This window comes from Salvia miltiorrhiza, chromosome 7 (genome assembly GCF_028751815.1).
Source record: "Salvia miltiorrhiza cultivar Shanhuang (shh) chromosome 7, IMPLAD_Smil_shh, whole genome shotgun sequence".
Taxonomy (NCBI): Eukaryota; Viridiplantae; Streptophyta; class Magnoliopsida; order Lamiales; family Lamiaceae; genus Salvia; species Salvia miltiorrhiza.
This window is the reverse complement of record NC_080393.1, coordinates 14714690-14837153: the sequence shown is the minus strand read 5'-3', so window position 1 is coordinate 14837153 and position 122464 is coordinate 14714690. Positions and strand designations below refer to the sequence as shown.

General features: G+C 36.8%; 22 protein-coding genes and 1 non-coding gene across 30 annotated transcripts; 10 read left to right on the top strand and 13 right to left on the bottom strand.

The window, feature by feature from the left end:
• Positions 1-4028: 4028 nt before the first annotated feature.
• LOC130995434 (eukaryotic translation initiation factor 3 subunit A-like) lies at positions 4029-11124 on the top strand. Of its 2 annotated transcripts, none has more exons than XM_057920711.1 (14): positions 4029-4190; positions 4665-4750; positions 5256-5737; positions 6067-6282; positions 6391-6759; positions 6845-6874; positions 7054-7281; positions 7371-7532; positions 8155-8376; positions 8472-8678; positions 8794-9000; positions 9172-9252; positions 9996-10197; positions 10453-11124. In XM_057920711.1, the coding sequence occupies exons 2-14, from the start codon at positions 4705-4707 to the stop codon at positions 10881-10883; spliced, it is 2883 nt and encodes a 960-aa protein (XP_057776694.1). In that variant the 5' UTR covers positions 4029-4190; positions 4665-4704; the 3' UTR covers positions 10884-11124. The 2 variants fall into 2 exon arrangements, with proteins under 2 accessions (XP_057776694.1, XP_057776693.1); XM_057920710.1 differs by having other exon boundaries at positions 4035-4190; positions 4679-4750.
• Positions 11125-11497: 373 nt separating this feature from the next.
• LOC130995436 (gluconokinase) lies at positions 11498-13043 on the bottom strand. Of its 3 annotated transcripts, none has more exons than XM_057920713.1 (5): positions 12829-13043; positions 12402-12443; positions 12286-12328; positions 12131-12210; positions 11498-11988 (listed from the first exon to the last, which is right to left on the bottom strand). In XM_057920713.1, exons 2-5 carry the CDS (start codon positions 12415-12417, stop codon positions 11585-11587), a joined length of 543 nt encoding a protein of 180 aa, XP_057776696.1. In that variant the 5' UTR covers positions 12418-12443; positions 12829-13043; the 3' UTR covers positions 11498-11584. The 3 variants fall into 3 exon arrangements, with proteins under 3 accessions (XP_057776696.1, XP_057776697.1, XP_057776698.1); XM_057920714.1 differs by having other exon boundaries at positions 12794-12845; XM_057920715.1 differs by having other exon boundaries at positions 12551-12830.
• A 104-nt stretch (positions 13044-13147) lies between these two features.
• LOC130995435 (uncharacterized) lies at positions 13148-15234 on the bottom strand. Its single transcript, XM_057920712.1, has 5 exons — positions 14739-15234; positions 14129-14237; positions 13948-14039; positions 13600-13858; positions 13148-13515 (listed from the first exon to the last, which is right to left on the bottom strand). The coding sequence occupies exons 1-5, from the start codon at positions 15083-15085 to the stop codon at positions 13285-13287; spliced, it is 1038 nt and encodes a 345-aa protein (XP_057776695.1). The 5' UTR covers positions 15086-15234; the 3' UTR covers positions 13148-13284.
• A 2417-nt stretch (positions 15235-17651) lies between these two features.
• Positions 17652-20653, bottom strand: LOC130995433 (hydroxyacylglutathione hydrolase cytoplasmic). Its single transcript, XM_057920709.1, has 7 exons — positions 20437-20653; positions 20250-20372; positions 19810-19971; positions 19576-19654; positions 19282-19395; positions 18014-18190; positions 17652-17881 (listed from the first exon to the last, which is right to left on the bottom strand). The coding sequence occupies exons 1-7, from the start codon at positions 20481-20483 to the stop codon at positions 17807-17809; spliced, it is 777 nt and encodes a 258-aa protein (XP_057776692.1). The 5' UTR covers positions 20484-20653; the 3' UTR covers positions 17652-17806.
• Positions 20654-21436: 783 nt separating this feature from the next.
• LOC130995432 (uncharacterized aarF domain-containing protein kinase At5g05200, chloroplastic) lies at positions 21437-27387 on the bottom strand. The gene is made up of 11 exons (XM_057920707.1): positions 27125-27387; positions 26944-27052; positions 26356-26498; positions 25946-26059; positions 25351-25539; positions 25079-25234; positions 24236-24501; positions 24056-24153; positions 22461-22639; positions 21894-22010; positions 21437-21811 (listed from the first exon to the last, which is right to left on the bottom strand). Exons 1-11 carry the CDS (start codon positions 27188-27190, stop codon positions 21647-21649), a joined length of 1602 nt encoding a protein of 533 aa, XP_057776690.1. The 5' UTR covers positions 27191-27387; the 3' UTR covers positions 21437-21646.
• A 604-nt stretch (positions 27388-27991) lies between these two features.
• Positions 27992-33356, bottom strand: LOC130995431 (protein transport protein SEC23 A). Its single transcript, XM_057920706.1, has 5 exons — positions 32464-33356; positions 30340-32160; positions 28489-28605; positions 28335-28406; positions 27992-28249 (listed from the first exon to the last, which is right to left on the bottom strand). Exons 1-5 carry the CDS (start codon positions 32908-32910, stop codon positions 28112-28114), a joined length of 2595 nt encoding a protein of 864 aa, XP_057776689.1. The 5' UTR covers positions 32911-33356; the 3' UTR covers positions 27992-28111.
• LOC130993870 (BAG family molecular chaperone regulator 8, chloroplastic-like) lies at positions 32987-36143 on the top strand. The gene is made up of 3 exons (XM_057918906.1): positions 32987-33030; positions 35509-35659; positions 35760-36143. The coding sequence occupies exons 1-3, from the start codon at positions 32987-32989 to the stop codon at positions 36141-36143; spliced, it is 579 nt and encodes a 192-aa protein (XP_057774889.1).
• Positions 36144-40569: 4426 nt separating this feature from the next.
• LOC130995430 (ABC transporter B family member 11-like) lies at positions 40570-46721 on the bottom strand. Its single transcript, XM_057920705.1, has 7 exons — positions 46263-46721; positions 46104-46158; positions 44123-44520; positions 43810-44048; positions 43180-43705; positions 41446-43104; positions 40570-41361 (listed from the first exon to the last, which is right to left on the bottom strand). Exons 1-7 carry the CDS (start codon positions 46500-46502, stop codon positions 40711-40713), a joined length of 3768 nt encoding a protein of 1255 aa, XP_057776688.1. The 5' UTR covers positions 46503-46721; the 3' UTR covers positions 40570-40710.
• Positions 46722-50001: 3280 nt separating this feature from the next.
• On the bottom strand, positions 50002-54599 carry LOC130995428 (ABC transporter B family member 11-like). Its single transcript, XM_057920704.1, has 7 exons — positions 54174-54599; positions 54030-54084; positions 53533-53930; positions 53220-53458; positions 52590-53115; positions 50862-52514; positions 50002-50794 (listed from the first exon to the last, which is right to left on the bottom strand). Exons 1-7 carry the CDS (start codon positions 54411-54413, stop codon positions 50144-50146), a joined length of 3762 nt encoding a protein of 1253 aa, XP_057776687.1. The 5' UTR covers positions 54414-54599; the 3' UTR covers positions 50002-50143.
• An 8780-nt stretch (positions 54600-63379) lies between these two features.
• Positions 63380-65340, top strand: LOC130995426 (uncharacterized). 2 transcript variants are annotated; one of them, XM_057920702.1, is made up of 3 exons: positions 63388-63762; positions 63850-64430; positions 64588-65340. In XM_057920702.1, the coding sequence occupies exons 1-3, from the start codon at positions 63534-63536 to the stop codon at positions 65227-65229; spliced, it is 1452 nt and encodes a 483-aa protein (XP_057776685.1). In that variant the 5' UTR covers positions 63388-63533; the 3' UTR covers positions 65230-65340. The 2 variants fall into 2 exon arrangements, with proteins under 2 accessions (XP_057776684.1, XP_057776685.1); XM_057920701.1 differs by having other exon boundaries at positions 63380-63762; positions 63850-65340.
• On the bottom strand, positions 65280-68701 carry LOC130995427 (peptide chain release factor 1, mitochondrial). The gene is made up of 10 exons (XM_057920703.1): positions 68339-68701; positions 68146-68244; positions 67894-68077; positions 67736-67784; positions 67569-67647; positions 67401-67475; positions 67236-67313; positions 66920-67078; positions 65973-66068; positions 65280-65873 (listed from the first exon to the last, which is right to left on the bottom strand). The coding sequence occupies exons 1-10, from the start codon at positions 68612-68614 to the stop codon at positions 65682-65684; spliced, it is 1287 nt and encodes a 428-aa protein (XP_057776686.1). The 5' UTR covers positions 68615-68701; the 3' UTR covers positions 65280-65681.
• A 5907-nt stretch (positions 68702-74608) lies between these two features.
• Positions 74609-74681, bottom strand: TRNAF-GAA (transfer RNA phenylalanine (anticodon GAA)). Its single transcript has one exon. It is a non-coding gene; the product is annotated as a tRNA-Phe (tRNA).
• Positions 74682-75816: 1135 nt separating this feature from the next.
• Positions 75817-77154, top strand: LOC130995425 (uncharacterized). Of its 2 annotated transcripts, none has more exons than XM_057920699.1 (5): positions 75817-76210; positions 76289-76407; positions 76480-76668; positions 76751-76802; positions 76884-77154. In XM_057920699.1, the coding sequence occupies exons 1-5, from the start codon at positions 75983-75985 to the stop codon at positions 76986-76988; spliced, it is 693 nt and encodes a 230-aa protein (XP_057776682.1). In that variant the 5' UTR covers positions 75817-75982; the 3' UTR covers positions 76989-77154. The 2 variants fall into 2 exon arrangements, with proteins under 2 accessions (XP_057776682.1, XP_057776683.1); XM_057920700.1 differs by having other exon boundaries at positions 75881-76210; positions 76321-76407.
• A 3942-nt stretch (positions 77155-81096) lies between these two features.
• On the top strand, positions 81097-84437 carry LOC130995424 (argininosuccinate synthase, chloroplastic). Of its 2 annotated transcripts, none has more exons than XM_057920697.1 (8): positions 81097-81253; positions 81505-81626; positions 82248-82296; positions 82467-82649; positions 82892-82966; positions 83051-83236; positions 83577-83665; positions 83755-84437. In XM_057920697.1, the coding sequence occupies exons 2-8, from the start codon at positions 81520-81522 to the stop codon at positions 84305-84307; spliced, it is 1242 nt and encodes a 413-aa protein (XP_057776680.1). In that variant the 5' UTR covers positions 81097-81253; positions 81505-81519; the 3' UTR covers positions 84308-84437. The 2 variants fall into 2 exon arrangements, with proteins under 2 accessions (XP_057776680.1, XP_057776681.1); XM_057920698.1 differs by having other exon boundaries at positions 81101-81253; positions 81516-81626.
• Positions 84438-84542: 105 nt separating this feature from the next.
• Positions 84543-85142, bottom strand: LOC130993869 (uncharacterized). The gene has a single exon (XM_057918905.1). It carries the CDS (start codon positions 85140-85142, stop codon positions 84543-84545), a length of 600 nt encoding a protein of 199 aa, XP_057774888.1.
• A 1035-nt stretch (positions 85143-86177) lies between these two features.
• On the bottom strand, positions 86178-99413 carry LOC130995423 (uncharacterized). 2 transcript variants are annotated; one of them, XM_057920695.1, is made up of 27 exons: positions 99147-99413; positions 98982-99047; positions 98743-98829; positions 97842-97898; positions 97663-97727; positions 97396-97565; positions 96958-97019; positions 96729-96812; positions 96288-96447; positions 95513-95628; positions 94711-94839; positions 94225-94296; positions 93972-94067; positions 93498-93575; positions 93182-93310; positions 92740-92913; positions 92096-92299; positions 91901-92014; positions 91490-91722; positions 90671-90716; positions 90340-90588; positions 89298-89528; positions 88783-88874; positions 87748-87976; positions 86843-87193; positions 86587-86660; positions 86178-86501 (listed from the first exon to the last, which is right to left on the bottom strand). In XM_057920695.1, the coding sequence occupies exons 1-27, from the start codon at positions 99246-99248 to the stop codon at positions 86408-86410; spliced, it is 3564 nt and encodes a 1187-aa protein (XP_057776678.1). In that variant the 5' UTR covers positions 99249-99413; the 3' UTR covers positions 86178-86407. The 2 variants fall into 2 exon arrangements, with proteins under 2 accessions (XP_057776678.1, XP_057776677.1); XM_057920694.1 differs by having other exon boundaries at positions 97818-97898; positions 99147-99395.
• Positions 99414-102051: 2638 nt separating this feature from the next.
• Positions 102052-105030, top strand: LOC130995422 (receptor-like protein kinase ANXUR2). The gene has a single exon (XM_057920693.1). The coding sequence runs from the start codon at positions 102206-102208 to the stop codon at positions 104882-104884; it is 2679 nt and encodes an 892-aa protein (XP_057776676.1). The 5' UTR covers positions 102052-102205; the 3' UTR covers positions 104885-105030.
• Positions 105031-105416: 386 nt separating this feature from the next.
• On the top strand, positions 105417-109250 carry LOC130995420 (ATP-dependent Clp protease proteolytic subunit 5, chloroplastic). Its single transcript, XM_057920692.1, has 9 exons — positions 105417-105917; positions 105994-106098; positions 106322-106439; positions 106527-106619; positions 106987-107032; positions 107113-107185; positions 107678-107712; positions 107814-107902; positions 108864-109250. Exons 1-9 carry the CDS (start codon positions 105781-105783, stop codon positions 109062-109064), a joined length of 897 nt encoding a protein of 298 aa, XP_057776675.1. The 5' UTR covers positions 105417-105780; the 3' UTR covers positions 109065-109250.
• Positions 109251-110347: 1097 nt separating this feature from the next.
• LOC130993868 (uncharacterized) lies at positions 110348-111202 on the top strand. The gene has a single exon (XM_057918904.1). The coding sequence runs from the start codon at positions 110348-110350 to the stop codon at positions 111200-111202; it is 855 nt and encodes a 284-aa protein (XP_057774887.1).
• Positions 111203-113135: 1933 nt separating this feature from the next.
• LOC130995419 (DELLA protein GAIP-like) lies at positions 113136-115568 on the top strand. Its single transcript, XM_057920691.1, has one exon. It carries the CDS (start codon positions 113880-113882, stop codon positions 115416-115418), a length of 1539 nt encoding a protein of 512 aa, XP_057776674.1. The 5' UTR covers positions 113136-113879; the 3' UTR covers positions 115419-115568.
• Positions 115569-116319: 751 nt separating this feature from the next.
• Positions 116320-117147, bottom strand: LOC130993867 (uncharacterized). Its single transcript, XM_057918903.1, has 2 exons — positions 116971-117147; positions 116320-116888 (listed from the first exon to the last, which is right to left on the bottom strand). The coding sequence occupies exons 1-2, from the start codon at positions 117017-117019 to the stop codon at positions 116320-116322; spliced, it is 618 nt and encodes a 205-aa protein (XP_057774886.1). The 5' UTR covers positions 117020-117147.
• A 1392-nt stretch (positions 117148-118539) lies between these two features.
• LOC130995418 (calvin cycle protein CP12-1, chloroplastic-like) lies at positions 118540-119037 on the top strand. Its single transcript, XM_057920690.1, has one exon. The coding sequence runs from the start codon at positions 118540-118542 to the stop codon at positions 118921-118923; it is 384 nt and encodes a 127-aa protein (XP_057776673.1). The 3' UTR covers positions 118924-119037.
• Positions 119038-119448: 411 nt separating this feature from the next.
• LOC130995417 (bZIP transcription factor 53) lies at positions 119449-120047 on the bottom strand. Its single transcript, XM_057920689.1, has one exon. The coding sequence runs from the start codon at positions 120045-120047 to the stop codon at positions 119631-119633; it is 417 nt and encodes a 138-aa protein (XP_057776672.1). The 3' UTR covers positions 119449-119630.
• Between the last annotated feature and the right edge of the window lie 2417 nt (positions 120048-122464).

Sequence of the window (122464 nt, the reverse complement as noted above, 5' to 3'; positions counted from 1 at the left end):
AGTATTGGAAATTCTCAAATTATTTGTTAACTAATCCGAGTAGCTGTCGAACTTTTGATTTATTTTAATTAAATAATATGGATATCATTATTTTTTATGAGCTATAGTAAAAATCAAAAGGAATTGGATATTAAATAGTGAAGATTACAATTTTATATTTGAAAAATGATCGCTATTAGAATTTTAACTTAATAATCACAATTTTACATCCATACAGATATTATAATTAAATTATTAATATAGATATATGATTTCTGCAAAGTTTAATCGCTTTAACAAATTTTAAATAATTGATTTCATATTCAAATTTCATCAACGTCACCTGTATAGGATTTCTCATTCGAACTCGAATTTAATCTCATCATGATACTACTAAAATATGAATATTTGTTTATTCTTTGTGTATACTTTAAATCTAATAAACTGTGTGAACGTATACTTGTGAAGTTAATATATATTTATAAATTTCTGATTGTAGATGTATTCACCTACTAACAAGCGACAAAGAATTGCCAATTTCAACAATATTGAAATAACCACAGGTACATGTTTATTCGTAATTTAAATTAATGCTTCTATCATTGATAAGCAAGTGACACAAAGTTCATGTGTTTTACAATCAGTTAGACCAAGCATTGGAGCTTGTGATCTGAATATGGCCATGTTTCATGCAAACAATTGTAAGCATCTATTCACACTATTAACCCTTAAGTACACCGTATTTTTTGGTTTATATTTATGAAAGTTGCAACAATAACTGCTTGGATTTTAAATTATGCTTTTACAATATCAAAACTTATGTCACAGTTGCAAGAATAACTGCTTGGATTTCTCGACAAAGGAGACGTACTATTATGGCGAATAGAGCTTACAGAGATGTAATTTGGAAATGCCCATATATAGGTAAAGTTGATAATATATATCGAATATTATTATTTAAACCATATATAATATCTTCAATGTAATTCTTATTAATTATTAATTTTTTATTCAGACTACAATTACTTGTCCTATACTGCGAGACAGAGAAGGCGTATAATCATGTCTAGAAAGAGAAATACACCCTTACGAAATGCCATCGTTTTGAAAGTTAACACGGGTATATATTAATATATTATTCAATAGATCTTTTATAAGCTTCATATATATAAATCACAACTTTTTTGTTCTAAAATTTTATAAATCTTAATGTAATTTCAAATCTATGCTTGTAGTCATTAACAAGAGGAATGCGTATACAGCCCGAGCTAAGAGACAATTGTTACGGAAAAAAAAATCACTCTCAACAAAAAACAGGTACACTTTCATCACTTTTGTATTTATCATATATAGTTTGACAAATTGTTCTAATTTTAACTATATCACTATTCATAATAATGTTTAGATTTTAAGAATTATAGAAATTAATGTGAATATTAATATGATTCATATTTCAACATAATATTTTGATATTGGTGATCCCATCAATAAGTGCGGGTATTGCGATGCACAAATGTGGATTGAACAAAATGTAGAACGTTCCAAGTCTTCCAACCCAATATTCTCACTATGTTGCAAGAAGGGTAAAGTCGTTCTTCCACCATTGCAAAAACCGCCACAGCTGTTGAGCGACCTTCTGGAAAATAGGCACGAAAAGAGCAAGAAATTTATCGAGGATATTCGTGCTTATAATATGATGTTCTCATTCACCTCGATGGGTGAAAATTGGATTATTCCATAAATCAAGGTGTCAGACCTTATACGTTTCGTTTGAGAGGTCAGAATCTGCATCGCATTGGGAGTTTGTTACCAGTTGAAGGATCCACTCCAAAATTCTCACAACTCTACATTTTCGAACCAGATGAAGAAATACAACATCGAAAAAATGTTGTGAGGTTAGTCTAATGCAAAACTTAATCGTTATAATATATGATTTTTTTTCACATTTTAAGATATAAATACAATATATGTTAATTAGCAATCTTCAAAATTATTAACAAATAAATTAGTATATTTGAAAATGAATTAGAAGAATAAGTGTCATAGTTCATCTTACCTTTCTTTGTAGCAGGGCAGCTGAGAAATTGAGATAAATGGAAGAACTAAAAAGATTGAAGTAAAAAAAAAACTAGAAATTGAAAAGCATGGATAGATTACCATGACAAGTTATTCTAATTATTGATGATTACTATAATAACTTAATCTCCATATTTCTCATTACTAAATTGGTCAATGTACTAAAGTTTGTAGATTCTAATTATTTTTTAAAATTATTGTATGATTTTGCAGCAAAGGAAAATCGAATGACTTCGATGATTCTATTGTGAATGACCTGAAACAAATGATCGACTACAACAGTCCATATGCAAAGATTTATAGAATGGCTGCTGATCATATTTCACGAGATAACATAGTGGATGTGAAGCTTCGTCTCATAGGAAAAAGATCAAGAGATGGAAGGACATACAATATGCCAACTACAACAGAGGTGGCTGCTCTTATTGTTGGAGATTTTGAGTGTATGCCTGATAAGAGAGACGTAATTGTTGAGAAGAGAAGCGGTGAACTCCAGCGCATCAATGAATTTCATCCTTCATATATACCTTAGTTCAGATAACATTTGCAAAGCGGATGGACAAGTGGATGTTGATGATGAAGTGTTTTCTGTTGAATATCTCAACACAATCAAGTGTTCAGGATTGGCAAACCACGAAATAAAATTGAAGAAGGGATGCATCATCATGCTTCTTAGAAATATCGATCCGTCCAATGAGTTGTGGAATGGAACGAGGATGATAGTTACAAAAGTAGGAGAACGTGTGATTGAAGCAAAACTGATTTCAGGAAATAACGTGGGTAAGAAATTCCCAATTGCTAGAATGGTCATGAGTCTGTCGGATTTCACTAAATTTCCGATCCGGTTTCAAAGGCGACAATTCCCCATAAATGTTTGTTTTGCTATGACTATAAACAAAAGTCAAGGACAATCTCTTTTAAACGTAGGACTTTACCTACCAAAACCCGTATTCAGTCATGGCCAATTGTATGTTGCAATCTCACGAATCACTAGCAAAAAAGGTCTCAAAGTTTTGATATGTGATGACAATGGTCTGACAAGCAACACAACAACTAACGTGGTATACAATGAAATTTGATAGATTGAAAGGTAAGAACGATATAACTTTGATCATCTTATTCATATCTTTATAGACCAGTAGCATTTATTAAACATTTATAATGCTATTTACTTAACATTGCTATTCTAGATGGATGAGAATGAGTGTTGGATTTCTATGTATGAAAATTGATTATGTATATCGTATCTTTTACATGCAGAGGCTATATGCGGATCAACAATTCTGGATTTAGAAACTTCATCTTCAAGCTAAAGCTTATGAAGGTTATTGTAGATTCAGGTTTAAAGTGAGGAATTGAAAATTACTGTTGTATTGCTTGCTTTTGAAGATGTGGTCAATTGCATGTTTAGTGAGTTGTTGTGTTGAGTACCGTTAACTTTACTTTTCGTAACTAAATTATGGCCTAATGTTCTACGATTTAATTTCCTTATATGTCGTACATAACACTAATAATTGTTTAAATATTAATTCTACAATAGAACAAAGATATAAAAAAATATGTCACACTAAAACTTCTACAAATAATATAAAATTAAAATAAGGAGTAATTTATATATCACCAGTATAATTAACATTAAAATTTATTATAAATCATTCTATAAAATAATGACCCGTCGAGTTTCGACGGGTTATGCACTAGTTTTAAATATAAAAATAGTACCCTTATTTAACCCACATAAATCACAATGACACAATCCACTTAATTATAATTATTAATATTATCTTTTATTATTAATTTTATCATTTTTAAATCTATCACTCAAACAAATTAATTAATCTAGAAAAACCTTATTCTATTCACAACATTCAATCTTTTTTTTTTTTTTAATTCATGCTACTATGAAAGTTTTTTTTTTGGTTTATAGACGATGGTAATAAAATAAGATAATATAAGTAATTTAATCCTAATGCAATTCAAAAAATAAAATAAAAATAAAATAATTAAACCCTAACGCAGGCGTATCAGATCCAATACTCTTTAGACTTACAGACGCCGCCGCCGCCGATTCATCATTCGATCTCAAAGCCGCTGTTGCGGTCCGCCAACGACAGAGTCACTTCCACATTCAGCGTGTAAGTGCGAATCGTTTTATACTGAGACATAATTTTGAAGAATTTGATTTATCCCGTTCCAATTGTTCACAAACTTGCTGTTTGCCTTTTCTTCTATTTGCCAATATATCTGCTTTCTCCTCGCTTCGGAGGCTAGGCTGAGAAGCGAATCAGCAGACGGAACATAATTCATACATCACGAAAGCTGATTTTATATTTCCTGTAATCGTTTTTTTTTTTTTTCGACTTTTGAAGCGAACTCGTGTAAGAATTTGTATTTTTTTTTTCCTACATTTTTTTTAGTTTTAATAATTGGTATACATATATTTTTTTCACAAGCCTCTGTCAATCAAGTAACTCTATTTTTCTAATTAAAGGGAGAATTTGCAGCAATCAATCTTTTCATTTTTGTTTTATTGGGATTGTCTTTTGTGGTGACCGTGTTCTTCTGTCTAACATCAGTGCCGTTACTATATGGTTCGTTTGTTGATTCAGTTCCAGTTTTACAGAATACAGAGTTGGATTGTCTTCCAATATGGCTACATTTGCCAGACCTGAGAATGCCTTAAAGCGAGCTGAAGGTAAGTTATAAATGAGCTGTCAATCGTTATCCTTCAAATCAGTGTATATCTTGTTCTTTTTACAATTCTTTGTCATTCTACCCAATTCTAGACACATTAACCTCTTTTGATTTCTTAATTGATGTGTTGAAAATAACCATGAGCATTGGTATACATTAGTTTTTACCTGACAAAATATGTATAATTCATGTTTAGCAAGCCCATGACATGGAGTATGAGCATGGTATTTACTCATTTTACATCAAATAAGTGAACACCGGTCTGTTTTACTGTATGTGCATTGTGCGGGTGTGAAGGGCTGGAGGAATAGCTTGCTGGGTGCTTGTGCAAACAGGAAAACATTATAGTCTAGCCTCAAAAGCTTCTAAACTTTACTTGCTATACTTATCTAATATGCCTTAAAAGTCCAACAATCAGAGAAGAAACTAAAGGGATAAAAATCTTTTCTATAGTGCTTGAGGCTCTTTTTGTCAGCTGTCATTGACATGTAAACATGTTGATGCAGAGTTGATCAATGTTGGTCAAAAGCAAGAAGCACTTGAGGCTCTTCATAGTTTTATTACCTCGAGGAGGTATAGAGCCTGGACAAGAACACACGAAAAAATAATGTTCAAGTATGTGGAGCTGTGTGTTGACATGAGGAGGGGAAGACATGCCAAGGATGGCCTTATCCAATACCGTGGTATCTGCCAACAGGTCAACATAACTTCATTGGAGGAAGTGATAAAGCATTTCATGCAGTTGGCCACCGAGAAAGCTGAGCTTGCACGTAACCAAGCACAGGCCTTGGAAGAGGCTCTGGACGTAGATGACTTAGAAGCAGATAAAAGGCCTGAAGATCTGCTTCTGAGCTATGTTAGCGGGGAAAAGGGAAAGGATAGATCAGATCGGGAGCTTGTCACCCCCTGGTTTAAGTTCTTGTGGGAGACTTATAGAAGTGTTCTTGAAATATTACGCAACAACTCAAGATTGGAAGCCCTGTATGCTGTAAGTTTCTTCCTTCTATATATATTCATTTCACGCTTCAAATATTCTATTTGTTCAAGGATTTCTCCAATACCACCCTTTCAATGGGACATGAATCAAGCAAAACTAGCTTAAATGATAGAAATATCTCAAAGTTTCAATTCATCTAAGTAAACAAGGGATTAGCCTTACTTATTCATGTTTTTTATGGCATGCATTGAAAACTTCTTGTTCTTATATGATGAACCATATGATGTTCTTATTTGTCAATATTTTTCCTCTTTTGTTTTTTTCTTTGACAATTTGTGTTAGCTTGATACTCATTAAGCTTCTAAGTTTTGAATATTCAGATGACTGCACATCGTGCCTTCCAATTTTGCAAACAATACAAACGGACTACTGAGTTTCGGAGATTATGTGAAATAATCAGGAATCACCTCGCAAACCTTAACAAATACAGGGATCAGAGAGATAGGCCCGATCTTACTGTTGCTGAGAGTTTGCAGTTGTATCTTGACACCAGATTTGAGCAACTGAAAGTTGCTACAGAGCTCGAGCTTTGGCAGGTTTGTAAGTTATCTATTTATATGCCCATAACTGCATCTAGGTATTGCTAATAACTTGTGCAAGCCTCAAAATTTTCTCTAAGTTCATTCGTTACTTATGATTTGCAGGAGGCCTTTCGTTCTATTGAGGATATATTTGGATTGATGTGCATGGTTAAAAAAACACCTAAATCTTCGTTGATGGTTGTATACTATTCTAAGCTTTCAGAAATTTTCTGGATGTCATCCAACCATCTTTATCATGCTTATGCATGGCTTAAGCTTTTCTCACTTCAGAAAGGCTTTAACAAGAACCTGAATCACAAGGACCTGCAGATGATAGCTTCATCTGCTGTCCTAGCTGCACTCTCAGTAACCCCTTATGATCGCTCATATGGAGCGTCTCATTTGGAGCTTGGAAATGAGAAAGAACGAAATTTCAGAGTGGCAAACCTTATTGCATTTGATGTTGAGTCAAAACCAGAGAACAGAGAAGTGGTAATAATTGTCTTGGCTGTATCTTTTGCTTTGTGATATTATTTTAATTTGCTGATCATGTAACTATTCTGTTTATTCTTTTCAGCTTTCCAGGTCCTCACTACTCTTGGATTTGGTAAGCTACAATCATAGAATATTTCAAATAATTGCTTAGGCCGCCTACAGTTTTGAGGTTTAGATCCTAGAATGTGACTTAATGGGTAAAAATAATTGAGTGCCCAGATTTTGATTTTGCACCTAGTTTATTTTCTTGGTATGTCAGTCATTCTTAAGTTTCTTGGACATTTTGTTTAGGTGGCCAAAGGTGTTATGAACTGTGTAACTCAGGAAGTGAAGGATCTTTACCATATTTTGGAACATGAATTTCTCCCTTTACACCTCGCATTGCAAGTACAGCCCTTGCTAACAAAAATTTCAAAGCTTGGAGGTAAACTTGCTTCTGCTTCCTCTGTTCCAGAAGTACATCTGTCTCAGTATGTTCCTTCTCTGGAGAAGCTTGCTGCTCTTAGGTTGCTTCAGCGGGTATGTAGTACCATGACATGCTTTTCTTGTCTAACCTTTATGGTATCTTACATCAGGTTTGTTCTTTTTTGTATGTTATATATATCCAGGTCTCGCAAGTGTATCAAACTATGACCATTGATAACCTATCAAAGATAATTCCTTTCTTTGATTTCCCAATGGTGGAGAAGATCTCTGTTGATGCAGTCAAAAATAATTTCCTATCAATGAAAGTGAATTATAGGAAGGGTGCGATTTTCTTTGGTAATAAGGTAACCATCTAAGTTTTTATCTTTCTGAATTTGCCAACTGAGCTTGGCTGATCGAGGGTTCATTTTTAACTTGATGCTACAGTACACCTTTTGTGTTTGTGAAACTGAATGCTCGTTCTCGGTTTTTAAAATCCCTTTACATCTTGGAATGACCAATATCCTTCTGCACTATCCTGTCAGTCAGGGAAAAGCTGCTGCTCCACTAGGGACCAAACAGTTGCAAGATATTTAAACTCTCTTTTTTGCTAACTTCCTTCTAGAACTCTTTGTCTACTACAAATGGAACAATCAGTTTGGGAGACCGAGTCTTTTACTGCATAGGAGGCAAACCCATGTGGATTCATGCAATATTATGAGGATTTTAAAGGCTTATCCTGTGCCCTAGATATGTCATATATATATATAGATGTATATATATATATATATATATATATCCATTCCATACTAAATTAGATAATGCATGTCTCTCTGGGGCTGGGTTGGCATTTGAAGTTTTTTAACTTCATCTTCTATTTTGAATTTTCTCCTCAATGTTTCTATTCACTGTGTTTTTCCTTCATAGATTCCTTTGAATGCTGCATCTTCAACTCCAATAACTTATATATGAATGTTTTCTCTTCAGAGCCTTGAATCAGAAGGCTTGCAAGATCACCTTTCCACTCTTGCTGAATCCCTTAGCAAGTCACGGGTCATGATCTACCCTCCTGGGAAGGGAACCCCAAAATTGGGGGAAACTCTTTCAGATTTAGTAGAAGTAGTTGAAAAAGAGCACAAACGTTTGCTTGCACGCAAGTCAATAATTGAAAAGCGCAAAGAAGAGCAAGAGCGTCAGCTGTTAGAGATGGTATTCCATTTTTTGCTTTGATAGTGTGATGGCTTCTTGTGAGTGAGTGGGTTGTTTAATTTCTAATTCTGTATCACTCGCTTTTGTATTCTAAGGAACGAGAGGAGGAGGCAAAGAGGCTTAAATTACAGAAAATAACTGAAGAGGCAGAGCAGAAAAGGCTTGCCATAGAATTTGAGCAAATGAAGAATCAAAGAATTCGCCGGGAAATAGAGGAACGTGAGCTTGAGGAAGCCCAAGCATTGCTTCAGGAAGCTGAAAAGCGAAGTAAGAAGAAAGGAAAGAAACCGGTCTTAGAGGGGGTGAGCGAACCAATTCATTGTGATAGATTTCTTTGCTTTTTTTTTTTTTAAGAACGATTTCTTTGCTTTTTTACTAACCCTATTTTCCAAATTAACAATTTTTATATGGATTCAGGAAAAATTAACCAAGCAGACTTTGATGGAGCTAGCTGTTAGTGAGCAGCTCAGGGAGAAGCAAGAGATGGAGAAAAGGCTACAGAAGTTTGGAAAAACAATGGATTATTTAGAGAGAGCAAAAAGGGAAGAGGCTGCCCCGCTTATTGAAGCTACATTTCAGAAACGCTTAGAAGATGAGAAAGTTCACCATGAGCTTGAGCAGCAGGTTTGAATCTCTCATTTTCTTGGCTGGAGACATCATTTACTAGTAATTATTTTTGCAGGAGATTTCCTGCACTCGGATAATAATGATTTTTTTGCTCTTTACGATTGAATATTTACATAAAAATTAACTGCACTTATTCTCGCCCCCCCCCCCCCCCCAATCTTGATACAGCGAGAGGTTGACTTAAGTAGGCAACGCCATGCTGGAGACCTGGAGGAGAAAAGAAGGCTTGGCAGGATATTGGAGAACAAGGTTCTTTACTTCTATGTTACTTGATAATTTAACCTTTTTCAACAATGATATTGATCTTTAACTTGCTAACTCATTTAGGTAGTTCTGGTTGCTTGAATGACAATGTTATATTAGTTGGATCTAGATGAAGGCTTCACTGATGTTGTTTATTGATTTGCCAATCTTAAGCATGATTAAAGATTTACAATGTGGGCTTTTGTTCTTGAATTCTTTTTGTTCAGATCTGAAACAGTTGGCATTCTGTTCTAAATGATTGTATCAGAACTCAGAAGATTTTAAGAACTCCACCTCTCTACATGTGTACCAAATGCTTAGATTGGCTTCGTCTTGATCTTGTAATGTTGAAAATGTTGTGCATATAACTTGGACTGATTTGTGAGTTTTTATGGTAGTTTCCCATGTCTGGCAATACATGTTGATTGCTGTTTCAGATCCAGTTGTGTCGTGTCTGGGATTACCATGAGTTTGTGAAGACTCTTTAGGACGTGCTGATTATCCTAAACTGTTAGCATTTAATATGGTTAACTGTTGATTTAACATTTATTTGGATCAACTATGCCATAGAAGGTTGAATATGAAATAAGCAACTGAATGAAGCTGTTATAAAAAGTGTTGAGTTTTTTAATATAATTATATTCAGCTAATTGTTTGTAGTATTCTGTAGTAAGTGATTGCCCATTTTGGAAGATCTCGTGTCATTTCTATGCTGTATTTAATCGGCATATTCTTGTGGTCTTGCGCAGAATATTTTCCAAGAACGAGTGCTAAATTGTAGGAAAGCTGAACGTGACAGAGTTAGGCAGGAAAGAGAAGAGACGATCAGCAACATTATCCAGTCGCGTAAAGAGGAAAGGGAAACTAAGAGGAAAATCATATATTTCCTGAGAACTGAAGAGGAAAGGCAGAGAAGAATGCGTGAAGAGGAGGAGGCTCGGAAGCTTGAAGGTACTTTCGTATTCAAATCTGAAACTAAGCATTTTGTTTCTCTGAGGGTAAACAGATATGCCTATTTGGACACCAGTAAGGGTAGTAGTACTGATTTTCCTGGAACCGTGTTCCTGTAGCTCTAGTTTTTAGGTCTCTAACCATTCTCCCAGGCTGAACTCATGAGATTTTTCTTGTCACACTTGCTGTTACTTTTGGTGTGCTTGAAATTAGGCTCCTTCACTTAGTTGAGTTGGTTTTAATTGGATATTGCAGAGATGGAGAGGCGAAAGAAAGAGGAAGCTGAACGAAAGGCTAAGTTGGATGAAATTGCTGAGAAGCAGAGGCAAAGAGAGAGAGAGCTGGAAGAAAAAGAAAGGCAGCGGAGGGAAGAGATCTTGGGGAGATCGGCTGCTGCTGTGCTACCCAAGACTGATCTTTCTGCTACACGCCCTGTGGAGGCACCACCAACTGCTGTTTCAGCTGCAGCTGCAGCTACGCCTGCACCTGCGAAGTTTGTCCCGAGGTTCAGAAGAGTGGCTGCTGAGGGTGGTGGCCAGGCCCCGCCTCCAGCCACTGACAAATGGTCCAGTGGTAGCAGGATGGAACCTCCAGCTGGTGACAGGTGGCGCGATGATCGCAGGCCTGCTGCTGCTGCTGGTGCGAGGACTTGGCTATCCTCTAGGGAGCAGGAAAGAAAGCGTTGATGTGTTGCTCGTCTTGAGATTTCGATGCTCATTTTGGAACCATGAATTTTCAGGATGTGAAATTTTGAGGCTCTTTGGAAGACTTGACTAGGTTTTTGGCTGTGAGATAAAGAATTGAATCATTATTTATTGGGATAAGGTGCAAAGACACCTTTGTCATTCGCAAATATACCGTTGAAGTACACTTTCATGCAAAACCACTCCAAACCCTCAAATAAAAGGTGCAATTACATCCCTTCAATTTTGTGGGATAACTTGCAAAAAAAAAGATTAGGAGGTGCTTGGTATATGATAAAATGGAGGGATTGGAATAGTCATTTGAAATTATCGTTACATTACTATTTTCATTTATTTGCTGGTATTAATTTTGTAGGAATCATTGTTTCATTTGAGTTATAAATAGCTAATCGATTATCAATCATGATATTGGTTATACTTTTTCTATTTTCATTGATTGCACTCGTCAAAATCTTCAACACGATTGAAATTTGAGTCTCTTCCTCTTCCATTTTCTCTTTCTTCTGAAATTGCGTGCAACACACCGTTGCTATTTTAGTGCCCCTCTAGACGACTATTTGTTGTCTTTGAGCATGCTAAGTGCATAAAAACAATGGTGCCTCGAGAAGGTTGGGCAATTTATAAAAGATAGTAATGAGAGGAGAGAAATGTATATAGTTGAAGTTGAAGAAAATAGCAGATACTTATGATTGATGAAGAAGCAAAGCTTGTATGGCTTTCAAAGTTTGGTGAGGATGGAGTGAAGCGTCAACTTTGAGTATTCCTTCTGACTCATCTATGTGTAGCAAATCCAGTTGCGATGTCAAGAGCGTGGGCGGCATGAAATGTGCTTCTCTCTTCTCCAATCGAGCAGCAAGAACCTCTGCATCCACACTCAATAATACAAACCTCACACCACATGAAGCTGCTCCACCTACATACTCTGCATCTGCACATCGAAGAATTTCTCTGTAGTGCTTCTTCAGAGCTGAACATCCAAGAATGGCAGTTTCCCCATTTTCCAAGCTTACTCTTAAGGCATCGCGTAGAGTTTCAAGCCATGGGATGCGATCTTCGTCTGAAAGAGGGATCCCGCCCTTCATCTTGTCTGTCACGAATTATTAATAGGGTTATGCAACACATTGAAAGGATATCCTAGTTTTGCTTGATTCATATCACATTGAAAGGATAAAAATATCTAATCATGCATAGTAAATGCCATCTAAATATATAACAAAGTATGTATGTACCTTTGTTCGACTGTGGGTGGTAGTCATCAGCATCAAGAAAACGGGCATTCATCACTTGTGCCAGCATCGCCCCAATAGTTCTGCAACAAAAATTTACATAATTAATTAAGATGAAGTGAAGTAAAAAGAAGAGGAGATGCAAGTGCAAGACTCACGATTTTCCAGCACCACTCACTCCCATAACCACTATAGCTTTGCCTGTCCAATATTGGTAGCATCATATATTAAAAACAGATGAGTAATCAACTCCACTCATTTCAATTACGTTTACCTTTATCGGATGCCATCTGATGTCAAGGAATTGGATTCTAGACTGCAAGTCAAGGAAATTGAGATATCACAATCAGAATGATGCACATTGATCCCACTAGCTATGAGCAATTAAAATAGTTCAATTTCAAAAAAAACTGGATTGAATGCCTGCAAACACCATCACTATTTGCATGAAGAAACTCAGCAGTTTGGTTTGGGAAATTTGAACCTATCCTCATAATGTTCAGCTCAATGTAGCACTAGTATTATCATTTCAGATTGTGATGAGAGAAGTCACTATTCATTGCACATAAAAGTGAAAACACAAACAAACAAGATTAATAACTAATATCTGAGGCATATATAATTTCCACAAAACAAAGTTATAATCGCATTGGAAAACGAAATTACGAAGAAGATGAGGGCATAAATCCTTGTTGACGAACCTGAGGTATTAAAATCCGATGGAATTGGATATAAAACATCCAATTACTCCTCAATTTGAGAAAGAAAGAAAGGTGGTCTGTTTTGCGTTGCGTAATAAATTTGCCAACTATGTTGTATTGAATGATGAAATGGTCAAGTAGGTGAATGACGACTAGTCTCCATCCAACTCAGCTTCTACGCAGCAAAATTAAAAATATCTATTATAATTGGATTATATATATAGAATTTGTCAAAATTATCGATTATTTAGCTACTTTGTAAACCGGCCATCTAATTATATTGTTCTTGGCTGTATAATTTGGTCACATCACATAACAATTAACAAACTCTCTCAACATGGCATTAGCCCAAATGTAATCTGTCTCTTCAAACACCACCAAATGCTACCAAACTCCAAACTTATTGATATATCATTTCCATGAGATTCAAAAGTAGAAGAAGGAAATAGTTATGTTTTACAACTTGGGGCTGGCCTCATCAAACACAATCAAAACCTTTCCAATTGCTTCTCTATTCTTGAGGGCAGCGAAAGCAAGATTTGCGTGACGGAGGCCGAAAGTATGGGATATTTTGACAGTGAGTAAGCCATCAGCCAGCCAGGACAGCAGTTCGTTTAGCGAATCTTCCAGAACACGCGGCCCGTGTATTCTATAGCTCCCCCAGTAGAGTCCATGAACTGTCCAGTTCTGCCAAAACAAAACAAAACATTCCCATTTATATTACTTTTCTTTCATGCTAGACTTGTTTCAAGTAAAGCAAGCAAGCATTACCTTAACAAGAGCAATATTTGCTGGGACTAGTGGTACTTCCCCACTTGCAAACCCTATGATGAGGATTTGTGCTCCCCATTTCAACAACTTGAGCGACTCTTTCGTCAGCTTCCCTCCCACTGGATCGTACAGGACATCCACCCCTTTAAGCTTTCTAGCCTTGAGAAATCCCTTCACACTTTCACTCATTTCCTCTTTGCTCAAGTCTACAACATGATCAACACCCAATGACTTGAGGAACTGCACCTTCTCACTTCCCCTATTCAACAACACATAACGAATTACTACTACTCAATACATACAACTACCTCTCTCTCTCTCTCGCTCATTGATCATTATGTCACTTACCTAGCAACACCTATAACAGTAGCGCCACGGATCTTGCCAATTTGTACAGCAGAAACACCGACTCCACCAGCTGCACCAAGAACCATCAATACCTGCATCCAATTTTCCATCACAAATATATTACAACCAATTTTCAATAAACAAAGGGCAAAAAGTCAAAACATTATTAGCTCTACACTACCTGACCAGCACGTAGTTGTGCTCGATGAACAAGTGCCACATGAGATGTACCATATGCAACCGGAAATGCACCAACGGCAACCAAGTCACACCCTTTAGGCACCAAAAATCTGTCAAAAATCACTTTTTGGTCATATTGCCATCATTGAAATGCAAAAAGGTGAATTATTATTTGATTTTATATCAACTCAGTTGATTGCAAACATGTATCATTCAGAAAATATAATCAACAGAAGCCACCTTATAACCCATATCCTGATATCATCACACAAATTCTACATCAATAATGCTTCTAATACTAAAGACAAACTTTTCATAGCAGCACATGTAAATCAGTTTAGACAAATTATTCGGAATGTCTTTTAATCACAGCATATTCTTAACATAATGATACACAATACACTGAGACATTCAAGACAGACAAGCAATAAGTTGTCTTGAAAAAGTAAATTATGACTCAAAAGCACAGCAAATTAACCCGTATAATGTAGATACCCAAAGAACAAGTTATCGAAACATTTTAATTGAGCATGATCGAATTTGACAGGTAAAAATAATTAACACAGCAAGAATTTCTACGCAATTTTGAGGCAGCAGAATGAAATGATTACAGCTCGGATTCATCGGCGACGATGAATTGGGCGAATGATCCGAGGGCGGCAAAGGAGCAAACGGGGTCCCCGATTTTGAACTTAGTGACAGCTTCTCCGACGGCTTCGACGGTGCCGGAGTAATCAGAGCCCGGAATAAAGGGCAAGGGCGGCTTCTCTTGGTACTTGCCCTGGACTTGGAGGTAATTGGCGAAGTTCAAGCTCGTCGCTTTCACTCGGACTCGCACAGACGTGCGTGACTTCAGTTGGGGAATCGGGTGATCCCTTGAGAGCCACAGCGCCGACCCATCAGCCCCCTCCGGCGGGACCGTCGGGTCGCCAAGATTTCTGCACACTAAAGCTTCCATTTTTGTTCCTCTCTCTCTCTCTACCTTCTTCACATCAACTCCTTTTTTTTTTCGAAAATAATTTAAAATTTTTGTTTTGAGTTATAAATTTGCCATTCTTGATTCTTCCAATTTTTTAATCCGTATATCACTATCGGAGAAGATTTATTCTCATAAATGTTTTTTGAATGGATAGATTAGGTTAATTTAGTTTTATATCTTGAATTTTTTCTCATTCATTTAGAAATTTTTATATAATAATTAATCTCAAATGCTCCCCAATCTCAATAATAACGTCCTAACAAAATAAGACATGTAAATTAAAAAAAATATAAATAAAGTAAGAAGATAAAGTAAAAGAAAGATAAAATAAATGATGATATTAGTAAAAAAAAATAAGAGATAAATAAAATAAATAAGAAAAGAAATAAAAAAAGATAAATTAAATTTTTTTTGGGGGATTGAGAAATTATAAATAAAATGTCCAAAAAAAAAAAGAATTTGAACGTTATTATTGAAACAAAAGGAATAATAATTTTAAACTAATTTAATTTTCAATAATTATTAAATTAATTTAATCTTGAGTAATTAAACACATCTCAATTTACTACATTAACCTAGCTAGTTAATCATCGTTGAAGTCGAGGATTAATCAGTTCTGCTTTTGCAAAATCGAAGCTTATTAACCTCAAAGATATCGCAATGGCGAATTATTTGATGATGGGATGGCCAATTACGATACATCTCTCGAAGAGAGATGGTAATCAATTGCAAGTCCGCATACGCATATTAACCATTTTATAAATTCAAACTCGTTTATAATCTCTCTATTTATATTCATTCCAAATTCGATTGAAAAAGTAACTTTATTATCCACATATAACCACTCGAACCATTTAAATTCACAAAATATTTAAATAAATCAACTATGAATTCTTATAACCACGTCCCTATATTTTAAAGAATAAAACACAATATTTAGTTACTAATTAAAAAAAATATAAAATCTGACCATTTTTTACATTTGAAAATTTTTCTATCCTTAATTAAGACGGACCGAATTCGAGTTTGCCCGCGGGTTATACACATATGACACTATTAATACTAAAAGTATCAACCGAAAAAAAAAAGCTAAGTAAATTGGTACTTTTGCACTATTGGCGTGCACGAATAATACTAGTGACCATAAGAGAGAGTTTATGATACTAATGACACTAATATGACCTTAAATATCATTCGTGCAACACTACGTAAGAGAGAGTATATGACACTAATATGGCCATAAGTACCATTCGTGCAGCACCCTAAATGGATAATCTAAACTCTAAATGGATAATCTAAACCCTACAGGGAAGTGTTCAAAATGATCATATAACTGCACTCATCTATATAAGACAAGACAGTATATCAGCACAAACATATGACACTATTAACACTAATATGATCACTAGTATCATTCGTACATGACACTATTAGTGCCAATTGTACCAATTTACTTAAATAAGTAAAAATAAAAAATAAAAAAATATGTTGGTACTTTTGGCATTAATAGTGTCATGCGTGCCTAATCCGTGCGCAAACCCGAATCCGATACGTCCTGTAAAAAATGGTCAGATTTTGTGTTTTTTCAATTAGTGGCCAAATATTGTGTTTTCTTCTTCAAAATGGCCACACGAGTATATTGTTTATGTTATAATTATTGGATATTCCCGTCCAATAAAAATTCAAGTACTACAAACTAAACATTAATCCCTCAAAAAAAAACTAAACATTAATACTCCCCCTCCTCCGTTTTCATGAAAGTGTTTTATTTTTCTTTTTGAGTTGTTCCATAATAAGTGTTCTATTTTTAAAATAAGAAAGTGAATTCCATCATTTTTTACCTTTTTATCTTTTAATCATCTCCAATTTAATTCTATTTATTTCACAAAATAAAAGTGGATTCCACCACTTTTTACTTTTTTTAGTCTTTAATCATACTCATCTAATTTTTCGTGCCGAAACAAATTATGACACTTATTATGAAACGAAACGAGTAATAATTAGTACTCCCTTCATATCATAAAAACATGAACAATTTATCAATTTCAGGCGTCTCACAAAAATATGAACATTTTTATTTTTATATATTATCTTCTTCTTTTTTTCCCCTCCTTTTAATACTTATTCACAGAAAAATCATCATGACTGACCACTATTTTTTCTCAATTAACTCATTACTCTAATAACACTTTATAAAGTGAGACTCATTTTTCACTCACAATAACTTTCAACTAACATTTCTAAGGACTCGTGTGACTTTCAATTATTCATATTTTTGTGAGACGAAAAGAGTAAAATAATATAATATCAAATGATAAATGAATACTACTCTTTCCGTCGTTAATTAATTTTTTTTTCTTCGGTACATGGTTTAAAAAATTACTATAGTATTTAGTGTTTAAAGTGTATTCAGTAATAAAAAATTAATAGAATTGATAAAGTGAAAAAATCATTCCATATAAGAAAATTAATCAATTAAGTAGAAGACATGATTGCAGGAGTTAGGTGAATTCTAATCCTAACACAAGAAAAAATAGAACCAACCTTGAACTCAACAAGTATTGTTTTTTTATTATATAAACGAACAAGCTAAGGCAAAGTGTAAGATCGATCGACCAATCCTTTAAGCTTAATATAAAAAGTAGAGTAATTGTTTGAAAATTGAAAGAACAAACACCAATAAACATGAGTCTTACTTCTTCATCCTCTCCACTCATCCTTTAGCTGTCGTATCTTCCGTAGCGCTTCAACAGCTGACTTGCACCCAACTTTCTCCTGCATAATATAATCAATCAAACATTTTAGGTTATACAACATCGCGAATTTCGCGTACAAGAGATGCAAATAGACCAGAAAAGGAGAGGTAAAGAGTGCTTATAAACAAATCACAACTAGCATGGGCTATACCTGAATCTCGGGCAGATCAACACGCATGAATGGATTAGTCTCGAATTCTTCCTTGATGGTTGAGGGTACAGTTGGAAGACCGGTCTTTCTCTTCTGCTCAGCCCATGATAATTTTTGTGATATGCTTACATTATCTGGCTCCACAGTCGAGGCAAACTGCAAGTTCTTCATTGTATACTACACAAACATGTTTAAATTATTTTCTGGGCTTATTGTCTTTAAACTCACGAACTTTCCTCAATTTTACATTGTAACAATCACAAGACTAACTTTCAATTATTTTCCAATCAAATCACTGATATTTCTGTTTCTGTTAAGGCACCATGAGCAAAAGGAAGATAAATATAATATGTCTCCTCGAGTTGCCCGTTACTTGATTTCCACTCTTGACTCTAATAAAAGACACTCAATCTAACATAATATATAAACTAATCAGACTACTTTACCTTATTATAGATTCATGTTTCAAGTGGTTATATTAATTTTGCTTCACAAGAGAAAGAGCGAAAGATGAAATTTAACATAATCTCAAGTTTCTGGAAGTAGAATAAACAAAAATCAGGGAATTTTAAAACTAAGCTTTGTTTTATACAAATTGATAGTTGCAAATCAGCCACAACAGAATAAATTGTAATTGCACATCCAACTACAAGAACCAATATTCATATGAACTTATGTCAGTATATATGATTTATACTCCCTGCATCCCACTTATCTTGGCACACTTTCCTTTTTAGTTTGTCCCATTTATAATGACACTTTTCAAAAATAGTATGTGGTCCCTATCCACTTTACACTACACCTTATTCTTAATATCCGTGCCCAAAACAAATGTGCCAAGATAAGTGGGACGAAGGGAGTATATAACAGCAAAAGAGTAGAGAACGTATGAACTTCCTTTAGACTATTCCCTGCTAATAAATTCTCCTTATGCTTACAACTAATACCATCCGCCACACAATTTTACAAAGTAAAAGTCAAATGGGGCTTAGTACAAGAAATTTTAGAGTCAGTAAACGTACATGATTACCAAATAATACCCAATCAATACATATAACAATGTAAACATAAATCTCACCAAATTGAAGCCTTAATAACCGATCTAAATTTCCTATTACTAGAGTTATAGATAGTAACCATGAGAAGGCATTACCAATCCTAGCATTTGTTAGAACAACATCAGAGAAAAAATTATTATACACCTAAACAATTACTCACCCCTGAGAGAAAAATAAACATATGACCATATTAATACAAAGTTATATTACCTCATGACCACAATATACTCGAGTTGGCTTTGGCAAAGAACCAAGGGTAGTACATAATGACTGATACATCTGTTCTGCTGTGCCTTCAAAAAACTTTCCACAGCCAGCAATGAACTGTACATTCATAACATGCACGGTTTGCTCAGTACAATGTTTTATCAGAGAATCAAGTTTTCTTTAAAACACATCAACCTGATACCGTCAACTTGATTTTCCTTCTGATAAGTTGTTCGCAAAATTATCTATAGATTAAAGCAAAGTAGTTATCCAAAACTAAAAATGATTTTGGCTCACCAAGGTATCACCAGTAAAAACAGCAGGCTCATCTCCATCTTTGCCCGTGACGTAGTAACTTATATGACCCTTGGTATGGCTGAAATCAGAAAGAAGCGACTTAATAATAGTCATGGCATACATCACAATGGTGAGATGAAGTTAATTGTGCTAGTGATTAAGAAGCCAAAACTCATACAGTAAAAAAAAGGAAATATTCGGACAAATTGAAGTTTGTGATGCAGCCAATAGTACCATGGTGTATGGAGAGACAATATACTGATCTCAGCCCCAAGAGATAACTTATCCCCATTATCAAGTTTGTTAGTGCAGGCCTGCACATTATCAAGGGAACCCCCAAAGATTTTGATATCCGGCACCAACTGCTTCATCTTTTCATTGCCACCAGCATGATCCCTACAAACAAGAAAATAAAACAATCCAATGAATTCGAATTATTCCCGTCACCATTCAAATCCAATCAAATACAACTGATTATTTTTACAAAAAGAGGCCCTTGTACCGAATTCACCAAGTAAAGGGAAAGTTGAGGTGAAGTATAATTAAATTTAGCATCAACAAGTAGTGGGACAATTCGTAAGCGTGAGAAGTAAGGATTTAACGAGCTCCTCCACTTAAGTCCTAACAACAATTGATGAAAATGAAAAGGGGATGAGAGAGAGAGAAAGAGAGACCAGTGGTGGTGGGTGGTGAGGACAAGCTTGAGGTGAACCCCGTTTTCTTGAGCTACCCTAAGAATCTTGTGAGGCTCGACGGGGTCTACTACCGCTGCTTCTTTCGTGGGCTCATCAATAATCCTGCAAAGCGGATTCGAATTAGATAGTGATGATGAACAATGAATTGAAATTGGGATTTGATTACATGTAAGAGTAGTTATCTTCCAAGCATGGGATGTGAAGGATCTGCATATTGCAATTGCAACTCTGCCACTCGGTGCTTGCTATTTCACCAATAATGCTGCAAATTCAGTTTATTTGAGCTTCATGTTTCCAAATAAAGTTATTGCCCTTTTATTATTCTCTCTTTTTTTATTTGTCCTTCTTACTCTAAATGTAAAATAATTTTCCTTTATCCAGGGGCGTTGAAATGATTTGATTATTTATTTATTTATTCTTTTCAAAAAAAATTTGGCTTTGTATGAATATTTACTCTGTCCGAATACTTGAACAATGTATTTTTGAAGTGAAATTTTTTGGACACCCTCTTTAATATTTCCTCCATCCTGCAAAGCTTGAACATTTTTTTTTCGGCACGAATTTTAAGAAGTTAATATTTTGTGAGTGAAGTGTGATGAGTGAAAAAGTTAATAAAAGAAAAAAAAAATTACCATATAAGAAAATGATCAAGCTTCGCAGAACAACCAAAAAAAAAATATTGTTCAAACTTCGCAGGACGGATGGAGTAATATGGGATCCAAAAATAGATGACTGTTTGGATCATGTAATCGTCTTAATGTCCACAAATGTATGTAAAAATACTACTCTTTTCGTCTTATTTATATAAATTGATTGAAATTTACACAAGCACCAAAGAAAAATCATTAAAAATAAAAAATATACAAATAAACTTTGTTATATGCTCATTTAATGTTTAATAATGAATAAAAATTAGAGTAAATCACAAAATTAAATAGGAATATATTAATAAATGAGTTAAAAAATATCTTTTATATAAATAGACCTATATATTTGGAATATCCGATGAAACAAAATCTATATAAATGAGACGGAGAGAGTATTACGCTTTGACATTTTTTTTTCTTGATAACAACATAAATTGATACAATAGTGTCAAATACAAATGAGTCGTGAGGGGGTGGTACGGTCACTAGAATGCTAAAAAAGTAAAAATGGACTTAGTCTTTTGATAATAAAAAGTTGCACGAATGCTGAAGGAATCTGAGCGTTGTTTTTTATACAGCAGAAGCCAGAATCAAAGAAGCATACAGATGTTCTCCAAAAAACAAAAAGATATACAAGGAATAGAATTCACCAAGAATTACTTGTCCAAAGGAAACACAAACATTTTGATTTGATCATAACACAACTAACTAGTAACATTGCTTTCAAGTCTAAAATGTGGTTGTTTTGTTGGAAACGATATTGATCCTCTGATCACGCAGCATGTTCAAATTGGGAGCCAAGAGTCGCGTATACCGGTCGAAATAAAGAAGCTGCTTCATCAGAAGCGCAAACTCTCGAGGAAATCTCAGACCATATGATTCACTTACGCGTACCTATACCATTAACACCACATCAATTAAAATCATATATGCTCCCAAAGAAAAACTGCAGCCAACTGCTGTCTGTCTATCTTACCAAATCAAGAAACAGGGCATTCATTTGTCTCTCGTCAACAACAACATTCGCAGCAACTGCAGTTGCATTTGTATTAGCTTCCCTTGCTGCAGCAACAATGATCTCTGTATCCAAATCCTGCACAAACATACCAGATACACGTCAACACTCATCTCGCCTCATCAATTTATTCACCCTTTTCTATGCTATCTTAAATTGGAGTTGTGGAACTGTCACATTATAACTTTACAATGCCAAATCTCCCCAGACCACGCAGTTTCACATTTCAAGACATGAAGAGGTCTCTTATTGCTTTGGCCAAGATGGCATTCAGCTTCTTCCAACCTCAATTTGAAAGGTCAAGTTTTTTCTCTTATGCTTAATAGTTTGAAGTGGCAGTTAAACTATTCAAATATGTTAGTAAAAAAGGGCAGCTTATCACTCGAGAGTTCAACACCGTTTCTCAATAAGGTCATACATCTTGAGACCAGATATGGCATTTCCATGAATTCACTGAATTTTCATTTTTATTGTATAAAACATAAATCTTAAAAGGCATACTGTAGTGCAAATCATATAAATGCTTGCCTGTATGGAGGAGAATATCTTTTCAAGATCCCTTGCAAATGCCTTAGAATCTACATTATTGCTCGTAGCACCCATATCAATCAATGAAGATGCCATGGATTCATATTCTCCAGTTGCTAGTGATGCCAGAAATTCTTCCATAGCGGACCATGTTTTCGGAGAAATCCGACCAACAATCCCTGTTTATCAAGCCAAATCATGTTCATGCCTCGTTATTTGAAGGGGAAAACGGTAAGCATTAGTAATCTAGAAATCAGAGGCCATATGGTAATTAGACCTACAAATATAAGGATGGGTATTGATCCAAGAATTAACAATACTTGAAGTTACTTTTCTCACAAGAGTCCAATGAAGAACATAAAGAACTCAAATTAGCACAACTGTTATAACTGTTGTTTGATACTTCAGATCCCTAATAAGATCTAAAATCTACACAAGAAAATTAGCAGTTATTTCCAGTCATAATGCTTTAACTTTTTTTCCTTTTCGAGAAGGAGTCATAATAATGCTTTAATTGACTAATACTGCAGCTTGATTAATCCATTTCGATTAGAAAAAGGCAATTAAGAATCTATACAAGAACAAACCATAGGGTTTAATATGTTAAAGAATTATGAGCGAAAAAACAAAAACACTCGCATCCTCTTGAATATCCCGATAACCAATTACTCGCATTGTTACAGAGTAGAAGAGGAAGATCTTGGAGCAGAGAGCTGTTTTGTCAAATAAAAAACCATGCCTATGAAGTGCATGAGCAGCAAGTTAAGGATTAGTTAATGCCAACAGAATACATAATTGATGGTAGAATTCAGACTGGAAACAGCATGCTCACTTTTGTGGCCTTTGCACACAACACACATTTTTAAAAGGACAGAATGGTGGCTTTTACAGCAGAGACAATCTTATTACATAAAAATTATCAAGGGGACACAGATAGATAGCAGGCCACCTTTTTAAATCAAATTATGATAGATAATGTATTTTCAGCTGTTCTAATGCGGCTCTTGAAATGTGGTCAAATCCATCAGCAGAAGATACAAAAGGATAAAGTGGAAAAAGAGTGAAAATGCGCTCCCTAATTTAACCCAAAACCATGGTCAAGGGTAAAGCATTGACCCCCTCTTATATACCATTCCATACTTTCATGTGGAACCGATGTGGGATATCGTAACAATCCATCCCCCATTAAGACCGGACGTCCACAGACGGCTCTCACTCTGGGGAGCCTTTGATCGACCCAGGCAGGTTGCCTTCGAGCCCTTGGAGTCGTGCGGCACTCTCTCCAGGTAGCCCTCTCCCGTAAACTTCCGGATCCGGCAGGTGGGACCAAAATTGTTAGACATATAAGTTAGAGAGCCCTAACTTAACCCAAAACCATGGTCAAAGGTAAAGGGTTGGCCCCCTCTTATATACCACACTTTCATGTGGAACCGACGTGGGAAATCGTAACAAGATCCATAGAATATTCCTCAAAAAAAAAAAAAAACAGATCCATAGAATAGAAAGTAATAATAACAAAAAGGCTGGCAGATTTTAAGTCAATGACCAATAGAAAAGATACTAAAATAATAAAAATGAAATAACTACATAATTACCAAAGTCAAGGAACCCAATGCGGCCATCACGCAGCAACCACAGATTGCCTGCATGCACGTCTGCATGGAAGGTATCGCAAGCAAGCAAGCTACCAAACCTAGAGAGAAGAATGGATCATCAGTCACAGAACAGAGAATATATTTCTCCTACTAAGTTCAAGCAATGTCTTTGAATCTCACCAGACATTTAAGGCGGTTATAAGACTATTCTCAGGATTTGGGACAAGTGAGTTTATGGAGTTCAAGTCTGTGAGAGGGACTCCATAAAGCCTCTCCATTGTAAGAATCCGCTTAGTACTGTACTCTTGGTAGACTTTTGGAGCAGTAGCTTGCCTCGTAAGTCCCATAGATTCCAAATATCTCCTGAAAGACTCAACATTTGTAGCCTCCTTTTTAAAGTCGACTTCTTCCAGCATTGACTCCCTAATATCTTTCACAATAGCAACCTACAATTGCTGCTTCCATATTAGTAGAAAACCTTGGGCCACAGACTACCAACACCTTTTATCACAAAAATGAAGAAAGAAGAGTCTATTCCATCACATACTTGTGTGGATGACTATTCAGTGAAAATTGAAGAATGCATAAATTTATAACTGTTTCTTTAGAAAATAAAAGGAAAGAAAGAAACACTTACGCCATATATAAAATGTACAGAACCATATGAAAATAGGGTTAATACACTATTTTATCCCAATAATAGGGCTCAGTGTCAATTCTATCCTAATGCTGTTTTCCAGTGCCAAGAAATACAGTTGGCAACCGGATTTCATGAGCGTCATTCCTGCTTGAATATCTGGATTTGATGATGTGGAATATCTGAATTTCCACATCATTAAATTTATTACTGAGAAGAAAAGCCACACATGAAATCTGGTTGCCAATTGTGTTTTTCGGCATCGGAAAATGGCATCGGGATAAAAAAAAAATTATGGAATTTTCATTATCGATTTACTAGGACAAAATTGACACCTAGACGAACATGGGGATAGAACAGTGTATTAACCCATAAAAATACCTTACCAGAGATGCTCGACTAAGGTCAGGACTCAAAAACTCCAAAATGCGTGCAACAATATACACAAAGTTCAAATCTGCCACCAAGATATCTTCTATCCCTGGTTTTAGCACCTTTATAACCACATCCTCTCGAGTACCCCTTATCCTGGCACCATGCACCTGAAAATTAAAATGTGGAGTTCACCATTGGCAGAAGTTTTAAAATTGAATACATTGACCTACAATGTAATATACCGTTGTACACAAGTATCATAAACAATTACAGTGATACCAACCTGGGCTATGGAAGCAGATGCTACTGGAGTAGGATCCACAAATTCAAAGACGGTATCAATAGGCCTTCCTAACTCCTGACGAAGGATTGCTTGAATCTCTTGAAATGGAATTGTAGGAGCTCTATCAAAACAATATTGGAACTCCTGGACATATTCTGGAGGAAATAAAGTTGGTGCAGATGCTATGAACTGCATATTCAAAATTAAAGGATCCATAAGCGACCTTTTCTCTTCTATATGAAGGTGATAATAAAAATGCGAGAAATAATTACAGAGGCACAAGAAATCAAAATAAATTTTTCCCAGTATAGGAACAATCGGTTTATTAGCTGCGTATAGAAGAACATTGTGATAAGGATTTTAGATTTCACGGTAGTCAAAACTACAGGGCAAGCTGGTTCGGCAAATTTGTTTGGGTACGGTAGGGGAATTTGTACTCTATCTTAACCAACATCTGATGAGGACTATACAGTCTATAGATAATCAAGAATGGAGGAAGTTGATTGAGTTTAATTATTTGGTTCATATTGTTTTGCTGAGATAAAAAATAAAACAGACAGAAGAACATCATCATGCATACATTTTGTTCACTTACCTGACCTAATTTAATATATGTTGCCCCCAAACGTTCAAATAATTTCCTCAAATAAAGGGGTGACAATAAGCCAAGCTGCAAGTCAGTTGCTAAACCGCTGGATGAATTTGCTGCCTACAGATGTAAAAGAGCATTAGACCTCATGTCAACATCAATATCTCAAAGTGAAAGAATTAAGATTGTAAAGTTCAAACTGTGCTTAGTATTTACACACTGCAAGCAATGATACATGCATAAAAATGCAAATTGATGGGATAAATAATGGTCTCCACAAGGAATGAGAAGAGCTTGGCCAGGCGAGTATGTATTCACATAAGGTAACTTCAAACTAATACACAGGAAAACTTTGGATAGCATCAAACACAAGAAAACATATGATATTAAAAATCAAAGTAATCTGATAACACCACCTTCGAAGCATCAGCTACCCACTCGCTGCCAACACCGATAACTGCTTGGATACCTTGAGCTAGCCTAAGAGCTCCACGAGGACCTGTATTTATGGATGTCTGGACTATATCCTCCAGAAGTTTGGGCAAGTTCTGCATACTATCTGCAACAATATGAAACTCATCTTTTGCTATTCACTATATCATATACATTCATAATATGAATCAGTAAAAATGAAAAAAAGGGCTTCTTCAGACTCTCCAAAAACACACTGGCCTGACATACAATTAAAAAAGAATGTTTATACAGTTTGCATCATCTGATCACCGAGTATATGAAAATTCTAAGATGTGATAATCTATGTAGCTTAAATCATATCCCACAACAGCAGCCTTACTGGCACAAGCACAAGGCCAGCAGTTTTGTAGAATTGCAAGAACTCATTCGAGCTCAGAATCAACATATGCACACACCACACGACACCCCTCTCTCTCTGTGTATGCTCCCCTCCATCAGCCCCCAATTAAGATATAGTTATTTCAATCACCAATTAACACAGCCAAAAGTTATTGAACATTTCAAAATCAAATAATGAAGCTGCTAGTTACCTTGAAGACGGGTGGAGAAATCCTGCGATTGCGCGTAACGCGCCAGAACGGAAAATTTACTAGGGCCATATCTGAGCTTCCTAGTGGATAAGCGTATGGACGCTGGTAACTGTAACCAATATATAATCAGAAAATAAAAAAGCAAATTGAAGTTGAGAGTGAAGAAGAAAGTTGGAGGAACCTGAGCGTGATGAATGACAGGTGCGCGGACAGTAGCGGCGCCCCTCAGCACTGTAATTCCGGCCATTTCTTTATATTTGAAGAATGATGATTCACTCAATTCTTGTTTACTTACATTAATTATTCACGAGAAATCAGGCTAATATTTCTATTTGAGTTTTCTTCTTCTCGTCTCGTTTGGTATAAAATATAAATATCCTCCCTCAATAGTGAAATGGAAATGGCCACGTCTCGCGCCTATTTACATTACCACAACGTCTTTTCTCCCCTTTTAATTAGCAACATCTCTAATCAAAGTTAATGACACAAACAAGACCCTAATCTCTAAAATTTATGAATTCATACGCTTTTTCAAAGGCAAAATAAAGACACATATATTACTTTTATACCTCATTAATATTTATGATATAGGGCCACATAAAATGAATTAAAGTAGTATATTTTTGGTGGAGTTATTTGAAAAATAAGGCGATCCTCTATTCAAGGTCAGAGTTTATTACTTGAGTAGGAAAACGGCATTCACAAAAAATTGGTCAGTGAAGTCGAGCATAACCGATCTTGTTAAAAGTTGAGTCAAATTCTACTCAGTTTTGCTGCTAAGTAACTCAAAACATTCAGATCGAAGAATGTAGAAGAAATCAAAATTTGATCATAAAAATGAATACTACTATTCTTTTTCTTTTCTTCTTTAGTTTACTCAATTCATGATTGGTGGTCTTTTCGTTGCAGTCCCATATGTCCAAAAATGAAATGACTTTGTATATTAGTTCCTCGTGTAAAGGGTTTGGAGCACGCCTATCTCGTCTTTATCAATAATTTCTGTCTTCTCCACACACACACACACACACACGAAAAAAGCCCAACGAAGTGCAAGCCAATCAAAGTCGGGTAAGAATTTATAGCGGCTGTATAAAATTGAATGTTCAAAAAGGAAAATAGATGAAATTGAGGATCGGAAAATGTGATGTAGGAGAGAAACAAGTCCTTGTTAGGTAGGTTCAGGGGGCAAAACTTTGAGGCTTCGCATCCACTCACAGAAGCTAGGATCATCGAAGTGAAGAAAACTACTTTTTAGCTTTGTTCGCTCATCTGCACTCAACGTTCGAAGCTGAGGAAATCTTGCTTCCTGCAATGCAATCACACACACACCCCATCATTATATCATTCTTTTTTCAACCATACAACAACATCAAATAAAATTGCAACCATACTTGTTCGTAAGGAGGATCTTTGTGTGCTGGTATCAAGCGAGACACAAAATATCGAGCCTGAGAGCTCCCCTCCTGTAACAGACACGACCATATCTGAGGTTAAATATGGAATTTCCATTTGCATTTTCAATTTAACATAAACCTGCTCTCTTACCTTAAATGCAAGAATCCGAGGAGCTGGAAAACGCAGCTCGGTTAGCTCTTCAGCCAATGTTCTACAAGCTGCCAACGCTGCTGCACTCTTTCCTTCCTGTGCAGCAAGTTCAGCACCCTGAAAAAAAATAACAATAAGAATAGATATACTTGGATTTGGATGTGGAAAAAAAAAAAAAGCAATCAGTTTAATGTTAGCTCCACCACTTCCTCGCAAAATCTCACAACATAAACAATTCAAGACTCTTCTGTTTAGATGTCACTTGAGGTTGGAGTTGTAACTGTAGCAAGGATGACTTCACCTTTTTGTGTTAGACATCCCTTCGGAATTCTAAACTCATTGATTGCTTAATAGAACTTTAATTTCTTAGCCACACAACAACCAAAACACAAAAAGGCACTGGATATTGACATAAAGCTCTTAGTCCCACCCAACGTGACTTATGTGGAAGAGAAACCTGCTAGTTATGAAGGTACATCAACCAATGTACACCAATATTCAATATTACACCATAATAATGCAGATGGGAGCAGCTTTGATGGTGGTGTTCAGAAATAGTTTAATCAGTTTAGGTGCATACTGTATTTTATCTCAAAAAGAAGGTGAAAGAAATACTCCATCCTTCAGCAGTATATGCAATACCAAAAGGAGTGCCAGAAACAATATTAAACTTCAACACACGATAGATTTAGCAAATACTCCCTCCATCCCATAAAAATAGTCCGTTTTTGCCATTTTGGGACGTCCACAAGAAATAGTCCTATTCCATTTATAAATACTAACCCCCCAACAAATCAATACATATTACCCTCAATATATCAACTTATTTACCTATTCTACCACACATGGCCACCACTTTAATTTGACCTAAACCCCATTATCCACTAAGATGGGTCTCATTATCCACTTTAACACCACCCCGTGAGACCCTTTCTCCAATCACAATACACTCAAACCACTTTTATTTAAACCGGTGACACTCCCTCCTACGACTATTTTTATGGGACAGAGTGAGTAGATAATACATGCAAGGAATAGGAATCAAATACTTGAGCAAGTAATTAATTTCAGAAAAGCACCATAATATGGTATGGCTTAAGAGATGCCAAATCCTTAAAATGGATAAATGCAACAACATGGTCACTGTTTAGTAGTCATTTGAGATGTCCATTAGCCAGGTCATGTGATGGTGAGCTTATATATGGTTATTATCATAATCTTAATTCTAAATATGTCTTTGTTATACAAGTAATATTTTCACAGTGCTAAATCACTTCTATACAGCACTTATTTGCATCTCTCTTTTTTTTCTCTCTTTTTTCGAGGTCAACTTATTTGCATCTCTGACCTAACAGAACATGAATGTGATAGGGAGTTAACTAGAGCAGGAATACAATCTTATCCTATGATAGACCCTATATTAAACTCCAACAAAATAGGGCAATTAGAGATATATTTACAATTAAATTACTTTAAAAATTAATCAAAGAAAAGGGCAAGGTCAAGATTTATTTTTCTTGGGGGAAGGGGTTGTGATTGTCTTCATAAGCTAAAACATGGCTTAGGTTATTGCAAAGTGCAAGAATGCTGATCTTATCCTCCAACAGATTCTATTGATTATATTATTACCCACCATATTATGAGAGCTTAATCTTTTTACATTTAATGAGCTTAACTTAAGATGTCATCAAGGCAAATAAAGACCATGCAATTACAAAATTAAGATATCAGCAATCTAAATTATGTATCGATGCTGAAGAAGTTATCAAATAACTAAGATCATATTGATCTGGTAGATTAATGTCATTACCCAAATGCAACAATTTAAAATAAGTTCACTAGAATGCATACCAGCCAAATGAAGACATCAGTGCCATGATCAAGAACAACCGCAGCATCAGATTGCATAGCAAGGTCATATGCTGGTAGTTCCTCAAAAGTTCCACCTTCTCGATGCATTAGACAGCGAGGCGCCAGCATACGAAGGGATAGGTCAAAGGATGCATTAAGGAATAAAGACCGCAAAACAGTCCTCTCATCTTCATGACCAAGTATACTTCCCAGCAGAGGGCCTCTTCTAAGATGGAATAAGATTTCAGGCAATTGCGACAACTCTTTAGGATACCGATAAAGTTTTGATTTTGGCACCTGGGAACCAAACTTAATTGCAACATCTTTGATCCTCTCGTCAAGTGTAAGCCTCATATCAAGAGCATCGTTAAAACTTTTGGCTTGCAAAAGAGTCCTTTTACCAATTAGAACAGCCGCCACTTCATCTTGTATGCTCTCTAGATAAGCTGAAACACTATCTACAGTCGGAAGTCGAACAGTAATCACTCTCGAGATATCAGCTTGATAAACAGTTGAATACTGAATCGCAAATTGGAAGTGCACAAAATTGCTCTTGATATCTGCCCGATTCTCCATTGACACTGCAAAACTCTGGGTTTCTTCAACACTTAGCATCTGAATGGCGACAGCATTGTCATTCTTAAAAGATTCATGGCTATCCACATGAGCCTCCTCACCAGGTCCCACCACTTGACTGACAAAAATACTGTCTGAGCACCGGATTTCAAGTAAACCATGAGAACCTGCAGCCCTTGAAGATGCTCTCTGCAGATTCACACCAAATGCTTCCCCAAAATCATCATGAAGAATCAAAACGCCTCCAGAAGATTTTGTAAGAGGCTGCAGTAGAGGAACCCGTACAGGACATGTCCCAGCACAAAGTATATCAACCACTGTATTGCGCCGATGAGCCTCACAACCTAGATTATCCATCCATTTCAATGCTGATTTCTGCAGGTGCAAATAGTTTGGATGATTAAGAGAATGAGGTACAGAACCAGGGCCATAAGTACATGGTCCACCAGCACACACAATTATCCGGCTATTTCCACCAGGCCTTTTAACAACCCCTCTTGACATTTCAGCAGATGGCCCCTGAATAATTGCTAAGGCAACCTCCACTGCAGCACCTAAGCAACGGTCTCTCTGAACTTCAGGCACATTCTGTTTATATGGTGTCAATGACGACAGTATTGCATGCGCTACAGAAAGAGAAGCATGAACAGTAGACAAATATACCCCAGTTCCATATATCAATGCCCTTAGGGTGTCCTCGCTTGGTGATTTGTCACCGGGAAGTACATCAGCAGATGCCACTGATTCTTCAGAGAAATCATAAACAGAAACCATGCGGCCATAAAGCACAATTCCAAGTTTAGTTGTTGGGGGCAAGGAGTCCACAAATGCATGCAAAGAGCTCTGTAGATGTTGTACGTGTTGTTCGTCTAAACACTCATCGATCACCAGAACAATTGGGGCCGATATCCTAGATTCTGATACTGGTACATAACCAGGTCTTCTGGTGGGAGTCTGGATATAGTCAACCAGAGGAGATGATAACTCTGGAAGATTTCTGAGTTCTTCTTTGCTTGGAGCTATGTATTCCCCTTCACTGCCATTTAAATTCCTACATATTACACATTGCCATTGGCCTGAACCAAGTAAAATATTGCAGTAGAGATTGGCATAAGCACCGCAATTCTGGCAACGATGTGGATCACGCTGAATTATCTGAGGCCCTGGTGAAACCTCCCAGCCTGGAGAAACTATAGCCCCAAATCCCAAACTGGGTACATTGGCTAGCTTCTTTTGTTTCAGCACCTGTGAGATAAGCAGCAAGCAATAATTAAAAAGGGGGGATTGTGCAAACAAATTGAGATGCATATCTAAGCATAGCATCGTGGTCTTCAGATTCAAATGAAAGAATTCAGGTCAGGATATACATTCATAACTGAGACGTAACTATATTCCAATAAAGCAAATCAGAAAATATAAACTAGTAACACTACACTCAGGAATTCACATGGGAACTTGTGATACAGTTTCAACAACCCCAACTTTCATTAGCAAATTTCATTTTCACAAGGTTCATCTCTCAGAAATTTGAACATAGAAAATATGTACCTTGTGAGCCGAAAAGAGAAGATTGGGAGAGTCGGCATGAGGGGCGAAGGTGAGCTCCTCTGTAAGATCGGAAGTCTGATGCTGCGATCCATTTGAGAAATTGAGGGGGGGCGGGGAAGAGGTGGGTAAGGAGGAATTGGATGAATAAGGGGCAATGGGCTGAGGAGTTGCAGGAGAAGTCCTGAAAGGGACAGCAGCCGGTTGGAGGGGCGATGAAAATACAGGAGGGCCAGGGGGGGTGCTCAAATGAGGAAGGGGAATCCCATTCCCCGGAGACGGCAAATTCGGGGTCTTGATCGACGGAGAAGGTATCTGATTGGGTTGTATCAGCGGCGGGGGAGGTGGAGCACCAAATCCTCCACCCAATTTCGATGTATCTAAATTAGACGGTGAAATAGTAGAGGAGTAACCGCCGCCAGAAGAAGACTGCTGTTGTCTATTGGCCATTAGGATTCACCCAATTCTGATTAATTGAATGATAAATTTAGTTAACCTTCAATTGAGCGCTGACGGTCGAGAAACTATGGATCGGATCTACAGAGTGCCAGCTCCAGTTAGGGCGAATCGGTGGGTGGAAGTTTTTCCGGTGAAATCGCCGAACATAACGCCAAAACCCAGCGGCTCTTCCTTCAGCTCGACAGCACCGGATTGAGCTCGATGCACTGTAACATCACGTAAAAAGAGGTGGATTGGATGAAAATGAATGATCACATTGACATTTACAATCACATTAGGGTTCGCTGCTCCAACTGGCTTCGCAATTGAGGATTTCGTCGTCAAGAGTTGAACCAGCCCCAACTCATTTCTTTTACTTTCTTCTCTTCTTGTTTATCTTTTCCAAACTTTTATTTTTTTGCCTCATTTTCCAAACTTTTATTACAATTACTTTTTTATGTATGTATAATCTAGCAATAATGGATCACTCCCCTATATAGACAATGAAGACTAAATTCTGTGGGTCGATTCTAAAATATCCAACGGTCTTGATTTGGCTAAAAATATTTATAATTTTCGTTTATTTTATTGCATGAAAGTTAAGTTGGTCAATGAATTTCTCTGTCTATCTATCTATACGTTAAATGCTCATATATATATCTCTCTCTATCTAATCAAATCTGCATATTACTAAATTTTCGTCTGATTCCTCTCTCTCTCTCTCTCTCTCATACTTGACAATGGCGACTACGCATTTCCCAGCAATGTTGTTCCTCATCGCCGTCCTTTCCTCCGTCGCCGCCGCTGTCACAGGAATTATGGAGGGAGGCGGGACGTCACCGCAGCTCTTTCCTTTTTCAGATCTGCGCCGCCCACCTCCTCCTCCTGTTGCTCCTCGCCTCCATCTCCTCCTCCGTCTCATCTGTCGTACCATCCGATACCGTCGCCGTCCCCTCTATTCCCCTTTCCCTCGCCTCCATCCCTAACCTCAGAACCCTAATCCTCCAGCCTCCATTCCCCGGCGACCGCGCCCACGCGCAGCCTCCAGTCGGCGAAGGAGATCCAGACCACCGTGAGGCTAGTGCTGCCCAGGGATTCGAGCTCTTTTCAGAAAAAAAAAAAAAAATTTGCCCCATTTTTCTTATTTGTTTGGGTTTTATTTGAATTAGTACAAATTTACATCTCTCTGATGTTGAATAATAGTATAGCACATGTTGTACTGAATTATATGTGCTACTGATGATGATTATACGAATGTGGATTTTGATTCAATTTGTTTGTAACTTAGATTGAAATTTCAAGTTACAGCCTTAAATTTCTACTTCCCCTATTTTCGATTTTGAGAGATGAATTTTACTATTTTGGTGGTTCTGTACTACAAAATCAATGTTGGTAAATTATGTTGGTTTGTAAAGTCCAGTTGGGTGTTTAAAGGTAGAACTTTTGTGTAAATTTTGTTGGTTGATTTCTGCAAAAATAATGCAAAAGTTTGGTTGATTAAGGAGTTTGAACCTAGTGTTCGTAGAAAATACTAATGAACGTACTAATGTTCGTTGATATGTTCGTAGAAAAATGAATAAACATACTAATATTCGATGATATGTTCGTAGAAAACCAAATGAACATACTAATGTTCGTCGATATGTTCGTAGGAAAATAAATGAACATACTTATATCCACCTATTACGTTCATTGACGGATCAGGTCCCACAATGGGAATAGAGGAATTTTCGGGATTTGTTCAATGTGATCCCAGATTTCAGTGGATTTGAGTGGACGTATTTACCCTTTTCGAATTAAATATATATAATTAACCAATATTTAATTACATAAAAAATTAAATCAGAAAATTATATGAACCGTTAGATTAAGCAAGATCGAAGCACATGATTTGGTCTTTGTTCTCTATCTAGGGAAGTGGTTGTCATAGAACCTAACCCTATATATATATATATATATATATATGAGTGGGCTGAAATAAAAATACCTTTTATAATATAACATATGAGCTATTTTCAGCCATTAGATAATCAAGATTTACGATTGATTCATCACCTTGTTGGATGAATTCATGGTCCCGAATTCGAATTTCATAGGTAGCAAAAATTTATTTTCGCAATTCATACATTCACATAACGAATTCATATGTGTTCTACATAGTATTCATACATTTTAGATAGTACTTATTTTATACTGTAAAAGTGTTACGAAGAAAAAAGGAAAAGAATGCGGCTATCAGTAACACGTTCTCTTTCTAAATATTTGGGTTCTGAATAGGTTTGGGCTTTTCATTAGATAGACACAAATTTAGTTGGGGCTTTTAATTTTTAGGATATTTAATTTAAGGGTTAATTGCATGAAAATACATGAACTTTAGTCACTTTTTCATTATGCACATGACTTTTGAAACTTACATTTTTAATCATGAACTTTACATTTGTTCCAAATTTACCTTAAAATTAAACTCCGGCAGCCGGAAAGCTGACGTGCCTTTAAACATGCCACACGTATGTGCCACGTCATTAATTAAAACGATGTCGTTTTAATACTGCATCTCTCTCTATCTCTCTCTCTCTCTTCCCTCCATCGCCACGCATGGCAATGGAGCAGATCAATAACCCTCCGCCACCTCAAAGACTTAGCTTCGATCAAGTCGAGTCTCGGATTTCTCAAATCCTCAGTCTCTCAAAAAACCCACTTCGATTACGACGCCGTTTATCGTAAAGCTGCGAACTTGCTCCTCAAACTCGACGCCATTCAGGTGGGAATATCGATTCTTGCTTAAAATTGCCTATAATTTTATTTCGTTTCTAGGTTTTGGATCTGATTTAATCATATTGTGTCTGATTTAATTATTGAAGGGTGGCAACCCCATGATTAGAAATGAGAGAATTTCTTTGAGCAGAGAGGTATATAAATTCTTGGATTTTATTGAAGGCGCTTGTGTGCAGAGGAGGATTGTGAAGCAGAATTTGAGATCTAGGGTTTCCATTTGTGAGAGGAAATTAGGCAATGTTGAATCCGGGTGGTCGAAGAGGGTTAATGTGGAGAAATTAAGGGGTTTGGTGGAAAGAATTGATAGGTTAATCGAGGAGCTCGATGAGGCGGAGCAATGTGAGGAAATTGAAAACCCTAAGGGTGAATTGCTCATGAGAAAGAGTGGTGGTGGTGGTGGTTTGGTGAAGCAAGGCGGTGGGGTTGGGCCGAAGGTGAAGAAAAATGTGAGCTTTGCAGAGAATGGGTGAGAAGGAGTTTAGGCATTCTTCGACAAGCAAAGGGAGCTATGGGACGGAGATTGATCGGGACGAGAGTGGTGAGGCCGTGTTCTCGGCTACATTGCCAGCGAAGATGAAGAGGCGAAGCACCTGAAATCGGCTCCATTTGCATTTTGATTTTTGCAGATTTAGAGTTTTTTTTTTAGCTTTTAAAAATTAACGTCGTTTTACCTACAAGCTTCCGGCTGTTTAAATGGCACACTTTCGACTGCCACATAGGAGCCACCTCAGCATCAAAATTGTTGGAGCTCAATTTTAAGGAAAATTTGGAACAAATGCAAAGTTCATGATTAAAAATGTAAATTTCAAAAGTCATATGCATAATGAAAAAGTGACTAAAGTTCATGTATTTTCATGCAATTAACCCTTAATTTAATTACTGATTAATTACATAATCATATTGTATACCATAATGTAGTAAGTATATAAAATCATTTGTTTACATAAAAAATCCCAAATTGTATTATCGTTATAATTCTAATTTCTTTGTAATATAATTATTACTATAAATAATACTCATTAAATTTAATCTTATATTAATTACGTTGATAATATTGTAATTATACAATATTTTAAATAAAATAATACTACTATTTAAATTAATAAAAAAAAATTTAATGAATTGATCTAAATCATAAATGATGATATATTTTATATTTTTATATCATTTTTTAAAGGGCTAATTGTCTGTAAATTCATAATGTTTTTCAAAATTTGGTAATTGCAACAGATCTAAAAAAGTAACTTTTAAATTCATAACCTCTTGTTTTTGTCTGATTTTAGTTCGGTGACCGATTTTTTTCTTACACTGATGCCGGAAATGACATGTTGGCAGCCAGAATTAACACAGTAGCAACTGAAATTGACACCTAGGCATTTTTGACAAGTGAAAAATAAAAAATAGGGGTTATTGCCGGAAAATACATGTAATTTGTCAATTTTCTGATTGATAACATGAATTTATAATTTGACCAGAAAATACATCAATTTTCAATTTATTCGCAATTATAACATTACTTTATAGTCTGACAAGAAAATTCACAAAGTTTCAATTTATCCTCAATTGTAACATGACTTTATTTAGATTATTTTTCATCATAGATGTATTGATATTTATTGTATTTATATTAAATTGATATGTATAAAATATTGTTAAGTAATTGATGAATTTTTATAAAAATTAAGTTAGATGGTTAATTATTTCATAATATATATATATATATATATATGTATATATATCTACATTTTCAACACACAAATGCACATATATATATAAATTTGATTTTAATATTCTATTAATATATTACATATATAATAAGTATTTATTTATTTAAATTATGAAATTATAAAATATTAGGACCAATAAATAATTTAGGTACATATATAATACTCCCTCTGTTCCCAAAATAAGTTCCTCTTTGGGGACGGCACGAGTTTTAAGGAAAAATGGTAAAGTGTATTGATAGTGGAGAAAAATATGTTATAATTAGTATTGGGAGTGGTGAAAATGTGAAAAGGTGTTATAATTAGTATTAGGAGTGGTGAAAAAGTGAAAAGTAAGAATAAATATGGTAGGGTAGTTGTCCAAAAATAGAAAGAAAGAAAGAAAGATGAACTTATTTGGGGGACGTCCCCCCCCAAAAAAAAAAGAGGAACTTATTTCAGGGACGGGGGAGTAGAAACTATGTTAAAAAGTAAATAATATTATATATTATTTACATATAGATGTATATTTATCAAATATATATGTATATATATATATATATATATATATATATATAGGGTTAGGTTTTATTGAGAAGCTCAAATGTGTTGAGAAGTTGAGAAGCAATCCAACAGATGAACATGTCAATTAGTTTTTATGAACGCGGGTTTGATCTGGGTTCGATCCTTGGCGGTGGCGTATTTTTAACAAATTAAATAGATTCGTATATTCGTCAGTTATATTTAGTATGTTCAAAGAATTTATTGATCTGGGTCTAATTGCCATGTTCATCAAAATGTACTGACATGTTCATCTATTAGATTGCTTCTCAACTTCTCAACACATTTGAGCTTCTCAATTGAACCACTCCCTATATATATATATATATATATATATATATATATATATATATATATATATATAATATTGTGAGATGAAAAGAAAATTAAAAATATTTAATGTATTAAACTTTGATATTATTATACTAAATTAATTACAAGGTCATGTTATAATTGAGAATAAATTGAAACTTGGTGTATTTTCTTGTCAGACTATAAAGTCATGTTATAATTGCGATTAAATTGAAAATTAATGTATTTTCTGGTCAAATTATAAAGTCATGTTATAAAACCAGAAAATTGACAAACTACATGTATTTTCCGACAATAACCTCTAAAAAATATCCTAATTTCCCCTACCCATCGTCTTCCCCAATTTTCCCCACCCAAAAACCCTAAATTTCCCTCACCCCACCCGCCGCCGTAGCCCTCTGCCGCCATCGCACGATGCTCGATGCCAAGGTTTTGTCCCTCTCGAAGAGCCTCTCCTCGAGCAAGTTGAAGGAGCAGAGAGTGAGACGTAGTGGAGCAGATCTGCTCCACGATGCTCGATGCCAGCACCAGAACCTTGATAATGCCGGAGGGATACAACGCCTTGACGACCCTCTTCAACCTCTCCATCGTTGCAACTATGGCGTCACCGATTTACAGAGATGAATAGTTTCTTCCTTGAATTGCATGAGGCAACCGCTGAATTGCAGTCATGGCGTCACCGATTTACAAGGGGCAGCCCAGGCGGTGGCGGCAGGGGCGGCCAGGCGGTGGTTGCAGTAGGGGGAGGTTGGGGAAGATGATGATGGGTAGGGGGATGGGGTTTTTTTTTATATATTTTTTTCACATATCAAAAATATGACTAGGTGGCAATTTCGGCTCCACCGTATCATTTTCGACGTCGGCGTAAGAAAAAATCGATCACCAAACTAAAATCAGACAAAAATAAAAAGTTATGGATTCAAAAGTCACTTTTTTAGATCTGGTGCAATAACCAAATTCTAAAAAACGTTATGGATTTGCAGGCAATTAGCCTTTTTTAAAAGTAATATCGTTCAATTTCGATGCTCGCCGTGCATCGCATGAGCGGGCGTACTAGTTTTATAGTATAATTTTTTAGTAAAGTTTTATACTCCCTCCGTCCGCGAATTAAAGCCCCATTTGCCTCTAAATATTTGTCCGCGAATTAAAGCCCCATTTGCCTTTTTATACCCTTTTACCCTCCCTCTTTACTTTAAATTACTTATCCCACCTAATTTTTTAACCTACTTAATTATTCATTAAGTATTCATCCTTAATTAAAGCCCCATTAAATTTATGTCTATCAAATGGAATTCTAGAGAATTCCACATTTCGCAGTTGCCTCTCTCTCTCTCTACCAAACCCTTATCTTTTTCATCGGGTTCTTCTCTCTTTGCATCGTCTCTCTCTTGTTCTTCCTAAATCTACCATTGTTGTGTTACTCCATGGATCATCCCTTTGAAACTGAATCGATTGTGCCGGAAACCCCGGCCTCTGATCTCTGTGAATTGGCGCTGTGGTTCATGGCTGAAACCGAGCCGCCGGGCCTCCCTCTCTCTGAATCGGAGAAAACGACGTCGGTATCTGAAGCGGCGCCGTGGTTGCTGCCGGATACTGAAGCGGCTCGTCTCCCTCTCTCTGAATCGGAGTAGATCTCGCCGGTAGCTGAAGCGGCACCATGGTTGCTGCCGGATACCGAAGCGGCTCGTCTCTCTCTCTCTGAATCGGAGCAGATCTCGCCGGTAGCTGAAGCGGCGCCGTGGTTGCTGTCAGATACTGAAGCGGCTCGTCTCCCTCTCTCTAAATCGGAGCAAATCTCGCCGGTAGCTGAAGCGGCGCCGTGGTTGCTGCCAGAAATTGAGCCGTCGGGCCTCCCTCTCTCTGAATCGGAGGAATCTCTCTCTGAATCACCGGACTATGATTCTGACGGCTTCCATCTCTCTGAACACATCAGACGAGAGAGGGAAAAAACCGATCGAATCACACGTGTATCAGCTTCTTTGTTTCTTTGAATTTTGCCTATGCCTATTCAATTTTGAACAGTTTCGAATTCCACTCTCAAAATTAATTAATCAATGAAACATTTGCCTATTAAATTTCGAATTCTGCCTATTAAATTAATTAATCAATGAAACATAAAATTAAGACTTAAATTGAAACATAAAATTAAATGGAAAGCTTAAAGTCAATAAAGTAAAAGCATTCTCTTAAGTAAAGATTAGCAAAAAGTAAACAACTACCCTTATCTTTTACCTACAACACCTTTTTCAGCTTTCTTAGTCTCCGTGCCCAACAGTAAATGGGGCTTTAATTCACGGACGGAGGGAGTATAATTTTTGAGTAATTTATGAAAGAACACTTATTTTATATCGTTTCATAAGTATATTATACAGTATAATAATGGCACCAGAAATTACATTTTGTATAAGCTTAAGGTTTACATGTATGCAAAATTGCATGAAAAAAAATAAAAGCAAAAAAATTAGTGTTTAACTGCAGTGACGTGAAGTGCGACTAATGAAGCGTAAATTCCGTCTTTGATGCTAATTAAACTCTGATGCTTCCCCTTCTCCGCTATCACTCCGTTCTTCACCACCGCGATCACATCCGCCGTCTTGATGGTGGACAGCCTGTGCGCCACCACCACCGTAGTCCGGTTGAGCATGGCCTGATCAAGCGCGTCCTGCACCACCCTCTCCGACTCGGCGTCCAACGCGCTGGTGGCCTCATCCAGCAGCAGTATCTTAGGGCTCTTTATGATGGCACGCGCGATCGCCACGCGCTGCTTCTGCCCCCCCGACAGCTGCACCCCACGCTCCCCCACCACCGTGTCGTACCCCTGCTGCAGCCCGCTTATGAATTTGTGCGCATTCGCTTGCTCCGCCGCCGCTATGATTTCCGCCTCCGTCGCCTCCCCTTCCTTCCCGTACGCTATGTTGGCACGGATCGTGTCGTTGAACAGCACCGGCTCTTGGCTAACCAGCCCCATCTGCTGCCTCAACCATTTCAGCTGCAATTTTCGGATCTCCATCCCGTCTAGGGTTATGTGCCCTGAATCTGGATCGTAGAATCTCTGTAGCAGAGATATCACCGTCGATTTGCCGCTCCCGCTTTCTCCAACCAGAGCTACTGTCTGCAAATCATTATTTACGAATATTAATAATCGCTTCCGTCAACTATTAGTAGGTATATAGAGAGAGATGGATTATGAATATACCTTGCCGCCATGAATTGTCAAAGAGAGGTCTCTGAAGATGTGCACGTCGGGGCGCGTGGGGTATTTGAAGCTCACGTGTTTGAGCTCGATATCTCCCTTTACTACGTCCAGTTTGGTGCCAGATTCATCGCTTGGATCGATCTTCGATTTCCCATCGAGAATGGCGAATATGGAAGCTGCTGCAACCTTAGCTTTACTTGAATCCGGCGCGAAAGAGCTCGATTGAGAGATTGCTACTGCTGCCATGGTTAGGGCAAAGAAAACTCGAAATACATCAGAGAATGTGATCTTGCCATCCTCAACGAGACGAGCTCCTGCGTAGAAGCTGGTAGCGTAGACGAGAAACAGCAGGGCAAAGGATATGCCAAAACCTATTCCACTAATCAATCCCTGCTTAATCCCACTGCTCATAGGCCCTTCACATTTCACTCTGTACATCTCCATCACCTTCTCCTCCGCACAGAATGACGCAACTGTTCTTATACTCCCAACCGCATCATTGGCCACCTGACTCGCCTCTTCGTACATAGCCTTTGCATCTGCGCTGAAGCCTTTCATGAACTTGATCTGCACATACCCGTTGACCCCTATGAGAGGCAGCATGACGAGGACGATTAGGGCTAACTGCCAGCTTGCTTCGAAGGCAATGGCTACCCCCGCAACTAATGAGGAAAAATCTTGAACAATCTGCGCAAGCGCGTCACCAACCAGAGCTCTCACGGTAGCAGCATCAGCAGAGAGCCTCGCTCCGATCATCCCACTGGAGTGGTCCCCCTCATCAAACCACCCCACCTCCATGTTCACCACCTTCTCGAAGCACATCAGCCTGATTCTCCTGATCAGCTTGTTCCCTGCCACGCCGAAGAGATACGTCCTTGCTGGATACGCAATCAGCGACACCACCCCGAGGACCATGAATATGATGGCCCAGAACTTGGAATCCTTGCGCAGTTCGCTTGGAGGTTGGTAGAATGATTCGATGGCACTCGATATTAGTATGCCGAAGATTGGCATTATGGCGCCATTGATAATGGCGAAGACGACTCCTGCTATGAGAACAGGTATCTCTGGCTTGTTGAGATAGGCAAGGCGTCGGAGGGGGACTTTTGGCTTAAGATGTGATTTGTCTTGTGCAGAAGATTCTGTGACATCGAGTATTGTTGTTGTTGTTGTTGTTGTAGGCAGACCAATTGTGAATGACAATGAATGATGACGGCTGCTAGACGAGGCTCGACTTATGGAACGTTTGAGTGACATATTTCGACTCTCCAAATTGAGGCTGGTGTCTGGTCTTTCTTTGTCTGCGTCGTCTCTGTTTACTTCTTGCAAGCGTACGAGCTGAGAATACGCCCCTTGAGGGTCTTCAAGTAGTTCCGAATGTGTCCCTTTCTCAACGACCTTGCCTTGGTGAATGACAACAATAGTATTGGCATTCCTGACTGTGCTCAATCGATGTGCCACAACCACAGTTGTTCTGTTCACCATGATTCTGTCTAATGCCTCCTGCACAACTCTTTCTGATTCTGCATCCAGTGCACTTGTAGCCTCATCCAACAGTAGGATCCTCGGATCCTTCAATATCGCTCTAGCTATGGCTACTCGTTGTTTCTGTCCACCCGAAAGCTGAGCTCCGTGTTCACCTACCATGGTATCAAGTCCCTGCAGGAAATATATATCACATCATTAGTTTTGTTTGTTTAAAATGAGTTAGAAAGAGGTTGTTGATGTTCTTGCCTGGGGCAGTTTATCGATGAATTTAGCAGCATTGGCCTGCTCTGCTGCTGCCTTGATCTCCTCAACTGTTGCACCATCCTTGCCATATGCAATATTCTCTTTAATGCTGGCTGTGAAAAGCACAGGTTCTTGACTCACAAGCCCTATTTTGGACCTAATCCACTTGAGCTGGAGTTGCTTCAGATTTATCCCATCAATCACAACTTCACCGTGTTCAGGGTCATAGAACCTCTCTATCAAACTTATCACAGTTGATTTCCCACTCCCACTCTGCCCAACCAGAGCCACTGTCAGACCACTCGAAATCGATAGATTCAGCCCTCTGAATATCTGCTCGTTAGGCCTAGCCGGATAACTGAAATGCACGTCTCTAAACTCTATATCCCCACGGATGTCTTCTGGTATCACCCCACTTGTGTCGTATGCATCTATCTCGGGCTTCCTCTTTATGGTCTCAAACATCTTGAACGCTGCTGCTCGCCCCGCAGCAAACGCCGACATGCAAGGCGATGCTTGTCCAAGAGACCTGCACAACACACAACATCAACCAATCAATCATATTCATATATATGTAATCAAAAATGGTGGTGCAGCATCATCAACCAATACGTGTGTGTCGTGTGTACTCACATGGAACCAGTGAGCACGGCGGTGATCACGTTGATCACCTCACCACCTGTGTATCCCTTCTCCAAGATCAGCTTGCCACCGTACCAGATAGCCAAAGCATAACTGCCAAATATGATGAACATAAATGATCCAAGCCCCAGCCCAGTGGCCAGCCCTTCGTGCGTCCCCGATTTATAGGCCTTGACGAGGGACTTGTCGTAGTCATCCACAGCTTGCTTCTCCCCAGTAAATGACGCAACCTGAATGGATACACAACAAGCATGTTATATTTTGAATTTATTGAATATGTGGAAGCAAGATTGATGAGGCAAACCGTTCTGATTCCGCCAATGGTCTGTTCAACTAAAGTGGCGGCCTTAGCATACGCTTCTTGGCCGCGGGATGCCATCTTGGACAGGAAAAGAGACATGACGCCTCCCGATACAACCATCAGAGGAATGGATGATAACATGACGAGGGTGAGAAGCCATCCTTTAATGAAGGCGATCACAAAACCTCCCAAGAATGTTGAGACTAATTGAAGAAACTTGCCAACCTTCTCACCCATGGCGTCTTGAATAAGCACAGTGTCACCAGACATTCTTCCAACCACTTCTCCTGTATTACTTTCCTTATCAAAGAAAGCAACATCTTGCCTCAAAATTGTTGACAGATATAGACTCCGAATTCTGCCAGCCTGCCTTTCTCCGGTGATCATCCAGCATGCCACCTCTATATATATACACATCAAAATCAATGTTCAACAATCTATTATATAATTGGATTAAGCCTTAACCTATGTGGCACATCTAAAATCTCACCATTTCAAAATTTACCATATATAATCTTCATCATTTATTAATTAATTAACTATTACATTCTATATAAAGATTCATTAATCATAATAAATATAATTAATAATAAATGTATATATATAATAATATTAACATTACATATAATCTAAATTAATAAATTTTATTATTTATTTTTTCTAGATAAAAATTAGATTTACATGTTTGATAAGAAAAAAATTATAATCTATATACGATAAATTATTTTAATTGAATGTTAGTGATTAGATGTATATTTGTTATTAATTTTATATTTCTCAATAGCGTACATATATATATATATATATAATATTTATATTCTTAATATTTAATTTGATTATAAAATAATATATTTTGTATAAAATTTTAAAAATAAATTTGGATTCAACATAGATTTTTTATGAAAATTTATCAATTAAATTACTAAATAAATTAATACAATTTGAATCTCGTGTCAACTTTCTTAAGCTACACACGAGATGATTTTCAAAACTTAGTTATGGTCTTTCAAACTTCAAACAAGATAATGTTCACGAGTCAATTTTATTCTTTCAATTTTCAGACGGAATGATGCTCGAAACTCAAGATTTGAAGATAATTAATGTTCACGAGTTCATTTTATTCTTTCAAATTTCAAACGAAATGATGCTCGGAACTCAATTATGATATTTCGAGCTCCACATGAAATAACACACAAAAAATTGTCAAGATTTTTCAAGCTGCATACAAGATGATGTTTAGAAGTTAGTTATGATCTTACAAGCTAAAGATGATAATGATCTTTAAAGCTACGCACAAGATAATTCTCGTAACTTAATTGTGGTCATTCAAAGTTCAAATGAGATGATACTCACAAGTTAAATTTATTTTTTAAAACTCCAAACGAGATGATTCTTGGAACCCAATTATAATATTTAGAACTAATAATGCATAAAAGTTTGTCAAGATTTTTTCAAGTTCCATACAAAATGATGTTTACAAGTTAATTATGATGTTAGAAACTCCAAATCATACAATCTCACAAGTCAACTTTGATTTTTAAAGTTCCAGATAGTGATGTTAAAAAAACTTGACACATAAAAATTTATTTTTTGTATTTTAAGGTCTAGACGAGATGATACTCAAAAGTCTGATGTTCAATCGTTAGTTGTCGTCTTCCGAAATTTAGATTATGATATGATCCTACAAGGTTAAGACGAGATGATGCTCAGATGAAATAAAATTTTCAATATCGATACATTTTTCAAAATATTATTAAATAAAAATCTACATAAAAAGAATATTTATTATTCTAACAAAAGGTTAACATTTAATTGAGGAATATGATTCAAATTAATATAATTTCAACTATATTATCTTAAATTAAATAAATTTAAAAATAATTTATATAATAAACTAAAATAATTTCCCATCGAATTTCGACGGGTTGCGCACTAGTATCAAGATATAATATGGTACTAATTAGCATGGTAGGGAGAAACTTACGAAGAAATGCTGCTACGCCACATCCTATAGCCAAATACACGAACTTAAGTGCAACCTAAGACAAATTAACAATCATAAGAATTCCATCACTTACTGGGAATATAAGTACTAATTTTTCTTTGAGAGAAAAAAAAAAGAAAGAGAGAGCAGCATATATACCTTAGAGACAACGGAAACGACGTCGTTATCGGTTTGGTTTTGGCCGAAAGAATCAATGAGTTCCCCAAAAAAGATTGTCATAAGAGGCATACACAATCCATTCCCAACCGCACCCACTGAACCAACTATCATCAGCAGTTTATCCACAGAATCAGCAAAGGCGAACAGCCGGTGAAACGGCACCGTCTGCCCTTCTTTTTCCGGCGGTGCAGAACTGGAGGCCTCTTCTCCTCCTCCCATTCTAACCAATGATGTCTACACTTACTAACACTTGTATGTATATATATTGCGCAACAACTTTTTAAGACACTTTAACTAACTTTTTTATTTCAACCAACACGCACACACACACATATATATATATATATCGGTGTGTATAGAGAAAGGGTGGTGGTAGCTGCAAATCTTCTTGAACAAGAATTCTTGATTCGCACGTTCCTTTATAAACTTCTGCTTCAAGAGTTGCAGGCTCGAGCCAGGTAGTAGGTCCACTGTTTTATGTTCCTTTATTAAGACTTTTAGCTACAGACTTTTATTCCTTGCCGTTTTATTTTTGTTTCATCTAGATTTATTTGAAAGTTAAGTTTTCACATCCTCTGTATTTTTTCAGGTGCATGTTTGTAAAATAGTCAACATTCTGTGGGTCTAAATTGGTGGTTGGTTTTATTGCAATAAGTCAAAAGCAATACTATAATTTAGGAGACGAATAAATAAATGATGGTACGTAGGGGTTTCAGTTTCCCACGGCAGCAAATGCAATCAAATAAAGTTCACGAGATTGATTGTTTTTTTAAAAAAAATCCGTGAATAGCTATTATGAGTTTCTAGAAGAGGGAAAAAAGATTCAATATTATATGATATTGAAAATTGAAATCATCATTATTGCTGAATAATACATTTAGTAGAATAATGACAAGGACGTATATGAATATGATCAGTTGAAATAAGCGAAACTACATGGATTCGTGTACAAAATAAAATAATGGAATATTGGAGTTGAGTCCAATTTAGATAAGGGTTAATTATAGTATATGGTTCGAATTGAGTCCAATTTAGACAAGGGTTAATTATAGTTTATGGTTTGAATTTTAAAGTTATTTGTAAAAGTGATTTGAATTTTAAAATATATATAAAAATCATTTGAATTTAAGTTATTTGTAAACATGACATAAATTTTAAAAGATATGAAAAAATGACATAAACTTTGGAGTCATTTGTATAAATAGCCTGAACTTTTGAGTCATTTGTTAAAATAGCTTGAACTTTAAAAAATACTACTATAAAAGAAATGACATGAATTTTGAAATCATTTGTAAAAATTGCACGAGCTTTATTAAATATAAAAACCAACTTTAATTTTCATAAAAATTAATAAAAATGGCACGAGCTTACAATCTCGAACTCGAATTACACTACAAGAAAATGCGGCTCTAACGACCGAAATTTCGGTCGTTAAAATCCAAAAATCGGTCGTTAATATTTTTAACGACCGATTTAACGACCGTTTTTTTCGGTCATTGTTTACATCGTCGCCCGAGTTTTAACGACCGTTTTTTCGGTCATTAAATTTAACGACCAATTTTTTATTTTTAACGACCAAAATTTTTGTCGTTAAAAAGAGAAATAAAAAATAAAAAAGATAAAAAAAAAATTAAAATTTTTTTAAATAACGACCGAAATTTTATTTTTAACGACCGAATTTTCAATCGTTTAAAAATTAATAAATTTATATATATATATATATATATATATATATATAGAGAGAGAGAGAGAGAGAGAGAGAGAGAGAGAGAGAGAATGGATCCATGGAGAATCCATATATTTTTGAGAATAGAGAATTAATATCCACCCTTAGATATAACAGATCGGACGGTTATCTTGATTTGTATTAATTAATTCGGATATTATAAGAAAGGTTAAGTTGGTAATTGCCTTTCTTTTGTAACCGTCCCAAACTAAATAATAGTTGACCGAATCTTGTTAATTTCGGTAGATAAATTTCATATCTTTTTTTAGTTCATTTTTTTGTTGTTTGCCTTTTTTAATACCTAATATTATAATGTGCGTATTTGTTTCTGGACATAAGCCATTTATCTGTTATTATCGCTTAATAGTAGTAATCTGCAACACCAAAGTTTTATTCTGAGTCATGAACACCTGTAGTTTTTCGTGTGTTTTTCATTCTGTAGTTGCATAACATGAATCGTAGTGTTCTATTTTAATTTGAATCATAATGTTCTACGTGGAAGATTTTTTTTTTTTTTGTTCATTCTTCTTGTGTTCTTTACAAAATAAACAAGTTGTCATCCACACTGTGAAAGTTGCTTTCAAAGAGATTGATGATAACTTTGCTAAATTAGGATACATGTGGAATTCTTGGTCGGATTATCTGATTCTCCGGGCAGTGGGTGTTACTACCAGGAGTGCTCCTCCTCCGGAGTTTGTGGAGGTGCATTGGTGGCCACCGGTGGCGCCGTGGATCAAAGTGAATACTGATGGCTCGGCGACGGGAGCTCCGGGCATTATTGCTGCAGGTGGGGTGTTTAGAGATAACTGGAATGTGGTGCGTGGTTGTTTTCACTTCAAAGGTGGCTCGGGTTTTGCCTTTGAAGCGGAACTCCTGGCTGTTATCTCGGCGATTCAAATTGCTCACAATCGTGGTTGGCACAAGCTTTGGATTGAAGCCGATTCCACCTACGTGATATCCATTCTTAATTCTCGTTCTTTGAATGTGCCTTGGCGTTTTAAGGCGGCATGGAATAGGATTTTAAAGATGTTAGATGCTTTCTCGCTGCAGGTTTCTCACATCTTTAGAGAAGGAAACAAGGCGGCAGATATAATGGCTAACCAACAACGTTCGGAAGGGTGGTGGCCGCACGAGATTGATGAGATTAGGGCTACGGTTCGACTTGACATGGCTTCGCATAGCCATCTGCGTCAGAAACGTTGGTTCTTGCGCTGATGGAGGCGTGGGTTTTGAGGCGATGGATGAAGTTGAGCTTGTGCTGCCCTGGTTTGGTGAGGGATGGAGTGTCGGTAGAGTGCTTCCGGGTTTGTGTACGCTCGGCTAGAGGACGCTACTGGTCGGACTCCGTTGGTTTTTGTCTCTGTTTATCGGGGACGTTTTCTTTAGGGGATTCAGTTGATTTTTTCGTTGATATTCTGAATCTCGGAGTTGTATCTCCTTCCGCTCTTCCCTACTTTCGTCTTGTGTTTAGACGAGTAATCTTTTTCCTTTTCACGGTTTTTCCCACTGGGTTTTCCGTGAAAAGGTTTTAATGAGGCTCGGCCCTTAGTCTGCTCTTTCTGTGCTTTCAAGGGTTTTTTTAGGTTTTTTCTTTTCTTTTATTATATAAAATCGTCATTTAATAAAAATAATTACAAAATAAACAAGTTATAAATGTATTGAGCATATTTTCGCTTTTATATGTGTTCTGATTATTTAATTTTTTTTATGATTTTCTTCATAGTCATTGAATACATTATTTATATATTTTTACATTATAATCGTTTTGAAGAATTGTTTTTTTGCTTACTCGATCATCCTCCATTTGTTGATGTGGTAAAAATATGTAATTGATTATTCACAACATTAGTAGGTTTGTTCATATTATTGGAGTATTATTTATTCAGTATAACTTACTGATTTCTTCGTATAAATATGACCTCTTTATATGACCTTATTCGTTAAGTTTTCTTAGTTATTCAATAAACTCATACACCATATTCATAAATTAAATTTTTAATTTATGAAAGAACACTTATTTTATATCGTTTCGTAAGTATATTATACAGTATAATCATGGTACTAAAAATTACATTTTGTATAAGCTTAAGGTTTAGCTATATACAAAATTGCATGAAAAAAAAAACCGAAAAAATTAGTGTTTAGCAGCAGTGACGTGAAGTGCGACTAATGAAGCGTAAATTCCGTCTTTGATGCTAATTAAACTCTGATGCTTCCCCTTCTCCGCTATCACTCCGTTCTTGACCACCACGATCACATCCGCCGTCTTGATGGTGGACAGCCTGTGCGCCACCACCACCGTAGTCCGGTTGAGCATGGCCTGATCAAGCGCGTCCTGCACCACCCTCTCCGACTCGGCGTCCAACGCGCTGGTGGCCTCATCCAGCAGCAGTATCTTAGGGCTCTTTATGATGGCACGCGCGATCGCCACGCGCTGCTTCTGCCCCCCCGACAGCTGCACCCCACGCTCCCCCACCACCGTGTCGTACCCCTGCTGCAGCCCGCTTATGAATTTGTGCGCATTCGCTTGCTCCGCCGCCGCTATGATTTCCGCCTCCGTCGCCTCCCCTTCCTTCCCGTACGCTATGTTGGCTCGGATCGTGTCGTTGAACAGCACCGGCTCTTGGCTCACCAGCCCCATCTGCTGCCTCAACCATTTCAGCTGCAATTTTTGGATCTCGATTCCGTCTAGGGTTATGTGCCCTGAATCTGGATCGTAGAATCGCTGTAGCAGAGATATCACCGTCGATTTGCCGCTCCCGCTTTCTCCAACAAGAGCTACGGTCTGCAAATCATTATTTAGGAATATTAATAATCGCTTCCATATAGAGAGAGATGGATTATGAATATACCTTGCCGCCATGAATTGTCAAAGAGATGTCTCTGAATATGTGCACGTCGGGGCGCGTAGGGTATTTGAAGCTCACGTGTTTGAGCTCGATATCTCCCTTTACTACGTCCAGTTTGGTGCCAGATTCATCGCTTGGATCGATCTTCGATTTCCTATCGAGAATAGCGAATATGGAAGCTGCTGCAACTTTAGCTTTACTTGAATCCCGCGCTAAAGAGCTGGATTGAGAGATTGCTAGTGCTGCCATGGTTAGGGCAAAGAAAACTCGAAATACATCAGAGAATGTGATCTTGCCATCCTCAACGAGACGAGCTCCTGCGTAGAAGCTGGTAGCGTAGACGAGAAACAGCAAGGCAAAGGATATGCCAAAACCTATTCCACTAATCAATCCCTGCTTAATCCCACTGCTCATAGGCCCTTCACATTTCACTCTGTACATCTCCATCACCTTCTCCTCCGCACAGAATGATGCAACTGTTCTTATACTCCCAACCGCATCATTGGCCACCTGACTCGCCTCTTCGTACATAGCCTTTGCATCTGCGCTGAAGCCTTTCATGAACTTGATCTGCACATACCCGTTGACCCCTATGAGAGGCAGCATGACGAGGACGATTAGGGCTAACTGCCAGCTTGCTTCGAAGGCAATGGCTACCCCCGCAACTAATGAGGAAAAATCTTGAACAATCTGCGCAAGCGCGTCACCAACCAGAGCTCTCACGGTAGCAGCATCAGCAGAGAGCCTCGCTCCGATCATCCCACTGGAGTGGTCCCCCTCATCAAACCACCCCACCTCCATGTTCACCACATTCTCGAAGCACATCAGCCTGATTCTCCTGATCAGCTTGTTCCCTGCCACGCCGAAGAGATACGTCCTTGCTGGATACGCAATCAGAGACACCACCCCGAGGACCATGAATATGATGGCCCAGAACTTGGAATCCTTGCGTAGTTCGCTTGGAGGTTCGTAGAATGATTCGATGGCACTCGATATTAGTATGCCGAAGATTGGCATTATGGCGCCATTGATAATGGCGAAGACGACTCCTGCTATGAGAACGGGTATCTCTGGCTTGTTGAGATAGGCAAGGCGTCGGAGGGGGACTTTTGGCTTAGGATGTGATTTGTCTTGTGCAGAAGATTCTGTGACATCGAGTATTGTTGTTGTTGTTGTAGGCAGACCAATTGTGAATGACAATGAATGATGACGGCTGCTAGACGAGGCTCGACTTATGGAACGTTTGAGTGACATATTTCGACTCTCCAAATTGAGGCTGGTGTCTGGTCTTTCTTTGTCTGCGTCGTCTCTGTTTACTTCTTGCAAGCGTACGAGCTGAGAATACGCCCCTTGAGGGTCTTCAAGTAGTTCCGAATGTGTCCCTTTCTCAACGACCTTGCCTTGGTGAATGACAACAATCGTATTGGCATTCCTGACTGTGCTCAATCGATGTGCCACAACCACAGTTGTTCTGTTCACCATGATTCTGTCTAATGCCTCCTGCACAACTCTTTCTGATTCTGCATCCAGTGCACTTGTAGCCTCATCCAACAGTAGGATCCTCGGATCCTTCAATATCGCTCTAGCTATGGCTACTCGTTGTTTCTGTCCACCCGAAAGCTGAGCTCCGTGTTCACCTACCATGGTATCAAGTCCCTGCAGGAAATATATATCACATCATTAGTTTTGTTTGTTTAAAATGAGTTAGAAAGAGGTTGTTGATGTTCTTGCCTGGGGCAGTTTATCGATGAATTTAGCAGCATTGGCCTGCTCTGCTGCTGCCCTGATCTCCTCAACTGTTGCACCATCCTTGCCATATGCAATATTCTCTTTAATGCTGGCTGTGAAAAGCACAGGTTCTTGACTCACAAGCCCTATTTTGGACCTAATCCACTTGAGCTGGAGTTGCTTCAGATTTATCCCATCAATCACAACTTCACCGTGTTCAGGGTCATAGAACCTCTCTATCAAACTTATCACAGTTGATTTCCCACTCCCACTCTGCCCAACCAGAGCCACTGTCAGACCACTCGAAATCGATAGATTCAGCCCTCTGAATATCTGCTCGTTAGGCCTAGCCGGATAACTGAAATGCACGTCTCTAAACTCTATATCCCCACGGATGTCTTCTGGTATCACCCCACTTGTGTCGTATGCATCTATCTCGGGCTTCCTCTTTATGGTCTCAAACATCTTGAACGCTGCTGCTCGCCCCGCAGCAAACGCCGACATGCAAGGCGATGCTTGTCCAAGAGACCTGCACAACACACAACATCAACCAATCAATCATATTCATATATATGTAATCAAAAATGGTGGTGCAGCATCATCAACCAATACGTGTGTGTCGTGTGTACTCACATGGAACCAGTGAGCACGGCGGTGATCACGTTGATCACCTCACCACCTGTGTATCCCTTCTCCAAGATCAGCTTGCCACCGTACCAGATAGCCAAAGCATAACTGCCAAATATGATGAACATAAATGATCCAAGCCCCAGCCCAGTGGCCAGCCCTTCGTGCGTCCCCGATTTATAGGCCTTGACGAGGGACTTGTCGTAGTCAGCCACAGCTTGCTTCTCCCCAGTAAATGACGCAACCTGAATGGATACACAACAAGCATGTTATATTTTGAATTTATTGAATATGTGGAAGCAAGATTGATGAGGCAGACCGTTCTGATTCCGCCAATGGTCTGTTCAACTAGAGTGGCGGCCTTAGCATACGCTTCTTGGCCGCGGGATGCCATCTTGGACAGGAAAAGAGACGTGACGCCTCCGGATACGACCATCAGAAGAATGGATGATAACATGACGAGGGTGAGAAGCCATCCTTTAATGAAGGCGATCACAAAACCTCCCAAGAATGTTGAGACTAATTGAAGAAACTTGCCAACCTTCTCACCCATGGCGTCTTGAATAAGCACAGTGTCACCAGACATTCTTCCAATCACTTCTCCTGTATTACTTTCCTTATCAAAGAAAGCAACATCTTGCCTCAAAATTGTTGACAGATATAGACTCCGAATTCTGCCAGCCTGCCTTTCTCCGGTGATCATCCAGCATGCCACCTCTATATATATATATATATATATATATATTCATCAAAATCAATGTTCAACAATATCAAGATATAATATGGTACTAATTAGCATGGTAGGGAGAAACTTACGAAGAAATGCTGCTACGCCACATCCTATAGCCAAATACACGAACTTAAGTGCAACCTAAGACAAATTAACAATCATAAGAATTCCATTAAGTATTTTTCTTTGAGAGAAAAAAAAAAGAAAGAAAGAGAGAGCAACATATATACCTTAGAGACAACGGAAACGACGTCGTTATCGGTTTGGTTTTGGCCGAAAGAATCAACGAGTTCCCCAAAAAAGATTGTCATAAGAGGCAAACACAATCCATTCCCAACCGCACCCACTGAACCAACTATCATCAACATTTTATCCACAGAATCAGCAAAGGCGAACAACCGGTGAAACGGCACCGTCTGCCCTTCTTTTTCCGGCGGTGCAGAACTGGAGGCCTCTTCTCCTCCTCCCATTCTAACCAATGATGTCTACACTTACTAACACTTGTATGTATATATATTGCGCAACAACTTTTTAAGACACTTTAACTAACTTTTTTATTTCAACCAACACGCACACACACACATATATATATATATATATATCGGTGTGTATAGAGAAAGGGTGGTGTTAGCTGCAAATCTTCTTGAACAAGAATTATTTTCAATATTATATGATATTGAAAATTGAAATCATCATTATTGCTGAATAATACATTTAGTAGAATAATGACATGGACGTACATGAATATGATCAGTTGACATAAGCGAAACTACATGCATGGATTCGTGTACAAAATAAAATAATGGAATATTGGAGTTGAGTCCAATTTAGATAAGGGTTAATTATAGTATATGGTTCGAATTGAGTCCAATTTAGGCAAGGGTTAATTATAGTTTATGGTTTGAATTTTAAAGTTATCTGTAAAAGTGATTTGAATTTTAAAAAATATATAAAAATAATTTGAATTAAGTTATTTGTAAAAATGACATAAATTTTAAAAGATATGTAAAAATGACATAAACTTTGGAGTCATTTGTATAAATAGCCTGAACTTTTGAGTCATTTGTAAAAATAACTTGAACTTTAAAAAATACTACAAAAGAAATGACATGAATTTTGAAATCATTTGTAAAAATTGCACGAGCTTAAATATAAAAAACAACTTTAATTTTCATAAAAATTATAAAAATGGCATGAGCTTACAATCTCGAACTCGAATTATGACAATATGGAAAGCCCGGAATTGACGTGAAAATTCTAAATTCACTTGGATTATTCCTAACAAAAATTTAAAAATTCTCGATCTCATATGAATTATTATAATTTTGCACAAACAATTTTTCTCTCGCAAAATATCATTGACCACACTCGAGCTCATAAAATTCTAATTATGTACAGACAAAGAAGGAAAATTTGTGTTGAAGACACAAATTATTTAATAAATTATTCATTCTATTATCACGAGCATGACAAAAAAAATTGCGAGAGAAAATAAAATTATTTATGCGAGGTTAGACTTCATGCAAAAGATAATTCTTATATTTTGTTTGTATTCTGGGAATGCACCAAGTGAACTAAGAATGTTCACATAATTCCATATAACTTCATACCTCCAACGTCGTCATAATTCAAATTATTTTTTGTATTAATGAAAGCCAAGTCATTTTAATTTTTTAAAAATTCGGGTCATTTTTACAAATAACTTTAAAATTTAAACTATTTTTATATATTTTAAAGTTCATGCCATTTTTATAAATGACTTCAAAGTTCGAGCAATTCCTACAAAGACTTAAAGTTCGTGCCATTTGAACGGTGGATTATATAATGGTGGAACTCATTATCTCAACTCTTGCGCATTAAACTCTTGTTATTGGGCAAACAATAAATAAATAAATAAATAAATAAATAAATGCATTATTGTCATGTGTACTGCTTCTGAAATCTTAAACCAAAGAGTTTACTTTGAATAATAATGACCTAGCTAATAGGATATCCAACTTAGTAAATCAAAATACATAATTTGTAAAAATGTATTGCATTTTTATATTGGGGGTGGTGTGGGGTGGGGTAGCGAAAATATTAGAATTTGTAAAATGAAATGCATTTTTGTGTGAAACTTTATGCATTTCTCATCTTTGTGTGAAACTTTATGCATCTAAAATATGTCTGTTTTGTAAAAAATTGACAAAAAATTATTTTTAATTGCGAAAATTGTATTCCGATTTTACCCATTTGCAAATTTTGCCTTGGAATGTCTTGAAAGCTCCTTGCCACGTGTCACAATTTTGATGCGCCGCATGTCACAAATGTGTGATCAAGATTTGATTCTACGGTACTACATTAAACTTGGATCTACAAAAACCCAACCCTATATATATATTAACTTGAGAATACGACGCCTTTTAGAATAAATAAGGGAAAAGGTGCAGATAAGCCCTCCTAGGTGTAACCCTTATAGCGTATACCTCTCCATTCTCACTGTGCGTGCAACTAAACCCCCCAACTCAAGAAAAAGGGTGCAAATACCCCCCTCGCCCTAACCTCCGTTTTCTCACCGTTAGTCAACCTATTTTTTATTTTTTATTTTCTGTGAGGCCCACCATCTGAAGTCACTTGCCGACGAGAATCCTGGAGTTGTTTTTTAGGCCCAATTGGGTCAACTTGTCGGAGCCATCGCCGTCTCTCAAGAATTTGAATCCAGCCACCACAAACACCTCTCCACAGCGATCTCCACGCTCATCTCCGCCACCCGCTCCTTCCTCCTCCGCCACGACCTCCACCTCCTGCCCTCCCAAACCCTAGCCCTAGAATCACTTCTCTCATCCACCTCTCGCTCTCTCTTCCACCTCCTCTCTCTCATCTCCATCCCCGCACCCCGCCCCTATCCCCGCCACCTCAGCAGAACTGGTTCGACCGCTTCATGGCCACCTCTCCCGATTACGATCCCCGGTGGGTTCAATTCTTCAACCTCTCCAAGCCTTCCTTCACTTTGCTCCTCCGCCTCCTCACCCCCTCTCTGACCTCATCTCTCCACCCCCTGCTCCCAAATGCCGCCCTCGCTGCAACCCTCTTCCGATTATCTCATTCGGCGTCGTTCTCCGCCGTCTCGCGCCGCTTCTCTCTCGACTCCCGGACTGCCTGCACGGCGTTTTACTCAGTCTGCAGAGCCATTGTAGAAAATCTCGGCCATTTGTTTGAATTCAACTCGGATATCAACAGAATCATAGTGGGGTTTGGGTGGATTTCTCTGCCCAACTGTTGTGGCGTTCTGGGGGTTGAGAAGTTCGAATTGGAAAGCGATTTGATCGGTGGGGAGGAAGTGGAAGCTTGTGGGGAGGAAATGGGTGGGCCCCACAGCAAATTAAAAAAAAAATAGGTTGACTGACGGTGAAAAGACGACGTCTAGGGTGAGGGGCTTATTTGCTCCGTTTTTTTGAGTTTGGGGGTTTAGTTGCACTCACATAGAGTAAGGGGAGGTATACGCTATAAGGGCTACACCTAGGAGGGTGTATCTGCACATTTTCCCAATAAATAAAGCAAATTACATGTGTTCTCAAATTATATTACTCCCTCCGTCCCAGCTTTTTGTATCCACTTTTAGTTGTAAATACAACTAAAAGTGGATACAAAAAGCTGGGACAGTGGGAGTAAAACCCACCATGTTCTTTCATCTCTAACTATCTCCATAAGCATTAATGTGCTATTGGAGAATTCAATGCTCGATTTATTGATACAATATAGCTCGATAACTGGTCCACTTTAATTTGGTTTTCTGAAAATAAAAATCACCAACTCCATTAACATTTTTACCGCCAATAAATGTTTTTTAATAAATAAATAATTTAGATATTACATAATTATAGATTTAAATTTAAGAACATTAATTTTATGCATTAAGAGCATCTCCAGCACGGCTCTAGCGTTGGGCTCGATCCCTGCTAGAGCCTGCAGGTGCACCGGTGAAACTCAAGGCCGAAGGATAAAGCGGCGGTTGGGGGTGTGGCATGGTTATTTTATTTATTTTTATTTTAATTATCTTTTCTTTTATTTTTTATTTTTGAAAATAATAGAAAGAGGAAAGAGAGAAAATCAGCCGTAGAGATGGGGAAAATAGAGAAGAATGGAGTGGGGATGAAAGAAAAGAAAAAGAAAGAAGAATAGGGCGGCGATTTGGGGTGGTGTAGGGTTACTTTATTTTTAATTATCTTTATTTCATTTTTGATTTTTTTTTAATTCTTCTTTTTGTTCTTTTACCTAATTCTTAATTAATGTAGTGTTGAAATTTTTAATTTAATAAAATGTTTGATTTTAAAATTGAAGAGGTTAATTTGTATGAAATGGATATGAAATAATTTCGTTGTGAGACTTAATACAAAATCAATTTAATATATCCAATTTTTAAATTTTAGTATATGTCTTTTTAATTATTGTAATTCTAAAATTTAATATTTATTTTATTTTAAATGCAATTAAATTAAAGAAATAAGGAGAATTGAAAATTAAAAAAAAATTAAAATTCTTGAGTATGAAGTGAAGGCTTTAAGATAAGGACCAAACTCTTAGAGACTCTAGGGCTAGAGATGTTCTAAAGACTTTACTAGTATTAAATTATCACACCACACATTTAATGCTTGTTTTGTGCTCACGTTTCGGTCAATGTGATTTTGTTTTTCATTTACAGAAGGAAGACAACTTTTGTAAATATATTATTTAAGGAATAACATAGCGATGATAATTGATAAATGATAATACACAGGTGAAAGATGATATTTTGTATTGAGCCACGTAAACACACAACGTGTCGGTATGTTTTCAACAAATTCCCAATTTCCACTTCAAAAGAAAAACAAATTCCCAATTTCTTTCGTTTAAGAAACTAAGTCCAGGAATATTTATATAATTGGTTACATGCTTCTCAGGTATTACATTTGTATGCTTCGATGTAAAATAGAAGAAGACAAACAAATCTATACAAAAATTTCTTAAATAGAAGAAGACAAACTAATCTTGACAAAAAAGTCCAGTTGTTATGCTGATCATTTGGAGCTTTTATTTAAAGCCTTAAAATTTCACGGATTAATTTCTCATCATGTTCCCGAAAATTATGCAAAAAATATTTTAACACAAAATTTTAATAAAACATTATTGAGGATATTACTATTGATAGTGTAAAAAGGATCAGAATACTATTATTTTGATTATAGTGAATGATTATGGAGAAAGACTCCTACATTGAGAAAAAAATTGTCAAATTATGTGGTGGGTAGTCCTCAAAAATAAAGTAGCTAGAAGACGAAAATTATAGCATAAACTTTCAGTATTTTTCAGTTTATAGTAATTGTTATTTCAATGTGTATGAAAACTTTCGAATAATAGGGGGAAAAGGAATATGGGAATCATTGTCTCATTTTTGGTTTACAATTGTATACTTATAATTTTCAATTTAATATTTTTTTCTTTAATTTTAATTTTATACAAGTTGTTAATTATGTTTATCATACCCAGTTAGGGTATATAAGTAGTTTATTATATTTAGTTTTGGGTTTAGAAAATGTGCGATATTGGTGCGCTTGAATTGACGAGGTCTCTACAAAGGGCAGATTTGAAATGTTGCATTGCATGCCGTCGGGACGGCTGATTTGGTATGCAAATGCAAGTAGTAAATTGGACTTTGCTTCTTATGTAGCAGCAAATACTAAATTCCACTTTGCTTCTTATCTAGGAGCTCTAAATCCTCTAAAGTATAATTTCTCGGCTCATTGAAAATTATTCTTTATATGTATTGAAAGTATCATTTTCTATCATTATAACTATCATTTATAATATATTATATATTTTATATAAAATATCATTTGATTTTATAAAAATATATCATTTACATATGTTAAAAGTATCATTTTTCTGTTATTAAAAGTGTCATTTATAATATATCATTTGCGAACTATCATTTCTCGGTCTATTCGAAATTATAATTTGCATGGATTAAAAATATCATTTTCTCTTATTAAAATATCATTTGTAATATACTACCATTTTATATTAAAAAAAGTAACATTTGATTTTATAAAAAATATCATTTACAATGTATCATTTACATACATTACAAGTATTATTTTTTGTTATTAAAAGTGTCATTTGCAATGTATCATTTGCGAATTATCATTCATTGTTTCATTCGAAAGTATCATTTGCATACATTAAAAGTGTCATTTGTGTACATTAAAAGTGTCATTTATAATAGCATTTATTTTTTTACGAAATATCATTTGATTTTATAAGAAATACTTTCTCTGTTCCCCCTCACTTGGCCTACTATACTTTTCGGGTCGTCCCACCCGACTTCGACTATTTTCTTATTTGAAAAAAAAGAGCTTTTAATTACACAATTAATGAACCACTAACCACATAAATTAGTCAATTAATTTCTTGTCTCTCTTTTCTTTTTGACACAGGCTATCAACCGAACAACGTAAATAAGTTCATGCTATATTTTTAAATTCTGTAAATTCAAACTAAAAAATAATCATGAGACCAAAGTTTGGGCTCTTTTTAAATAATAACCCTTGATTTTTAAGTATAAACTTTAGAGATGGTCCTTCATAATTTTTTTAAAAAAATAAATATCATCAAAATAATAAGTTATTAGTGGAACACAAAAAACATAAAGACACATGACCTGAACCAAAAAAAAAAAAGTATCATCTGATAACACTCATGTTTCCATGATTTTTCATGTTCATTTGATGTTAATTTTATAGGAAATTGAGTGTTGGATGATTGTTTTGTGCTTATATTGCTTTATCTTATGAAACATGATTCTTGCTCGAACTTTAAAGAAATTTACAGGAAAATTGAGTTCGAATTTGGAAAAATGGTCTGAAATAAAAGTTGTAGTTCGTCTCAAGAGGAGTTCGTGAGCGCAAATAGATCACAAATCGAAGTTCGGACGAGAAAGTTATGACCAAAATAAGAAAGTCACGCGCAACAGGAAGACGGCGGCGACCCCGCGGTGCCCATGCGGCGACCGCCGCCTGTAGAGGAAATTTTGTGAAGACGGCAGCGACCACCGGGCAGACCGCTGAGATTTCGGCTACAGAAGTGACCTGGCGGCGACCGCCGCATCATGAGGGAATTTTGTGAAGGACGCGGTGACCGCCGTGAGACCACCGGCTGGGTCGCCGCGTGTCCGGGATTTCGTATTTTTATGTGTTTTCAGTGTTGTTTTCGAGCTCAAACTCTGTATTTTATCATGGCCCTATATATAGGTCTTCTTTTGATCTATTGAGGGTTCCCAGCTTTAGTTTTTCAGTTTCATAGTTTTTAGTTTTTATTTTCTTTCCAGTTTCTAAGGCTTGGATTGGATTTCTGCGAGATTAAAGATTCAAGTTGTTACATTCGTTTATTACGGTTTTATATAATTCAGTTTTTACAATTGCATTCTTTTTAATTATGTTTATGTTTTATTTTGCTATGTCTTGCTAGTTTTCTTTAGCTGATTCTAGGGTTTGTAAATAGTTAACTAAATTAATGTGTTTAATTTGTTAATACATTTTTACCTTTCAGTTTATGATTCATAATTCCTGATGCGTGATTTCTTGTGCATTATCTGATCAATAATTTGCATGTATAGCTATTCGGTTTGAGACCTGACGGAGATAACTGTTTAGCAGATTCAGGAATGTATGATATGATTTTAACCTTGAGACCTGACGGAGATTGGTGGATCATAGGAAGCTATTCTTAGGAGCTATTGGGAGTTACTAGATTATCTTAAGATCTGACGAGATAGATAATTTATTAATCTATGCAATCAAACATCAAATTGTGGCCAAAAGATTTAATCATATGCCAAAATCCAAAATATTTTAGTGACTAGCAAAATGGTACATGTGGCCCACATAATAAAAATACTAAGTATATAAAAATAAATAGATAAATATTATTTTGAAATATACCCCTATATTTTGAATTAAAAAGAATATCCAAATTTAGTTATATTTATATGTAACTTTAAGTATGTTATGGGGTAAGTTAGGTTATGAATGGCTGAGCCCAGATGGCAAATTGGCCCAAATACAATAAGATGGATGTGGCCTCTACTTGTTACTCATAAAGATCGTTTCCTCAAAAAAAAAAAAAAAAAAAACCCTTATAAAGATCGCCTATCTACTTTGTACTATAATGTAAATGCAAGCTAGGGTCATGCATCACAAATCCGTCGCACACACATAGAGTAAGTTCCAAGACTACTTTATCTTTTTAAATCTCTTTACAACTTCTCTTCTAGTCTAGCCTAAAGATAATGTTTATGCACATTATATGTCGCCAACGACAATTACATGTTATATGTTTCATAGTTTGCGATTTGATGATTGAAAGATTATGTGTTTTAATAGTCTTCAATCGAACTATTTAAAGCATACTTATATGTAATAGTTATATTTTTGGATATAAGATACTCCATATCAAATTATGGAATGCACACATATGTAGTGGTTATAAAGTACTTCGATTATTGAAGTAATATAGAGAGCAATCCACATTGATTAATTTCCTGTGATGCAGCAGTTGTTTCGCTTTAATAAATTAGCAGTTGGACTAATGTACAAATCAACATTGTCTCTACCTGATTTGATCTTCATTACAAAAGTAGTACATATTTTCTAAAATAGGAAGTGTAGAATTATTTTGGACTGGAAAAATGTAATGTAACTAATATTGAAGTAACCTTCCATAAATCCTCTCATTTTTTTCCTTTTAGAAACTAATCCTGGATTTGTTCGGTACTTATTTTTTCAAAAAAAAAAGTATCGATTAGGGTTGATTTTGTCGTAATTAACTAGGATCCATAGTTATTTTCTTATTTTAAAAATGTTAGTTAATAACCGATTAATTTTATAATTAAATTCTAAAATTCCTTAGTTCCAGAATTTAGTTAATGAAGGATTATTATGAATGATTATTTCATTACTAATGTTTTACTTTAATAGTAATATAATAATTACTGAATTAATATTTTGTAAGTGTTGGTATACAAGTGGGACAAATGAGTTGTTCCCAGTTAAATATCTTCGTGTTAATGGAAATAACAATTAAGATATTATGGTGAAGTGAATTGGCATTTATTTGAGAAGGCAAGTGAATTGATAGTTAAAAAACGAGTGCCGACTAAGAAATTGATTCTCATATATGGTGTGTAAAGTTGCTACTATTTATGAGCTACGGAGAAGTGAAAAGAAAAGAAGAGAGAGTACGATGTTGTCTAAAATCAAAGTGTAAGAGATTGGATTGAGAAAATGAATTAAAAAAGAGAGAAATTAAGCAGTAGTATTAGAGCAAAGTGGGAAGAAAAGGAAAGGGTGGTAGCAAACGTCAAAAAAGTGAAAGTAGCAACCTTGCTGCATATGAATATATAAATGGTGGGGCAGAGTTCACATAACTTGTAGGTGGAGGGCAGGGCAGGTCAGCCTGCTGTATAAATGGTGGGGCACAGTTCACAGACACAAAGACACCAACTTTCAAGCAGATTACTTCTTTCTCACCATCTTTTATTTATATTATAATTACTTGAAATAAATTAAAGCTTGGCAATGCCGCTGCGTTCATTCCACACCACCATCGCCATCACACTATTTCTATTTCTAATTATTAGTGTAGCGTCGGTTGCCGGCGGCGGTGCTTCGGCGGTGGGAGATGGCGGAATGCGGAGAGACGAGCTGAGGGTGGCGTTTGAGGCCTGGAACTTCTGCAATGAAGTTGGCGCCGAAGCCCCCGCCATGGGCAGCCCCAGAGCTGCCGATTGCTTCGATCTTACTCAAGGCATCGCTCTTTCTTTTTGCTTTGCTTTGCTTTTTTCTTTTTGTTGTTAATATATATAAAACTAAAAGACATTGATATGATCTACAGACACGAGTTCCATAGTTCACAAGGTGTCCGAAGCGGACAACAGATTGGGAGTGGGAACGCCATTCCCCGGTCTGAAGCCGGAGGCTCTGAACAATCCGGACCTCTACGCGGCGGAGAAGGAGCTCTATCTCGGCTCCTTATGCCAAGTTTCCGACAGCCCGACACCGTGGCAGTTTTGGATGGTAATGCTGAAGAACGGCAACTACGACGCCAGATCCGGCCTCTGCCCCGAGAATGGGAAAAAGGCGCCACCCTTTAAGCCCGGCAGATTCCCGTGCTTCGGCACTGGCTGTATGAATCAGCCCAGCTTGTGCCACCAGCCTACGGCCTTGCACCACCACGCCACCTTCATGAGGGGCGGATTCAACGGCACTTACGACACCACTTCCAATTCCACCAACACTGCTTCCTCCTATTTTGAAGTTGTGTGGGAGAAGAAACTTGGTAGTGGCAGTTGGGTTTTCAATCATAAGCTCAGGACTTCTAGCAATTATCCATGGCTTATGCTTTACTTGAGAGCTGATGCCACTAAAGGATATTCCGGGGGCTACCACTACGACACACGTGGAATGCTCAAAATTGTAAGAATTCTCATTTTTTTATTTTTTTCTATGTCAATAATGAGGTGGTTACGTTGTTATGTATCAGAATCAATTTCTGGTAAGATACGATGCCATACGCAAACAAGAATATTTAGTAGGGCAATGATGACGCACGTGACATGTATTGATGAAACAGCTGCCGGAGTCTCCGAATTTCAAGGTGAAACTGAGTTTGGACATCAAGAAAGGGGGAGGTCCGAAGAGCCAGTTCTACTTGATCGACATAGGGAGCTGCTGGAAAAACAACGGCGCCCCCTGCGACGGCGACGTGGAGACCGACGTCACTCGCTACTCGGAGATGATCATCAACCCAGCAACTGCGGCGTGGTGCAGCCCCACCGACATCGGCAACTGCCCCCCCTACCACATCACTCCCGACGACACCAAGATACTCAGAAACGACACTGCGAATTTCCCTTACGGCGCCTATCATTATTACTGCGCCCCAGGCAACGCGCAGCACCTCGAGAAGCCATACAGCACTTGCGATCCCTACAGCAATCCGCAAGCGCAGGAGCTCGTGCAGTTGCTTCCTCATCCCATCTGGGAAGACTACGGCTACCCTACCAAGCAGGGAGACGGGTGGGTGGGAGACGCGCGTACCTGGGAGCTCGACGTCGGAGGCCTTTCTGGCAGGCTCTACTTCTATCAGGATCCAGATACTGCACCTGCAAGAAGAATATGGACCTCTCTTGATGTGGGGACTGAGATCTTCGTTAGTAATCAAGATGAAGTGGCTGAATGGACTCTCAGTGAGTTTGATGTTATTCTTACTTGATCCAGATAAACTGATCAACAATATGTATCATAGCAGAGCAACAAAAGAAATTAGCACTGCACATCACATTATTTAACAAAAAGTAAGCAAAGCAAGCTTGCTTTTCCTCAATTTAATTATGCTTGGCATTTTCCTGCCTTATGCCCTACAAACAACATCATCTGATAGTGATATTCTAGTTATTTGTGTAGCAAACTGTTCGGTTTTGAAAGCATTGGTGAAACATAGAAAAACCATCAATAACTATCAACTAATAGCAGGTGGTTGCCAAATTGCAATCTCAATACTCGGATATTTCTTTAGGTCAGACAGATCGATTCGTAGTAGCAGCAAGATTCAGCAGCTGCACCAACCTCCTTGAAGAAACAATGAGGCCCAAAACAGAGATCTTTGGTTAGCTGCAAATGCTAGGTAGTAAAAGGCAGTCTAAAAAGTTTTTAACTCTTCGGTTACTATCTAGAAGTGAAAGAGGCAATGGCGTCCATTTCTTGCTGCAAGATAAGAGCGTCAACAAATGTGTCAAGATCCTCGCCCTCCATTATATCATCTATTGAGTGGCTAGTGATGCCAACTCGATGATCAGTTACACGACCTTGAGGGAAATTATATGTACGGATGCGTTCTGATCTGTCCCCACTACCGATCTGTAGAGTACAGGAAAAAACTATCAAAAATATGCATAACGGTCTTCTATCAACAGGCCAATACTCCGAAATAAAAGGCTTCAACTTGAACACCATTACCTGCTCTGTTCTAAGTTTTGAACGATGTGCAGCAAGCCGAGTCCTTTCCAACTCATACAACTTCGCACACAATACTTTAAGTGCTTTGGCCTTGTTCTGATGAAACAATAAAGAAGACGAGAAAATCAGGCTCAAGTGATCAAGAGGCATGAAAAAAATCTGGTTAAATGTAATGATCTTCATAACTTAATAATGCTTAACATAGAAACATATCTAAAAGATTTATGAATTTTGAAGCAGAAGCTTATATAAGAGAAATGAAAAAGTAGCTTAACCCATTAGTATTTTGGTAAGAGAAAACAATATTTTCTCTATAGAACTAACAAATATGCAGTACATATTTTAATGGAGTGGATAATTATGTTTCGTGAATTTGCAAACATTAATAGATCAGTTCCATTTGTAATCCAACCAGTTGGAAAAGAAGCTCGGGAAAAAATGTGCTTTCTATAGAACAAAGCTTCTCAAATGACCTAAAACTTAAAAGTCGAAGCTATTAAATGGACAGAATTATTTCTATAGAAGACAAAGTATACAAGTTATCTGAATTAAGGGAATACTGGTGTACTTGAGGATTCATTCCAAAAGGCATAATATGGTTGCAAATATTCATATCACAAACTAGTCTTAATACGCATAAAAGGGAAGCACAAACAACAAGCAGTCTATATTATCATGCCATTTTTACAAATTTAAATTGTAATAATTGACTGTCTCATTAGATGACCAAATGCTCAGTTGTCAGTGTTTGTTAATCATGTTTCAGCAAACAACTAAAGAAATTAATTTAACCATGGACAATGATCCATAAATTACTGATGTTAATGCACCAGAAAGAAGGAAATCCAGCATGTCACTACTCAATGGCACAATTACCGCTGGGTAATATTAAATCAATCTCCTGCATTGAAAAAGAAGAATTAGCTACTGTAAAGAAGATTTTGTGCCTGATGTTGCGAGCGCTCATCCTGCATGGCAACCACTAACCCAGATGGTATATGAGTAATCCTGACGGCACTATCAGTGGTGTTAACACTCTGACCACCTGCACCACCAGACCTGTATGTATCAATTTTTAGGTCTTCATTCCTGATTTGAACATCCACCTGCAGAAGTTTCAAACACCTCAGACACACTATGATAAACTTGAATGCAGCCTCAAATTATTTGCCATTAAAGATTGAGCAAACTGCATTTTTAATATGTTATCTAAACACTTTTGTCAGAAGCAGCAGCATAACTTTAAATCGGATGGATTTGGACCTGATCTGCTTGAGGAAGAATTACAACAGATATGGCACTGGTATGAACTCGCCCAGATTTCTCTGTCACTGGAACTCGCTATAGAAAAAGAGTATTCATACCATCTAACGGAAATACAGAAGACAAAAGAAATCAAATTGCAGATAGATTTGGAGTAAGAAAAACCTGCACTCTGTGAATTCCACTCTCAAATTTCAGCTTTCCATAAACATCTGCACCAGAGATTGCGGCACTAGCCTCCTGAGGAATCATAAAACAATTCAAAGAACAAAAGAGTGCGAGGATGAAAATACGCTACACAAACATGGGACCTTAAGTAGTCACTCGACCAACCTTATAACCTTTAACATCAGATTCTGCCACACCAAGAACTTCAAACCTCCAACCTTTTTTCTGAGAGTACTTCTCATACCTAATGTATTTGAATGCAAAAGTCATGAAACAAATGAAACAGCACTTGAAATATCAATCAATCCAAATCCACAGAAACAGGAGTGTACATTTTAAAAATATCCATGGCAAACAAAGAAGCCTCTTCTCCTCCAGTTCCTAGAACAAACTTCAACAGTAATTAGGACTAAGTAGGGAGCTGCAAAAGCATGCATCAAGAAGAGAAGACGACAGGATACAGAGGAGCATTGCCATTTATTAGGTCTACCTGCTCTGACTTCCAAGATGCAGTCGCGTTCATCGACATCATCCTTGGGTAGCAATGACTTGAGCAACATATAGCGCAGGCGCTCCTCCTCTTGAGAGGCCTGCCCCAATTCTTCAGCAGCCATTTCACGCATGTCTTTATCCTCTTCGGCTTCATCAATAAGTGATTTTAGGCCCCCAATCTCCTGCCAAAATCAGGAATATAGTTGAACTCTAGTGTGCACAATGAAGGAAATGAAAGGAGTGCAAATACCTGCTGTTTCTTTCTCAATTCAGCCACCACATCAATCGTATGTCGGAGCTTCTTGAGCTCTTTGTTGGCCGTGGAATACTCTTCCGGCGATGCGTCCGGCTATCTTTCATCAAAACGAGTCATTTCTTACACAGAGGAATTTGATCGAACAGATAATAGAAGTGATGGAAACAAGAGAAATACGCATATACACCTGGTTGAGAATCGCCACTAAATGAGAATGTCGGTTTTCTATAGCCGATAGTTTCTGCTCCATGATGTTGATCAGATCGTTAGAAAGCTGGGGTTGGGGCTGGGATTGGGACAGTGCAGCTCTGGCGGAGTAGAGACGACGGAAGAGTGTTTGTGCAGTGAGTAATAGGTGGTTACGGCGGTGCTCCGGCGGCCGGGAAATATTAATGGGGCTTTTGAAGAAACGAGACTGAGATTCATGGAGTTTCAATTTCCAAAATCTTGCTCGTCTGCTCATCCTGCTCCGTTGAACAAATTTCACCTTTCCTTCTTTAAATCAAACCACTTAAATACGAATTTCTCTTGTCAATATAAATTCTCCACTGTACAAGTAACAAGTGTACTTTAAATAGATTATTAGCTTCCCAATTTTTTTTTATCACAATTTAATATGAAAATTACTAATCCTATGTCTTATTCTTAAATCTCATCATTTCAAAATCTCTAAAAAAAAATTCATTTACAATCATTCACATTATATACACACATTAAATTAAATAATACATTCAAAACATCACTTTAATTCATTTATTTATATGACATTAGAGCATCTTCAATGAAAGGCTTTATAAATTTTACTCAAAAAAATAAAAAATGAAAGGCTTTATAAACATGCGCTATAAGGTGATCTTCACCATAGAGTGCATTGACTCTATAAAAAGGTGATATAATCCTCATTTTCATTTTATACATTTTTACTATTCTATATTAAAATTCAATATTTCATCAAAATTAAATTTCAATAATACATTAATTAAAATAAGAGGCAAGATGAGATATACTCTTTTTGAAAGACAAAACATAAAAAGTACCTACCATTTACAAAACAACAAATTATATCAATTTAAGACATTTTTACCCTTATGTATCATTCATGCATTGCTCTGGAGCTTTGCATATAAATATGACAACCACACCATGCATCATCAGTGGGTTTTGTTCTCACCATGTTCCAATTTCGGAGCTTGTTGATTTGTGATGCTGCTACCCATAAGACGAAGTTGTTTTATTTTTGGAGATGACACGTCAATTCGTTAGTATTATCGGGACGTATCTCGTCTTGTGAATCGAGGATCCTCTTGAACTTGGCTTTACTGTTTCTTATAATTCAATTATATTTTAACTCGTTGTAATTATGATCTTCTGCATTTCCATTTCCTTGTAAACATACGGTACATACCCAAGCAAGTTTTATTTCCAACATGAAATTATTGTTTGCGTGAGTCTACCAACTTTTGACATAATAAGTTGATATAAAAAATATTTTTAACTTTTTTATTTATTTCTCAATTTTTTGTCTTCTTCTTATCATCGATTGATCTCGGTTATTGATAAAACTAATCTTGGGGCTTTAGGTTGTAAATTTGTAAAAGACTTTTATATGTTTAGTTCGTGCGTCTGTGTTTTGCCCTTGTATTTCACTATTTTTTACTAGCGTATGACCCGTCGAAATTCAACGGAAGTTATTTTATGTCATTATTTATAATTATATATTTTATATTATTTTTATTACTATACATCTGAAATAGTTTATATATAAATTATTTTTTTATTTAATTTGATATAATCAAATTAAATTAGTAGTACAATATTTGTAATAATATTAATTTCAATTATTTTTGCCAATTAAATGTTAATTGTAGATTGTGATAATAGAAATGTCTTTTTATATAAATATTCATCTGATGAAGTTTCTAAAAAGTTGACGCAGGATTGAAGATTTTTGAAAAAAAAAATATGTAATTTGAAGTATGATATGATGTATGATTGATGTGTCGCATCTGATGTTAAGCGTATATCGATAATTTTAACTAAGACAACATATGTCATTTGAGTATCATCTCATATGAACATAATAAGACCAGATAATCATCTGAAGCTCTGAAGACCACATATGACATTTGAACGTCAGAACTTTGAAAATCATATCGTCTGGAGTTTGAAATACTGCATCTGACTTTTGAGCATCATCTTATATGAAGTTTGAAGATTATAACTTACTTGTGAGTATTATTTTGTCTAGAGTTTGCAAAGCTATAATTAAGTTAGGAGAATAATCTCGTCTGGAGCTTGACATGCCATCGTTGACTTCTGAACACCTTCTCGAGTGGAACTTGAAAAATCATAACTGAGTTTTGAGCAACATCTTGTCTGAAATTTGAAATATCATAACTGAGTTTTGAGCATAATCTTAACTGAAGCTTAAAAGACCATAACTGACTTATGAGCGTCATCTCGTCTGGAGTTTAAAAGATCATAACTAAGTCTTGGTAATCTCGCCTCTTACATATGAGCATCATTTCTAAAACTCGAAATACCAAAACTAAGTTATGAATATCATCTCGTCTCAAACTTTAAATAATTTCATCAAATTTAAAATCATATTCAATCATCTACAATGATCAACTCTCTAATATATGAAATTCTAACAACTTAAATAATAGTAATAATTAAAATTTTAAATATAATTTCTTAATTTATCATTTGAGTTTAGTACTCCCTCCGTTTCGTTAATCAAGTCCCCTTTCTTTTGGGCACGGGTATTTAGGAGAGTTAAAGTAGATGTAAAAATAGTAGGGACCACATAATTAGTGCATTAATTAATGGTATTTTATTTCTTAATTAAATCAGAGCTAGCTTCCACCGGCCGTCACCTTCTTCCCCAAATTCCACCGGCCACCGGCCTCTTCAAATTTGAAAAATCCTTCGTCTCATCTCAGAGCCGCCGCCGGAGCCACCACCCTTCGTCTCATCTTTGCACTGCCGGCAAGGCCACTATTTTCCCCCAAATCTGCAAAATCCACCGCACCACTGCGCCACCCAAAATCAAGCTCAGAAACCTCCCTAATTTGCAACCCTACCACCTCTATACTGCCGTCGTGCCGCCGCACCTCCGTTCCCTAGCTCCCCCCTCCCTCGACTCTCACCTCTCTCCCCCGACTGACGCTCACACATCAACACCAACAGCACAAGCCAACACAACAACACCTCTCTACGCGAATCGTCGCTGCTGTGCTCGATTTTAGGCGAGGCAGCAGGACCTCCACCTTCGTCGCTCCATCTGGAATTTGCCGCCGCCGCTGCTGAGGGGCCGGCGAGTCGCCGCCCTTATTCCTGCTGAGAGGCGGTGGAGACAGTGGAGAGATTGGAGGCGGCGGCGCGAGGCGGTGGAAGGTGGAGGCGGTGGAAGGTGGAAGGTGGTGGAGGCGGTGGAGGGATTGGAATTTGGAAGCGGTGAAAGAAGCAGAGAAGAGAGAGAAGAGAGAAGTGACGAGAGAGAGAGAGAGAGAGAGAGAGAGAGAGAGAGAGAGAGAGAGAGAGGTGGGTTGGTTTGTGAGAGGAGAGAGAGACACTTAAATCTATTAATTGTATCTTAATTAATGCCAAAAAAGGAAAGGGGACTTGAATATTGGGACGGCCCAAAAAGGAATAGGGGACTTGAATATTGGGACGGAGGGAGTAATAAAACTGTAACATTCAAATTATTTTAGCTAAAGATAGCAAAACAATAAGTAATAATCTAGAATCAAGAAAAGAAAATACTTAAAAGTAAAAGTGAATCATTTTTTATGCCATAGAACGATATTTAAATTGAGTTGAATTATTTATCAATTTTAATCAATAAAATAAGTTGAAAAATTGTTGAATATTTGATTGAATATAACATGATTATGCTTGGTTTCCTTGTTAAATGAGATAATACAAATACCATTTTTATACTCCCTCCGTCCCAAACGAAATGTCCTGTTTTTCTTTTTGGACTGTCCCAAACGAAATGTCCTGTTTCCTTTTTTGGCAATACACACTCTCTCTACACTTAATATTTAAATAATTTCCACCAACCCACTTTATCTACTTTATACACATTTCTTAATCTTCGTGCCGAAAAGAAATAGGCCATTTCATTTGGAACGGACGGAGTATAAGTTTTCACTTTATGCATTTTTGTTATCTCAAAATTACGTTTTTATCTCTAATTGAAAAAAAGTAAAGTATTGTCTTATCTCAAAATTACATTCTTTTATCTTTTATTAAGAAGATGTATTAAATTAATAATTGATCAAATTAAAATTCTCAATAAAAATAAAATTATTTATTTGACCATCAAATTTTGTTACAAACAACACTACTTGAAAATTAAAATTTTCAATAAAAAAATATAATTACTTATTTGGCCAGTTAATTAGTCATCCAAATTATATTTAAAGTAACTGTAGCATGATTATGATTGGTTTTCTTTCTAAATGAGATAATAGAAACACTCCTGCTAAAGTATTTTTAATTTCATAAAGTTTTGTAAAAAATCAATGTGGGATTTATGATTTTTAAAAAATAAGTATAATTCTTAAATAATAAGAATGAGTAAATATGAAAATGCTTGACTAATTATGATAAATAGAAAAGTACAAATTTGTTATACCATATGAAATGAAGCGAATTCAAGATAATGAATTATTGAATTTAGAGAATTATAATAAAAATTTGTGGAATTATCATGTAGGATAGATGACTGTTATGGTGTGACACACATTTATACTTGAAATAATAAAATTCATGTAAAATTTATAAATAAAATAAAAAATAAGTGTGTAATTATATAAATAATTTTTTTTATATACACATATTACATTTATTAATGACTATTCACTATAATAATTACAATTTCAAATGATAATTTTTTTTATATACACATATTACATTTATTAATGACTATTCACTATAATAATTACAATTTCAAATGATTGGAGAGAATTGTGCCACTAAAACATCTAAGGGCCTCCACTATGGGAGGTCCTTATGCCCATGTGGCAAAGATAGAACCTGGTAGCACCATAGTGAGGAGCAAAAAATAAGAACCCAACAAGGAAATTGGTACCAAGGCAGGAACTCGGTTCTTGGCAATGATGGTGGGACCTCCCTCTTGAAAAAAGTGCCTGCCAACATTCTCTCTCCTCACCTTTTTTGCTTTTTCTAATTTTCGATTTTTTTTTCATTCTTTTTTTTTCTTTCATATTTTGTTCTAGCTACGACCATATTTTGAATTTTAGATGTTGTGTGTATTTAAATTTGTGTTTTTAATTTTATTTGTGTGATGTAAGAAATTAATTTTCAATAAAATGCACGTTTGAATTTTAATTTTTGTTAGCATAATTATATTAATTTTAAAAAGTATATTTATTTAAATAAAATATTTTATTCGTATAATTATATTAATTTTAAAGTTAAATTATACTATTTAAATAAATTAATTTGTTCATATAATTATATTACTTTTATTAAAATAAAATATAATACAAAATTAAATACACAAATTTATTGGTAAAATAATAATGATAGTGGGGTCCATGAATAGTTAAAAGTGAGGTAGTGTTATAATGGAGAAAATATAGGATAGTTGAAAAAGGAAGTAGTAGATGAGGTGGCACACATGTGGCATCCACTATGTGCAGTGTAGCACCATAGTGGATGCCCTAATGAGTGTGAATACATTTATTGTGTAGTGTTTTTATTTATTTGTTGGATTTTAAAGCCAAAAAACAAGAATTTAGAAAATTAAGAATAGAGTGATTTTAGAGTGCCACATAGGATTTAGAATTGATGTGAGCTCTCCAATATGTAATCCTATATATATAGATAGATTCCTTTATTTAAAAGTTATGTTTAGTCCGTGCGACTGTGTTTTGTCCTTGTATAGTTGTATTTCATTATTTTTTTTATTCCTTTATTTAAAAACTGATTTTATTTTAAATTATTTTATATTTCAGGATCATGCAAAACATTTTATATAGGACACAAGTACACAAGTTGTATCCTAGGGGCAAAGTTGTGTTTTTCCAATCAAGATTTGTTTAATAATCAGTGAAAAGGATTTGTTAAGTGAAATCAATATTGAACAATTCGATTGGGTAACGGTTGATTTATTAGACTGACTACTTGAGTTAGTGAGAAAATTTGGAATTCATATTTGGTTAGGAATGCTCATGAAAGCCCACTCATAGTCAATTGACTCAATTCGGCAGAAAATAAATAAAATAAAATCCAAATTTTCGATATTTGCAGCCCACAGTAAGATGTTAATTAAAACTATTGTAGCCCAGCCAAAAGCAGAGCCTATAGTCATTTGGGCCAAAAAACTTAAACTAGAAAAAGCTACAGCCAAAAGCAGAGCCTGCTCATAGTCATTTGGGCCAAAAAACTTAAGCAGAAAAAAAAAAAGAAAAAAAAACAATTTTGCGGTGAACGTGGATCGAACACGTGACCTTCAGATCTTCAGTCTGACGCTCTCCCAACTGAGCTATCCCCGCAATATGATAAAAAACCTTATTTTGGAAAATTATAGACCAAGTTAAAAAGGAGCATAAGTTTTTTTTTTTATAAATTTACAATAAAGAAATTAAATGGCCTCACCACAAGGCTTGAACCCAAGACCTCTGACCTTAGGCATTAATCGCTTATCGCTTAGCCAATACACGCACACAAAGGAGCATAAGTTCTAGTAACAAATGAGAGATAGATATTACTCCAGTAAGAAGAAAGATGATATACATAGATGAACAAGGAGTAGAGGTAAAGACAATGAGACATTCCGATTACTGTGGACAGGGAAAGAAGCATGAAGAAGGGGCAGAAAGTATAAATTTTGTAGAAAAAGAAAAAGAAGATATGGAAAGCAGGGAAATAATTATTTATGGGAAATGATAAATAGTCCATCAAAGAGCAGCAGCGGCCATGAAGATTCCCAGAACCAGCCTGCTTCATTAATATCACTGCCACTGCACATCACTCCGCCGCCGCCCTCCTCCAACATCTCATCTGCCTCCCTTGAAACACCTCCCATCACCAATAATATCAATGATGCCATTTTTTCACCTTTGCATGGATTTCTCTCTCTCTCTATGTGTGCGTGTGTTTAGTGTTTACATAGCTCAGTAGTTGATGTTTGAGGAGACCTTTTCATTATTCAATTTTGTACCACTCCTGCACTTATTTGTATTGTATTTATAGGCAGATGCACACCCACCAATTTATTCATGCCAACCTTCACCATATCCTTTCAATTACTTAACAACACAACAATATCTTTTGCCTTGCCTTGTTTTAAATTTTCAACAGTTGGCCAACGCCCTGCAGACTATCTATAAACTCATTCTAATTAAAACGCCAAACATTCATCAAAATCGTACGAGATACTTCTCTACAAAAGGATATACTATAATATAACATTCACATAGTTAAAACTTATGCCTCGAAAAAATAAAATAAGTTAATTCACTATAAATAACTAAACAAATAGTAATTCATAACACTTGCAAAATTTTAAATAATTCAACATAAAAAGTAATGAGTCAATTAATGTAAAGAATATTAACTTATAAAAATAAAATATAAATTCACGATAAATCTAGTAATGGTCTTTCTCACTGTGAAATCTGTATACATGATCTTATATTTGGCATATTACTTTAACATTGAATAAATATCTATTTGTTTTGAAACATATGGTGAGGGACAATTTGGGGATTTAGGGAAACAGTTGTGTGGAGGAGGAGGTGAGGATATATAACAAGATATGAGTATTGCAGTAAATTAAAGGCAAAGAGTATAGATGCAGAGCCTACTGGTTTCTCTCCCTCTCCTTCCATTTAAGACAAGGGTAGTAAGTTGCAGTAGTGAGAGAAAAACAAAGACATGGTCATGGGCGGGCGTGTCTCTCTCTCTCTTCGCCTCCGGCTTCTTCCTCGGCCCCTTGATAGACGGCCTCCATTCAAGAGTCAATCTCGTGGTCTACCAAAATGGAGCCATCGATGTCGGCCCTCTTCACACCAACATATGGGTAAGAAAATTAAATACTCCGGTAAATAATTAATTGATACACAACGAATATTTGGTTAATTTGTTACTACTTAATTAGGTGCCTCCTTTACTTGGGGTGTTTTACTGCAGCGTGGGGCTATTGCAGCTAATCCTAGACGAGAAGCTCGCTCCTTATGGTCAAGAGGGTAGCCCTCAAAAAGTAGCTGCTTCCTTAATGTAATTAAATCAAATATATTTGAATTGGAAGTTGCAATGCAATGGTGGGTAATTAATATTGAAATATTTCAGAGCATTGGTGGTGATGATAGAATTGAGTGCTGAAATGTACAAAAATGGAGTGGGCGACAACATTGAAGCATACATATTATTTGGTGGGGCTGAGCTTATATGGGCGTTATTAGATAAGACGGCGCTGGGATTCGCGCTTGCTTGTGTGGTCGGCATTGCTTGCCCGCTCGCCGAGATTCCCATCATCAAGTAAATGAGTAGACCCTAAAACATAACTCAATTTTGTAGGGATTAATGTTTTAATGTGGTTTTTGCATGTCATGTGTTTCAGATTATGGCATCTGTGGTACTATCCTGGAGCAAATGTTGAGATTTTTGGGGAGGTAAATATGTATAAAATCGGAATTAAATTAATTTGGAGGTGGCTAATTAATATTAGTATGATTTGAATTGAATGGATGCAGGGGATAGTAAGTTGGACCATTGTTTGCTATTTTGTGTATACGCCCTTCTTGATGAGTCTAGCCCGCTGGATCAAAACTCTAGTTGCTTCTCAACAAGGATCTTAAGCTCTACCTTTGTTCATCGATCATTATTCATCGGAGCTCCATCACCATATGTTGTTATGAAATTTAATATTTCAATACGTATGTGTTTTTAGCTCATGTTTTCGTAATTTTTTATAGGGTTAATTGCATATAAATTATTGAATTTTTAATAAATTTTTATTTTGCACGCGAAGTTTAAAATTATTTTTAAACTTAACTATTATTAATTTTTCTCGTTTTGCATACTCGTCCATTTTTCGGTCAAACTTTGTGTCTGAAACAAAGTCGTTTCCATCCAACTATACAATACGACGTCAATTTTATTTTTCACACGATCATATTTATGCCATATCACCACAAGAAAAAAAAGGTGAGTATGCAAAATAGAAAAAAAAAATAGTTGAATAATTTTAATCAAGATTTTAAAGTTCGTGTGTAAAATGAGAATTTGTTGAAAGTTCAATAATTTATGTCATTAAACCTTCTTTACATATACATATTCTATTCGTCTTGAAAAATTAGTATTTTTTGCCATTTTGGGATGTCAACAACAATAATATGATTTCATTTAGGGTGCATTTTCTTTGGTTGTAAATTTATTATGGGAAAATGAGGGATAAATAAACTTTCACCCTTTAAATCTTTTCAATTTTGTTTCTCATTTCCTACTTGACCCTTACTCATTCTTCATTTTCACTACAAATGAGGGATAATATTTTCCCTCCATAAATGGTGTGATAATATTATCCCTCATTTGTAGTGAAAATGAAGAATAAGTAAGGATTAAGTAGGAAATGAGGAAAAAGAAATGAAGGATTTAAAGAATGAAATTTTGGTTATCCCTCATTTTTCCATGATAATTTTACAACCAAAGAGAACGCACCCTTACAGACACTAAGTATCATAACAAATCAAAATATAATACTTTCAAATCTTCAACTTATTTACCTATTCTATTATATATTTGGTACACTTTATCCCTTTCTTCACTCACAATTTAAATAATTAATCATTATTAACAATACTCATATGATGGCACTCTTTTTCTATTCACAATACATTCAATCATTTTTATTAAAAAATTATTTCACTTTCCCTTATAATTAATTTTCTAGGATGGGAGAGCAGTTGTTAAATTTGTATATTGAGGTGTATATTTATCTTACAATGAAGAATTGTGTCAAAGAGAATATATAAATGCGCTAGCTTTTCACTCCCCAAAATATTTCGAATATCTCATGTGGCCTTTTATCATTATTGTTATTATTTGGGAGGACAATAAGAATTGAATCTCGATCCCTCTTTGATAGAGTAATATCAATGCCATAAGGCAAACATGCATGTGCTAAAACAATACAACCCTTATGATATAACATATATAGTTTTAAAGACAATATTAATGAAGAATTGGTATCCAATGAGACTCTAGATTTTCATCTAAATGGCATTTTAGTTCTCTAAATATTTTGCAAGACAAACATGTACTTCAAAGTGTATGGATTTTATATAAGGGAACTCTGAGAAAACACTATGCATATTTTTATGGTAAACTTATCTGTCAATTATATTCAAATTCCCACAAGAAATGAGACAAATTAATTACGAATTTGAATCAACTTACTAGCTAGGTGAGAGACTTGCGTTCCAAATAAGTAGGGTGGAATGTGTTACAGATTATTTAACTCTAGTTATTCTCTTATTGTTTAGTACAGAACCGATCACCTACCCACCGTGGGTAAGCATAACGTGCCCACCATTGATGTGACAATTTTAATTAGGAAAGATAACTAATAAATCTTACTCTAATTAAAATTATCTTACTATAATTACAATTGTCACATCATGGTGGGCACGTTATGCATGCCCACGGTGGGTAGGTGATCGGTTCTGTTGTTTAGTATTAGGTTTTGTCGTTTCGTCTTTATTGTTTCTGCAGGATTGAAGAAGTTAATACAACAAACTCTTATAAAATAGGAATCAAATCTTTTGAACTTATAGAGAAAGAGTTGGACCTACTTGGAAGTGGGGGTGAGCAGAAACCGAACCGAACCGAACCGTTTTGGTGCGGTTCGATCCCGAATCTATTGGTTCGGTTTTCGGTTCGGTTCCAAAAATTAAAAAACCGACAAGTTTCGGTTCGATTTCGGTTTTCAGCTTTTGGTTCGATTTTAAACCGAACCGAACCGATAAATATTAATATTTTATAATATATATTCATTTTTCTAATTTTTAATTGGTTTATATATTTATATTTTATTATATATTTATATTTTATAATATATTAATTGGATTTTTCATAAATCATATATTTATATTTTTACATTATTTTACAGGTTTTTAATTATTATTTTTTCGAAAAAAAAAAGATTTTTTTTTGCATAGGTTCGGTTTGGCACCCTCAATTGGTGCTGTTTGGTTCCAATTTTAATCAGCGGTTCGGTTTTCGATTTTGAATTTTTGATTCGATTTTGCATCGAACCGAACCGATGCTCACCCCTAGAAGTGGTTAAGCTTGAAAAGGAGTCCAAAATCAGTTCCTATTTCTTAGGAGTCCACCAGCTGTTCGCCAAAGTGGGGAAGTGGGTATCATGGCCCAAGTTCATGGGAAAGTGGACACCACGGCCCAAATTTGTGCAAATGAAGGCTTCTGACTCTATATAAATACGAGATGTATCAGTTAGTGTGGTATATGCAAATTCAAACATTTTTCATAGTAGTTTTTGTAGTGGGGCTGAGTGTCATTTCCTAACGTCTCTCATAACATCTTGTATTTTGCACTAGTTTATTAGTGATTAGTCACGAGTGAAGTGGGGGATCTTGTTGTTGAGTCCGATTTGAATTTCAATAATAAATAATAAAAATGATAAAGAACACTAAAATTTTACGTGGTTCGATTGTAATGATCTACGATAACGGGAAGTCGCCGAAGAAATTTTCACTATCATTGAGAGGTTACATCATTACATTTACAGGTTTTAGCTACTGAAAAAAATGCCCCTAAGTTAACAAATGGAAAGTTTATTTATAGATTATAAAAAAAACCCTAGCTCTAAAGGCCCATCAGGACAATTGGGCTCAAGCCTCATTACAAAAATCTTTGTTTCCGAGCTAAATTGGTAGGTATGAGCCAGAGTTGAACTGTCAAGTCTAAAGCTAAGCTAAGCTGCCAAGCATGAAATAGAGCTGAGCTTCCGAGTATGGCAGAGCTGACATGTCATGGGTGACATTCAAGAAAATTGACTCCCCAAGGTTGACACTAGGCTGATTTGTCAAGCATGACACTTAGCAGAGCTGACTCATCAAAGGGTGAACTTAACGAGACTGACGTCAAGGGTGATGTTAGTAGAGCTGACCCGACAAGTGTGATATTAGTGTCAAAGTTGAGTGATAGCTAAGCTTCAGTCTTGACTTTTTTCTTTGATAATCTCCCTTCATCAATTTGATTCTTTGCCCTTATTTATATTTTTTAATCATTAGACTTGGCCCAAAGAGATGAGTATAGTATTATCCTCATCACTTGTATTATGTGTCTTGTATTGTGTTTTAGTGAGTTGTTTTTTTGGCCTATAAATCTATTTAAAAGTAGGTTCTTGTAGTATTTGGATTAAGTATTTATTTTTGTAAAATATCTCTAAGAATTTTTAGTAAATTGTTTCGTCATATTGGCATTTACAAATTATAATTACAATTTGTGGACAAATTTATTTTTGTGTCTTGTTTTTCATTCAATTTTTACTATTATTTATTCTGTGTGTATTGAGTATGTTGTTCCAATATTGTGCGTAACATTATATTCTAGGCAAAGCAACACCTTTGAAATGGTAAATGGTAATGCGGAAAAAAGTGTAAATTAATAGAAAAATATACTCACATCATAGTGCCTTAAATATATGGTCCATTATTCAATTTATTCTATAATGAAGTATCCAAATTATATAGCTATGTTATTATATCTATTTTACCTTTAATAATTTGTAAATATAGTAATTATGATGGTGAAAATTAACAACCTACATTGCTACAAGTTTCTAACTTGGTTGAACAATATCGTATGAATCATGATAATTAAATAACTTATTTTGGAAAACATGTCGAAATTCGAAAAGGGGGAAAAAATGTAATTTCGACCTGTCGTGCTCGTGCAGATGATATCAAAATAAATTATTCATCTTTTTTTTTTTGAGATATTCAATTATTTGTGCAACTCAAGTCAGCTCCTACTCTGAGTTGCTTCTCTCACCTCTCACTCTCCGCCGTCACTCTCTCTGTCTTTCACTCCTTCACCGGTAATCAGCCGCCCACTCTTTCGCATCTACTCTATATTCATAGTATTCTTGTTAGAATCTAATTCACTGCTGCTGCTGCTCATTCCATAACTTCTTTAATTATTTTAATGAATGTCGCTGTGTGTGTGTGTGTTGTGTAAAAAGTTGCGAACTTTAATGTATTGGTTGATGATGAATATGTGCATATGCATATACTTTCTTGAAAATAAATTGCACAATTACATCGTGTCATTTTATTTTATTGAATACAGCTACTGTAAAGAGCAATGGCTTCCAATGGTGTGGATGGAAATGTGCAGAGAAAGAAGTTGAACAAAGTAGTGTTGGCCTACAGTGGAGGTTTGGATACCTCTGTAATTGTTCCTTGGCTTAGGTCTCTCTCCCTCTCTTAATACTTAATTGGAAGCTGTTCATGTTTGCTTTCTCTGTCTCTATGAATTACATGATTACCAATTCATGATTATATTCGTCACCTTTTTCAAATGATTTACTGGACATGTTCTTTGTCTGCCTCGCTATGGTTGTTGGAGAATGGACATCGTCTTGTTTCACAATCAAAACTTCTGAATCAACTTAAACGCCATACAGTTCTAGTCCTCACATTTGAATGTTCGAAAGAGTTTGAAATTGAGACTCAACCCCATTGTGTAGGATTAAAGATGGTATTCACATCTAAATGCAAGGGTGAAATGGACTGGTCTACCTTTATATATCTTTGTTGATTTAAGTGTTTATAATCTTTATTACTGGTTGATGATCCTCCATTGCCTAATCATCTATTGTTGCCTCTAGTTTGCCAAGTTTTAGAGTGTTTAGACTATGAATGACTAATCACAAGGAAAAGTTCTTTTCATATCAGTAATATATACATACAGATGAGGACATGTATTGCATAACTCAGTGCTACGGTCTCTCATGGAGTATGCTTCCTCCAGTGCATTACATCATATTTTATGGAGTGTTTTATCTTGGTTTACTGTTTTGTCCATTGCAGGGAGAACTATGGCTGTGAGGTTGTTTGCTTCACTGCAGATGTTGGCCAGGTATGTTAAATCTATCTAAACAAAAGTTATAATTTAATTGTGAAATTGTTTGAATCAGGCATCAAAAGTATTGATATTTTATTAACTAGTAATTCCAAAGAAAAAATAGGGTAAGCAGTGATAGTGGTCTGTCCTGCCTACGAGCTTGATTGAAATTTGATATTCTGTAGGGGGTCCAAGAATTGGAAGGTTTGGAACAAAAGGCCAAGGCTAGTGGAGCGTGTCAACTAGTGGTGAAGGATCTGAAGGAAGAATTCGTCAAAGATTTTATATTTCCATGCTTGCGAGCTGGTGCTATCTATGAGAGGAAGTACTTGCTTGGGACTTCAATGGCTCGTCCAGTTATTGCAAAGGTGCGTTATAATGATTGAAGTCATGGATGGATGAAGTCTTAGTATTCCTTCTTTGGTATCAGATGAAGTTTTGTCACTGAGTTTCAAAATGCTCAGGTTTCTTCCTCGTGAGGTTTATCTTTCATAAGATGTGGTCTATTCCTTTGAGTTTCTTTCTATCCCTCACAACATTTCTTTTGAAGATTTTAGTTTAAAATTTTAGGCAATCGTTTTAGTCAGTGAAGAATGTGTTGAAAATGCAGGCAATGGTTGATGTTGCCAAAGAGGTAGGAGCTGATGCTGTTGCTCATGGATGTACAGGGAAAGGAAATGATCAGGTATGCTTGCAATTTCTCGAGATTATCTATTCCCAATTAATTCATTTGTGCAGTTTTGGTTTAGCCTTCTTCTGCATGTTGCAGGTCCGCTTTGAGCTCACTTTCTTTGCTCTGAATCCCGAGCTGAGTGTCGTTGTTCCTTGGAGGGAATGGGAAATAACTGGAAGAGAAGATGCAATCGAATATGCTAAAAAGCATAACGTGCCTGTTCCGGTGACTAAGAAATCAATCTACAGCAGAGATAGGAATCTCTGGCATCTCAGTCATGAGGCAATTTTCTAAAATTCTTCTGCTTCAATGCTCTAAATAGGAGTATATTTTTAGTTCTTTGTGGTTATCGGATTTAGTTCGCATATCATAAATATGGACTTGATAGAATGATGAGCTATTATTAGTTTGGCTCTAAGCTCAAAGTATCCCTTTTCCTTATTATTTATGCAATTATCATTATGAATATATGCACCAAAGACACCTTTCCTCAAATTCTGCCTATTCACATGATTACATTTGTGTGAGCACATTGTGGTTTGAACTTTCTATGTTTTCTTTGGCTGTGTAGAATTTTTTCTTTTACCAAATATTAATAAGCTTGTAATATCTCAACTTAAAGGGAGACATTTTGGAGGACCCGGCAAATGAGCCGAAGGAGGACATGTACATGATGTCTGTTGACCCAATAGAGGCACCCGATCAACCAGAGTAAACCGCTGTGCCTGTGACCTGTTAACTACAGTTTGCACATTTTTGTTTTTGGGGATATATATTTATCGTTCGAAGTTTCCGTGCAGATATGTGAAAATTGGTATAGTTGAGGGTCTCCCAGTGTCTGTAAATGGAAAGGAACTCTCTCCTGCTTCTCTACTCACATTGCTTAATGAGATTGGTGGGAAGCATGGGATTGGCCGTGTGGATATGGTTGAGAATCGCCTCGTTGGGATGAAGAGCCGTGGTGTATATGAAACTCCAGGCGGGACTATCCTCTTCACTGCAGCACAAGAACTCGAGTCTCTAACACTTGACCGTGAAACCATCCAAACTAAGGACTTCCTCGCGTTGAAGTATGCTGAGTTAGTATATGCTGGGCGGTGGTTTGATCCGCTCCGTGACTCCATAGATGCCTTCATGAAGGAAGTCACGAAGACCACCACCGGATCCGTGACTCTCAAACTCTACAAAGGATCCGTTGCAGTAACAGGCAGAGAAAGTCCCAACAGTCTCTACAGACAAGACATCTCTTCATTCGAGAGTGGGAGCATCTACAATCAAGCAGATGCTGCTGGTTTTATCCGCCTCTACGGACTGCCTATGCGCGTCCGTGCTATGCTCGAGAAAGGTCTCTGAGATGTAGGTACACCTACCTATGGCTATGTATACACATCTCTCTCCATTTAACTTACTTTCCAATTAACAGCATGCTAGTTAAACACAACTGTTGGATTGGTATTTCAAGTTTGTTTTGAGTTTTTGTTTAGTTCTTGATGTGCTTGCAACATTTCTAGCCATGAATAACCAAAACTAAAACTGCATATCTTTAATAAATAAAATAAAAATGAATACTACATAGATGATTCTATAGCTAGCCATCTTTAAGCAATTTGTGAGCAATACTGTAAGATGTGTAGGCATCAACACATGCTTGCTCGATCAACTCAGTATCGAGAAATCTTGATTCCCAGTCTCCTTTGATGTTACCTCTATCTCTGCATTTCCTCACAGAGAATCCAACAATGCCATAAGCGAGAGCCCTCATACTAGGTTTACCTTTATAGCTCACAGGAAACCACTTCTCGGCTAGATAATGTATGTCGACTATACGGCTAACACGGACTGCATACTCTTGTTGAAGTTTCTGTGAGTTCTTCCGAATGTCATTGCCAACAAACGTAGTGTTAGAGTCACTGAGGAAATCCCTCAAAGCTAGAGGATTGGAATCCATGTGTAGGAGTTGAAGAATGAGGCATTTTGTTTGGAAGCATAGCTGCAACAGTGCAGTTTTGTTGCTCATAGACAGAATTGGATGATGAATGAATTTGCAGCTCATTCCAATGATTTGATGGCCTTGATGTTGCTTTAACAACCTCTTGATACTACGCATCCAATCATCAGCCACATTGGCCTTATTTGTCACAGTAGTTTCGATGATTTTGCCCTCGAACTTGACTGAGTGAATGATCATTTTTCTTGGATTTGAACGAATTTCTTGGTTAGAGATGCAGTGATTCTGAACGCCTCATTTTAAAGATTCATTTCTGACTGTTGAGCTGTCTCAGTTTGAGGCTTTTGGGATGCCTCTTCGAATTTACAATTACAAAATGAAGCCTAATTAATTGGGCTTTCAATTGTCATTAACCTAAATTGCACCTCAAACTTTATGTTATGTCATACTCTCTCCAAACAAGTGTCATATTTGGAAATTAATTATGTCCTCGAATAAATGTCCATTTTCACACTATTATATATAAAAGCAAGATAGTCCATTTTTCCTCCAAAACAACCTCATAATCATCCAATAGACTTTTCATTTATTTTTGTCCAACAGATTTACATCATCCTCTCTCCATAGAATAACTCTTCAGAAAATAATATTCATTCGTCTCAATTCAATACATTCAAAAGTTTGATATGTTAAAGACAGATACTAGTTTATAATAAAATAGGAGAGTTAAAATGAGACGTCCAAATAAAGAAATATGACCTATTGAATTGGAACGAAGGAGTACAACAGTACTAATCTATATTTGGTATTTCATTGGAGTTTCTTGAGAAAATAATACAACTCTAACCTATTAGTAAACTATAATACATGTCTAATTAAAAATATTTATATTGTGTTTCTAATTCTGTTATATAAGATGTTACAATGTAAGGCTCTTTACCGTTAATAAAATCACCTTATCCTATAGGTTTTTGTTAAAGGATTATTAACTTTATTTAATAACAATGAGTAAACTATTTATTTATATGAAACCTAAGACTTACATATTTGTTTGTATGCAATATAATTATATTGATCAATTATTCTCCAAAATGTTATATTTGGCAATTCCTTTTTTACAAATTTAATTTCCATACACACAGATTTAATTCCAAATGTACATAAAATTATATACACCTTTCCAATAATATTTAGATTTCACTAAGTTTATTTTCTTTGACTTGACTTAGCATCATCAAACCAGACAAACCTCTCTCGTGATCACTCTTGTTTATCTGCGCTTAACTAATTAATTTCTCATTAGAAATAATTGCTACAAAAATGGTATGTTTAGATTCTATAAAAAAAACACCATGTAATAATGTGTTGAACCCTGGCTTCATGGAACAAAATTTCCATTCCGGATTTGCTAAGGCTTTTTAAAGACCTCTTCCAACTATTTTGAGCCAAACTACATTGAGGGGCTAAATAAAGCAGATTTGAGTGATTTAATAAGTTATGATGCTTCAATAGGTCTTTTTTCTGATAGAGAGCTTCTTCACATCTTTCTTTGCACTGACGCTGGACATCCCTGCCACAGCTTGATATAGATCCTTCCATCTACAAGCCAACAAAACACATCATCGACATATTAGATGCTTGACAACTAAAATTAGCAGAATACATCGGGTACTGTCTCGGCTACCTTGGCATGGTTATGAACAGAGCAACCGCTGAAACCCCAACAACCAGAGGATACACAGGTGCAGTAGTCAGTTCCTGAAGGGTACCGTACGACCAATAACATCAGCATTTACAAAACATTATATTGCCATATCCGAGTTATAATGAAAATAATTGATTGGAATGTAGATTTATACACATTCTTTGAACTTCATATTCGTTTAGTGATTTTCCAATTCCCAGACGCAGTATAAATTTCAAAAACAAGGTGAAATTACCTGCTTGTAGACGTCCTCGACAATCCTATAGCTTAGTGGACCGACGTGGATTTGTGGTTGGCTCTCTAAGTCGACCTCAACAACCTCAGACTCAAATTTATAAGTACTGGATGGCACAGTGGATCGAAGCTGGACGAGGTGCTTACCCTTGGGTAAGTCCTTCACCTGGAAAAAGTTTGAAATTGGCAATGGAAAGATGGTCTCAACCTTTGATGGTAATGATATAATTTCCACCCTGATGTGAGAATGCAGTTCCTTAAAATCCTTTCCATCAACATGGCCACTTAAAATGGTTATATCTGGCTGTTCAAAGACCACAAAATCTTGATCCTTGATATCTTCATTGCCAACCTAGCACACATACATCAGGAAAATACAGTCTTCAGATTGAAGAGAAGAAAGAAAATTAAGATAACAAACACAACACTAAGCTCCATGGTAGGTAAATTGTACAGGTTTAAACGGTACACGACTGAAACTTTGCTCATACTATTAGGAGGAATGTTGATATTATTATTATTATTATCCGAACATAATGGTATTATTGCTATTAATATTATTACTATCATCATCACCATCATCATCTTATTTTAGGGTCTCTTGTTAGTTCTGTGGTTCTATCTGTTTGGATCAGGCATAATGCATATGCAAGAGAAAATGCAGGCATAAGACCGACAAATATATGTTAAAAATAGACATACTATCTTAACCAATGTTTGAGATACCATAAATGATCCATCTGCAGGTCACATTTACTATGAAGAATAGCAAGTGTTTCAGCATACTGACTGAAATTATACGAGAATGCCTAAATATGGAAACAGAACTTTCTAGCATGGAAGGAAAAAAAATCCAGGCTGCATTGCATTCTGATTTTCAAGTTTCCATCCACAAGTTAAACTAACCTTAACAGTCAAGGACATTGGAGATGCACGCTCAATAAGGGCACCATCATGCTCACTCTTCCTTGCTATTTTTATTACATACGTAGTGTCAGGTTGGAGTCCCCTGAGACGGTAACTTCCTGAGGAATCAGTTACTGTTTCTTCATAAAATCCTTTTGACTCAGCCCTCGCTTCAATGGAGACACCTTCCTTTGGTTGACCCGACAAAAGTGTTACCTTGCCTAATGCACTGCACAGAGAGTAAATGAGTTCCATGGCCCTCTTAAAGCTATTAGGTGGTTAAGAAACTTATAAACGGGAATATATTGAAAGCCAGGTTATTTTGTTTAAAAAAGAAAGCTTCAGAGAAATGCTGCTTTTTTTCACCCTGATACACCACTGAATTGCAAAATATTTTCGTTAACATGAAATGAAGTTCTGAGATATTTTGTAGGTCACTTATATAAGAAAAGATCTAATTGAGCACCTACAATAGAGCAAAGGTTAAGAACACAGCTACTGGACCAGGAAAAAGGAGGTTCAAAAAGGAACTTTCAGGTTAGACCTCTTGCAGACAATTCACAGATTTAGACCACTATTGAGACTTATATTCTTGCTGAATTGCAAGACATAAAGTTGGGCAAGATATCGAATTCGGAGGTAGAAAAGGAACTTTCAGGTTAGACCACTTGCAGAAGAATCACGAATTTAGACCACTATTGGACTTATATTCTTTCTGCATTGCAAGACATAAAGTTGGGCTAGAAATTGAATTCTAATCAAAGAGTACCTAAATTATGTCTAAGACTCTACAGCAGGTGATGCAATCAAGAGTAATAAAGTGAATATATGAGTTTATTCAACAAAATTATAGAAACATGTACCGCATACAAAAAGACTGAATATTCAACTAAAATATACTTAGCCTCAGACCATACAGAGAAAACCTTCACAAGATATGCACAATAAGCTATTGAGATAGAGAAAGATTAATATTGCTGGAGAATGGAACTACAACTATCAGAAACATATACAAAGATTTCTGGGTAATGGTACCTAAAAGCAACACGAGTAGCATGAAAGACAACTTCCTTTGATTCCCCAGATCCAAGGTCAATTGCCTGCGCAGCAGGGGAGAAAGCATATTCCTGGAAAATACAAAAAAGAGTAGTCTTATTATCGGAACACCACTACTTAGTATATTATTAATTGTTTGTGACCCACATATTGCAAGGAATGTTAGCATATTCAATAATTCCATGGAGGGAAAGTTGTCAGAAGTTCTTATATATGTTGATTGCAACGAACATAAATGTAAGCATGTTATTCTAGGGCAAAAGAATGACTGTAAACAAGTCTTTGAACAACAAGAAACAGAATTAGATTATCTCAATATACATTTGAATATTTCAAAATTTTCTCTCTGATTGAAAAGTTAACCAGGAATACACAAAATAATTGGATCCGCAACTGACATAGAAATATTAAATCAGCAACAATGCAGACAACCAAAAATTATTTTTAAAAGTGATCGCCCAGTGCAGGTAACTAATAGCATCTAGGTTAAGTACCTTCAATAAAGGTCGGAGGTAGAAACTTCCTGGAAATAAGTTATCAAAAATGAAAGCTCCACCAACTCTGGATACAGAATTGTTCCTATACCCATCTTCACCACTCAATGACAAGAGAACAGACGGAAAAGGTTCATTGCTGTCTTCTCTAGAATATAATCGTACAGAAATTTGACCCAGCTTCTGGCATGAAAACGAATACTTTCCGACTTGTTTTACATGATAACCATGCTGCAAACAAACAAAAAGAAAATTACAGTGATCAAGAATGTTGACTGCAAGAGAACACCTCTGAACATGCTTCCCCTACGCATTTCGACAATAATTTTCAAAGTATTACTTTTGCATGAATATAATTAGCTAAATCTAATAGTGAGATGGCTTTTCTTCTGTTTATATCATTATGAACAAACATGATTGCACAAATAGGAATCTAGAAGCAAGGTTAGCAACTTTATCATTTTCAAAGATGACTATTGTTTTCATCTGTTCTGTTGAAAACCACATCTATCGCATCAGTAAATAAAAAATATCAGGTAGGTCACTTATACTTGTCAGAATGGACACATGAAGAGGAATTGATTTTAAGAATATAATCTCCTCCAAGGCAAAGAGTCAAAGACAAATGAAAATTGTAAGGTTTCCTTCAGGAAAGTAACATAGCTAGAATCTCGTTTTGCTTCAAAAAAAATGAAGGTAAAGGAAAAACGCACATCCTAGGATCCCAAAACACAACAAATGCTAACTTCAATATACCCATAACCCAAACGAGAAATATAGACTATCTAACAAATGCTAACTTTAATATGCTCCGCATGCTAAATTTTTCTAGATTCAGTCAAAAACCAGATAAGCATAACACTTAAACATTCAAGACCAATATTAATCAACAAACAAACTACATATTTATATCCAAGCCAGGTACTGAGTCTACTGACTACAAGCAATATAAATTCTTGAACAGGTCGCCTGAACCATTATAACCTAACAAAACCATGTTATAATAAGCACAATCTGAACTGAATGTACAAAAGACTCAAACCTTTGATGCCTCCACACTGTAACTTATATCATCATAGAGAGGTCCTGCACCAAATAAACCATCTGTTCCCGTGGTAGTTTCAAGTGATGTATCCCCTCGCTTGAGGGGAGAAACCTGGCTGTCACCCTCGGCAACAACTCGTATGTTAACATCTGTAAGAGGGGGTGAAACTGATCCTTCAATATATAGTCCCAATCGACCAGAAAACGGAGCAATTGGAGCTTGGCAGCCATCTTGTTCTACTGAGACCTAAACAAATATAATGGAAACCTTAAACATACTGATATTTCTGGCCAAGATCTAAGTTGGAAGGAACTGGACAAGCTCTTACATGCTGTTTTCTTGGGTAAAATAATAATTTCTTTTGGATACCAGTCCTGCAGCAGAGCAGATGTAAACTAAAATTGAGAGCACAAAATCCATAACAGCAATTGAATAATTGATTACAGAATAGGCTTATATATATACATATATATATTTGAAAAAGAGATGTAACATAAAAAATTAGCATCCTGAAAGAGAATAGTCCGTTAAATCTCTAAATATCACCATTCACCAATGCACTTTTCACCACAAACATAATTATACAGAAAGAAAAGCAAGATATTTTCTTCAATAGCGCTAGATTTGTAAGAAATTCAAATTCTATCTCTAGTGGCCTTTGTTTCAGCAGCCCTGATGACATGTCATAACTGAACAAGCTATAAGGATGAAATCAATTTATACAGTTGATATAAATATCAATCAGAGAAACATCACCAGGCTAAAACTCTCAAGTGTAGAAAAGCTCACTTGATTTATTAGATTTTCTTCTTTTTCTATATGTGGTAATGATTTTGTGGTATAATAGCTTCTTATAATACAGAAAACAAGGAAAGATACTATGCAATCAACATAGAAAATGGAAAATAAAATAAATCCCACCCTTCCGGATAGGCAATTCTAAACATAGAGCACATGATAATTACACAGATGCCTAATCAAAAGATCATATAGACGAAGTCAAATCATGAAAAGATCAAACCTCACAAAAATGTATGCTATAATAAAAGGCAAGACATGCATACTCTTCCAGATGGGAAAAGTTTAAAGATAAGAAAGCAGGCAGAAACAATATGAACTATAAGCACCAGAACTGAAACAAGCATACCTTGAATCCCGAGGGGCAAAACTGAGTTTTTCTCCGAACTTAGACCAAACAGAATACTCATAGACGGCGGCTCCTGATGGATGAACTTCAGAGGAGACAAATTTGGCAGTAGTACTACCAACCAATGTTTCTTGATTGTCAAAGATATCAACAGGTATGTCATCAGGCAAGTTCTTATCCAAAACATGTACATGTCCTTTAAGCAGGTACTTTTCACCCTTTAAATTAATAGGCTGCAGAAATAAGAATATAATATTAATTCTAAGGAGAGAAAAACAGAGAACCACGCCACATCTCCCAGCATCCATTCCCACTCACTCTAACCACCACTGGCACAAACAAAAGAAAGAAAATGGAGTGACAAAAGACAATGAAATACAAAGAGGCAGGTAGCCTTGTTAAATATCATACTGATAGGTCTGACGTATCAACTCCTAGACTGGAGCTCCCAAAAGAAATACATGAGTCGATGAAATGGAGTTCATGGACACCAGGAGACGTTACACAAATCTTTTGGGAACCTCTCTGCAAGTTTAAAACAATTATAACGATGGTTTCATGTAAAATCATAGGTGAGAGATTTCAACAATCAGATGATGATATGACCTTGATTTTCAAGTTCACACGAGAACTGTCTGCTTGTACCAAGTAAGCATCCACATCATGGCTGGAGATTATCCTAATCCAATAACCTTTTTGAATGAAAGTAATCCCTTCAACATCCTCCACACCAACATTCACGTTTATAAAGTTCTGTTCCCAGCACCATATATCTTCTCCCGATGTGGTTCCAGGGGAATAGTTATTGACCTGGTATGGAACAAAATAATTATCATAAAGAAGAGTTTCTAAGAAGAAAAGGACCACCTAAATTCTGCAGAAGCGTTAATGAATGACTAATTGGCCAGAGGATATATTCAGTCTCTATTGCTGTTAGTAACGATTGCTTTAGATGGTAAGGTCACTATTTTTACAGGAAATCACAAGTAAAAAGCGCACATATGTAAGTAGTGGTTACATTACAAGATTAACAACAAAAAATGATATAAGATAAGAACATGAAAAAGATCCAGCATGCCAAACTTCCACATCAATGATCAACCAATACCACCAGTTGAAAACAGCAAGAAATCCATGGAATTAAGAGACATAATGATGGAAGAAATAAGGTACTAGTGCAATAGAGGCAGAAAACCAAGAGCATGCTTCTTATTTGAAAGGAGAAAGGCATCTAAGCCTCAACGAATTACCTCAACTCTATATTTACCAGGGAGTACACTGGAAAATGAAAAATCGCTGCTCTGATCAGTTAGATTAACTGTCCTCTCTTCTTTACTTTTACCATCCAGTCTCACAAGCTTAACAGAAATAGAAGGCCCACATATATCTTTGCATACCACAGATCCACGAATATTGACTTGTGCCTGAGTTTTCCAAGGGCATAATTATAGAGTTAGTTTCAGAAAATCTTACATAACAAAGCTAGCATCCAAGGTAAAGTTGAACAGCTACAAGGTGGGCAGTCCTCAAAATCAACATAAAATAAAAATACTCCTCAGAAGAATGTGACAGACCCAAAGGGGCAGTTGTAAACCATCAGAAAGCATACACTACTTTAGTTACAGAGCATCTAATATATAGAGGGGAAAAAAAGAATTTTCTTCCCAATCATCTTATTCATGTAATCTATACCTGATAAAACTTGACATCTAGCAATGGTTTATCAATAACGACATCAATGTGATGTGGAGAAAACTGCAGTTCAGGAGCACTCTCAGGTGCGGCTGCAATAGCAGATAAGCGGTAACCACCAGGTGGAACCTGAAGAACATTATAGAACCAAATTATAATTCAGAATCAGACATGAAAGATGCACTTTTTACCGCGATATGGCTATATTTATCCATTGGCTCTAGATGATATATGAAATAAAACAGGCACATAAAAAAGACAGTTAAACTTAAAATAAATCCCATAAACAGGGAAAATCCCTCATTCAAGATCTTACCTGAAAGCAAAACTTGCCACCTTCATCAGTTAGTTTCAGTTGGGGTTTGACATTCTCTGGCCCATGAGTCAAAGCAACCTGGGAATTCAGATGATTTGTTTACTTGAAACAAGTGATTGAAGACACAAAAGAACAATTATAAAGCACGTTAACATCTTCAAAACCACTTAAAGGTACTCATGAAGCAGTTCAAATAAGATCCTGGAGAATATTTGTCTAGAATCAATCACCAACCATCGATTAGTTGAGGCTAATGCCCAAAATTACTACCATACTCCACACCCAAGGCAGATTAAATTTGTTAGATCTCTATTCAATCATCAACCATCAAAATTCCATTTAAATTCAGAAAGATAATATATTAATTGGGCCGCAACCACAAATCTCTGATATAGACATAATTACTATATAGCAAGTTTCTTCTTCCTAGTCTTCTCAAGGCTGCTGAGAAATGAAATGAGGTGACAGACATACCTTCGCCTTGTAAGCAGAATTAACTGTCAGAGCCATGCCACATATATCGTATGCAACTGCTTTGATATCAGCAATTGAAGCCATGTTTGGTAAGACCTAAAAGGAAAAGATCAGCACAAGAAAGATATAGATGGATATGTGGCCAACAAACATCAAAAGGCGGTAAAGGTGTTAAGCTCCTTCTATTTATTTTATTCATTTCTTTAATGTTCAAGAATATTAACAGCAAAAGGGAACTTAGAGTTCGACTCACCAAAAAATCACTCAGCCTTTCAAACTTGTAGTGCTCCTTCTTAGCTTCAATACTGTATCTTTTTGATGTTACCTAATAAGATCAAGCATTCATCAATCAGAATTCTTAAGGAGTAAAAGAAAGAACCAACTTCCCCTTATAAAGTTTCAAGACAAACCACCTAAGCAGATGCAAATTTTCAGAATGCGACGTCACAGTAGAAGCAGTGAAATAGTATGAGAAATGAGATTAATTTAATGTCTCTTCAAGTAACAGAAGTTCATTCAGCCAACCACATGAATATTGTCTCATGAGGCGAATCACCAAAAGTCCATGCGAGTATTCTGACACCTTTGAATTGAATGCCCATAATCGACATCTTTATCGATGATGAGTTTAGCTCATTTATTTTTGGGCAGTAGGTCTTGTGATAGTATAATTCACATTAAATGCTATTAAAGGATCTTAACATGAAAATTGCTACTATAAACAATAACAACATTTTACCTGATCAAGCTTGTAATGACCCTCTCTATCAGTTATTGATCTTTCATGGCCATCAACTATAATTTTTGCATGATCCACTCCAACGCCATTACCATCAACAACACGACCCCCAACAGAAAACCCAGTAACCTAAATCACATGAAGATGACAAATTATGGTTTTATTTAAGATCTTCAGTGACCACAAAATAAAAATATAGAATTCAAAGTACTCTTACAAGAAAAAGAAATTATTCGAATAAAAAACATATCGTTCAGTACTCTAGTCATCTTCAGCAAGACAATTGCATTAGCATATGGTACAGAGTGCTCATGAGAAGCAGATGGAAGATTAACTAGATTATAATGTGATCTTTCCAGTTATTACATTATGCAGCAGATATGTTCAGCAAAGACGGGGATTACGGAACAAGAAAGGGATAAATAACAGTTATTGATTCAAAATGACACCAATCCTGTCAGGTGATAAAATAATACTCTAGATATAAAGAATCCCTTTCGAGAAAGAAACAACTTTCTATAACTCAGATACTTTCTTCAAGTTACCAAAGCTAATAAATAATAGAAGTCAGCTAGACACTGCTTCGGGTAAAAAATCTTGTTCAGAAATGAAACACCACAAACAACTTTAGGTGACTCCTAGATGGCATATCAAAAACATAAATCACCAATACTAATGTAAGATTATTTTTGAATCCCCAGATAGAAGAAGCATGCCCTAGTATTTATTGATATATTCTCCAGATGCATTTTTAGCTGGAACTAAACATTGTTGTCAAGCAACAAAGCACCAAAAGCCCTACCTGAAACCTTTGAGGGACTATTGCGTGATCATGCTGGACAGACACCACCAGTGAAGGAGGTGATACATCAAATACAGTATTCTCACCCTTGTAAAAAGGTATGAGCTTGTAGGTTCCTGAAACATTTCACCACATCATTGGCTAAGGATCAGAAAGAAATCTTCTTCAAAAATGGAACTGTGAAATATTAGCATAAAATCAAAGAATGGACTTCTTCAAGCAATAACTTTCCAGAGATAAGAGAATGCCAGAGGACTTAACCCCGCACGCTTAGGCACAAGCAGACAAGCCTCCGATTGTTTGATGTAGGATGTCGCAGAAAGGAGTGCTAATTTCATGTAGTAGCCATTTGATACTAAGTACTAAGTAGAAGGTCTGAACAATAGAGAGACTGAGGAACTGAATACATTGCTTCTATTTTTTATTTTTTATTTTTTTGCAGGGAATACATAGGTTTAGTGAATTCCTGACCAGTACCAAAACTGAAATTGAACATCCAGAACTCTAATAAGACATGCTGAGAAGAAAAAAAAATTAAACCTCTTCGTAATATCAGCAATTACATAGTGTAGGCAGAAGAAGACCTAAAACAAACAGTTTGACAGTAGAATACTCAATCATAAGCAAACAAAGGTGTGGCTTCATGGAAAATCTAGTCCTCAAGTTTTATACATAAAATAAAGGACAACGCCTTTCTCACAGAGAATCCAGGAGTTTAACATCAAACTTCAGATAATTAAAATGAGTAGTAAGAATCAAGCAATAGAGAACATACCACATGGAATTGATCTGAATCTGAACATCCCATCAGCATCAGATACAGCATGACACAGAGCTTTCCCCAGCCCAGGAGCATTACCAGAGTTATGTGGGCAATTCACCTCCAAAATGTCATCCGAATACAGATAAAAATGAACTCCCAATATGGGATTTCCCTATAGCATCAGAGAGCATTAAAATGTCATTTTAATGGATTTTATTACATAGATTCCAAAACAAATTATTGTAGATATTTCAGGCACTATAAATCACAGTGACAGAAATTCAAAAGAATATAGTCCAAGTTAGATAAGCAAAATAATTTACCTCGAGAAGCAATAAACCTTATGGAAGCATAAGCAAAAAAATTCAGTGTATATACTTTACAGAAACTAGGGTATTAAACTCGTTGGCTGCTAAATTGTAAGAACTGAATTGGGATGTTGCGAAATATTACCTGTGCAACTACATATCCACGAATATCATAGCCAGATGCAAAGAAAATATCACTGAGCACACCATTTTGAAACCCTAATTCCACCTGCATAATCATTCATATGTAAACTCAAATCAATTTACCCTTAAGTATGCCAGAAGAATTTGGTAATCTGCACTGGGAAAAAGAAACAATTAACCAATCATAGGAGTTGAAAAAGAGGAACATATAAAGAGATTAAAGAAATGACCTCTTGAGAACCCTTGCTTTCAATACTTAAATCATGACGTGAAGCAACTATTTTATACTTTCCTGCATTCAAGTACAGACACTGTCAAAGATAACATTACTGGTGAAGAATCATGACTAATAAAACATGTAAAGGATTCCACTGAAATAATGGAAAACAAAGGTCACTTTCACGGAGCCAAGACATAATCATTTGATACCACATCCACTTCACAGTAATGAAAATATTTACAATTTAAATATTACAAGAAAAGGAAAGCAAGGAGAAGAAATGGTTTGAGAAGAAACGAGACAGAAAGGGAAACAGTTCAACATATTTCAACTCCTGGAACGGATTCAGCTGATCAAGCAAGTATGCAGGGCAGACTTTACTTAACTCATCTTCACTTTGAGAGGGCTTAAATGCTAAGTGGATCGTAAAACAATATGATGATTAGACCTGGAATAATATTGTTGAATGAGTAACTTCCTGTTGATGTAGTTGAAACTGAAGAGACAACATCTCCACTGTGAGATATAAGCTCAACGTTCACATTTGATGGACCACCATCTTTATGTGAACAGCTATCCCCTGAAACTGCTCCCACGACTCTTCCAGATAAGGTGAAGCTGCAGTAGCAGTAAGATAATAAAACAAAGGTTGAGCAAAGGATACGGTTCACAGACAACTTTATTGTTGTCTATAAATAATAATCAGATACCGTACCCAGTAAATCGAAAATTAATATCTTCATTGGCGTTACAACCAGTGTGATCAACAACAACAGGAACCTAGAAAAGAAAGTTACAGTTAGCATGTGAAAACAAAATGCCTGATATCTTAAATTAGAAGTCGGACAATTGTACAGAGAAACTTAATACTGAGGCATAACCAAGAAACTCAACTTGTTCAGGGGCATACGTCCATCCCTCAGGCCCCTTAATTTTGATCACATAAGAACCCTGAAACCAGATAACACCAAATTCAAAAAATGAAATGAAATGATAATTAGGAGAGATAACACAAGAATATTTAAAAACACAAAAGGGGGGAATGAACAGCTGGGGGAGTTGTAACATCAACAAAATCAGACTTAGAGAATGAAACCAAAAGGACCCTGGTCCAGCTCAAGATAGAAAAAATGTCTGGTTAAAACAGAAACCATTTTTGTGATTTGGTATAAATATGGCTTGCAAATCTCTAGCCAATATCTTGGACAAAATTCTTCAATATAACGTTGTTAGAATTCAAGCGAAAGAGTAGCACTAGAAATATAGAACAGTAAAATGAAAAATGAGACTTTCTCTTATCATTACACTGAATCATGAGTTGCATGTGTTTGGTTGAAAGGAGTGGATAGTGAAGAAACTATGCACATGTCTATTTGGTAGGACAGGAAAAAGGTTGTAGATGAGCCAATCACTAATCAAATACTATTCGGGAACCTTTCAAAGTGTGGAGACAAATAGTGATAGATGTGTAAACAAATGAAGCTCGAGGATCTTAAACAAACTTAAATGGGCACAACTCAAACATATTGCACTTTAAGTTAATTCCCAAAGCCGGAAGTTGGACTCAAAAACAGCTTCTAGAGATTTTAGGGTTATTGATAGAACAAAAATGATAAGGTATTCATCCACACAATTGCCATTGGAACTATCAAGGAAAAACATTCACTGGAATATGGTCTCTAAACGGTAGTTCTGGATACAGAAAATTTGTGAAATCCGAAGCACCAACGCGAGTTAAGGCATTACATCCGGGAATCAAAGGGGAGGGGGATATTAGAGCAATTTAATAGGCAACCTTATCGTAAACAGGAATGAAGTAGTAACCGTTGGGAGCACATTGTGTCCGGTCCTTAACCAAGCCATCCACTGTCCGTAACTCAACCTGCACTTTCCGAGGCCAGTTCACATTTACAGATGACAAGATCCCATGTTAGATTACGTAGCTATATTTATAAAAACTGCAGGTGCAAAGTCCGCAATGCATCATAAGAACTTAATTTTCAACTAAGGTGGTAACCAGCAAAACAATCCTACCGTAACATGAGAGTAATCCAATTTGCCATCAGTGGGCTTCCTCGACTTTATCAGCTCCGAGCTTGCCTGCCAAACAACAGATGAAAATTCCAGTTCCAAAGAGGTGTCTTTTCACTAAGTAAGTAAGAGTCTGTAGAAAAAAGCAAAAGATCCTCGATCAAAAACCTCAACGAATCCGCCGCATCCTTGGATAGAATCAGCTACGCTGAAACGATAGCAGTGAAGAATTACAGTTGCGAATAGCAGAAAATAATAGGCGGAAGGCATCTGAAAATTTTGATCGGAGAGATCTCGAATCAAAGACTCTCAGATCTCAATGGCGCATGATTTTGGATTTTTGGTAATATCGACGGTTCTGTGCACTACAAAAAATGTCAGGGTTTATGGTTTTTCTAATGTTTATGGTTTTAATTTTATATTTCAGGTCATATACGAACACAGTTAAATGGCAAAAGAACGATATTTTTAGGGGATCGTAAGTCATACTCACTCGATTAGTCTCAATTCAATACCTATATATTGACCTAGCGATAGATGGTTAATGTTCAAAATCTCAAGTCCTCAGTTCGAGTTCTCCGTCACAAGATTTGAATACGAATATTAAAAAATAAATAATTAATAATAAAATATAAAAGATAAAATAATTTATTTTAAAAATATAGTATTTGTCAAAAAAAAATAGAAAAAAAATTATTCTTTTTCAAATAAGAATGGGAGTTAATTATGTATGGACCACAATGACATATGATATAAATAATGAATTATATAAAGTTATTTGTTACGTATTGATTTTTCATTTTGAGAAGTGACTTAATAAAATGGGACGTCCAAATAAAAAAATGTAGCTTATTGAATTGAGACGGATGGAGTATTAACGTAATTTAGTTTAATAATAAAGTAATAAATTTTTAAAATTTAAAATACGTGTCGTTACTTATTTTGCAAATTCACTTTTGTCGCGATAGACCTTTCATTGCTTATCAAGAAATTCGTTCCAATGAATGTGTTCAACGAGTTGAACTCAGTGACTATGATACAAATGTTGGTTTATCTAAGTTTACGTCTCGCCTGCGATGATGAGAGGGTATCTGGTGAGGCGAGTCTATGACATGCTAGAGTCGAGGATGTTCGAGAAACTAATGGTGTATTTGAGAGGTGACGATGAATGAATTACTATTGTCTGTAAAATACATGAAGTATACCAAAATTTTAGTTTTTAACTAATATTATTTATGGTCAATAAATACATAAACTTTGAATTATTTGGAATTCAGCTCAAACTAAAGCTTTGGATATATTTAATCCTATGTGAACATCAAATTTTTACTATGTGGAGTATTTTTTTTATATGAGCTAGCTATTCTGAAAAGAAAATGAGAAGATATTTTGATATTCACGTAATTTACATGTAGTTGAAATTTTAATTTGGGTCTAATTTCAAAAAGTTCAAAATATATATATTAATCGACCAAAAAATATCAGTTTAAAGGGTTAATTGCCGCTAAATTCAAAAGCTTTTTGAGAATTCGCGATATTCTCACCAACTTCAAAATCGGCATATAAATACATGAATTGAAAATTTGTTCTTAATGTTCCCAAACTAAAAAAAAAACTCCCAAATTGAAGGTGACGTGGACTACCGTAAATACAATGTGGCATAGTCGGCGATGCAAGAAAACGACGTCGTTTTTTTTAAACAATACGACGTCGTTTTGATTTCCAACAACAATTAAAAAAGAAAAAGGAAATTTGGGGCTGTGATTTCCAGCGAGAGCTTCAAGCTCGGATGACAGAGCCGCCACTGGCATCTCCCTCCTTGAATCAGGCTCTGGCATCTCCCTCGCCTCACCCCATTTACAGAACCCGACGACCGCCGCAGCTGAAGCCAGCCACCGCCGGTCCGCCCATCTCCCTCGAATCTCTGGCCGCCGCCTGCTCGTAGATCAGGCAACGCCGCTTCCAACTCTCTCTCAGTCCATTTCATCCCTCTTACAACAAAACCCACACCTCACACCGTCCACGTCGCCTCCTCCCTCCCGCTCGTCCCCTTCTCTGTTCACTGAACCCGGCGGCCGCAGCAGTAGAAAGCTCGCCGCCGCCGCTGACCGCACCTGCCTCCCTTCACTCTCTCTCTAAAACTCCTGGCGACAGCAACCCTCCTCGTGGCCTCCTCGCGCAGTCGCGTTTGGGGTGAGGGGGGGTAGGTGGTCGGGGGGTTGGGGAAGGGGGTAGGTTTGGGGGTGTTTGGTGATGGGTGTAGGTTTGGGGGTGTTTGGGGATGGGGGTAGGATTTTTTTTTTTTTTTGGAAATTAATTTATTAATAACTTATTAAAATAAGATTATTAAAAAAATTAAGAAAATGACATGCAATACCTAATTGCCATGTATTTGACACATGATCAGTGATTGCCACCTCATCTTGCCGGAGTTAATAATTTTAGGAACATTAAGAACGAATTTTCAATTCGTGTATTTATACGCTGATTTTGAAGTTGGTGAGAATATCGCGAATTCTCAAAAAGCTTTTGAATTTAGCGGCAATTAACCCTAGTTTAAAATCAAAATTATACTATGTTTACAGGCAATTAACCATATTAGAAATTAAATTCTCTAGTTGATGTTTTTCATTTTGTACAAATTATTTAAAGTCGTTAAATTTCAATCTCAAATCGCTCATTCCTAAATGCAATAGAGTATGAAAGATGATAATAGAGGATCCAACTCAAATGCTGATTATACATAATTTTCAAAAGATCCATAATTATATACGCAAAATTGCATTGCTTTATTATCAAAAATATATGGACACTAGATGACAAGCAAAACAAAATGATAGGCTAAAACAATTTGCTATTTATTCGAAATTAAAATTATCATGGAATATATAATAAAAATTTTAAAAAATTGTGAATGTATGTATATTTTAAAAAAGATTGCTTATGTGCTCCAAGACTGAGACATTCACTCACCTCCACCCATCTACAATTCCTAAGAAAAACAAAACCATCGAAAAAGGAAAAGAGAAAAAAGAAAAAAGAAAATAAATAAACAAAACCCAAAATCATTAGATTCTACCAAGAAATGGTCGACCTCAAATTCATAACAGCAAATTAGAAAAGACGAAGTGAAATTTCAACAAGAAAAAGAAAACAAAAAACAAAACAAGAAGTAGAAAAACAAAGGCGTACAGGAAAATCAGAAATCCAAAATTCTTGTTTCCTGTATGCCAAAATTTTCTCGCTCATGTTTTCACGCAGCCATGGTTGTTAAATATTATAATCATGCCATTATTAATCTCCTTCTGTCTCTAGCAACCATTTTCCTTATCTCTCACACATCACACGCACAGGACAGACCTTTAATTCTCAATTGTGGCTCCCCAAGCTCTGCCAAAGATGCCGACGGTCGCTTCTGGGATCCCGATGACAAATTCTTGGCTGCCGACACAAAATTCGTCATCGCGAGAGCCGATGTTCAAGACCCTTCATTGCCGTCCGAGGTTCCGTATATGACTGCCAGGATCTTCCAATCTGAAGCCAAGTACCAATTCCCCCTCAAAGATTCAACCTCCCGAACTATGCTGCGCCTTCATTTCTACCCATCATCCTACCCTAATTTCAACATTTCCAACTCCTATTTCGCTGTCGTTGCCGGGGGCGTGACGCTGCTGAGCAATTTCAGCGCCTACATATCAGCAGAGGCACTATCTCAAGCATATTTCATCAAGGAATTCTTCTTGGCGCCGTCACAATCTGCGACACTTGATGTCACGTTTAAGCCATCTGGTCCACAATCTTTTGCATTTGTGAATGGGATTGAAGTCATGCCGGTTCCTGCAATCTTTAATTCAGATCCGGCACTTGCCGGCACCGTGGGGGCGGGCATGGACGCGACAGGAGCGACAACGGTGCCAATCAGCGATAGCAGCATGGAGACAATGTTCAGGTTGAATGTAGGCGGGCGGTATATCTCACCGGTGAATGATTCGGATGGACTGATGCGGAGTTGGTACGATGATAGTGTTTACGTCTACAGTGCGGCCGTAGGAGTTGCTATGGGAGCCAATAGGAGCATCACTTATAAAACCATGCCTTCTTATATGGCCCCACTTGATGTCTACTCCAGTTATAGGTCAATGGGGGCATACAAAGATGTGAACAAGAAAACTAATCTCACATGGGTTTTCCAAGTTGATCCCAATTTCATGTACATGTTGAGGTTCCATTGGTGTGACTCCGAGATGACAAGGCCCAACCAGAGGGTCTTCGATGTCTTCATCAATAATAGAAGCGCCCAATACGACGTAGACGTGTTTGGCATGACCATGGCAACAGCCACCCCCGTGAAGAAGGACTATGTAGCTCGAGTCAGCGACTCTAGCTCTGAGCTGTGGGTGGCATTGCGCCCCACGGAGTCCGTGAGATCAGAGTTCGCCGACGTTCTACTTAATGGGCTAGAAGTTTTCAAGTTGAGTGACGTGGCCAAGGCAAACTTGGCCGGCCCCAATCCTAGCCTCTCTGACATGATGAGGAAGTATCGAGATGGCAAGACGTCATTTGCCTCGGACGCATCTGCTGTTTCCACGGTGATCATCACCGGGGCGGCAGGCGGAGCCTGCGCAGTCGGGTTGGCTTTCGTTGTGTGTGTCTTGGTTTACCAAAGGAAGCGAAGGGACCCAAAAGCAGAGGGCACCACCACGTGGCTGCCTATTTCTTGGAACTCCACATCGACCTCCACCACCATTAAATCCTCCATGTCGAGCAGAAGCCAGGGCGGCACCACCATTTCATCGGACGCGGCGTGCAATTGTCGCTACTTCAGCCTGACAGAGATCAAGAGCGCCACCAAGAACTTCGACGAGTCCAACGTCATAGGCGTGGGGGGCTTCGGCAAGGTCTACAAAGGCGTGGTCGATGGCCACACAATGGTCGCCGTAAAGCGATCCAACCCTTCTTCCGACCAGGGCATAAACGAGTTTCAGACAGAAATAGAGATGTTGTCGAGGCTTAGACACCGACATTTAGTCTCCCTAATCGGATTTTGTGAAGACAACGGAGAGATGATCCTCGTGTACGATTACATGGGGCAAGGGACACTAAGGGAACATCTCTACAAGGGCAATAAAATCGTTCTATCATGGAAACAACGCCTAGAGATATGCATAGGAGCAGCCAGAGGCCTGCACTACCTCCACACCGGAGCTAAATACACCATCATTCATAGAGACGTCAAGACCACAAACATTCTCCTCGACGACAAATGGGTCGCCAAGATGTCTGATTTCGGCCTCTCCAAGACCGGCCCAGACATGAACAAGGGCCACGTTAGCACTGTGGTTAAAGGCAGCTTCGGATATTTAGACCCTGAGTATTTCCGCCGGCAACAACTCACTGAAAAATCTGATGTCTACTCATTCGGTGTTGTGCTGTTCGAGGTCCTATGCGCCCGCCCTGCCCTAAACCCTAGCTTGCCTAAGGAACAAGTCAGCCTCGCCGATTGGGCGCTGCGGTGTGCGAGAAACGGCACGCTTGAAGAAATCATCGATCCACAACTACAAGGAAAAATGAGCCAAGAGAGCTTGAAGAAATTCATGGAAACCGCAGAGAAATGCTTGGCCGATCACGGCACAGACCGCCCCTCCATGGGCGATGTATTGTGGAATCTGGAGTTCGCTCTACAGCTACATGAAAATCCCGACCACAAAAAGAGTCATTCCACTACCACAGACAGCGTAGATTTCCAAGGACAGATCGATCAAAATAGCATCATGGCTATGCATAGAAGCATTCTGAATCTTGAAGACGATGACGACGACGATGATGAAGAAGCAAGGAAACACAAGAAAGAGAGTGATAATCCAGATGAGATTTTCTCACAGATTGTCAACCCTACGGGCCGTTGATATCATCTCGCGTTTCTTTATGTATGATGTCGTCGGTGAATGTATGACTATATTGACATTGATTTAGCAGCAAGCTTCTTATCATCTTTGGGATTGTATATTAATGTTTGTATGGATTGGATTATTGGTTGCAAATTTTTAATTCAGTTGGTGTGGAGAGAAATTAAGTTCTTATGTGGTGTGGTTATATTATATACATCATGTTTGTAGATCGGTAGAATTGGTTTGCATAAGTCATAACTATGTTCATATATTCTTGTGTGGATAGTAAGATCTAAGATTCAAATCTACCTTTTTTGTTTTCACAAAAAAAGAAAATTTCATCACACGCTTCAGTCGATATTAAATGAGGTACCATAAGTCTAAACAACCTCAATAATTTTTTTTTTTTTATTATTTCGAGTGATACACAATTACTATTTAAATTAAAGGGTTAAAATTAAGAAGCCAAAATGTAGGCATTTTGTCCTATTAGACTATCTTTGGAATGTAGGAGTATAATTTTTGCCGTATTTACCCAATAACCTAGATTTTTTTTTTCATATACTTATTTCGAAAAAAATATTAGAAAACAGAAATCGAAAAAAAATAAACAAATAGTAGTATGATTTTTGAGTGAAAAAAATTTATCGATATTCAATTCAAATTTATCACTTTTTTTTGTCTTCGGAAAATATGATTTTTGAGGAATATCGAAATGAGAGATTTTAACGCGAAGGTTTTGGAAGAAATATTAATTGGACTCTCCTCCGAAAAAGAAATAAAAAAATACTAAGACAGAAAAGGAGGGGAGAGATCCCTGAACACGCCACAGTCTTCTCTTCCACTCACAGTCGCCGCCGTTAAACGGATAAGCCTCCCCTTCTCCTCCGCCGCCGCCGTCTATCTTCTGCAAAATGGCGCATTCATGCGTCTCGTCTTCTTCTCTCAGATTCAACACGTCCTCGCTTTCTCTCTCTTCACCAAACCCATTTTCTTCCTCTTCTTCCTCCGCCAAAATCGTATCTCTTCCCTTCCAACCCCTCCGTTCCAGGTACCGTTGATTAATTGAACTGATTCCCAATTTATTTTTTTCTTTTCAGACCCCATTAATTTTAGATTTTTTTCAGGAAGCTGAAGAATTCTAACCTCCGGAGTTCGCCGGCGAAGGCTATGTACACTCCAGAGTTTTATGCCCCGGAGAGGAACTCACGCCATGGTATTTGGTCGATTAGGTAAGGGTTTTACGCAATGTTTCTCGCGGAAGATTTTATTTATTTATTTTATATTTTTTAGGTGGGGTGTGTGCACCATGTGATTTTTCTTTGGTGTTGGGTTTAATTTCTCTGTCAATTTGATTGCAAATCTGTGCTACCATCAACAAATAATATTGTCAATTTAATTGTTAGAGCGAGTATTGGACTAGTTGATGATAACTAAATTACCCTTGTGTTTTAGGGATGATTTACATATCCCATCATCGCCGTACTTCCCAGCTTATGCTCAAGGTGGGCAGGGCCCGCCTCCAATGGTCCAAGAACGTTTTATGAGCGTTATTAGCCAACTTTTCCAATATGTGAGACTGTCATTCGCCTAATTTTTCATTAAGAGTATGGTTTACTAGTCACTTTGTTATAGTTGTAACTCCCTATTGATATTTCAGCGGATAATACGATGTGGTGGAGCCGTTGATGATGACATGGCGAACATCATTGTTGCTCAGTTGCTGTATCTTGATGCTGTTGATCCTACTAAGGTGTGTTTTCCTTTCGTCAGACTTATAATTTTGGAGACACATATTTGAGATTGCTAGTTTTGTTTCAATAGTTCATTTTTTACCAGTGTAGTATTTGTTGCCCAATCATCTAGCAGATCAAAGGTCTGTTCGGTTTTAGCTTATAAATAGTTTCCCTCAGCCCTCGGGTGCTATATTTCGAAATTAGAACAAGGAACCTAATGGTGTTATGATATTGACTGCTTACTCATACTCGATAGTATTTCATAGCAAGGTGTTGTCCCATCGGTATCTCTGGTTTTCCTGGCCTCTACTCAGTGTTGATGAGTATCTTTCCCTTCTATTCACTTATGACTATATACTGTTTAATTTATATTGTACTGAACAGGATATAGTCATGTATGTGAACTCTCCAGGTGGATCAGTTACAGCTGGTATGGCGTTTTGTTTAATATTTCCTTTATCTGGTAGCTGAGTTTACAAATGTCTTATTTGCTTCCTTTTAACTTTCTAGGAATGGCTATCTTTGATACCATGAGGCACATAAGGCCTGACGTTTCAACCGTATGTGTTGGGCTTGCAGCTAGGTGAGGACACACCTTCTATAGCTTTTGGAAAATTGCTGTAAATTGTTTTCACATTTCAAGGAAAAATTGGATTTATAAAAAAAATAATGATCTGAGTTTATGTTGACTGAGGAATTTGTATAAAAGCCTTAACGAGCAGAGAGTTTCTATTATATTACTTGGTGATTAGATATTCTGAGTTTATGTTGACTGAGGAATTCGTAGATTACATTTACATGTTGATGTTGCATTTTCTTTTTGTTGGGTTTTCCACTGGTAGGGACAGAGAGGGCGGGCTATGCCCTCTGCATGCACCATCGATATTTAGAACATATATTGCTGTTGTTAGGATATAATTTCACACCCATCTGACCTCTGTCATCATGTGGTTATAGATGTGTTTTTATCCCTCAAACTTTTTTTTGTTGTGTATGGGTACTTTGCTTATGCATTTTCTTATTGCCATTAGATGTCTCTCTAATGAAGTCATTTTGTATCCTTATTCTTGCGCAGTATGGGAGCTTTTCTACTAAGTGGTGGTACTAAAGGTAGATTTTTTCATTTCTTTTGGTTATTTAAGGATTCTACGATTGCTTTTCTCACTTTCTTGAATGGTATTATATTCTGTTCTCGTTGATGATAACTGAAGGAAAAAGATATAGCCTTCCTAACTCAAGGATAATGATCCATCAGCCCCTTGGTGGAGCACAGGGTGGGCAGACCGATATTGATATTCAGGTGATTTCATCTTTTTTGTATATTACATATGGATGCTATCTTTGATATTGGGTAGAAAATAACTTCATAATGAGATGGTCATTGTCTTCTATTGCTGTTATTTTGAATTTGTAAATTTTTCTTATGGTTATATAATTATGTGTTGGTTTCTTTACAAGCATTATGATAGAGATTATGTTTGGTTGAATTCTTAATGGTTTATCATACACAATTTAATGCTCCCAAACTTAATTCATGCCAAGCTATTTAAGGATGAAGCTTTTGTTAATCAGCAACGTCGTTGGTATCACAAAGTAATAATTGTTGCTAGTTTCTTATCCACTTTTCAAGTGAAGCCTTGATTGCCTTGATCAGTTATCACAATATTCAGACATTCAGGCTTTCAGCTAGATTATGTTTGCTTTCTATTTTGTAACTTTTGTTTAAAAGCTTGGTGGTTAGGATTGAAATGTGCAAGGTGTGAAATAAATGGGTGGAGTATGCATTTATATAAGTGCAGACGTATTAGAATTCTGTGGTTTTATTTCTACTGTGAAACTATGTTTTTATTGAGGTCTGTGATAAATGAGATTACATTGTACTTTTGCTTGTAAATGTACATTACTTGAGCTTTACAGTTGTGTTTGATCTCTAGCATTCTATGCCACCCAGATACTTCAACCATTAGGTTATAACTATTGGTTTGTCAAAATATCCTCTATCGCTCTACAGTATGTGAAGAAGCACGAAGACATAAACCTTGACTTGATTAGAAAGGTTGAGTTAGCACTTGTATGGAGGAGGTTTTTATGGTTGTCTTAATTTTGATCGAGATAAAATTGATTTTGTTCTCTGTTATATCTCATTTTATTCTATTATGGCTTGGTAGATCTATAATGTTGCAGACTCAATCACTAAGTAACATCTCTTAATATCTTTTTAGACAAAAATCATTCCTTAGTCCTTGCTGTTCGTTATTTAGGCAAATGAAATGTTGCATCACAAAGCAAACTTAAATGGATACTTGGCGTACCACACTGGTCAAAGCCTAGAGAAGATCAACCAAGACACAGATCGCGACTTTTTCATGAGTGCTAAAGAAGCCAAAGAGTATGGTCTCATAGATAGCGTCATCTTGAACCCGCTCAAAGCCCTCCAGCCGCTTGCAGCTGTAGCAGAATAACAATAAGGTTCATTTTATACTCCCACCACTTTCTGGTTGATGATCTCATAAGCAAGAACATGGGTTTTGTTGATTTCAACTATACAGCTAGAAAATTTAGAATCAACAAGATACTATGAATTGTTCCCAGCGCATCCATGTACGATTACTATTTAGTAATATTTGATGAACTTGTCGTTGTCCTAACTCCTATGTAGTCAGTTTCACTGTAGTTTTCATTTTCCCTAAATGTTCTTCACTAGCACTTCAAACTTGTTTGTTTTGGAGGCGATAGATTATGTACCGGCATAAATTTTAGTTGGTTTCTATCTGAATGAGGAAGTGTTCTCTGTTGTAGTCTGATTTAACATGAAGTGACTCCAGGTTGTTGCTCATTATTTCTCTACTAGGAAATGAGAAAAAATAGAAAGTAAGCAATCTTTACTTGTACTTGGGATAAATAGTGTCCTTATGTAATGTGTCTCCTAATAAATGTCATATTATAGAAAAATGATGTCAAATTTCCTAGTTTACCCTTGTCTTCAATGTTAATTGAATTCTTTAGTTGTTCGGTTTCCAATATACTCTCTTGTTCCAGTTCAATAGCCAACAAGGCTTGAGCACGGTTGTTAAGAAATGAATGATTTATAATAAAATAGAAGAGAGAGAAAAAAAATTTAGGGTATAGTTAGCAAAATATATGGAGAGAGAAATGAATGTATTATTTTTAAATAAAAAAGAGATAATTATGTTTGGGTCGTAGTGATGATATTTGTTATGTTCTATATAATTTTATTTTTTTTAGAAAGTACGTTTTAATAAGAAAAATGTGACTTATTAAATTGAGACGAAATTAGTAATAAACAAGGCCGAAAGGGTGAATTTACTTCTTTGGTGTACAATTTTTGGTGGTAGGAAATAGTTCATGGACTTAGTTTATCCCATATGGCTTATAATGATGATAAAACATGCTCGTATAAAAATCCTCGTCTCTAACAGCTGATGACCTGTCAATAGTGTCTCCCAATATCATGAAGGAATACTTCAAACTCAGAGTGATTCCCATTTCCCATACCCACCAATTTAAAATTATTATTATGAAGTCGACATTATTATTTAGGTATACCATTCGAAAATGACGAAAAGTCTAGTTAAATAAAAAAGAAACACAAGGGTAATGCATGCGACCCTGTCCTTCGTCAACCAGGTCGTGCCCTCCACTTTTTGTCACACGTTATATGTATATATAAATATCCACGTTTCTATTATATCCAAAACCCATATTTTATCTTGTTTCAATTCCAATGGAGCTCAATTCATTACAATATGTTGAAGAAAATGCCGCCGCCACCAGAGTCCGTTGCGCCGCCTCCACCATCATTGAAGCCGTGAGGCAGCCATTTCAAATTCTGACCACCACCCTGCTGAGCCTCCTCCTCCCCCTGTCGTTCCTCCTCCTGGCCCGCCTCGCCACGGCCCACTACCTCCTGGCCGTGTCGGACGACCACCCGCCGCCCTCCCTCATCACCTCATATTTCTTATACTCCCAAAATCCCACAATCCTCCACTTAATAGTTTCAATCATCAGCGTCTCATCCCTCTCCAATGCACTAACCGGGAAAACCACGTTCCTGAGCCGGGCGGCGGCGGAGCCCCTGACGCGGCGGCGGGTGTACGTTGCATGGGTGTTTCTGGTGGTTCTGCAGGTGTGCGTGGGAGTAGGGATCGAAGGCAGCATCGCGGCGGGGGTGGAGGGGTCGAGTTTCGGGCAGGAGGGCAGCTTCGTATGCCGAATGGTGTTCTTCTTCGGGCTGCATCAGACCATGCTGTCGTGGTGGCGGACGGTGGTGAAGCCGGTGGTGGACGACACCATATTCGGGGGGTTGAGGGCGGAGGGGCGCCTCGAGAAGGCGGTGGTGGGGCTGAGCTACGGGGGGCTGTGGTGGTGGCGGCTGAGGGAGGAGGTGGAGGCGCTGGTGGTGGTGGCGGAGGTGAAGAGGGAGATGATGATGGGGGTTGGGGTCGTGGATTTCGTTGCCTGGTGGTTGTATTACGTCACCGTCACGGTTGGGATGGTTAGAATGGTCAGAGGATTCATTTCCGCGCTTCTCATCTTCACACGTACGACTCACACCCGGCCTAATGATGACAAGGTTTGACCTGAACCGGACCGGACCGGACCGCCCTCAATTATTGCCCTATTTTTTTAACAATTTTATTCTTTCTTGTTGAAAAATATTGCCGTCGTTCCTTATTAAAAAATATATTATGAGACTCACCGCGAAATTTCGGAGCTTCATGATTTACTCGATTAATGAAGAGGAAATTCTTTTTTCTTTTTTAGCAGAGAAAATTATTCTTTGAATGTACTTTTTTAGTAGCATCATACATTTCATTACTTCTTTAGAAATTTTAGAAATACGCGTTGGGAATGGGATGACGGAATTTTTCAAAAGAAGGATACATATGGCGGAGCCAGACTTCCGATTCAGGGGGTCCAAATATTTTTATAAAATAAAAATTAATAATTAAATTAAAAAATAAAAATAAATTAAAATAATTATTAACACGATTATAATACCATTTAAATAAAAAAAACATACACTTTAAACATATTTTCAAGTTCATACAAAACAACTTCAAAAAATTAAAATGGATAAAATTTGGGGTTTTGGCAAATAAAATCATGAACTATTTCGAATTAACAATTTTAACGTAACTTTTGAAATGTGGCGAAGCAAATCACCATCTTTTCAATTTTGACAATTTCGTCCCCCAATTTTTTTCGATCATCGGATTGTTAACTTGGAGTTTATGTGGATTAGTTCTCCACGTAATATTCATGTTATGATGTATTTTGCAATAAAATTACTAAATATTGAAAATTATGTTGCAAATACAGGATACGGTTCTATAATTTGAAGATTTTTTTAATTGAAATTGTAGGAAACGACGTCGTTTAGGCCTCACAAAAAGGACGTCGTCTTTTTACTAATCCACGTAAGTTCCAATTCAACACTCAAAAGTCACGTTAAAATTGTAAATTCGAAATAGTTCGTGATTTTATTTGCCAAAATCCCATTAAATTTTGTAAGGCAAAATAACTTTCAATATCCAATTCAAAAAATAAATTTATAGAATTCAATCCAAGCATGATATGCATAGATTAATTATGTGTTCACTTCTTAACTCTAAAGTTTACATATCAATTATAGTATAAAATAGCTCAATATGATAATGATGTAGATAAAATTATATATATTTTTTATTATTTAATATAAAATTACGAAAATACCCCTAGTATTTTTAAAAATTCCAGGGGGGCCCAGTGACCCCCCTGCCCCACCCCTAGCTCCGCCCCTGGATATATATATGGTTGATTTTCGAGAACATTGAAATTAGTAGTAGTAGTAGTAGCTAGTTGACAAGTCACCAATTCATATGACAAAATGATTTTCTCTATTAAACCTTGTTGACTATTTTGAAAGAAAAAAAATTCCAACATTTTGCTAGAAAAATGTTGATAAAAATATATATATATATATATATATATATATATATATATATATATATATTTCTCCATATTTTCTAGATTTTTGATCTAGATGTTCATGTCATATTCGAGGCAGTATATATATATACAAGTAGCAACAACGTTTTTAACACATCTTAATTAAAAATTGTATATTGACATAGAGTGTTTGCAAAATTACCAACATTCTTCCTCACGAAATATTCAAGCATTCCACACATTAAGACACTTTGAGAAGACTAGAAGTATTTGCCTCAAAAAAGAAGAAGAAGAAGAAAACAAGAAGTAATGCAATATTGTATGACTATCCTTTTTTATGTTTTAATATCTTAAATTCTTCCACGACTTACAAACAAAAACTAGAGTCCAAACATCAATGAGTCCAACATAAATTTTATTTTATAATCACATAAACGAATATACTTCCAATATAAATTATCGCTACCAACAAAACTCACGTCGGTAAAATATATAACTCCAATAAGATGTTCTTACATGAATAAGCAACAGGTTGTAACTTGCAACAATCTCTCTCATTCACAAACATATATAACAGCAAGAATACTTCTGTTGTTCTTGTTGTAGATTTGTGATCAAATTTAAGTTACAAAAATCAAGAACATAAGAGAAACTCATGATATTTAAATCACGAGATCGTCTACTCCACCAAATAGGCCATCATCGGACTTTTTTTTTATGCTACTATAGGCTTGTGAATGAATACAAAGAGGAGACCCAAAGAAGTGTGCTTTTGATTGTCCTATACCATCATTTCCATTACTACTGTCGTTAAGCGTTATTCTCAATTCTACAAACTTGTCTTTTCATGCTATATGTGTTTCCATTTCTGGAATTTTAAATGTAAGGTTGATTATGAAATATATGTAACCATCAAGCATAGAGAAATCTGCAGGCTCTAGACGGATGGATTGATTGCGTGTTGCGTGCATTGAATATCATACTACGATATTGGATGACATTAGAGTGTATATATGATGTATAATGTATTACCCAAAATTAAAAACCAAACCAGATACATTCTACAGAATCATTTTCATATATCTTAATTCTTGGCTTCATTTCCTTGTAAGCTTCTGTCTGTCCTTTTTTTACGTCAAATCCTTTAATATGATCCTATAATTAAAATAGTACTGCTACTATACTATATGCTTATCTTCCTTTCTTTAAATGATCCTAAGCTGGCTTATTTAGTTTCTGCATAGCTTATACTGTTTGAAAACTTTGCAAGAAAATATCAAATCTTGTTATTGATTTCCTCCTTCCTCCTTCCTCCTCAAGGGCTGATGGCGAACATGGTGTTCCCCTCTTTCCAACTCAACGAGAGCGATCATGATCTTCGTGATCACGAAACAATTTGGAGGACCAAACAAGACCACTGTGGTGACATGGATGAGGCCGCGTTCATGGACTTGTTTTCCTCTCAAGAAAACGCCTCTTGTGATGCGATGCAGGGGATGAACATGGTTGGCGTGGAGCCACCAAGATCAGAATCGAGCAAAGATGTGAGGGAAAAGCAGAGATTGAGGAGGCCTAGAGGAGAAGATGATACAAAGATGAAGAACAGGTTGTCAATGGAGGAGATCTTGATGGTTGCTGGGGAGAAATTCATCCAATTCTCCACCAACAGAATTGATGGCATATCTATGCTGATCCACCCTTATGGCTCTTCAATCACAGGCCTTTGCTTAGACGATGAAAGAGACGTGGAGATCATGCACAGCCTCCTCTCCGCAGCAGAGAATGTGGGGCTGAAGCAGCTCGAAACTGCAGCCAGGCTCGTTGCTCGTTGCCAGCAGATGGCGTCTGAATCAGGCACCCCCGTGCAGCGCCTTGCCTCCTACTTCTATGCAGCTCTCCAGCAAAAGATCAGCAGAGAGTTATATGGTGTGGCCGTGAGCCGGAGGAAAGCAGACGTTGATGATCATAAAGGGCTAGCATTAGGCACAAACAACGCGTTCTTGGCCTCACACCAGCAGCTTCCCTTCAGCCAAGTCACGGAGTTTGTAGGAATGCAGGCCGTTATAGAGCAAGTGAGAGGGTGTGGGAAGGTCCATCTGATTGACCTCCAGATCAGGAGTGGGATCCAGTGGACGGCCCTGATGCAAGGGCTGACGGACTCCCCGTTGCAGCGCCTCAGAATAACTGCAGTAGGCACAGCTGATCAAACATACATGGAGGAAACAGGCAGCAGGCTGCAGAGCTTTGCAGAGTCATTGAACCTGCCCTTGTTGTTCGAGGTGGTGTATTTGCAAGGGATGGATGCATTCAACGAGGATCTCTTCAACATAGAACCCGACGAGACCGTTGCAGTCTACTCCATGCTGATGCTGAGGTCCATGATATCAAAGCCCAAGTCACTAGAGACGGTGATGAAGGGCATTGCAAGAATGAGGCCGGCGGTGATGGTGGTGAGCGAGGTGGAGGCGAACCACAACTCGCCGTCGTTCATAGACCGTTTCACGGAGGCCCTGCTGTTCTACAGCGCCTACTTTGACTGCCTGGAGGAGTGCATGGAGAGGAGGAGCGAGTACAGGGCGGTTCTCGAAGGGCGTTTCTTCGGGGAAGGGATCACCAACATAGTGGGAGCAGAGGAGGAGGAGAGGGTGACTCGGAATGTGAAGCTTGGTGTGTGGAGGAAGTACTTTACGCGGTTTGGGATGACGGAGATGGCGTTGAGTGATTCGTCCAAGTATCAGGCTAGTCTGGTGTTGGAGCAGTTTGGGAAGGGGAGGTGTTGTGATCTTGTGTTTGATGGGAAGGGCTTGATTGTGGGATGGAAAGGGACACCAATTCAGTCTGTCACAGCTTGGAAGTTCTCATAGGAATTAGAGTAGATATTGTAGTTGTTGAGCTTCTTTGTCTCATTCTTTTATCATATGAAGAGAGCGGTTGAAACATCTATATATGCCTGTATTGTCATTCTTTAATAATAGGGCTTCAATCCAATTCTTTCAAGCCTTCTGAGATTTTTATTTTATTTTTCATTCATTCTATTGTAGAGAGAATGAGATAGTTGGCATTTTATCATACATCTCATGAGAAAGCAAACTGTACTAGACGTTACCAATTAAAAATACGATCGTTACCAATTAAGTTGATCATAGTATTTTATTATATATACACATCAAATTTATCTTCATGAAATATTATGAATTCATACTATGAAACATTAATTAATATGAATTCTTTGTCAAAAATGAATTCAAAAGGATGGATTTTTTGCTACTTATGATATTCAAACTTTGAACGACAATGTTTTTAAGCAAAGTACGTAATAAATTTATTGTAGATTTTCATTATCTAATGATTAAAAATGCTTGATATATATTTTATATACGTGGACTTTTTTGAACCACACACGCTCTTTACATAAGAGGAAGTTCAAATAAAGATTTATTTAAATTGAGAACATGAGAACTATTTCACACCTTGTATTGTATATGCATGCATAACCGAATAATGTCTCATTTTAAGTAAGAAAAAATAATTTTACCTACTTTCTTTGGTACACAATATTTGACGTTGGATGGCCTTATTTGAAAACGTAGGGAGTACAATATTCATGACAAACTATCGAATTTATTTAGACCCCGCCCGAACTAGAATGATCAAAGTAAAATTGAAATAATCACAAACAACCGCATCATCGATATTAAAGACCACAGATGAAATTATAAATTGGTGAGATTTTGTACAATTAACCGTATCGACTATGATAATTAACTAATGTTTAAAGAGATGCATGCGATGAAGCAATAATCGAACACCATTCCACACATCATACACCATGAGCCCAATCCTCCCTCCCGCCCACCCCCCCACCTGGCTCCCCCCCACGAACCCCACCCACCCCATCCTCCCTTCTCCCGCTATCCCGCCGCCGTAAGCGCCGCCCAACGTCCCCACGGACCGAACGATCCCCTCCGCGGCGGTGCCGCCCACGTACAAGGTCTCGAACAAGTCCCAGGCGGCGGAGAGCACGGGCCCCATCACGTGCCTCACGTGCCGCTTCGCCCGCCTGGCCGCCGCCTCTCCCTCCTCACGCGCTGCCGCCACCGCGTCGTCGAAGCCCTGCCCTTGGGACAAGTTGGCCGTGAGAGCTTTGTGCGCCGCCTCGGATCTGACTCTCTGGACGTAGATGGCTCGGACGTAGTAGAGATAGAGCTTGATGAGTTCCTTGAGCAGGCAGGCGGCGGTGCCCACGCCCATGTCGAAGCAATCGGTGAACGTGAATCTCTCTCCTCGATTCCGCCATGGATGATCGTCGCCGCCCAGCTCCCGGCATTTCTCGGCTGTTGTTACAATCGTGCATGCTACAAATTTCAAACTTCTACTGCAGGAAAACAAATTAATAAAAACTTAAATGAGAATTACCGGCGAAGCTGAGGAGAAGAATTCCGGCGACGGAGGAGAACAGCTGCATTTCTCGTCGTATCTAATTATCTTTTGAGGATCACTAGAATTGTTGCAGTAGGTTAAGAGAGGTTGTTAAAATTGGCGTTGCATTAATTGAGGGCAAAGAAAAGAATCAGAAGATACGTAGCTTGGAGTATATATATTATTGGAGGCAAAATGGTATATACCAATTTTGATATAAAGGGTGGCCAATTTTAGGTAGCGATGTACGCCAAGCTAGCATGTAAGACTATTGCATTAGGTCAGTTTTAGCTTAGCATGATCATGTAAGCATGTATTGTTCTTATTCTCGTATAAAGATAATAAGAGTTTCGGTAGCAGCAACAACAACGATGATGGCTGCACACCGGCATCAGTTGCGCAAGGGAGTTGGGGCCTTGGGGGAAGATGATGGAGACAGGGTGGAGTGCTATTAGAATTTAGATTATTTTTTTAATTTTATTATTTATTTTATTTATTTGTTAAATGTAAATATGTCTTTTTACATTAAAAATGGATACCTTCTTATAAGATTGGTATAATTTATTTTTGCTATTTCAAAATCAGTATTTTTAAGGCGAACTAATAAATTAGTCATTTTAAGAGTATAGATAAAAAATTCAAGAAAACGTTGGAATATTTTTCCACATAATTTGCAAAGGAGATATAATAGTCTAATTTGGCTAACCATAGAAATATTAATGCTTTTTTAGTAGAAACTAAATATTAGCGCTGATTCTAGAACAAGTGTGAATAAATACATAAGTTATAAGTACGACCACTAAAGAGAAATAATGTAGGGGGATTTTTAATTTCATTTTTCACGTGTTTGATCGATCGTTTCAGTAGTTAAAATCTTCGACTAACCCTTTAAAATTGATGTCTTCGTACTTGTTTTAAAAATAAAGTTGTAAAGCATTCACGATCTACAAGCATTTTGCAATTCTATAGATTGCTTATCATTTTAGCAGTATTAGTTAAAAACAAACAAGGTTATTTGATGTAGACTGCATAATTAAATTAAAATTAGACCGTAATTTGACTTATTGCTCTGCAGAGGGCTATTGGGATGCATATTTTTCATAGCACAAATGCTCAAACTAGAGAGAGATTAACTTACTTTCATCTCGTTCAAAAATATGTTTGTTAAAATAGGAAATCGCGAGTACAATTATAACAAGTGTTTTGTATTAAGCAATATGAGAAAAATGACTAACGTGCCGCACATCAGAGTGTAACGTGTGATATAAACTTTTAATTTCCCATTTGTCCAGCACTAGAAAAATCCACCCGTGAATAGCCCAAGTTAGGTTTGTGAAAGTAACCATTAAAAAGACACTTTTATCTAATACTCTTCCGATCAAACCTACGTGGAAGCCTATGGTTGGCGCAGATATGATAAGAAATTAGTGTCCACAATTCTTCCCACATCTCATTTATGTATCCCTATCATCTTATGATCTTTACTGAAATATCATATCACACTTTTCCCTCAAGATCACTGCCATTGTTCCCATTGTACAAGAGCAATTCATACCAAATCTTGCAATGGCAGCAATCTCAAGAGTGAACATCACAACCACCCCAGAAAACTTGATCTCCAAACCAACAGATTCATCAAAATCTCACCTCTTCAGACTTTCATTGCCAACCACCCCATGGAGGAGGTGCACCGCCCGCCGGATGTACATCCGGCCGGTGGCAGCCGTCCCCGACAAGCTGTCCGGGAAGGTGGAGGAAAGCATCAAGAATGCACAGGAGGCCTGCTCGGAGGACCCCGTCAGCGGCGAATGCAAGGCCGCGTGGGACGAGGTGGAGGAGCTGAGCGCGGCGGCCAGCCATGCTAGGGACAGGCAGAAGGAAGCTGATCCATTGGAGAACTACTGCAAGGATAATCCAGAGACAGATGAGTGCAGAACTTATGATGACTAACTTGTGTTTCTTGATCTCAAACCTATGCTTCAATGTTCCCTTCTACTAATGTATGAAACAAAGATCAAGAGGGATGTATGAATGCTAGAGAATTTATTCACTACATCTAATTAAGAATTGGCTCCATGTATACGTAATTTAATCTAACAGGTCACAAAATGTACACAAATAAGGCAAACACACATGTGATCTCAAGTAGCAATAATTTAACTTGAATCACTTCCTAGAAAGAGGTTTAATCGGGCACCATAAAGCGCAATCATATTAAACAAAATCGAATAATCTGATTTGTAGCTAACTAATAACATTGCTAGCATAAAACTCTACATATCAACACAAAAATAAGAGATTTAACTTTTTATACATATTCATTTCTACAAAAACATTCTTAGAAAGTGTTGAACAAGCATCATAACTCATAAGCACAATCATATCAAACAAAATCAAACGACAAAATCGCAGCTATCAGAATATAAAACTACTAAAGGATCTTTCAACTTCACATAGATAAATAAATCACTAGCATAAAGAAGAGCAATTTCAATTCAATAGATTAAATAAGAATAGTGCAAATGAGCAAATCCGACCACAACCTAATCATTGTTGTGGTAACAATTGCAGGATTAACATATGAGACTACACCTAAGGCTAACAGGGCTAGTACAACATCAACATTCACCATCAGAAACTTCCTCCACTCCACCATTTCAGCATTGGAACATATCAACAGAAGCAGGGGCAGACTGAATCGGGCAAGGCAGCTGCCACGGCTCGAGCAAGGCATCCGGGATGTCTGGAATATCAATCACAAGGCCGCTCACCTCGGAGGCAATCTGAAGTACAGAATTGAGCGACCTGAGGCGGTCAGTGAGTTCAGCAATCTGAGCCCTCAGCACATTATTGTTGGACGCAACGTTTAAGTGCAGCTGAGCAGTAGTATCAATCATCTGACTCAGCTTCTTGTTCTCCTCCTTTATCCGGCCCTCCTCTCCAATCAGCTCATCCAAGCGTTGCTGCTTCTTCATCCGAGACCTACGCGCTGATTCACGATTAGACAGCTTCCGCTTCCTCTTCCTTTCATCACAATCAGAGCCGGGGCTCGTTGGCAATTGTTTTGAAGCCATTCCTCAAATGTTATCGCTCGAGCGATTGATTATTTACAATTAAATAATGTTTACAAAACCCTACAGCAGATTTGACTCGACCTGATCGGCTAATATTGGGGATCGAATGATTAAAGAAAGCAAGAAAAAAATGATACAGCAGAACAAAATTAGGGCTTAGCGTGCAAATTCATAGAACCAGTAAAGGAAAACTACCGAGAACGAGTGAAGAATTCTAATCTTATGCATCAGCATCGCCAATGTCAATAAAAATTAGAGATTAAAACCTCATAACCTTATCGAAAACCACTCAAATTCCGGAAACGCAATAAACAAAAAAGTCTACAGTATCTCGAGAAAAACAAATCAGACAGCTCCGATCAGAAACCAATCTGCAAATGAAATGAGAAACAAAAACCAAAAAACGGATTACTCTCTGATCATGGAAGCCGAACCAGATTTAAACAATTCAATTAGACATACCTATAAATAAAAAATAACAGAAACTCGAAATATTAAAAAAAAAAAAAGAAAAAAAAAAAAAAGAAACAGAAGACATAAAAAGGAGAAATCGGACTAACCTTACAGCTGCAGTTGCAAAAGTTGGCAAGGGAAGGTTTGAGAGGTTGAGGAAGGTGGAATTTATAGGAAAAGCGAAGTGATTTGGGGGGGTTTTAAAATGAAAATTAAAATTGAAAATCTAGAAAGAGTTGAATTTGGATTTATTATTGAAGGAGAAAGTGGCGTCGGTGAATGTATTGTGCGTGGGGTGTGGCGTCGTATATACGTACTCGAATACAGCTATGAAGTGATTCAAGTGAAGGAATCTTCGCTCTAAAATGCCAATTCCGCCCACGATATTTTTATTTCTACTCGTCTCAACACTGTTTGTATCACATTTTATTTCCATCTTGTTTGTTAAAAAGATATACAGTCTTTTATAAATTAAAGTTTAACAATATTGTACAGATTTATGTGATTCTATATATCGTATGTGATTCTGGGTACCATTATAAATTTTATAATTATAGCAATTATTAATATATATTCTCTCATTCCCATGAATCTTGACATGTATTCTTTTTTGAACGATCCCACGAATCTTGATACATTTCCAAATAAGGTAATAACTAGTCCAAAAATAAGGGGTCTTAATTATATTATCTCTCCTACTTTATCACTTTATTATATTATCTCACTTATTTTATCACTTTTATACTTTATTACCTACACACTTAAAACATTAATCTACAACTCCTTAATTCCGTGCCGAAATCAAACGTGTCAAGATTCGTGGGACGGAAGGAGTACTATAATTTTAATACATTGTACAAAATAATAAATAATATTATATAAAAATTTACATAAATTCTATCAAATATAATATTATTTAATATTTTATATAATAAAAATATTTCAGTTAAACATATCATATCTGGCCTTAAACAAAGTTTTAAATTGATTACACACGTATCGTCATAAAGTAAGAGATGCAGTATGTTTGGTACTAGGAAAAGAGCCGCAATCTTGTGCAAGTAATTTCTATTTTGAAGGTAAAGACGTGCCATATATTAATTCAAATCGGAATCAACAATGTCCAGAAGCCAATTAGGAAAATCACCCTTTCAAACAACATCATCAGAAAAAGACAACGAAAAACGAGCAAGTTGTGAGCAGCTCGATTAGCCTCACGTCTAGCGTGAAGAAAATCCAAAACAATAAAATTTCGCGCATGAGCAAAAGCCTCCCAAAGCTCATCGCATAAAGACTCGGAACCATGATAAGTGTCTTGTAAAACCTGAGTCGCCAAAAGAGAGTCCGTGTAAACAACCACCGGACCGGTATCATTCTCCAAACAAAAGCCCACTTCCGCTAAAATTGCATGGAGTTCGGCAAGAAGAACCGTGGGTGTAAATCCGATCTTTTGACATCCCGCTGCGATCGGTAATCTTGTGCAAGTAATTAATTTAACTAACGTTTAAAAAATTGATTATTAAATCGTAATTGAGGAATAATTATCTTTAGTTAAAATATAAATAGACCATTCTTCAAAATATATATATGTATAATAAACCATGATTAAGTTTTAAATCACTATTGCTTAATTTTAATTAATGAATCCAATTGCAATAAAGTATAATTAATTAAGGGGGATGGGGGATGGCGTCCGCACCCAAATTACTGTCTGTCATAGAGAAATCTGGCTGTTTTCAAGTAGGAAAGGGAGAAACATGCTTGAGGGTGTAGTCGAGACTGTCAAGTGGATAAATCTGCGATCGAAATGTATGAAACTATAATTATTCCATTAGTCCACTATATATAACTACTTATTTTTGGACATGATTATTAAAAAAAGAAATAATTACTTAAAAGATAAAAGTGATAGAAAAATAATGCAATCGACAACTTTTTGTGAGATAATTTTTTTTTTAAATGAG

What these genes read in the sequence shown, in the direction of transcription:
- LOC130995434 (XM_057920711.1), top strand. Translation starts at nt 4,705, where the DNA reads ATGGCTACATTTGCCAGACCTGAGAATGCCTTAAAGCGAGCTGAAG. An exon ending in AACCAGAGAACAGAGAAGTG is followed by an intron (nt 6,760 to 6,844) that starts GTAATAATTGTC and finishes TATTCTTTTCAG; the next exon opens with CTTTCCAGGTCCTCACTACT. An exon ending in CTCTTAGGTTGCTTCAGCGG is followed by an intron (nt 7,282 to 7,370) that starts GTATGTAGTACC and finishes ATATATATCCAG; the next exon opens with GTCTCGCAAGTGTATCAAAC.
- LOC130995436 (XM_057920713.1), bottom strand. An exon ending in GTGAGTGGTGCTGGAAAATC is followed by an intron (nt 12,211 to 12,285) that starts GTGAGTCTTGCA and finishes TTTTTGTTGCAG; the next exon opens with AACTATTGGGGCGATGCTGG. An exon ending in CCACCCACAGTCGAACAAAG is followed by an intron (nt 11,989 to 12,130) that starts GTACATACATAC and finishes AATTCGTGACAG; the next exon opens with ACAAGATGAAGGGCGGGATC.
- LOC130995435 (XM_057920712.1), bottom strand. Translation starts at nt 15,085, where the DNA reads ATGGAAGCTTTAGTGTGCAGAAATCTTGGCGACCCGACGGTCCCGCCG. An exon ending in GTCGCCGATGAATCCGAGCT is followed by an intron (nt 14,238 to 14,738) that starts GTAATCATTTCA and finishes GATTTTTGACAG; the next exon opens with ATTTTTGGTGCCTAAAGGGT. An exon ending in CACAACTACGTGCTGGTCAG is followed by an intron (nt 14,040 to 14,128) that starts GTAGTGTAGAGC and finishes AATTGGATGCAG; the next exon opens with GTATTGATGGTTCTTGGTGC.
- LOC130995433 (XM_057920709.1), bottom strand. Translation starts at nt 20,483, where the DNA reads ATGCAGATCCTTCACATCCCATGCTTGGAAGATAACTACTCTTACAT. An exon ending in CTCACCACCCACCACCACTG is followed by an intron (nt 19,972 to 20,249) that starts GTCTCTCTTTCT and finishes TCTTGTTTGTAG; the next exon opens with GGATCATGCTGGTGGCAATG. An exon ending in TTGTCTCTCCATACACCATG is followed by an intron (nt 19,655 to 19,809) that starts GTACTATTGGCT and finishes TTCTGATTTCAG; the next exon opens with CCATACCAAGGGTCATATAA.
- LOC130995432 (XM_057920707.1), bottom strand. Translation starts at nt 27,190, where the DNA reads ATGGCCGGAATTACAGTGCTGAGGGGCGCCGCTACTGTCCGCGCACCT. An exon ending in CATATATTAAATTAGGTCAG is followed by an intron (nt 25,540 to 25,945) that starts GTAAGTGAACAA and finishes TTGAATATGCAG; the next exon opens with TTCATAGCATCTGCACCAAC. An exon ending in AGATATTCTCCTCCATACAG is followed by an intron (nt 22,011 to 22,460) that starts GCAAGCATTTAT and finishes ATGTTTGTGCAG; the next exon opens with GATTTGGATACAGAGATCAT.
- LOC130995431 (XM_057920706.1), bottom strand. Translation starts at nt 32,910, where the DNA reads ATGGCCAATAGACAACAGCAGTCTTCTTCTGGCGGCGGTTACTCCTCT. An exon ending in CTGATGTCTTCATTTGGCTG is followed by an intron (nt 28,606 to 30,339) that starts GTATGCATTCTA and finishes ATTTTTTTTCAG; the next exon opens with GGTGCTGAACTTGCTGCACA. An exon ending in CTCGGATTCTTGCATTTAAG is followed by an intron (nt 28,407 to 28,488) that starts GTAAGAGAGCAG and finishes TGTCTGTTACAG; the next exon opens with GAGGGGAGCTCTCAGGCTCG.
- LOC130993870 (XM_057918906.1), top strand. Translation starts at nt 32,987, where the DNA reads ATGGATCGGATCTACAGAGTGCCAGCTCCAGTTAGGGCGAATCG. An exon ending in GCTCCAGTTAGGGCGAATCG is followed by an intron (nt 33,031 to 35,508) that starts GTGGGTGGAAGT and finishes GCAATGGAGCAG; the next exon opens with ATCAATAACCCTCCGCCACC. An exon ending in TCAAACTCGACGCCATTCAG is followed by an intron (nt 35,660 to 35,759) that starts GTGGGAATATCG and finishes TAATTATTGAAG; the next exon opens with GGTGGCAACCCCATGATTAG.
- LOC130995430 (XM_057920705.1), bottom strand. Translation starts at nt 46,502, where the DNA reads ATGGGAGGAGGAGAAGAGGCCTCCAGTTCTGCACCGCCGGAAAAAGAA. An exon ending in TGGCGTAGCAGCATTTCTTC is followed by an intron (nt 44,521 to 46,103) that starts GTAAGTTTCTCC and finishes GTATATATATAG; the next exon opens with AGGTGGCATGCTGGATGATC. An exon ending in CCATTGGCGGAATCAGAACG is followed by an intron (nt 44,049 to 44,122) that starts GTTTGCCTCATC and finishes GTATCCATTCAG; the next exon opens with GTTGCGTCATTTACTGGGGA.
- LOC130995428 (XM_057920704.1), bottom strand. Translation starts at nt 54,413, where the DNA reads ATGGGAGGAGGAGAAGAGGCCTCCAGTTCTGCACCGCCGGAAAAAGAA. An exon ending in CCATTGGCGGAATCAGAACG is followed by an intron (nt 53,459 to 53,532) that starts GTCTGCCTCATC and finishes GTATCCATTCAG; the next exon opens with GTTGCGTCATTTACTGGGGA. An exon ending in TGACAATTCATGGCGGCAAG is followed by an intron (nt 50,795 to 50,861) that starts GTATATTCATAA and finishes AATGATTTGCAG; the next exon opens with ACCGTAGCTCTTGTTGGAGA.
- LOC130995426 (XM_057920701.1), top strand. Translation starts at nt 63,534, where the DNA reads ATGCCGCTGCGTTCATTCCACACCACCATCGCCATCACACTATTTCTA. An exon ending in TTGCTTCGATCTTACTCAAG is followed by an intron (nt 63,763 to 63,849) that starts GCATCGCTCTTT and finishes TATGATCTACAG; the next exon opens with ACACGAGTTCCATAGTTCAC.
- LOC130995427 (XM_057920703.1), bottom strand. Translation starts at nt 68,614, where the DNA reads ATGAGCAGACGAGCAAGATTTTGGAAATTGAAACTCCATGAATCTCAG. An exon ending in GCCATGGATATTTTTAAAAT is followed by an intron (nt 67,648 to 67,735) that starts GTACACTCCTGT and finishes CAAATACATTAG; the next exon opens with GTATGAGAAGTACTCTCAGA. An exon ending in ATGAGCGCTCGCAACATCAG is followed by an intron (nt 66,069 to 66,919) that starts GCACAAAATCTT and finishes TTGTTTCATCAG; the next exon opens with AACAAGGCCAAAGCACTTAA.
- LOC130995425 (XM_057920699.1), top strand. Translation starts at nt 75,983, where the DNA reads ATGCAGAGCCTACTGGTTTCTCTCCCTCTCCTTCCATTTAAGACAAGG. An exon ending in AAAGTAGCTGCTTCCTTAAT is followed by an intron (nt 76,408 to 76,479) that starts GTAATTAAATCA and finishes GAAATATTTCAG; the next exon opens with AGCATTGGTGGTGATGATAG. An exon ending in GCCGAGATTCCCATCATCAA is followed by an intron (nt 76,669 to 76,750) that starts GTAAATGAGTAG and finishes CATGTGTTTCAG; the next exon opens with ATTATGGCATCTGTGGTACT.
- LOC130995424 (XM_057920697.1), top strand. Translation starts at nt 81,520, where the DNA reads ATGGCTTCCAATGGTGTGGATGGAAATGTGCAGAGAAAGAAGTTGAAC. An exon ending in TCACTGCAGATGTTGGCCAG is followed by an intron (nt 82,297 to 82,466) that starts GTATGTTAAATC and finishes GATATTCTGTAG; the next exon opens with GGGGTCCAAGAATTGGAAGG. An exon ending in CTCGTCCAGTTATTGCAAAG is followed by an intron (nt 82,650 to 82,891) that starts GTGCGTTATAAT and finishes TTGAAAATGCAG; the next exon opens with GCAATGGTTGATGTTGCCAA.
- LOC130993869 (XM_057918905.1), bottom strand. Translation starts at nt 85,142, where the DNA reads ATGATCATTCACTCAGTCAAGTTCGAGGGCAAAATCATCGAAACTACT.
- LOC130995423 (XM_057920694.1), bottom strand. Translation starts at nt 99,248, where the DNA reads ATGCCTTCCGCCTATTATTTTCTGCTATTCGCAACTGTAATTCTTCAC. An exon ending in TAGATGTCAAGTTTTATCAG is followed by an intron (nt 92,914 to 93,181) that starts GTATAGATTACA and finishes TGGAAAACTCAG; the next exon opens with GCACAAGTCAATATTCGTGG. An exon ending in ACCTCCGACCTTTATTGAAG is followed by an intron (nt 88,875 to 89,297) that starts GTACTTAACCTA and finishes TGTATTTTCCAG; the next exon opens with GAATATGCTTTCTCCCCTGC.
- LOC130995422 (XM_057920693.1), top strand. Translation starts at nt 102,206, where the DNA reads ATGCCAAAATTTTCTCGCTCATGTTTTCACGCAGCCATGGTTGTTAAA.
- LOC130995420 (XM_057920692.1), top strand. Translation starts at nt 105,781, where the DNA reads ATGGCGCATTCATGCGTCTCGTCTTCTTCTCTCAGATTCAACACGTCC. An exon ending in TTCCAACCCCTCCGTTCCAG is followed by an intron (nt 105,918 to 105,993) that starts GTACCGTTGATT and finishes GATTTTTTTCAG; the next exon opens with GAAGCTGAAGAATTCTAACC. An exon ending in ATGCTGTTGATCCTACTAAG is followed by an intron (nt 106,620 to 106,986) that starts GTGTGTTTTCCT and finishes TGTACTGAACAG; the next exon opens with GATATAGTCATGTATGTGAA.
- LOC130993868 (XM_057918904.1), top strand. Translation starts at nt 110,348, where the DNA reads ATGGAGCTCAATTCATTACAATATGTTGAAGAAAATGCCGCCGCCACC.
- LOC130995419 (XM_057920691.1), top strand. Translation starts at nt 113,880, where the DNA reads ATGGCGAACATGGTGTTCCCCTCTTTCCAACTCAACGAGAGCGATCAT.
- LOC130993867 (XM_057918903.1), bottom strand. Translation starts at nt 117,019, where the DNA reads ATGCAGCTGTTCTCCTCCGTCGCCGGAATTCTTCTCCTCAGCTTCGCC. An exon ending in TCTTCTCCTCAGCTTCGCCG is followed by an intron (nt 116,889 to 116,970) that starts GTAATTCTCATT and finishes TTGTAACAACAG; the next exon opens with CCGAGAAATGCCGGGAGCTG.
- LOC130995418 (XM_057920690.1), top strand. Translation starts at nt 118,540, where the DNA reads ATGGCAGCAATCTCAAGAGTGAACATCACAACCACCCCAGAAAACTTG.
- LOC130995417 (XM_057920689.1), bottom strand. Translation starts at nt 120,047, where the DNA reads ATGGCTTCAAAACAATTGCCAACGAGCCCCGGCTCTGATTGTGATGAA.